The following is a 144,179-nucleotide window of genomic DNA, read 5'->3' on the forward strand; positions in this document are numbered from 1 at the left end:
GGTGTTGTTTTCTGGATTATTGGGTTTGTTCTAAATCCCTCTTTTCTTTCTCAGAAGTTTTTTTCTTTTAATCAAAATTTACTTTGATCTCTGATCTATTTTTATTTATTTTTCTAAATGGGTTTATTTTTAATTTTGTGGTTGCAGATTGCTGTTGACTTGCATATGCCCATGTTGCCTGTGTGTGACTTGCATAGTAGAGTTGGCCTTGGGATTGATAAAGGCTCCAATTCATGTCATGGAATGGTTTACCTCTCAGATCCCTTGTTGAAAAATTTTGCTTTTTTTTTTTTTTTACTATGTGTAAATTAATTTGGATTTAGATCCAAGTGTTTATCTCCGTTTGTGTGGATACAGATTGATATTTAATTTTAGCTGTTTGTTTGACTTGATTTATTGGGTTTTTTTCTTACAAAAAATCACAATTTCCACCCAACAAAAGGTTGGGATTTTATTTTGAAGGAGTCATACTAATCTTATGACCTTTCCTTTGTCTCTGCCTCTCTGGTGTCTTAAGCGTCTTTCACACCTACCCATGTGAGGCACGTGGTCGGATTAATAGGTCCCGGATGTGTTGTGTGGTGCAATAAATTGTAGTTAATTTAGGAGAACATGCCCGAAATCTTATGAGATTTGTTCGAGATATTACGCATCTCAATATTAGAATTTGATGTCAAGGATGAGGCATCACAATTCATAATCCAAGTTGGAATAATTCAAGATCATGTTGGAAGCTCTTTTCACAATTTTTACCTTTCGATAACATGAGGTACAGTTGATTGTTTAAAATCTTTAAAAATATAAACTTTATGTTTTTTTGATAACCAGGTATACCTGTAGACAGGGGACAGGGGCATATCTGGGCTTTGCCCAGTTAATAGGCCATGATCTTATCCAAAGATTAGTCCCAAGGCACGTGCAACACCAGCACACCACACGCACAATGGTCTATTGTATGATCACTTCTTTCTTTCTGAGGGAGAAGCAAAGAAGATCAAAATACCAAAAGCTTGAAAATAATGGGTTGTAGAATATCTTGAGAAATGGTACACAAATCTCAGCTGAAAATATTCTAATTCTTTCTTACAAAGCTCTTGATTTTTGTGTTTGTGTCAAATATTTCTCTTTGACAGTTACAATTGCTAGGAAATTCTCATGGGAATGGATGATGTATCCCAAAATTACCCCTAACATTTCATGACAGCTAAATGGGATGACGACGAAGACGACGACAAAGATGATAAAACACTCATCTGGTCAAATAGATGGTGGAGGTAATTGATATGTTGAGTATTGTTCTATTAGTTTGGGAGATGGCTTGTTTCTTGCAGCTTTTTGGATTCTTCAAAATTATTGTAGCAATCCCTTTATACCTCCTCATCATCATTGCCAACCAATGTTTTAAGTCATGGTCCAGTTGATTGATTAGACTTGTCCAAAACCAGTTCGATTTGGTGGGTCAAATGGATCCGACCCCCAAAAGTGAAATATCGAGTAATTTATATTTTCTTCCTATTAGACATCTTCCACTTCTCATAAATTTTTTTTAGCCTACTCTTTAACCATAAGCGTATATCTATTTCTACCTCTAATTTTTTTTTTACTTTTTTGTTCTCTTCGACCTATTTACTTCTTCAAACTTCATGATCTGGATAGGATCCTTGAAGTAGAAGATAAATGAAATTTGGATGAATAAAAAAATCTAGTGTTTTCTTCATGGGATTAAGGTGAGTTTTATAAGTTTTTTTTTTTTTTTTTTTTGATAAGAAGGGTATCTGGGCCAACTTACACGCACCAACTATTCCCTCCTCCTTGAACAAGACTTGCGAAACAAGATTTTAATCCTGTGGTCCATGGTCACTAATACTAGTAGTCAGTGAGAATTTAACTTTAGACCACAGGGGGATCACGCCCCTTGACCCCAAAAAGTCAAGATTTTATTTGGCTTGCAGATTATAGAAAACCTCAGGGATTAAGGGGAGGTTGAAAACGATGGATTGAAGATTGGTTTAATAGTTTAAACATAATTTACCATAGAAATTGAAAAGCTTGAAAAATCTGGTTTATGAAAGAAAAATCGAAGGTATTTTTTTTGCTACAAATTGTAGAAAACGAACGAAAAAACCAAGAGTTTTCTATTAACTATTAAGGTGGGGTTGAAAATGATTGATTTAAGATGAGATTCAATAGTCTAAAAATAATTTACCATAAAGTTTGAATAGTTCGAAAATGATTGTTTTTGAAAGAAAAGGTTAAGGGTTACAAGTTGAATATGAGAACATCTAAGTCAAGGAAGGCATGTCCTCAATTTAAAAAAAAATTGGGCTATCTTGAATTATCAGCCAAAATGTGGATGGGTATGTTTATAAGAGAAGATAAATTAAGACAGGCCTTTTTAGTTTTTACTGGTTGGATTATATCCACAACTCTAGTTTCAAACCCTAAGCACAAAGTGAAATGCATAGGTGCATTAAGTTACATAATTAGAGAATGAGTTTAATACGAACGGAGGACATAAAGAGTTTAAAAGATTTAGAGCTTTTCTAGATAGACTAACCTAAAAGTGATCGAAAAACCTTCATCTTCAACCTGGACAAAGGTCTTAGATTTTGTTTAATTTTCCCCAAACATTCCTGCTTTCAATCTCTAGGATAAACTTTTTACCAAAGGAACCTCTTCAAACTTGTTTCCCCAAAAATCATATTTTATTCTTGAGGTTTTATGATTGAAGGAGATAGAATTTTAGGTTGAAGATAAGGGTAAATTTTTTATTTTATTTTATTTTTATTTTTTATCTTAGAAGTCGAAACTAATAGATTTTGAAGGAAAAAAAATACAAGGAATTGTCATTAAAATGTAAGTTTGGGGTACAGTCTTAGAATGATGGTGTGCTAATATCATCACTTTTTTAATATACTGTCATCTTTCATTTGACTTGTACTGTATCATTAAGTTGAGGTATCCTTTAATGTCTTAAATAACCAAAATTTTCATTCAATTTAAACTACTAAACATTGATAATTAAATCAGTGGCTGATTTGGGCTGGCCTTGGATCAGGGGCAGAGCTATGTAGGGCCGAGCGGGGGATATAGCCCCCACTGAACTTTAAAAAAAAAAAGAATTTCATTATTTAAGCCCTCTGTTTTGATTGATGTTAAAGATAAAAGATTGCCCCGTGTTTTTCAAACCGAGCGTATAGCCACGTAGATCCTGAATGGTCGTAATTAAAAACACTTTCCTTACTTGGTAAGATTTGAACTCTCAATAAGGGTCCTTGAGCTCAAAGGGATTACCACATTGGCAATCCAACACCTTGGCATCAAAAAATTCAAAATTTTCATTTTTTAGGCTTGATCCGAGGTTTTGAAAAAGGACATTTACTGACCTTCCATAGAGCTCCCAAATTTCAATGGAGAAAAATTACATTTTTTTTTCAAAGCTCATATAATATTTTCCTCTACAACATTGTGGCATAGGATCATGTTTTTGGTTCCACAAGGTGAAATCAACGACCCTTGGTAAGATTTCAGTTAGTAAAGCTAATTGGATTCGATAATAATCTGTGATTTAGAAATATCTCGACTAAGGTATTGAAACCAACGTCTTGTATTCTGGAAGTTCCATTTTGAAGTCGCTAGTCCACTTGAAAATTTTGGAGAAATCCTCCTTATTTAATGGTAGTTGGTTTTTGTTTTAAAAATATCGATATACCCTTGGAATTTTTTATGAATATTTGAGATACCTCCTTATTTTCTCCAGACTGATGACATGCCTCTTGACTTTGGTGTTTTCCCATAGAATAATGAAAAATGACCCCCAATGCCATCATTGACGTCACTATCATACTCATTACTATGAAAACTATCGTCGTCATCAACATCATCATTGTTATCTTGACAACCTTTATCATCAACATCTCATAACCACTCCCATCATCATCTTCATCATATCCAAGAGGTTGTAGATAACCAAATTTTGAGATGAAAAATCAAAGGTTTCAAAGTTCTTTTTGTTCTTTACTTGATAAGTGAAAAGTGAGGTTAATGAGCATGTCAAGAAAGTGAAAATGTTGGGATATTTAAAAAATTCACCAAAATCTAGAGCGAACATGTGTCATCTAAAGATAACACATTGAAGAAGTAGGATTAAAGACAAAATTGAATAAGTTAAAATAGTTTATCCTATAATAACAACGTCATTATAGAGGTTATTTGCTAACCATTATTTGTAGTGATGAGCTGACCATTGGCATAGAAGAAAATCAAGATTATTGGTTGATGCTAACACTTAGGTGGTGTTTGTTTGCGCTATTTTTCAGTGCTTATTGCTGAAAAAAATTAAATTCAGCACTTTTGTCAAAATAGCGCGTTTGTTTACTCGTGCTTATTGCTGAAAATAAGTGAAAAAAATTCAGCACTATTTTGATGCTGAAAAAAAGTGCTGAAGCGGTAAGCACTTCGCTTTTTTCAGCACGGACAAGTATGCCCTTTATTTTTTTGAGCATGGACAAGTATGCCCTTATTCTTAAAAGGATATTACCTCTTATATCCCATGGATAAGTATATAAACACCCACAAATTAATAAACCCACACCATAGCTAAATTATTTTGTCTTATATGGGTTAAAATTTTTGGAATGAGTTGATTTTTGGTGAAGATGATCTCTACAATGAGGAGATCATCCTCACAAAAAATCAGCACATCTTGAAACTTCTAACCCAATCAAAACAAGTTCAAGAACCGTAAATTGTCCTTTTTTTTTTTTTTGAAATCTATTTTTAACGAGTTTGGTGAGGATGATCTCTAGACCATATAAACCATCCTCACTAAAAATTTGCTCATTCCAAAAACTTTAATCCATATAAAACAAAACAAAAAATGGCTATAGTGTGGGTTGCCCTTATTAATTCATAGGGTGCTTTTATAATTACACATCCTTCATTTCCATCTAAAATTATTCATCCAAAATTAAGTTCTTTTTAAATTTGATTTCAAATTTTGGTGACATGTATGACATTATTATTTTTAATTTGAAATTTGTGGGCTTTTATAAATAGAAATTATTATTTATAAATTGAAGATTTGAGTATTATTTATTATTTAAAAATAAATTGTATTTTAATTTTATAAGAAATAATATATTTTATTGTGTTTGATAATAAATAAGCATTTGAAACATGCAAACAATGTATAATATGATTATAAGGGTAACAAAGACAATTTATCAGTTTCAGCAATGTGTAACAAACATAATTCAGCATCTAAACAAACAACTTTTTCAGCACTTAAATTCAGCGCTTATAAGTTTCAGTGCTTAATGCTATTCAGCACTTATTTTTTTCAGTTTAACAAACAGCACCTTAGCCCCCACTGACCAAAAATTGTGACTCCGCCCATGTCCTGGATGAATCCTATCCAACCCCAAAGAGGTAGGTTGTAACTTGGATCAAACTTAAGTCCTTATCGAACCTAAATTATCTAAACAAAAACTCAACCTTAATGGGCTCGTGTTGAGTCAAGTTTTGTAAAAATATTTAAATTCATGCAATTTTCGAAATTGTTTGATGCTATTTTATAGCAAAATAGTGATCCAATATCTATCCTAGCTAAAAAAATGAGTAGATATAAGTTTAAATATATTATTTTTATAAATGCTTTTGTTTTTTTTTTTTTACAAAATATAAATCTTTCTTGATTTTTTTTAAAATCAAATTAAAAAAAAAAAACGGTCATTGAATGGCCGATTTTTTTTTCTCTCTCTCCTCTTTCTTTTTCTTGATTTTTTGAATAGCTTTGCTTTCCCTCTTTTCTTCATTAATAAACTATAAGTTCTTTGTGTTTTTACTCCTTTTGATTTTGATTTTTCTCTATTATTACATCATGGGATAGTTGTTTATTGAATGTTTTAATCTCAGAAATCTTAATTATCTAAAAAGGTTTTTGTAGGCCAATTTCAAAAGAAGGAAGTTATTTATCATTTGGACCTTGTAAGTCCTTTATTTTTTTTCTCTCTTTTATTTTTTCAAAGATTTTTTATGTATTTATTTCATAAAGAGAAAGAGGAGAGAGAGAAAAAAATCAGTTATTCAATGTTTTTTTTTTTTTTAATTTATTTATTTTTTAAATAATCAAGAGAGAGGAAGAGGAGAGAGAAAAAATTGGCCATTGAATGGCCGTTTTTTTTTAAATCAAGAGAGAAAAAGTGGAAAGAGAAAAAACCAACCATTCAATGATCATTTAAAAAAAAAAATAATCAAGAGAGAGAAGAGAGGAGAGAGAAAAAAATCGACCATTCAATGACCAGTTTATTATCATTTTGATAATTTGCAATAAATTCAGTTATTTTTGTGAAATAATTATTTCATTATATATATATTTTTTTTGATAATTTTCCCTATAATATAGTAGTGGCTAGATTGGACTTTGTTAGGCCTAGCACTATAGAGATTTAATGGGTAATGTTTTTTTGTTCCAACCTTAGAGCAACTCCAATGCAAATAGGCATATCTGCTAGATATTTTATTGTGGAAAGTGATTTTGCCTATTCAAGGGATCTTCACTCCAATCGTACTAGTCAAAATAACTCTCCATAAATTTAATTATTGTAAAATATTTCAACTGCCATCGTTTTTTTACCGCCAACAGGTGGAGAAAGAGAAACTCACTCTCTTCTTTTGCCTTTCCCATTTTCTTTATTTTCAAAATATTTCAAGTTAGAGAATCAGAACTCGAGTATACTGGAGTGCTTTTGAAGGACTTTGACTCTGTAAAATAACAGTTGGGAGAATATACAAAACTTAAGCCCTAGTGTGTTAGAGTTGCTCTTGTTCTTGTGAATTCAAAATAAATGTTCTAAATCTCTTTTTTTTTTTTTTTTTTTGGTGGGTTGGTCAAATATCAAATTCACAACCTTAATAATTAAGTGAGATTTAAATATTTTAGTGTTTTTTTTTTTTTTCAATAAAGATGTCTTAGAATTCTAGAGTAAGTGTTATTTTATGGACATTTTGACCAATAAATGTAAAGCTTCTCAAAGTAAAAAAGAGAAAAAAAATGGTTTTTTTTTTTTTTTCAATAAAGATGTCTTAGAATACTAGAATAAGTGTTATTTTATGGACATTTTGACCAATAAATGTAAAGCTTCTCAAAGTAAAAAAAAGAGAAAAAAAAATGGTTTTACACCTTTGAGAAAGAACTCAACTTCTATTGTCAATGATGTCGACTCAAATCAAAGGAGAGGGTGATAATAAATAAAGTTGCTCTAGTATTTTTGGCTAATATACCAGACAAAGTAAGGGGTAAAGCAAAGAAATTGACATCCTAAAAGGAAAGAAAAAGGAAGTTTTCTATTACCACACCAACTTTTACTAAGATCATCCCAAAATGTGTGCTAATTAATGTGATTGAAAAGGTAAAACACTTTACAAGTTTTCAGCACTATATAGTAAACAAGATTATGTGAACTAAATGCTTAATTTAAGATAATCGAGATAAGTAAATAAATAAAATTTTCAACACTTAAATTTAACATTGATTAGTTTCAACACATAAAATCTTTCAGCTTTTATTTGTTTTTTTATTTCAGTTTTGATTATCTGATACTCTTTTTTAGACAAACCCATTGCAGAATCATAGACCTTTTATCTCAAGGTACACAAGAAAAAGTTTTATGGTTCTGTAACGCCCACATAAGTTCTAATCTAATAGTTATAAAATCATAAATCATTTTCTTATGTATTGCTAAGCAAAGTATCTATGATTCTACGACGGGGCATCTGAAAAGAGAGTGTCGGATGATCATGACTCTTTAACCAATGGCACCTTAATTGATTTCATATGAAATAGAGTGCTTTTAGCAAGAGTTGGTGTGACAATAGAATCTCTCTTAAATTAGTTTCGAATCTTCTTGCACACCGTAAAAGACCCAACTCGTCTAATTTTCAAAGGAAAAAAGGAACCAGTTGGTGCCCAGCACAGGAAAACGTCCTACCTTACAGTTTTACTGGTTGGATTGTCCTAAAGAGTTTCAATACAAAAGTCGAGGAGTTATCGTACGGCTGTTTGTAAGGAGGACTTGGGTAGGCCCACATGCCTCTATTCAAAACTTCTCCAAGATCAACGGTCAAACCAAAGAACCTTGAGAAAAGCAAAACCACTAACTCAAAACCACTAAAATGGATGGATGGTTTTCAAATTAAAAATAAAAAACCTTCGATTATTTGATTCTTTCCAGCAATCCTTCCCACCATTACAGTGTTCTCGTCCTCCAAAAACCGCCCATGGTTTTCCAAAACCACTTTTCCCATTCTTCTGTCTTCTAATAACAAATCCTATAATTAGAAAAAAATCCAACATCTTGAAACATTAATTATGGAAGCTCAAAGCCAAATTGGCGCCGCGGCGCATCCTAGTACAACCCCTGCACCCGTTCGAGGCGGTTCCTCCAGTGGCACACTTGGCCGCCACTTGGCTCGGCGGCTTGTCCAGATCGGCGTGAAAGATGTCTTCTCTGTCCCAGGTGATTTCAATCTGACGCTCTTGGACCATCTGATAGCTGAGCCGGAGCTCAACGTAGTCGGCTGCTGCAATGAGCTTAACGCCGGCTATGCAGCCGATGGGTACGCACGTGCGAAGGGTGTTGGTGCTTGTGTTGTTACCTTCACTGTTGGTGGGCTTAGTGTTCTCAACGCCATTGCTGGTTCTTACAGTGAGAATCTCCCTGTAATTTGTATTGTTGGTGGGCCCAATTCAAACGATTATGGAACGAATCGGATCCTCCACCACACAATCGGATTACCCGATTTCACCCAGGAGCTTCAATGCTTTCAAACGGTCACTTGTGCTCAGGCAAGTAATAATTCTTAGTTTGGTGAATCATTCTGTATTGGGTACTTCGAATTTTGGTGTTTTTTGAATATTTTATTTACAGTTATGTCGAATTGAAGAAAAAAGAATCGATTTTTCCAGTATTTTGAATAATTCGATTAGATGGTATTAATTTGATGAATTGTTCTGTATTGGGTACTTTGAATTTTGGTGTTTTTTGAATATTGTATTTAGAGTTTAGTCGAACTGAAGAAAGAAAGAACTGATTTTTACTGTTTTTTTAATAGATGGTATTAGTTTGGCGAATCTTTCTGTATTGGATACTTCTAATTTTTCTGGTTTTTGAATATTTTATTAAGAATTTAGTTGAATTGAAGAAAAAAGAATCCATTTTTACAGTTTTTTGAATAATTTGATTAGAGTGTGTATGTTAATTTGATAGGCTGTGGTGAATAACTTGGATGATGCACATGAACTGATCGACACAGCGATTTCAACTGCTTTGAAGGAAAGTAAGCCAGTTTATATCAGTATAAGTTGTAATTTGCCTGGAATTCCTCATCCCACTTTCTGTAGTGAGCCCGTCCCATTCTTTATCGCACCATGGTTAGTTTTCCTCTACTTGTTTAAAATTCTGATTCTATTTTGGTAATTTTACTTGAAACAGTGAAAAACTTATCATAATGCACTTTAATTAGTTGAATGAAACGTATTGCTTTGTTTTAATGTATATTTCTTGCATTCGAAGTGTGTTAGTCTGTAAGTAGGAGCAGAAGTTTAGAAATTGTATGTTTAAAACCAGCTTGTGGTGATTGAATACGAATGAAGTTTGTCGGTAGAATATGAGAGAGGATCCATTGTTAAGTCAAGCCTAATGGGATGGGCGATAAAATCATGTCTTAGCTTTTTCTTTTTTAGTTGCCTACACCAATGCTAAGTGGTTGGCAAGGTGAAGGTGGGTTCAAGGGGTTTTGAACCTAGGTTGTGGGTGTAAACATTATTTCAGTTTATTCATACTTTGCTCACATATCTAAACAACGATTTATATAAACTATTCACGGAATTTTCAAGAATGAACATAGGATCTATTTTAGGATTGATTACCATTAACAACCACATATCCATAAGGTATTATGGCATATCGTATATACCTGGAATTGAAGCCATCGCTATTAATCCAAAAACCCGAAATTAACGATTCCACTTTGTTGATTGTACTTTAATTCTAGACTCACTTTCTCCTCCTTGATCTACTCTTTATGGATCGGTATTGCCTTTAGTGATGGAAATCCAGATTCTCAATAACCTGCTCTTATCTATACCCATTTCTAGAGAAAAGAAAATCAATTATGCTTTTATTTCTTGAGAATACCCTGATTTTCCATAGAAAAATCAATCGTTGAATAAGGGAGACCGATCCATAATTTTTTGGATAGGAGTAGAGGGTCAAGATCCTCTAAGATTAGAATCTAACCCGTCAAAGGATTCTAATCCTTCTAAAATAGAGGTTTCCTGAATACACTCTTAACTCTTATTAGAATCTTTAATTTGTTATTGACTAAACTTCCTCGACAATAAAACCCAAGAGAAACTTTATAAAAAAGAAATGTGGGTTGTCTCATAGGCTTAATGGGCCACCAACGGACTGTAGGTCCAACAGTGGGAACAACAGTCCACATGCCATACCAACTTAGCGGTAGCATCTGAGAATTTATACATGATTGCCCATATAAACGGGATTTTCTTACCCTTGAAGTTAAATAATTCCCTCACTAGTTTGAACTTTAATGGGTACTTTTCCTTGCACTTTTACTAGAAACGTCTGAATTGGCCTTCTTCAATTGACCAAGTCCCAGTTATCTATTGTCTTTGTTTTTTGGTATGTTCTCTTTGTAGCTTGTATAAATGACTGTCTAATCTATGGGTGCCAAAATATGCCACTAATATGGGTTGACCACGTTTCACCTTGAAATATTATGCATCGTGATCTAATCAACAAGGTGATTCTCACTTGAGATGTTCGTGTGGTTCCTTGATGAAGATATTTTTGGTGAGAAAATCAATTGTTCCCAAGATTTTTTAATAGAGTCATTTGAAATGGTTCTATTAGTGTTACCGTGCCGAGTGTAGAGAGAAAGCTATAGAATGTGAGATATAAGGTTTCTTTCATGTTTTGCATAGTTATGATGCATTACTTGAGTATGTTCATACTATGGTTGTTGGAATACAGTTGCCCCTTGGTTTCTAGTAAGTTATCACAAACTTGTATCTAACAATGTCATTTCTAGTTTAGTTCTATGCTTTTTTATAGATTCATTTGATTTAATTTGTACTATTATTTGGAATATTCATCTTCTCCAGTTTGGGATCGGTTAGTTAATGTTGTTTGTTACTGTTCATGTACCAAGGTTAGCCAGAAAGGTCTAGAATGTGAGATCTTAGAATTTCTTTCATGTTTTGTCTAGTTATGATGCATGATTGAAGTCCTGATTAAAGCCGGTTTCTAAATATAGGATCATCTCTAGGGAGATGGACGCATTTTTTTCTACTCTTGGTTTCTTTAAATAGAGATCTCTAGGGCTGCAAAACTTGAAAGACAATAGTGATTGTTCTTGTTCTGATCCCTTGACGTAGGCACACTGCCGAACCACATAAATCCTTGTGCTATTTTTGTCCTCTTTTCTGCTTCGTATTTTCACAAATTTTGTGTCTTCTGTAAGGATCATGTTTACCCTTGTAACCTCCTAATTGGTCAAGTCACCACTATGGGGTTTTTTCACACATGCTTTTATACAGGAGACTTCATCACTTCAAGATGACGAACCCACTCTTTTGTGTGTAGGATTAGCAATCAAATGGGGTTAGAAGCAGCAGTCGATGCAACAGCTGAGTTTTTGAATAAGGCAGTAAAGCCTGTGCTTGTATGTGGACCCAAGGTAAGGGTAGCCAAGGCCCAACGAGCCTTTGTAGAGCTTGCAGACGCATGCGGGTATCCGATAGCTGTTATGCCATCGGGCAAGGGACTTGTACCTGAGCAACACCCAAACTTCATTGGGACCTACTGGGGTGCCGTAAGTACGAGCTATTGTGGGGAGATTGTAGAATCGGCGGATGCCTATGTTTTTGTGGGACCCATATTTAATGACTACAGCTCTGTGGGATACTCATTGTTGATCAAGAAAGAGAAAGCAGTTATTGTGCAGCCTAACCGTGTGACCATTGGAAATGGACCCTCATTAGGGTGGGTTTTCATGTCCGATTTCTTGAGTGCATTGGCTAAAAAGCTAAAGAAGAATAACACGGCTGTAGAGAATTACCGCCGAATCTTCGTTCCTCCAGGTCTTCCTCTCAAGCGTGAGCAAAATGAACTTTTGAGAGTGAACATCCTCTTCAAGCACATTCAGGCAAGATATTATCTTTTCTTTTCTTCCTTTACTTCATTTTGTTTGGTTGATCAGCGTAAATTATAGCGATAAAGTCGGGGTTTGGGAATAATTCAGCTAGAGAAAGCTTCGGAAAAAGTCGGCAAAAGATCAATAAAGTTAGGAAAACATCGGATAAATTTTGAAACAAAAATAATTTTTTAAAGTATAAAAAAAAACATATTTCATATATTAAATAACAAAATAACACTTAACAAATGCTAAAAATAAAAACTAATATTTGATTTTTTTTTTAAATATCGTTGATTGGATTAAATCAATGATTAATCGTGATAAACTTTGTGATTTTTTGAAAAAATTGTGATTTAATCGACAACTATTAAAATCGTGTTTTAATCACAATTTTTTTTTAAAAATCGCAGATTTTTGTCACTATGGCTTAGAAGATGACTCCCCTTGTTGAAGTGAGGGAACGGGTATTCTCAGGAAGGCGCATAGTCATACACATGGCTCATATCCATGAGATTGGGACCCCTCTGTTAATTCTTTTAGTCCTAAATCGATATGGTTTGGTGATTTTTACTACATGAGTCAGTTACAAAGTCATTATTAATTTATTACTCGAAAAGGCTGGGTTTTTGGTGCATCAGATTCCAAGGTAGGAAGAAACAATTGAAGTACTTCAATTTTTTTGTCGCAAATTATCCAAACACATATTGATTCTCAAAATATTCAAATACATTACCGAATCCCATTTCTAGCTTCGTTGTTTAGAGATATTCCATTTGTTTCCCCTTTACTTCTATTGATTCTATCTCATTAAACAGGATATGTTGAGCGGAGATTCAGCAGTTATCGCAGAGACAGGAGACTCTTGGTTTAACTGTCAAAAGCTTCGTCTCCCTGAAAATTGCGGGTAAGCTTTTGTGGTGTCATTATTAAAAGTGTTTACTAGCCAATACCACTGATAATTGAATTTTTGTAATCAGGATTTTTTTAATGACTCCCGATTCTTTGCAGTTATGAATTCCAAATGCAATATGGATCCATCGGATGGTCAGTAGGCGCTACTCTTGGATATGCTCAGGCTGCCAAAGATAAGCGTGTAATTGCATGCATTGGTGACGGGAGTTTCCAGGTGAGGCCCAAATTATGGATACTGTTGCCCATTTACATCCTAAAAGAACCTGCACATGCACACACGATAACTTACACGACAAAAAGGTCGACTACAATTCAGATTCATTTTTCGAAAATTTGTTTAAAAGTTCAGCAAAACTAAAAGCAAATATAAACACAAAAATTTTACTTATTTTTGGGGATTTTGTAATTTTTTTTGTTAAACTTGTTTGAATAATACATGAATTATATGCTTATAATATGGGTAGGTCACAAAAATCCTTGTATTTTTTATGTTTTGAAAAAAAATATTCTGCTGCATTATATTACGTTTATGAAAAAAGTGCATAATTGTGTGTATTGTTGGTGGGAGTTTCCGGGTGACATACAAACGATTCATACGCTTTGCTCATTTTTCATTTTAAATGGAAATATATCCCAAGCCCCTGACCACATATGAATATAAAATAAGTTCTGTACTTAGATTGTATTAGAGTTAAATATTTTGATGATTTTGTAAAATTGTTTTGTTTGTATCATGGTTTTAAAACTCGTTTTGACGTCTCGTCTCGTTGGTGGACGATATGAAGACATCGGATGAGTCGTCTAGGTTCAGACGAGATTTAAAACCATGGTTTGAATAGTCCATATTTCAAAAAGTTCTGCATATATATTGTTAAATAAAAACAAGAAGTTTTTTGTGATTATTTGCAATTTTTATTAAAAATATTTTTAAGATAATACATCAACAAATGTATATAATATGAATAGGTCCAAAAATCCATGTAATTTCTATCTTTTGAAAAAAAAAAATCAGCCTTGTTGCATGTTTTATGAAAGAATGTAAATTTGCTCTTAAGCACAATCAATGCATCAAACTGCTAAACATAGTTTCTCCATTTCTGTAGGTAACAGCTCAGGATATTTCAACGATGATCCGGTGTGGACAAAGGACCATTATATTCCTTATCAACAATGGAGGGTACACAATTGAAGTAGAGATCCATGATGGCCCATACAATGTGATCAAGAATTGGGACTACACCAGGTTTGTCGACGCCATTCACAACGGTGCAGGAAAATGTTGGACTATGAAGGTCAGTATGACATGATGAGCATCATTATTTCTTCTTCCAAAGTATTATTTTCGAACTTCTATTATAGCCTATAAACCAGATTGACTGGTTAATTCTCGAGAAGTAAATTTGGAGAGCTGCTATTGGCACCCTAGCTTTTACTTATTACAACCCAATTTCTGAAATTATTTATCACACTCCAATTAAAGATTAAAAACACACTCTTCAAACATTACTAAGGTTTGGCTCAAATTATAATCTCAACATTAGAAAACATAATAACACTCATTCACACACTTTCAGTAGTTGTTTACAATTATGATTAAGCTCATATAAAATCCTCAACTATTCACTTATTTTCTTTATTTTTAATTGGGGTGTAATCAGTAAAAGTTGGGATGCCAATAGCAGCTCTCTAAATTTGTCTTGTCGGTGTGGTAGTTTTTAAGATATATTCGGTCCAGGAGTTCGCAAGGGCGAAGTTTACTTTGTGTTTTTTTTTTTTGGTTGTCTTCCTATCCTTAATTTACCTGAATTGCACCATAATCTTCTTCTTTTCATTAATGCATCGTGCTTTGGATATGCTGACGGATCAGATTATTGGCATGCAGGTTCGTACCGAGGAGGATCTTACAGAAGCTATCGCCACAGCCACAGGAGCTCAAAAGGATAGCTTATGTTTCATTGAGGTTTTCGTGCACAAGGATGACACAAGCAAAGAATTGCTGGAATGGGGATCGCGAGTCTCTCATGCCAACGGCCGCCCACCTAACCCTCAGTAGCACTAAGTTCTGAAAGTTTGATTTGGAGAATTTGAGATCGAATAGTTCGGTAACTCCAAATTTGAGACATAAATGAGACACAGGAGGGTTTGTAAAATTTCTGAGTTGCTTTGTTTGTATGACATGTTGAATAGTTGCAGTGGTTCAAATAAAATATGGAACATAACCCAAATATAAAGACCATATGAAAAATTCAAAACTGTCATTCTCTAATGACCCTTAAGTGAGAGGTTCTATTGCCACACCAACATTTGCTAATGCCTCACCAATTCATACATAAGTCACCAAGAGATATTTGCGAAAACATACATGACTTTTGTTATAATTACGGTTTTGATATATTATTCATTTTATTTATGAAAACATGCATGAGGTACATTGTTGACTTTTACACATCTACGAACAAACATTTCGAATTCATAGATATTAAAAGTCATGAACTTCACAATGTGAAAATTGGAAATTTCTATAGGAAAATTCGACAGGCCAAGGCTCATGAATTTTGACAACTCTAGGGCATCATAATTTGTGATGTATTCTAAATTAGATGGTCTAGACCTGTCGAATTTCTCCCATCCTCTAGTAATTTGACGGTTTCAACCCGTTGAAAGAAAAAAAAATCGACAATGAAAAATTTAATGCCGTGGTCTGTCAAATTTTACGAAATTCGATGGTCTTGAATAATTGAATATGAGCTTTTTTCACATTGTGCTAACGAGTTCGTAGATGCATAAAAAGTGGTGTACCACGTGCATATTTTGGGAATTAAAATGAACAATGTTCCAAAACCAAAATTTCAGCATATTCAGTGCACGATTCGGTGATTCACCCAATCACCAAAGAATTAGCACACAATTGGTGTGATGTTAGCAACAGTTGGTGTGGCAATAGAAGCTCTTTTAATTAATTAAAACTTAAAAGGGTGCGTAAGAAGCTGTAGAAAAATATGATTTCTTTCTTTATTTTCCCTTAAATATTTGTTAGAATTATTCCAAAATGTTGGGCTTTGTAGGCCCAAGCAAGAAAACAAGGGCCAGGCCCTTGACCATGAACTTGGAAAGTAGGGATGAGCAAGTTGACCCGTTAACCTTGATTGACTAGCTCGAGAATTCAAGGGCCAGTTGCTTGATCAAGAACCGGCAAAGTAGGGATGACTTGGGCTAGATCATAATAACACTCAGCCCCAGCGTGGTTGGTCAACAATAAAAGCACTGACATTTTATTACTTCTAAAAACTTTAGAATCTAAGTTTATATCATATTTTAAAGAGATTCTATTTCCACACCAACTTTTGCTAACTCCACCCCAATTCATATGTAAATCACCAAAGAATTAGCCCACGTCTTGAGGTGGTGTTAAGCAATAGAAGCTCTCTATTTTATATCATATATATTATAACAAATCTTGAGATTTGTTTTGATGGTGAATCAATCTTACTAAGGCCTTTTTCCCTTATCGAGTTAGTCAGGTTAGCCCTACTCTATATCATTTAGGTTATGTTTAGAGGGTTTCTATTGCCACACTAACTGTGTGCAATTCTTTGGTGATTTATAAAGGAATTGTTATGGTCTTAGTAAAAGTTGGTGTGGTAATAGTAACTATTTTTATTTGAAATGATTAATTGAGGCGATTTTGAAGAGAAAACAATAATAAGAATACTAAAGTAATTTTACAAAGCTAGTAAGCAACGTGGAGATCATGGTATTGAAATTCTTTTCTTTTTAATGAAAATGCCGTTTAAAGGTAAAAGTGAGGGTATTTTTGTCCCCCGAAATTTGGTGGGAACAAACACCAATCCTTCTCTCCTTATTATATGAATAATGGACGCAGGCAGTTTTGATAACGTGGCAAGGGCACAAAATTGCACATCTTTTTGTTGTATATCCCAATGAAAAAGATATATGATTATGCGCCCTTGCCATGTCAGCTACGTACCAAAATCGTGTTCATTCATTATGATTGGATACGTGGCTGACGTGGCATGAGCACAAAATCGCACATCTTTGTATTGTGTATCCCAATGTAAAAGATCTATGGTTATGTGTTCTTGCCATGTCAACTGTGTAATCAACCGCGTGCATTCATTACGACTCTTATTATATTGGTTATAAAGATTTTGAATGATAATTGGTGGTGATTGGGAAAGGAATAACTGACGTTTTGTTAGGTTTCTTCTCAAGCAATTTTCTTCTGAAATTTAATAGTAATGATTTACTAACTCTCCCACGTAGCATATTCAAATACTCTCTTGATGTGGCATGTGTAAGGATCATAGATCTTTTTTTCTCAGGATTCAGAACTGCATATATTTATGAAATGTGCAGATGTGTATCCCAAGGTTTAAAAAAAAAAAAATCTTTGATTCTAGCTCATGTCACGTTAGGAGAGTATTTTGAGTATGACATGTGGGAGAGTCAAATTATCACAAGTAGATATTTAATCCAGGAGGCGTACAAAAGCTTCTTAAAGATAGGAGTCCCCCTAGCCTTACTGAGTTAGCAAGGATTTCACTCTTAATAAGGGTCCTCAGGCTCACTTCTTGGCACTCAAAAGCATGTCATATGCTTCAGGGTTGTAGAGGACAAAATTCTATGAATTTTGAAAATAAAATTTATTTTTCACCCTTGAATTTTATTTTTAAGTTTGGAAGTTCAATAGCCGTCCATTTTCAAAACCTTGAATTTAGTTCAAAAGAAATTATTTTTATTTTTTATTTTTTTTTATATGAGTTTTTTGATAAAACGTAGATGGCTGTGGTGTTGGATTTCTAATGTCGCAATTCATTTGAGCAAAAGGACCCAAGGTAAGGCAAAAAATCTTACTATGTATAAGGAAGGGGTTTTCACTAAAGATTATTGGAGGATAATGCTATTGTAACATTAAAATGTATATCGTGGGGGAGACATTTTTGACGTGGATGTGTTTCAAAATCATAGATACTTTCATCAAGATCTCACTCGTATCTTGATGAAAGTATTTATGGTTTTGACACACAGCCACGTTAAAAATGTCCCCCACGATGTACATGTCAATGTTACTCCAGCACGACTCATAGTTGGAACTGAAACACAGTGTTTTAAAAATTGGACCAGATCGGATCAGATTTAGTTAGACCAGATCCACTTGCTTCTATAGGTCCAGTCAATATAAAAAGCCCAATTTAAAAAAAAAAAAAAAAAAAAAAAAACAATTGGCCCACCCGGTAACCAGGACCTAACCGGGTTTGTGAGTGGACCGACCCAATTTTTGGATGATTTTTAACATACCTCTCTACAATTTTGTGAGCTTTGAGATGCCCCTTTCTGTTTTGAAATTGATGATATGCCCATTGACCTAAGGTCTTCCCTTATAAACTAATGAAAAATAACCTAATTTAGTATGATGTAATTGTTGGCCCACATGGATTGCAACTTTAGAAAAATAATACCATGGCCTCAACCCTCTAAAATTCACGTGTTGACCAAATTTAACTTAAAACAAATTCCCATCCTTATGGGCGGCTACTAAGCTCACAAATTTCAAATTCAAATCCAATGGTGAAATTTATCTTCTTAATTTTATTTAAAAATTGTTGAAACCTTGTAATCTTCTACATTCCCATCACTGTGGAATTAGATCATGTTTTTCAAGTTGAAGTAAACTGATTTTGGGAAGAAACCAAAAAAGATTACATAATATTTCATTTTTGGGTCTGACAGATTTGATCCGTTGGTCCGACCATTTTGGACCAACTCGGTTAGTCATACGAGTCAATGGCTAGTCCATTTATTAAAAAATTGCCCAGATGCAATTATTGGTAAATATTTGAGATACTCCCTATGTTTTAAAAATGATGAAATTACCCCTAGACTTTGGTCATCCCTAATAAATTAATGCCTAACTCAACTTGGGGAGTCAGTCCAGGTCTGGGCTTAGAATTTAAAAATCTAGCCCAGCCCGAATCAAGCCCATTAAGCTCAAACGAGACATGTACTAGCCTAAAGCAGACCCAGCCTACACCCCAACCCTTCCGACGATTATTTTTAAAATCAGTCGTTCTACTGGCACCCACAATTACCTCTCTTAGTACCCACTTAAGTGGTTTCTATAGAAGTTTAGACAGGAATGGAGAAAATGATTCACACACCTTTCTATTAGAATAGGATGTATAAATACAGATTTGAGAGATGCTAACATATAACAGCATATATGAAAATTAGGAAAGTATGAGCTGTACAGATTTCCTAAATTAGCTAATAGTGTGAGCTGTGCATATTTCCTAAACTAGCTTATTAAAGACAATTAAGGTGTCTGATTGTGATGCTAATTTTCTGCATGAATGATAGCTGTCATTATATACCCCCTCAAGATGGAGGTGCCATCTGCAACACCAATCTTGGATCTTAATAGTTAAAAACGCTGACGTGGTAAGGATTTTGTAAGGAGATCAGCTACTTGATCAATTGAATGGATGTGATGCACACAAATGGTTCCCTTCTTGACAAGATCTCGAACAAAGAGAAGATCAATTTCAATGTGTTTCATCCGTGTGTGTTGGACTGGATTTAGACTGAGGTGATTGGCACCAATATTATCACAAAACAGTTGAGGTGCTTTTTTGAGAGTGAGACCAAGTTCCTTGACAAGTGAATGAAGCCAAACTGTTTCTGATGTGGCAGTTGCTAGTGCTCGAAATTCTGCTTCTATGGATGATCTTGATACAGCTCGTTGCTTGCGTGCAGACCAGGAGATTGGATTAGGGCCAATGAAGGTGATGAAAGCAGTTGTTGATACCCGAGTGTCTGTATTTGATGCCCAGTCCGCATCATTGTAAGTCTTTAGTTAGAATTGATCATGCTTTTGTAGGAGAAGGCCATGAAACATGGTCTGTTTGAGATATCTGAGAAGACGTTTTGCTGCAGTCCACTGGGTTATTGTTGGCTTCTGCATGAACTGGGATAATCTATTGACTGCAAAGGCAATATCTGGGCGAGTAAATCCCAAATACTGAAGTGCTCCAATGGTTTTGCGATACTTAGTGCTATCAACATACTCTGAATTGTCTTGAGCCATAAGCTTAGCTGTAGTGGACATTGGAGTGAGTGTTTCTTTAGCATTGTCCATGGAGGTTCGGGAAGGAGTTTCCGAATGTACTTATGTTGTGTGAGAAAGAGCCCTTGTGGTGTGGGAATCACTTTTATTCCCAAGAAGAAATGTAAGGGGCCCATGTCTTTGACTGAGAATGTATAGCCAAGCTTTCTTATAATGTCATTTACAAAGCTTAGTGTGTTGCCAGTGACAATTATGTCATCAACATAAACAAGGCAATAACACAAGATATCATGATATTTGTAAATAAACAAAGAAGTGTCAGTAGCCGAGTGAATAAAACCAAAGCTGAGGAGTGCATCTTGAAGGGCCTGGTACCACTGTCATGGTGCTTGTTTAAGTCCATAGATACTCTTTTTGAGCTTGCAAACATGCTTAGGTTTAGATGGATCTTCAAATCCTAGAGGTTGATGCATGAAGATTGTTTCTTGAAGAGTGCCATGTATGAAAGCATTATTGACGTCTAACTGTCGAAGAGACCAACCATTCATAACCGCAATAGTTAAAAGAAGTCGAATTGTTGCTGATTTTACCACGGGGCTGAAGGTTTGAGAGTAATCAATACCTGACCTTTGATGAAATCCTTTGGTGACAAGGCAAGCTTTATATCGACTGATTGTACCATCTGGATTTCATTTTTTTCGAAACACAAATTTACACCCAACAAGATTCTGGTTGGGAGTGGGAGGTACCAAGTCTCACGTCCCATGTTGAAGAAGGGCTGTCACTTCTTCTAACATTGCTTTGCGCCAGTAAGGGTTTTTGAGGGCTTGACTAACACAAGAAGGTTCGGGTGGTTCAAGTAATTGGTGCTTGGTGGTGTTGTGCAGTTGTTTTGGCCAAAAAATATTGTTCATGGATCGAGTAATGATGGTTCTCAGACATGGTGGGGGTGAGGATGGTATTGAATATTCTGGTTGGGTGATATAAGTAGATAATGGAGTGGCAAAGGATATATGAGGTACCTGATCTGGATTGTATATTGGTGCCTCTGGAGGTTGCACAATAGTTGGAGCTTCACTTGGAGTGGAAGAAGCAGATGGGAGATCTCCTTGAGGCCGTGTGATTGATGGTAGTTCCCTAGAAGCAAGCTGCAGAATTGGTCCAAACTCAGAAGATATTTCCGGTGGTGGTGAGTCAGTGGGTGATTGTATTGGAATCTGTTTGAAGGGATAGACAGACTCATCAAATGTTATGTGCTTAGAGATGTATAGGCCCTAACTTGGAAGATGAAGGCATAGGTAAGCACTTTGGCTAGTGGAGTAGCCAACAAAAATACAAGGAACATACTTCTTTTGGAATTTGTTTGTGTTATACGGCTTCATCAATGGAAATCATAAACATCCGAATGTACGTAATTTTTCATACCTTGGCTGCTTCTTGAAGAGAACTTGAATAGGTGTTTTATGTTAGAGAATAGGTGATGGAAGTCGATTTATCAGATATGTGGCTGTAGCAAAAGCATAGGCCCAATATTCTGATGGAAGAAAGGCATGACTAAGGAGAGTTTGACCTGTCTCCACAATGTGCCTATGACGATGCTCAGACACTCCATTTTGTTGGGTGTATAAGGGGCAGTCATGTAATGACTAATGCCATGGGCAATGAAGAAAGGTCGAAGAACAGTAAACTCACCTCCATTATAAGAATAAACTCCTTTACTTTTCGTGTTAAAACGAGTTTCTATCATTTTGTAGAAATGAGGAAATATTATTTTAACATTTGATTTGTGATGCAAGGGAAAAAACCACACATATTTTGTGAAGTGATCAACGAAAATAACGTAGTATCTGTGACCATTGAGACTGGGAGTGGGAGAAGGTCCCCATACATCAGTGTAAAGCAAATCAAATGGAGCTGTGCTTATTAGACCATGTTTATAAATTGGTAACTGATGAGCTTTATTGATAGCATACGAATGACATTTATTATAACCAGAATTACATGAACTAGTAGGAAGAGAAAATGAGCTAATTAGTCGAGTAACAACTTTGGATGATGGATGACCAAGGCGCTGATGCCAACCAGCTATGGATGTTCGTTCATGAACAAAAGCAACTGGAGTAGCAGCAGGCGGGGAAGGCAGATTATAAACTCCATGTTCACACGGTCCTTGAAGCAGACTCTCCCCTGTTCTCCGATTCTTCACAAGAAAGTAAGTTGGGTGAAATTCTAGGATGACATTGTTTTGCTTTGTGAAGTGGTGAACAGATATCAAGTTTTTGTTAATAGTAGGAACGTATAGAGTATCTTTAACATGAAATTTTCTTTTTGGAAATGAAAGGGTAAGAGAACCGGAATGAGTAATGGGGCAAACCTGATCCATCTCCAGTAATTACCTCATCATTACCATCATATTTAGAGTGAAATTGTAAATTGGAAATCTGAGAGGTAAATGTTATGAGAAGTCGCTGAATCAATGAGCCAACGTTTATTCGGACTAGGAGTTGCAGTTGTGCAGTTCACAGTGGCTTCAGAGGGCTTCAATTTCAGGCAGTATTTAGCAATGTGGCCTTGTTCATCACAATATTGACATTTGGGAGACATTTGTATTGCTTGGACTGACGAGGCTTTGATTTGGAGTCTGTCTTTGATGGTTTATAATTTGATGAAGACTGAGTCTTGTAGGAACGTGAGTCCTTGCTTTGAGTGGAGTTGGCAATAAGGACCAAGGATTGGGTAGTGGTGTCAAGACGTCGAAGATAGGCCTCATGACCAAGTAGCAGATCATGTAATTCTTCAAATGAGAGAGAAGACTCTCAAGGTCGAATCGGGGCAACTATGTCGCGGAAATCAGATCCTAAGCCATGAAGAACATATAGGGTGATGTCATCTTGGGATAACGGTGCATCAATGAGGGCAAGCTCATCGGCAATAGTTTTAATAGAGTGGAGGTACTCTGTAATGCTGCGAGTGCCACGCTGCATGACACGCGTCTTGCATCGACTAGCATAAAGTTTTGTTAGTTTAGTCCAGGCTTGATGGGACGTCTTGGAGTTTGCTATGAGTGGTATCACAGTTAGGGACACTGAAGTCAAGATGGCATTTAGAATAAGTTTGTCCTGACGGAACCAAAGGTAATGAGCTGCAGTGGCTGCTGCATTAGTCGACGTCAGTAGAGGTGGGCAGGTGTGAGTGCCATCGACATAACCAAAGAGGTTATAGTTGAGAAGGAGAGACTCGAATTGAGCATGCCATGAAGGGAAGTTGGTTGGTGTGAGACGTGCGATAATTTGCTGGGTGGCATTAATAGCTATTGGAACACTGTTAGAGGAAAAATTAGCCATAGTGGAAGCAAGGAAGATAGGAAATACTCGTTTAATTTTTTGGGGCTTAAGCTGATACCTTATAGAAGTTTAGACAGGAATGGAGAAAATGATTCACACACCTTTCTATTAGAATATGATATATAAATACAGATTTGAGAAACTTAAATTACTCCTAAACTTATGCTAACATATAACAACATATATGAAAATATAGGAAAGTATGAGCTGTACAGATTTCTTAAATTAGCTAATAGTGTGAGCTGTGCATATTTCCTAAACTAGCTGATCAAAGACAATTAAGGTGTTTGATTGTAATGCTGATTTTCTGCATGAATAATAGTTGTCCTTATAGTTTCCACCATCTTCACTATTTATTCTCATCCAATGGGAAGTTTGAACCATCTCACAATCTTCACTATCTATTCTTTCCTTCTTCTCCACTATCCGCTTTTTTTTTCTCTCTTCTTCTTCTTCTTCTTTTTTACATTCATAAAAGTTTCAAAGAGGATTTTATGTTTCAACGAGGGTCTCCTCCTTCTTTAATCTTTTTTTAACTTTAACACCTCAAAATTTAATTGAGTTGAAGCCATTTACATGAGAGAATTTCTGTATGGAAGTTCTAGTTTAGTATGTTAGGGTCCGATTGATACAGCTTCAAAATGCAGATTTTACTGCGTCTGCGTTTTGAAGCTGAATCAAACGCGACCGAAACTTTGCGTTAGGATTTTGCGCTACCGAATTGCGTTTCTAAACGCAGATGTGAGCAGCGTTAGTTAGAGCTTTTTAAATCGCGTTTGCGGGAGACGTGAATTACCGAAAAACGTTTCATGTGAAAAGACGTTAATACCCCCGTCTTCTCTTCATCTCTTCTCTTCTCTGTCGACCGAACCGTCTCTTTCTCTCTCTCTCTCTCTCTCTCTCTCGCACTGTTCTATCTCACACAACACTCTCTCTCTGCGCTTCCCCTTCTTGTTTTCTCAGCCCACCAAATACCCTCACAACCACCATGTTTCCTCCGCTCGCTCCTTCTGTACTGCAGCCGTGGCTGCCATGTTGCAGCTCAGTTGGTGTTGGGATTGGATTGGGTCTTGCCAATCCGAGTTTCTCGAGCTTCAATTCATGGTGCTACTAGATTTCTCCGTTTCAATTGCGCCTCGATAATAGATATTTGAAATTGGGATTTTTTCTTCTGCGAAGATGGGTCACTCGAACGTCTGGAATTCTCATCCGAAAACTTATGGTCCTGGATCTTGTGCCTGGTGAGACGATTTTGTTTCAGTTTCCGTTTCGATTTGTTTAATTTATTTCGCTTTTTTGTTTTTCTTAAATCCATGGATTATCGTCTCGTCTGGTTTTGTTCTTGTTAAACCCTAGCACAAAATAGAATTTTTGTTCAATGATCTAACGCTCTGTTATTCTAACACTGAATTTGGGTTTTATTTTTATTTTTATTTTTTTTGTACTTCACAAATTCTTGTTTATGAATCAGTGCAACTCCCCGGTGAGACGATTTTGTTTCAGTTTTATTCTCCATCTGTATTTATTTAATATCTTTCACTTTTTTTGGTTCTCGAATCGATGAATTATCATCTCTTCTGGTTCTGTTCTTGTTAAACCCCAGCAAAAAATTATAGGATTTTCTTTCGGTGATCTTATGCTCTGGGATTAATTTATGCTCAACTGTATAATATTACAAATCTATTAGTCTGTTTTAGTGTAAAAGTTTGGAAGAATTTATGCACAAAATTATAGGATTTTCTTTCAGTGATCTTATGCTCTGGGATTAATTTATGCTCAACTGTATAATATTACAAAGTTATTAATCTATTTTAGTGTAAAAATTTGGAAGAATAAATTGATATTTGTGTGACTAATTTGGCATTCTGTATTTATTTTGAGTTTTTGTTAGTTTTTCTTATCTCAATTTCTTTTATTGGTTACTGCCTATTTTTGTTGTGACATTGTGTTTGCCAGCCGTGTGTGTGGGAACCCACATGGGCTGATCAGGAAGTATGGTCTCATGTGTTGCCGGCAGTGCTTCCGCAGCAATGCCCAGGCAATTGGCTTCATCAAAGTCAGTCTTTATCTCATGGTTATCTAAAGGGTTTTCGTCTTTTAATTAATTTGTTTTATTGTGAAACCCAAATGCACATTTTTATGACTTTTTGGCTAAATGGGATTGGGTTTATCATCCCCTTAGTCAGTATTTTTGGTGTCCATGATTGTATCTTTAGCAGGTCATCTTGATCATGTTTCTTAATAAAAATTTACTTATAAAAATAATGTGTGCCTAGATCTTGAATTGGCCTAAATTGAGCGAATACGAGACCCAACTCAACTATATAATATATGTAACTAGAGCAAGTGGGGCTTGAACCCACAGTGAACCTTTTTTCAACTCTACCCTCTAAGGAAAGGATTTCGATAAAAGCTGACACCAGTAAGACTTCGTCTAAAGGAGCACTAAATGTTAGAAAACTATTAATTGGGACTCAAAAACCAGCCTCGAGAGATTGACAAAGAATTGATAGGAATTGCTCATCTCCCATCGTTTGGTTGGAATTAACATAAGCTTCCATTTCTTTGTTCATGATAGCATGAGAAATGGTCTTAACACTATTAGATAAGTTTCCCTAGCATTTTTATTCTGATAGGAATAACTTCATAATAATAGATTCCACATGTTTTTTAATCTTCTTCAGCTAGATATTCTAGTTATACCTAGAGGAGCATTGTATGTCTATCTATATTATCCTAAGCATATCAATAGTAGGTAATGGAAAGTCATCCTTTGGACATGTCTATTAAGAATTTGGGAATCAGGTTCAAATGTTTTATCCATTTTGACCAATCAGAAAAAGAAAAAAAAAGGATTATGGGTATCGATATGTTACTTTTTCCATCTTTCTTAGGGACAATGATGACATTAGCAAGCCAATATGGGTAGTCTACTTCCTTTATTAATCAAACCTCTAGTAATTTATCAATTTCTTCTTTGACTTGTAATCCAAGATGTGGGTTCAAATTGGGTCAGGCCTTCTCTATTTTGAATCAAATCTGTTCCGACTAAAGATAAGTCAAGTTTCAGGCACGTCCTTTTATAACCAAGCTAATATATTACAATAATCTCATATAAGGTGAATCGAGTGTATCCATTTGAGGGTGGTGTCCCAACTTAGTGAACCAAAGGTCTTTTTAGTGCCAAGATTAATTCTTCAACTTCCTTAATTATTCATGTGCTGGTTACCACATATATTTTGCATGGAAGCTCTCTTTAGTTTGTTCAAAGGTTGTAGGACAATCTTCTCCACTATTTTCTTTATCTACATTTGTAATTCTTCTTAATTTTTTGTGTACTGGGTATTTTTTACTCCTATATATATTTATACCCTGTTTGTTAAGCACTGTTATAAATCTGTTAAATATCTTGATACATAGAAGTGGATCTATTATGGGGATGACCATCAAAAACTACATGTCCTTAAAACAACTGTCTTTAATTACTCGATAAAGTTGTCTATGGAGAATGAACACACTTGCACCCATTTGGAAATCTTTTTTTTTTCTTTTTATAGGTAAGGAGACCATTAAAATAAAGGTTACATAGGCCTACCCATCTTGACAGTGCAATGTCAGATTTATATTGTTAGGTGCCATGTCATTTTTTGGTTGCCACTTTACACTTGCAATTAGAGATGCTGGAGTTCACAATCCACACTTGGTCCACATATCTGGAAATCAAGCAATAACCTAATAATCCACACCTCATCACTTATTCAATCACCCATACTTCAGTCTAAACTCCAGAGCAAACATAGGGTCCTCCAACATTGGGTCGAATTGCGTCAAATTGTTCTATAGTTGCCACAAGATAGCCTGGAGATACTAGTTTTATATATATTAAGCATTTCTTTTACATAGATTAGAAAGAAAAGGGTAGTGAGATATTTCTTTGCATCTTTATTCTCATTTATGGAGCAGTTTATTATTTCATACCTTATCTAAGAGTTTTATATAATTTTATTATATTTATATATATTTGTAGGGGTATTTTGGTAATTTTTGATGCAATTTGCGTACATTATGTTGGATTGCGTATTATGCATGTTTTTTGTTTATCAAGAAAATTTCATATGTCTATTTTTAAGAGGAGATGTTGCCGAAATTTTTATAGAATTATAATTTTTTCTATATATTTTTTTAGAATTATAAATATTTTAAAATTAATATGATTATTTTTTTAATTTTTTATATAATTTTATTATATTTATATATATTTAGTGTAATCATATATTTATAGGGGTATTATGGTAATTTTTAATGCATTCTGAGTGCACAATCAACCTTAAGGGTATTTTGGTCATTTTATCCTAATACAGCAGATTCTTAAAACTATATCAAACAGTAATTACCAGATTCTGGTCAACAGCACATCATTTTTACAAAGCTCTATCAAACAAGTTTTTAAATGTTTCAGCTTATGACAGCAAATTCAGGAAGCTAAATCAATCGAGGCCTTAGTATCGAATCATATTTACAAGGTTCAGTATGTACATAAAGATTCGATATTGACATATCGAATACAAAGGTTTACATGAGAAAGTTTTGTTGAGTAGATGGTTAAGGCTTAAAAAGTCGCTTTTAAGGCTCGATTTACAGAGGTTTTAAGTCGAATGATGTGATAATTCCCCAAAAATGACATATCGCATTGCATGGTCCTTATCTATTTCATGTTTATTGTGATTTGGGCCTAATTTTGGTTATTTATCTTTGATAGGTAAAAAATACGAGAGTCAATAGGACAACTCAAGAAATTTGCATGCTTCCATTACACTCCAGAGCCCACAGTCAATGTCCAACCCAAAATGCAGGCCTTTTTGGCCCACAAACATCGTGGCACGACAAAAGTAGAGATTTACTTGATAATGATAAGGTCTCAATAATTTCACTCTGGGACCGTAATTTCACCAAGATTATCAAAATTCAAATACTAGTTTCTTTAAAATAATAATAAATTATACTAAACTCACAAATTAATATAGCTAACAATAATTTGTTACTAATTTCAGGTGAAAATGGTACATTTAGAAACCAACAAAAGATGTAACAATTACTGTTACAACATGCGAGCAAAGAGGAAGCAATCAGTCAAAGGCCAGCTGATTTGGATGCAACGTCATCGCACCGCAGACATCTCGAGGAATTTGTTCTTAAGATTTGCACAAAAGCTTCTAATTGCTTCGGTGGTTGTAATTGAATGGGTCTTTCGAATCAAATCATTCGCCAAATCAATCCGATTACCCGAATACGAATGTTATAAATTGGAGGGTTGATTTCAGAGAGAGGGGCTCTCTTCTTCTGTATTTTTTTTAGTTTCTTTCTTTATAATTCTCTATAATTTTCTTTTGGGTGAGCTTTTGATTGTAGTGAGAATATCAAAAGTGATCCATTAGCTCCTATTATAACTCTTTTGAGAGACCATCAAGGAAGGAATCAAGTTGCAGCATTGTTCTACATTCTCTCCATCTATTATCTTCTTGCTTTTATTACTATTGTAATATGATCCTTGCGATGATCAGCTAGACTCTCCTTAAAGAGGTCAAGAATACCGGAGCAATTTCATCCTACCAATGTTGTTTTAATTCTTTATTTCTACTTTACATGTTAATTCTGAGAATCCACTTAGGATAAGATTAGCAAACTTATACATTCAAATCAAGTTTTGATGATTGTTACTTAGATAAGCTTAAGAACAATCATGCTCTGTGATGAATTGAAGTATAAGTCAGCTACACTTATTTGAGTTTGGGATTTTCATGAATACTCTCTGGTTACCATCAATGTTTAATTCAATTTATCTTCCGATCCACGAGCAATGACTTGTTACGTGGATTGAGTTATAATTAGAATAAATCAGCATTTTGGATGAATTGAAAATGTTGAATTGACCTCTCCAAGCTCTTTTCCTTATATCTTCAATCTCTATTGTTAGTTTTAATTTCATTTACAAATTAGTTGCTACTTTCTTCTCTATTTTTTACAAATCAATTTCATTTTTAAGGAATCTGTTTTCTAATTCTGTTTTGGCATTTTAGTCCGAATGAGCTTTTGAATCCCAAACTGTCCCTGTGGAACGAATTCGACTTACCCAAAGTCTTATTTTAATCTTTGCATTTACACAACAAGTTTTACAATCGATCATATAACGCAACATTGACTTGTTTGTTACTTAGAGAATCATACAACCAATTAGGGTTTGTTGCTAGGGATATTATGAAGATTTTTGAGATTAGAGATAACCTTAATTATCTCTATAAATAGATAGCAAATTAGAACCAGAAAGGATCATCTTAGCTTTGTTTTAGTTTCTTTATTTTTCTTTGCTTTTCCTCTGTAAGTTTCTTTCAAGCTTTGCAATTAGAAAGAGTAACAACCAGTTTTTAGATCAAGATCATTAAAAGAACTTTCTCTTCTCTCTTATTTTCTCTTTTAAATGTCTTCTTTTGTTGTCTTTGCGATTATTTGTGACTAGACCCTCCATGAAAGAGGTTGAGGAAGCCACGAGCAAGATAATCTTATTCAGTTGATTTGTTTTGTGTTTATGTTTTAATGTTTACATGTGATGATATTTTAGTGGCTAATCATTAGATATAGCCTAAGTTATCTTGATTTTGATGATTTAGACTTAGATCAGTTCAAGTTAAATCATGCTCTATTAAGAATGATTTAGGTAGTTTTTATGATTTTATTTTCTAAGATTAATCATAACTTCTGATATATTATTTGCGCTTAAAATGATTAATCTTCCTATCCAACAACATTAAATTGTTGGTGGAATTGATTGCGCTTGTGGTAATCAACGATTTCAAACCTTCATAACATGGGGTACTTCCCTTTTCTAAAGCGTGTAGTTTTCCCCTTTACATTAGGGGCATTCTTTTTCAAACTGTGTTCAGTTATCTCAGTGCAATGTTCCCTATCAAACTAGGGGTATTTTGTTTTCAAACTTGATCAATTTCAATCCCAAAGGATAATGGTAATCCTGAATTAAATGTTACCATTTTGATAACAATTTTTGAAAATCCCTAAGATTCAAGGGAAGTTAAAATGTTGGCCTGAAATTTATAAAATTCAATTATTTGTTTTTAATATATATATATATATATATATGGGAAATGTTCAGCAACAAACATTTTGGCAAAACATTTTTCAAAACATGGGTTAGAGGTTTTGGAATGGGTTGATTTTTTATGAGGATGATCTCCTCACCGTAGAGATCATCCACACCAAAAATCAGCCCATTCCAAAACCTCTAACCCATGTTTTGAAAAATGTTTGTTGTTGAACAAGACCCTATATATATAACAATTTTTGAAAACCCCTAAGATTCAAGGGAAGTTAAAATGTTGGCCTGAAATTTATAAAATTCAATTATTTGTTTTTAATATATATATGAAGGGTTTCTAATCTCACCTTGGTTTTGCCCAGAGAAAAGTTCATTACTCTTTTACCTAGGGCAGGTAAAGTAGGACTCCTAGAAAAAAGTTCATTACTCTTTTTCCTAGAGTAGGTAGAATAAGACCTCTAGAGAAAAATAGATAGAGTATGACTCCTAAAAAAATAAGATCATTACTCTTTCATCCTGAGCAGGTAGAATAAGACTCCTAGAAAATAAGTTCATTACTTTTTCACCCCGAGCAGGTAAAGTAAGACTCCCAGAAAATAAGTTCATTACTTTTTCACCCAGGGTAGGTAGAGTAGGACATTCAACTTTTACTCAGACATTTATCAGATTTTACTTAGACTTTTATTAGATTTTGCTCAGACTTACTCAGATAATTTTCAGATTTTGCATAGATTTTTTTTAGATTTTGCTCAGATCTCATTCAAATTTTGTTTAGATTTTTTCAGATATTTAACTCGGACCTCATTCAGATTTTTCTCGAGTTTTGCTTCGTTTAATTCAAAATTTTCTGAGATTTTACCCATATTTTATTTTTTTCTCAGTCATCTTACTCAGTTTTTTCTTTTTCTTATAGTTAATCATCTTCTCATCATGAATAAGCAAAATGGAGATGTGCCCTTTTCAAAATCATCATTATACTATTGCACATATTGCACATTCATTACATTTGTATTAATCAGGGATAATTTTTTAAAATTCAATGATCTGACATTGTCAGTGAGAGATCACATTCGAAGACCTGACAATTTTTAATTCGGGGAGAGTTTTATCCTCAAGGATCCGAACATCTCAACGAATTGCTAAATCAAACTGCAAAATGATCTGTCACTAGCTTTGACATTTAGATATCACACTATCTACTAACGTAAATTTGTTATCTAGTTTGCTTCAACCTTTTACACTCATTTGATTAATCAACTTGTCAACCCGATTGTGACGGTTTCCAATGATGGATAAATATTTTAAAGTTTTATTTGTTACTAATTGTGTTTCCAAAGCTCGAATGAGATATTTCAATCAAATAAACTTTAGAAACCACGTTACTCTAGGAAAATATGACTCAAAATATAGAAATCATCATTTTGAGACAAAAAGAAATTTTACGAGAAAAATTATCAAAAAATAATTAAATTATCAAAATACCCTTGACATCAGAACACCTCTAGAGACTACGTTACACTTAGGAAAATCAACATAAAATAATAAACGAAAATCAAATAAACTATTTTGTCAATTTTCACAAATTTTGATAAGACCGTTTCACGCGAAAAAACTATAAGTAACATAAACCTATACTTTCATTGAATTTCTTACGAAAAAACTGGTTCCAAAATATTCCAAAATATCGAAAAACAACATCCCAACGCAAAAGTCCTCTTTGAGGGTAAAACGATAATTTCCTAACCCTAAAATTTAAAATTTGAAATTAATAATTAAAATGTTAATTAACGTAAAGTAAAATCTTAATAAATCAAATTAAAATAAAATAAAATAATTAATTAAGCCCATGGGCCAAATTTCAAGTGGCGGCTCATTTATCCAAGTAGGTCCCACTTGATATTTAATAAAGAACCATCCACTGGAGGTCCCAAAGAATTCAGAATAGATTAATAAAGAACCTACCATTTGAGGGTTCTCCAAAAAAAAAAATACGTAAATTAAAAAAAATTCAAAATTCAAATAAAGCTTATCTAAAATTTTATGAGAATTACTTAACAAATTAGTTAGAGATAGACCTTATCTCCAAGAAACCTAATGAAACCCTAATCTTATCACAAAGCTCTTTAAAAAGAAGCCTTTACTACTTAGTTTCGGAGGTCAAGAGAAATCCTAGAAAATCAAGGTAAAAAACTCTTCAAAACCTTTTCAAAATCCTAAATCTAGAGTCCCAAGTCAATACCTAACCCCTCAAGTCCCAATTTTCAACAAAAAAAACACCCAGAAAAGTTAATAAAACATTTAGGTATAGAAAAAGAAAGTCTCATCTCGAAATTCGAAAACTGATCTAGCAACAAAGGTAAAATGAGAAGATTCACACAAGGAATGTTCACCGCTAGTTTCTAAGGGAATCGATCATCGTAATCACTCAGGTAAAAGAAAATATATTTTATTATTTTATTAATATGGATTTAGGCTATTTTGCAATGTAAATATTTGAGAAAAGTAGAGATCGATTTTTACAAGGCGGGATTGGTGCCTAACATCTTCCAATCCCGTAACCTGATCCTCATACCCATAATCTTTTTGTGGTTCTGTGGTCCTTGTCTATTTAGAGTCATTTTTTGATTTCTAGACCGTAAAATTAGGTGGCGACTTCCAAAAAAATAAAAGCGGATCCGCACTTGCAGATTGATGGCGCTTTCAAGTATATGTGCAAGGTAAAGGTGAAGAGATGAGGATGCTCAAAATAAGGAATTCTTAGGTTTAAGATGGGTTCAACTATGGTTTGGACCTTCCATGGCTAGATGGTGCTCTCTAGACATTATGAGGAAAGAGCCAATGTTCTTTAGTCTTTGATCAAGTCCCAATGAAGCCAAGGCTTTTCAATATAAAGAAAATGAGTTGGCAATGACTCCATTTTCGGTGGCACCAAAAATCAGTTCGATGGCATTGAAAATTGCAACGAATATATTTTTAACTGTTGGACATTTTCAATGGCATCGAAATGTTCATTTGGTGGATTGAAATGTCCATTTCGGTGGCACCGAATGGACACCCCCTCTGTTAATCGAAAATATTATTTTTTCGATAGCAAGGGTGGATTTTTGGTGCCACTGAAAATATTAATCCCAGAACTATAAATTGTTATATTTCAAGCATTTTATGTTCCTAAGAATTTTGATGATCGAACGGGTTGGGGAATTACATGATTTTACTAAAATTAATCGTCTTAAAGATTATATTGGTGAAGGGGTATAGTTTAGGTGGTTTTCTTACCTTTATGGTCTTGAGCATACATATGAAACGTTTTATCAAAGGTCTAATTTTGAGTGTTGTTGTTGCTATCGACGTCTTCACATGTCTTCCAGTAAAGTAAAAATGACATGCACCAAAATCTCAAGATTGTCAAAAACAAGGTACTAACATACATAGACGACATATTCATAAAGAGTAATTGGTTGGAGGAGTATATTGATTACCTAGAGGAGATATTCACTAGATTAAGGGAGTATGAGTGTGTCTCAATCTGAAGAAATGCACATTCGAGACTTCATCAGGAAAATTCTTGGGGTATTTGGTGACAAAAAGGAGAATAAAAGTGAATTTGGATAAAGGGCATTGTCGGAAATGCCATTTCCGACCAATGTAAAACAAGCACAGAAGTTAGTAGGATGGGTGGCTGCACTCAACAGGTTTGTATAGAGGTCTTTAGATAAGTATCGACCCCTCTTTTTGTTACTCAAAAAGGGGATTGGGCTCGAGTGGACAGAAGAGTGCGAGAAGGCTTTTTTAGATTTGAAAGTCTACCTCTGGTCTTGAGCAAGCCAATAGATGGAGAGACCCTGGGTATCTACCTAGCAGCTACCTCAATAGCGATAAGTTCAGTCCTATTGAGAGTAGAAGATAAAAAAGAACTATCGGTCTACTGTATGAGCAAAAGCTAGGGAATCCAAGGTGAAATACAACATAATGGAACAGATCGGGCTAGTATTCGTACAATCATCTCAGAAGTTGAGGTTGTACTTTCAAGCTCACAGGGTTAGGGTAATCATGGACTACCCACTCTGGGAAGTCCTATACAGTTTAGAAAATCCAAGTGGGCAGTTGTTATGGGAGAGTTTGATTTGATTTTTGAACCTAAGAACGGTTAAAAAGGTCAGGTAGTGATATATTTCCTAGTTGATTTCCTAGTAGAGGATCCGCACTTGGAAGAAGAAGAAGAGTCGAAACTACGAGAGGAGAACTCACCTAACCCCATGAGTCCATAACTTGGGTGGAGGTCATTCGTAGAAGGGTCAACCAATGACCGGTTAAAAAATGTAGTAAAATTAGGTTTAGAGCCTTCAACAACGAAGTAGAATATGAAGCAGTGCTCAAAGGACTAGACATAACTCAGGGTCTGAAAATTTAAGAACTTTAGGTTTATTCAGACTCTTAGTTAGTGGTTAAGCAATGTAGAGGGGAATATGAGGCTAAAAATGAGAGAATGACATAGTTTGAAAAGGTAAAAATAATAAGGATATCCAGGGGCGACAACCGACGTGCAGTTTCATTGGCAAATGTGGCATCGATGCTTGGGGACATGGAAGCACAAACTATCCTCATCGAATTCCAAGGTTAACTGAGCACAGAGTTTGAAAAAGTGAAGGATTGCATGTAGGTTGATATGAGGCCGAGCTGGAAGGATGAAATAATGAACTATCTAAGCTCAAGGGCACTACAAGAAGACAAGAAGGAGGCATGGAAGCTGAAAAGGAAAGTAGGTCGGTGTCCCATGGTCGATAGGGAACTATTCCGAATATCCTATAGGGGCCCACACCTAAGACGTCTAAGTTCAAAAGAGGCACAACTGGTCCTAGAGAGATACACAGAGGGGTTTATGGAAACCACTCAGGAGGAAAGTCCTTGGCCTACAGAATAATAACTCAAGTGTATTACTGGCCATACATACAAGAAAATGTGAATAAATATGTTCAAAAGTGCGATAGGTGTCAAAGGTATGCTCGGATGATTTATCAACCGTCAAAGGAAATCCATATGATCGTTAGTCCATGGCCATTCACTATTTGGGGATTGGACATCATGGGACCATTACCCCTAGCGAGCAAGAATAGGGAGTTCCTAGTCGAAGGAACATGCCATTTTACCAAATGAATAGAGATTGTGTCAATGGCTTAGATCAGAGAAGAAGATGCGGTTAAGTTCTTATGGGAACAGATCATAACTAGGTTCGAAATACCTTATGTCGTGGTAACCGGTAATGAGAAGCAATTGAAAGGGAAGATGTGGTTAAGTTCTTATGGGAACAGATCTTGAAGCTAAATTCCACACTGAGGTATCCACAAGGAAATGGCCAAGCTGAGGCATCGAACAAGACAACACTGAACAACTTGAAGAAAAAATTGGATGAACGAAAAAGAAGATGGGTAAATGAGCTGTATAATGTGTTTTGGGCATATCGAACCACTACACGAAGGGGTATGGGTATATCTCCATTTGCCTTAACGTATGGGACAAAAACGATAATTTCAACAGAAGTGCAAGTACTAACAGGTCCAATGAAGAACTCATAGCTCGGAATCTTGACTGGATGGACGAAACAAAAGAAGGGGTGCTAGAAAGAGTTGGATGATATCATTAGGAACTAAAAAGATCTTATGATCGAAAGAAGCGCAAAAGGATATTCAAACCAAGAGGCTTGGTTTTGAGGAAGGTCTTGCAGAACACACTGGCTCTTAACAATTGGAAGCTCAAAGAAAACTAGGAAGGCCCTTATATTATCGACAAGCTCGGGAAGGCAAGGGCATGTTATCTGATGCCAACGGTCGGGGATTCAATCAAGTCACTGTAAAAGGCATTTAATTTTAGAAGGTACTATCAATAGGGATCAATAATTTAGCAATAGTGATTTCTTTAATTTTCAATTGTAATTTACTTTTTAGTTCAATAGGGTTTACTTAAGTTTTACAAGGATTCCAAGGGCAAGGCCCCCGATTTGTGTTATTTACTTTATAAAAACATTTATTTTCTGAGCAAGGTGGTTATATATAAAAAGGTAATGTTTGAATAAGTGTTTCAGTCAAATGAAAAAGCCGGTTGGGAAGAAAATTGAGCTTTGCTCTATGAGGTGAATGAAGCAAAAAAAGTTATCTAAGGGAAAATTTTCAGTTGGTAAGGAAACTGAGCTTCACTCTATGATGTGAGTGAAGCAAATAATTTACCTAAGGCAAAACAAACGGTTGGCTAGGGGACCGAGCTTTACTATGTGAGGTGAGTGAAGCGAAAAATTTTCTAAGGTAAAAAGGTCAGTTCACTATGGGGTCGACCTTTATTCAATATGAGAGAATGGATCGATAAAGTTTTCTTAAGTGCAAAGGTCGATTCATTACGAAAATCGAACCTTACTCAGTAAGATGAGTAAGTTGCAACCCTCCCTAAGTAAAAAGGTATGTTGGCCAAGGTATCTGACCCGTGTACAATAGGATGGGTCACCCCACCTATACAGTTCAGGTCGGAGTCATAGATAAAAGAAAAAGGAAATGATAAAATTATCTAAGCGTATAAGGTCGGACAAAGAGAAGGACACATCATACTTTGCAAGAACATAAATTTTCATTAACATAAGAAGAGGTGTTACATGAGGAAAGAGAAAAATTACAAGAGCCTAGACTTCGAATGGGTGGGTAGACAGGTCAGCCCCGTTAGGGGGCATTACATTGATGAGGTCAGAAGGGGTCAAATCAACAACAGAAAGGGTTGGAGCATCCTTTGAGGCTAGGACCGGAGTAGGGGCCTTGCCTACCCTAAGCTTCAATAGAGCAGCCTTCAGCTGAGTAGTAAGAGCACGCTCTTTGTTCAGAGTATCCTCCCACACTTTAACATTAGCATTCAACTCTTCCTAGAGGTTGGATTTTTGCTTCACCAGCTCCTTCGCCTTCTCCTATTCATTCTATTCCTTTAGATTTTTGAGCCGACCCTTGAAGGCCAAGGTCACTTGAGCTAGTTGACTTATGTTCTTCTCCAAATGGGTTTTGAAGCTTTTCACCTAATCTTAGAGGTCGGATACCTCTTTCATCTTCGCCTTAAGGGAAGAACGCAAGGATTGAGAGTTCTGGAGCACGTCTAATCTCTCCCGAGCAAGGGAAAAGATGTCGTGCTGCATCTGTAAGCAAAATGATACCAAGTTAAAAAATAACAGAAGGGAAAGCGCAAAAATGAAAAAGGGACAAGAAAAGGAGTTACCTAGGCCAGGTGGCCATAGAGTTCATCGATGAAGGAGTTAGGGCCCTTTTTCGAAAGGTCGGAGACCACCTTCTTGTCTAAGGAGATAAGGCTCCTTTTATGAGCCCCTGAGCTATCTTGGGGTTGAATAGAGCCGAACTCTCCTAGGTATCTGTGGAGGGCTAAAATCGTCTTCTATTCGGATCGTCCATTCACATCATCAATACGCATCTCGGGGTGGACACGTGGCATTATATAAAGAGAATTCTATCTTATTAGGGAATATTCCAAGTTTAAAAGGATTATTCTCCTTGTTATGTAATTGATATTTTGGATAAAGGGCAAGGTCGTAAATTATAATTAATTAGGGTTAAGACTCTAATTAGGGTTTCTTTATTTAAAGAGTTGGAAGCTATTATAAAAGGAGGAGGAGAAAATATGGAGAGGGAGAGGAGGCTATGTAACTCGGAGATTTATACTGAAACGGCTCCCCGAGCGCGTGGACGTAGGCACGTTTGCTGAACCACGTAAAAAATCTCTTTGTATTTTTTCTCTTTTTCATTATTTTTTCTATTATTTCTATGATTTATTGATGAATGATTTTGCTAAAAATTAAATCTTGAGGTCAATCACAAAAATGACCTCCACAATTGGCGCCGTCCGTGGGAACGTAGAGAAAAATCCATGAGAAACCACGTGATATGATCGGTGTTCCAAATCAGGAGTTGGGGGCTGCCCCAAGATGGACCCCTTGAAATTTTGGGGTTTAGATTTGTTTTTGCCATGGGTAGAATCGTGTGTAGTCGCTGTCTGAGTCGTGGCAGCATAGGTAGGCTCACAAAAAAAATCAAATAAGACTCTGAGATGATTCCCCACGTGTTGATACAATCCATATATGGAAAAGAAGATCAAAGAGCAACTGAACGCAGATGTAGTTGTTGTCAAGGATGCTTATGGAGATGGACCGAGAGAGATCGACGAAAGGGGTAGAGAGGGTTCTAATCAAATTGGGTTTCTAGGAGCGGTGGACCGCTCTGTTGCTAAAAGAAAACATAAAAAGAAAGAATAAAAAAGATAAGAAGCTCATTCGTGCGCATGTTAGCATGATCTTCTGCCACTCCCCAATTTCAACTCTCATCACCATTTCTTGAATTTCTGTATCTGCTAAAGATTTAATTGCACCGACAAGATGAAATCTTCTCTAATGTCTGCAAATTCATCTTCCCTCATCTCGAATTTCTCCAGAAGATCTCACGTGTTTGATTTGTTTGGACGGAAGAAGGGATCCCCAGATTGGAATTCCAATTGGTTTTTCAAGATTTCAATTTTTTGCAAAGATATCTCTATTAATTCTCGAATCCATCAGTCTTGTTTGATTACAGTTTTCTCCACCAACGCAGCATAACCATCTATTACCAAATCGTTGGAAACGAAGACACAAAACGATGTTTTTACTGAAGAAATAGTTGGTTTTTATCCCTTTTTTCTCTTTCTCGATCTTTTCATGGCCGTAAGGCTCTCTCTCTCTCTCTCTCTCTCTCTCTCGTGTATCTGTGTTTCTGCAGGTGAGAAGTCTTTCTACTTCAAAAACTTTTTAAAAGAAAAGAAGGAAAAATGGGAGAGTATTTAGTGGTTTCAGTTGCAATTTCTTTTGTTGCTGTCATGGGTATTATATGGGCCTGAAATAAATCAAAAATCTGAAAGATAGAGAAAGAGAGAGATCAAGAGACGCAAGTGCTAAGGGCAAAGCTATGGCCGATCACCCACTTTCAACCTCTTCGCCAAAGGAAAAGAGAAGGTGAAAAAGGGTTCTGTTATGAAAAGCCTATGTCAACAAGGTGTTATGGGAAAGGAAGGTATTCCAACGTTTTTCAATTAAAAAGGTTCACATCGAGACAGGAATAGTACGGTCTTCCAAAGAAAGGGATGTAGCACAAATACGGTACAACCAGGTATTTATATTAAATTCAAAATATAAATCATTTATTAATTGTGTGTTTATATCAAAGTTCTTTAATTTTATTAATTGTCGAACAATTGTATGGTTCGGGGGCTCGGGTTATAACCATAATTAAGGGTCCTATGTAAGCCTATTCATTATGCAAGTTAACTCATCATGAAATTAACGTGGGGGCTAATGTTTGGGGGCACAATTCGTTTGTTTGGTTGGCTCGACAAAGAAAATTTTTTGGGGCTAATTCTATGTCCAACTCGGTCGAGTCTATAGACTCCAACGAGTTAAGTAGCTTAATTTATAATTCAATTTATGTTGTATGATTGGGGGCTTAGTTTAGCTCGTAATAAGAGTCTTATGTGACCAAATTTTTTTACTTGAGGATGCTCAATTTAAAAGTAGCATGGGGGCTAACCTCGTAGCCAATTTGATTGAATTTAAGGATTCCGTTGAGGTGGGAGGTTCAACCCATAATTCTAACCCACTAATATAAAATGATTATATTCTGTGAACTTTGTGATCTTCATTTGTTCAAGTTTTTTAGGTCGATTCAGCAAATTTTTATAAGGCGAGAAGGTCGGTTCCTAATAAGGTCGGTTCCCTCTGTGGACCCGTGTGTCACTCTATGAGGTGAGTGACACAAAATTCTAAGAAGGTCGGTTCCCTTTGTGGACTCGTGTGTCACTCTATGAGGTGAGTGACACGAAACTCTAATAAGGTCGGCTCCTCACGGATGCGAGAGGATCCGAGCGTCACTCTATGAGGTGAGAGATGCAAAATCTAATATGATCGATTATTCTATTATTTATCAAAGTCTTGAATCATTTTAGGATCCAAGTTTGATATGGGATTTCGGTCGGTTCTGTGATTATTTATCTAAAAGTCTTCGATCATTTTGGGATCCAAGCCCGATCTGGGATTTCGGTCGGTTTTGTGGTTATTTATCTAAGTAAGCCTGATCTGGGATTTCTATCAATTCTTCTAATATTTATCGGAATTTTCGCTCATTAATGAAATCAAGTCTAGCTCGCGGTCAAGTCTATTATTGGAACATCTATTTATTATGGGAGCTCAACTGAGTTGGATATCAAGTTTGCGAAAATAATAGGCTCGGGGGATCAAGAATCATACTAATTTAAAAATCAAGGATGGAGTACACTCAAGTCAGAAGTATTTCTTGAAGGCGGATCTTAATACATCGATCTCCACCTTCGAGAGGGGGACTATGTGAAGGGCTAAAATCGTCTTCTATCCGGATCGTCCATTCGGATCATCAATACACATCTCGGGGTGGACACGTGGAATTATATAAAGAGAATTCTATCTTATTAGGGAATATTCCAAGTTTAAAAGAATTATTCTCCTTGTTATGTAATTGATATTTTGGATAAATGGCAAGGTCGTAAATTGTAATTAATTAGGGTTAAGATTCTAATTAGGATTTCTTTATTTAAAGAGTTGGAAGCTACTGTAAAAGGAGGAGGAGAAAATATGGAGAGGGAGAGGAGGCTATGTAACTCGGAGATTTATAGTGAAACGGCTTCCCGAGCACGTGGACGTAGGCACGTTTGCCGAACCATGTAAAAAATCTCTTTGTGTTTTTTAGCTTTTTCGTTATTTTTTCTATTATTTCTATGATTTATTGATGAATGATTTTGCTAAAAATTAAATCTTGAGGTCAATCACAAAAATGACCTCCACAGTATCCTCACCAAAAAGACCTTTTCTCCTTCATAGGGCCCCCTGAACGAGAAGGTCATTGATCTCGTAGGCCATATCAGAATGGATTAGGGTAACGTCCTGATCCCTTAGGGTAGAGTTTCTCTTTTGCCTCTTGCTCTGTTGTTCAGAGCCATTTTGGTTGGCCAGGTCACCGTTCTCTGAGTTTGGGAAGGGACGGGGATGGAAGAAGGGTCGGCTGGGGGTAGAATGGTAAGAGGGGTGGGGGTAAACTCTAGAAGGCCAATAAGGAACTTCCGAGTAGAAGGTTATCGAGTGACAAGTTGGGTAGACATCTCGTCATTGTTCTCAGTGTCAAAAGAAGACCCGAGGTTGATGGAAGAAGAAGGGGTGGAAGAAAAGATAGTGGTCTGATGGGGTCGAAAGGAGCCTTTCCTGGGTTGTCAAGAGGTAATGATGGGGAGTATAGGGGAATGAGAGGTGTGAGCCTTTTTCTGAATTCCCTGTCCCTGAGAATAGATTCAAGGATGGGAGCTGGAGGCGGACTTTTGTCTTTGACATTTGCAAATCTAGATAAGGCAATTAATTCTGGTAACAAAAATGAAAAGGTTGAAATAAAGAAATAAGAAGGAATCCTACCCGTCCAGTTAAAGTAATGGGTTTTTTTGGGCGGGAGTAGACTGCTCTTCGGCATCCTCCCAAGAGCCTATGAGCCGAATAGGGTAAATGAACCATTCCTTGTCGGTTTCAAGGACCTTGCCTCTTTAGAAAATAAAAAAATATAGGTCTTTTAGGGGCATTTGAGAGCTTGTATTGCGCTTGGATGTCCACCCGACCGAGCTTCTTATTTTTAGGGAGCTGAGAATTCATCAGTTCTACCATGAAGATCAGACAGAAGAAGTTTCTTGTCATTTGCCTATGAATTTTGTGGTAGAAGTTGAGACTTCTCTGGTTAGTTGGGAAAGAGGTATCTTGAGGCCATTTCAGAACCGACCCCAGAGTACAACAGTGGTGTCCTTCTCTTAAGTCTCCTCAAGATTAGGCTCATCATACTACTTGGTGGCAACGAACTTTGGAATAGAGAAGACGACTCAAAAGTCTTCCATTGAGGGCCTCACAGGGACAAATGACTAGATTCAAAGAAAAGGAAAAAATGATAACAAAGGCAAGGAAGAGGAGTACCTGAAAAGGAGAAGAACAAAAGATGAACTGGACCTTCGTCGAAAAATTGAACGAAATTAGCTTAAAGATTCAGGGAAAATGAAAAATGGCAGTATTCGACAACGAGATGAAGGAAGAAAAATAAAGTAGAGAAATAAGGTTTGTATAAAAGGAAAAAACTCGAGATTTGTAATGAATCATGCAGTTGGGATTACATAAGGGAGAGGGCTCATAATGGGTTGTCTCTGCCATTATTGTGCCCCAAAAACAAGGTGACCGAATGCCACAAGCCTCATGCCGAGCCAATAAGGAAATTCCACGTGGAAGGAACCAACTGCCCAAAAGGTTAGATGAGGGCAATAAGTACGCTTTCATAATGGGGTGACGGTTCAGGTCTGTCGACCAATCAGAAAAAAACACATGGAACGACTATTTAATGCATGCATTGGGAATGCACAACTAACTTAACTCGTGTTGTTTTAGAGACTTAAGGTCAAGAATACTAATGTACAGGTTCTCAAAAGGCCAGGATACTCCCAACCTTTTTAGAGGGGGCATTGTGAAGGGATAAAATCTCTGACCTATGAGATAACTGCACGTATCATTTTAAGACAATAGATTTCACTAGGGAGTATTCTCCTGACCGCATGTGAGCAATCATTCGGTAGTTAATCAAGAAAGTGAGGCTCGGATAAAAGTCAAGGAATGAAGTTCCATAAAAGGAAAGGGCTCTAATCCTTGGGATTGTGGGATTTGGATGACTAAATTAGAAGGAACTCTTGGAAAGAGGATCCCACATGATTCTTATCTCAAAATAAAAGGAGATAAGGTTGGAAACGTGTAAAATAGAAACTCTGACTCTAGAAACGAAAGAGAACCCCCATACACAAAGGTAAGCAATTTCTCTACATTAAACTCTATTGAATTCTCTTAGAATCTGACTTAGACATTGGAGGCTATGTGGAATAAGGAGCAGAGAAGATCTTGTGGAGTGACAGATCGTCCAGTTGAGAAAACGAGAATCTCGAGGTGTTCATAGAAAAAACGCTTCTACACTACCTATTTATATTATTATTTATTATCTTTGATTAGTGTTATTTAATGCCTTGGATTCTAGCATAGAATCATAGGGATTCATGTTATAATGTGGCGGCTTCACAATACTTCTTACAAGTTTTAAGACGTTCAGTAAAAGTTCTCTCAGTACAAATAGGGCATACATACAAACCATGTGTTACACAACCCGATAAAGTCCTATATGCAGGAAAATCATAAATTACCCATATCAAGATAGCTTTCAAATTGAAAGTTGTCTTAGACTAAGAATCATATGTTGACACCCCATTAAGCCACAAGGTTTTAAATAGACATCAAACCCCTTAAACCCCTTTTTACACTAACCAGTAACCACTAACCCGACCTATATATATATATATATATATATATGGGGGCGGTTCAAGGGCCATATGTAAAAACATATGAAAAAACAATGGTTTTTCAAAATATGGGTTAGAGGTTTTGGATTGAGCTGATTTTTTGCGAGGAAGGTCACTGTGATGAGAAGATCATCCTCACAAAAAATCAGCTCAATCAGAAACTTCTAAATCTATCAAAAGTGATTTACAAATTATTGTCAAAAATTGATAAAAAATCGACGGTCCACATTCTAAATCACTTTTAATGGGGTTAGAAGTTTCAGATTGGACTGATTTTTTTTTTTTTTCAGATGATCTTCCCATCATAGAGATCATCCTCACAAAAAAGAAGCTCAATCCAAAACTTTTAACTATATTTTAAAAATTTATTAATGTTACATTGTTTTTACATATTTTCTCATATGTCCCTTGAACCTGACCCTATATATATATATATATGAAAATATTTGTGACAAAATATATATACATAGGATAATATCTGTGACAAAATCTATGAAAATGATTTTTGTCTTATATGGGTTAGAATTTTTGAAATGAGCTGATATTTAGTGAGGATGATCTCCCAACCATAGAGATCACCCTCACAAAAAATCAGCTCATTCCGAAACTTTAATTCCCATAAAAAATGATTTACAAAGAAATTGACGATCTACGATTCTTTAACTTGCAAATTGGGGTTAGAAGTTTTGGAATGGGTTGATTTTTGGTGGGGATGATCTCCTCACCATATAGATCACCCTCACAAAACATCATCTCATTTTGAAACTTCTAACCTATCAAAAGTGATTTACAAAAAAACAATTGTCATAGATTTTGTCATAATTATGAAACGAATGTATTAGTGAGCTTAGAGAAATGTGACACAAAAAGGTAGCAGTTAAAATATACAGGGATGTCAACTATGGAGAAAAACAAGAAAGATGTTGAAATCAAAACTATGTTTGAATCCCATTTCTTGGGTTTTCTTGATTTCTGATCTACCCAAAGTGTTGACAGAGATGTTTATTTTTTTACTTCTATATTGTAGAATCATTGTAGTTTTGTTTACTCTTTTGCAATTGTTCTTCACTTAAATAAAAAGAAGAAAGGAATTATAAAAAATAGGTGCAACATTTAAAAAAAATATATTTTTGGAGTGTAATCATCCAAATGGAGTGCAAAGGGGAACTTTTAAGTGACGGAGTGCAATTGATAATAGGTGATGTGTAACGAGTCGGTTCCAAATTCATTTGATGACAACTAGAAGATAATAGAAAAAACAAATAGACTTTTCATTGATGATGACTTGCTCCTAAAATATATGGAAAAAATCTGAGATGCCTTCAATTAGATGTAACTCAAACTTGACAACAAATTCGTTGTAAACACATTTAGATTAGTCTCAACTCTCAATGCTATATGCCTATAATGAATCTATTAAGCCCAATTAAAATATTGAACAAACAGTGAAGATTAGATCCACAATCTAATCGATTATGTCCTAGTGAATCAATGACAAGTTGTTGGTATAAGTTGTGCCCTTTGATTATTCATTTTATCTTTCTAAATCTCATTTGTATAAGTTGTTGGTCGCCTACCTATCTTCCTCTCTAAAACTAAATAATAAAAAAAAAAATGTAGCATGAAACCATCTCTACATTTAAGGCTACAAACGTTGTAGCCAATTATTTATTAGGGACCTACACTATGGCATATACTTTAGGACTTAGTCAGAAAGAATTCTAAAATTTAATATTTGAGTTCTAGAATTTAGTAGCTAGAACTGGTGAGGTAGAGCACCTCATAATAGAAATTAAAATAAGAACAAATCAAGGTATACATACCATTGCTATCCAAGACTTTCTACAATAATTATAATACAATAAGCAAGCATCATATGATCATAAAATATTTGAAACACTAGAATGTGTTGTAGTGTCACTTTTCATTGATGTAAATTAATAGTAAGGCTGGTGCACGAGAGAGCCTTCACCATTCCATACCTAAGGAAAATTCAAACTAATAACCATTCATCTCAACATTGGAATCATTTTCAAATGTCATCACTGATCTCATCAATTTTGTTAAATACTCATTTTTGAAATGAATTAAAATAGTTCATCATTATCATCTTATATAGTTGTTTATCGAGATTCTTCGGATCGTCTCGTCCCCCACCGAGACCAAGATGATGTGAACAAATCAAACCCTTACAAAATGAGTGAAACGGAATCAATACATATTAATGAACAAACACGAAACCCAATCTATGCTAGTCAACTTGGCCAAGTTTTTCAAAATTTCGAGTCATTATGTGACTGATTCACAGTGAAAATCTCACTTGGATGTCTTACCCCAAATATTGTGGTCATCAACATGAATTCATCTTATATATATTAAAAAAAAAAAAAACCAACACCTGAAACAGAGTGAGAACTTGAAAGTTGCAACCAATTAGTATTAGCTCCCACAATCACAAATTACATAAAAGAAGAGAAACAATCCAACCAACCATATAATTAGAAGATGAATATTTTTTTACACATTCTTGACGCCATATTGAATTAATTTTTTCGACTTAAGTGCACGAATTCTAACAAGATTATTCTTAAATTAAAAGAAGAAGAAAAAAGCTGTTTGAAAATTAGCAAAAAAGGGTTTACTTGAGGGATCTGAGTAGTTTTCCCACTACTAATCTGATGTCGGGACGAAGAATGATCTTCCAATTAGTTCGTTGATTCTCAAAAGAATACCAAACAATTGGGCATCAAAACTTGTTGATTCAGGCAGAATACAAAGTAATTGAAAAAAGAAAGAGAAAACTCTCTGGAAAAAATAAATTTTATTAATTCAAGGTTGTTCCCCTATATTGGAATTACAATACTATTTAAAGAAAAAAGTTTTATTCCTAGAAAAACATGAAAATAATCAAAATAGAAAAAAAAAATACTAAAAATAGTAAAAACAACCTAGGGTAAACGAAGGAATCAAGCCTAAAAATAAGGGAGAATCGACGATGCACGATTCTGACTTCTATAACTAAAGTATTAACAAAACAACATTTTCCTTAAATAGCAAAAACATCTAAAAAGTAGGGCAAACGAAGGAATCAGACCTAAAAATAGAAAGTTCATAGCTTATTATGGATCTTGAAGGTATCGACATTTCTATTCAAGAATACGTCTCCTCAAATTATTCTGAATCCATCACTCGTTTAGATCTATGGTCCCACTACATCATTCTGTCTCAGGTTGGAAGGAACTCATCCTCAAGTTCAAGGCGTCATTGTTTGAAGCACATGATCCACTTGCCTTTAAGATCAACTTCTTGTACTTAACAACTGGACAACAATCAGGAGGCCATTCGGATGGTGATTCTTCGGGATACACATTGATGAACTATTCTAATAGGATTTTAACCATAGTTGGGACATAATTGAAATCTATCTCTTCCCAGCTTTTATTGAACCAAGAAAGTGCGAAAAGATTTGGATGAATTGGAACTCCTATTTGTAATTTTGAAAAGATTTTATTTGATAGAACATTTCTTAAGCTTCTATCGTCGATCACCATATCACAAATTAATTCTTTGCTTATTGTGCACGTTGTGAAAGACATTGTTGCAAAGCAAACCATCATTAGATTTTTATTTTGATGAGAAGCACTTCGTGGTGTTCAATCCTCCTCCACATATTCGTAAACAACTTCCTCTTCCTCAACTTCATCATCGTATTCAACATCGATATGATCAGAATGAAAAAAAATTATCTGGATTACACGATTTACTATATTTGAAGTCAGTTTTGATCGTAACGATGAACTTCTCCATGGTTAAGCTTCTAGACCACTCTTGGAGATCAACTCTAATTTCGATATCCCACTTTAGCGAATCTCCACCAAAGTCACATTCCACTACTTTCTTCTTTGATGTGATATCTTGAAATTGATTTTTGAAATCAAGTTCAATCTTGTTTACATCACCTTGCAATGATGAATCTTCTAATGTAGCATCGTCTTCTTGGAGGCATCTCGACGAGAATAACAATCTATGTGATCGACGCAAACTCTGATACCAACTAATGCAGGGCGAAGAACAATCTTCCAATTAGTTCGTTAATTCTCAAAAGGATACCAAATAATTGGGCATTAAAACTTGTTGATTCACACATAATACCAAATAATTATAAAAAGAAAGAGAAAACTCTCAAGAAAACATAAATTTTATTAATTCAAGGTTGTTCCCCCCATATTGGAGTTCCAATATTATTTATAGAAAAGAGTTTTATTCCTACAAAAACATGAAAATTGTCAAAATAGAAAAATATAAAAAATAGTAAAAATGACCTAGGGATGGAAATAGATACAAGTTGACCTTAGAAATAAGGGAGAATCAACAATGCGCGATTTTGACTTCTATAACTAAAGTTATTAACATAACGATACTTTCCTAAAATGACAAAAAAATCTAAAAAATAGGGTAAATGAAGAAATCAAACCTAAAAATAGAAAGCCATAACTTGATATGGATCTTGAAGATGTTGAGTTTTCATTCAAGAATATGTCTCCGCGAATTATTCTGAATCCATCTATCGTCTAGATTTGAGGTCCCACTTGGGCTTGTTGCACTACATCATAGTCTCACCGACAGTGATGGTTGTAGAGTGATTCTCGAGAAGCTGTCATCACTGAGAAAGATTTTGGAAACCAATGGATGAACTTCAACACCTAATGTGACTGCAAACCTAAATTTTTTAGCAACGAAATCGTATTGGAAAATCAATCACAAAATGAAAAGAATGATCTGATCTAGGGATTGAAGATGTACCAGATGCAAGGATTCTCAACCAAAAACTATGGATTTCCACTTCAGATCTACTAATAGACAAAAAATATCAGATCCAATCAACTGAATTATTCCAAATGCAAAGATCTCAACTAAAAACTAGCAAACCAAATTAGATCTAACTAATAATCACATAATATGGTTCAAAATTCATAAAAAAAATGATAGATCAAAAAGAAAATTGACAGAAAACAATATATTACATGAGAGATGAAGGGGTTTCGACGATCTCAACTTTAGGTTTGGCACATCCCTCTCTTTTTCTCAAGTTTCTTTCATTTCTATTATAATGAGAGAGTAAGCAAATTTCCTCTTGAGCAGTCGAGCTTCTTTAGGTTTTGTCCAGACTTCAGATTAAAACTTGAGAGAAAGAGAGTTGCTTCTCATTTTGTAGGGAAAAAAAAAGTGAGACTAGGGGCATTTGGTTTGGATTGTAGATCCTAATTATTGATTCTGATTATGGATTGTCAAAATTAAATTCTGGAAACTGATCTCCAAAATCTAAAATCCCGTTTGGCTAACACTGTTTCTGAAAACTGATCTTGTGGAAAAATTGCCCAATTACACTTCTTGACATTGATACTGTGAGTAAAAATACATGTTTGAGAGATTGAAGATAATGGATTTTTAAAAGAAAAAATAAAATATTTTTAGAAAGAGTTGAAAAAGATGATATTTAGGTCATTTTCTATTAGTTTTCAAGTGAATTGTAATAATTATTATTATTATTGTGTTGCTGTTGTTATTAATAACATAATTATTTATATAATTATATATTAATATTAGTTATTATTATTATGATTGTTGCTTTTGTTATTAGTACTATTATTATTGTTATTAATTGTAATTACATTTATAATTAATTAAAATTATATTGCTATTATTATTAGTTATTTTTATTATTATCATTATTATTTTGATAACATTTGTTATTATTATTTTTGCAAGATGTATTTCAAGAATATCATAAGTAAATAGTTTGTGAGAATTAGGAGAAACAACTTGAGAGCTATTTTTGATTCTCTGGGATTTTGATTCCTGATTATGAAAAAATCAGGTTGATAATCCGAACCAAACAAAGCATCGGTGACAACATGGATTTCCTAACATTAGGTGAAAAGGGCTCAATTCGATGTTTAGGTTTGTTGAATTTTCTTGGATTTAGTCAAATTTGATAGACCTTGGCATCGAATTTACCCGTTTTCACGTAGTGCAAAACTAGGCGGTTTATAATTTCTTTTTCATTAATATAACTTCTTGCTTGACTAGCAAAAAAAAAAAAAATCCGTAGAAAAGAAATACTTATCTAGGAACACTTCATGTTATCTTATCCATCTGATTGATGGTCAATTTGAATGGTGAGGCTGGAAAAGCCCTAAAACAAAGGGTCATGCTCATTGCCCCCACATGTTCTCAAAACACATCCAACTTGTGTTTAAAGAAAAAAAAGAAGGCTTAGGATGTGTTGAGTTTAGTCCTACATCGGACACTAAGGATGTGTTGTGTCTCTCCTTAGAAGCTCTTGGGCCTCCCCATTTATTGCCAATTGGTTTTGGGTTGACCCCCGAAATTTTTCATGGTATCAAAGCGGGCCTTTTTCTTCTTCACATCACCCAGTTCATTTCTCCACGTGTTTTGGCCTAGTCCAGCCCACACGTGTGGGGGTGTGTTGAGTTTAGTCCCCATCGGTCACTCATTGCTTTGTCTCTCTCCTTATAAGCTCTTGGGCCTCTCCACCAGTCATTGCCAATTGGTTTACCCCAAATTTATCATGGTATCAGAGTGAACCTTTCTCTCCTCCACGTCACCCAATTCCTATCTCCACATGCTTTGGCTAGTCCGGCTCACACGTGTCGGGGCATGTTGAGTTTAGTCCCACATCCGATACAAATTGCTTCGTCTCTCTCATGATAAGCTCCTAGGCCTCTCCACTTATTGTCCATTGGTTTTGAGTTAGACCCCAAATTTATTAGGATGCGTTCGACTACCCATGGAAAATGGGCTGAATTTCCATTTTCAATTGTTGTTTGTTTTTGTTTTTTTCAAAATTTTCCATGGAAAATGGAAATCTAAACAAAGTGTGGATTTTGAGAAAGGCGGGGGCAACGAGTGAGAGCCGCATACAAATAATGTTTATGGGTTATTTTTCCCAAAAATTCATGCATTGTCATTTAGATTTGAATGTTAAAGAAAATAATATTTTGAGAATAAAGGATAAATATCCTATAATATTCCGTAATTAACCTATTGATAAATTCTTTGATTTGTTGATGTAAGTGAAAAATCCCTTATTCCAAGAGTTTTTTAACACAAAAAATTTACAAATTCCAAGATTTAGAGACCAGATGTTGCATCCGAACTATTTTCAAATCCCGTAAATCTCCTTCATCATCCAAGGGTTTTTTTTTTTTTTTTTCAAATTAAAATCTTTGTATGAGTACTCTCTTGGAGGTTAGGTTGATCTAATGTAGTGCACGAAATTTTAAGGTACCAACTTTTTATTTCAAACTCATGTCTTTGAACTTAATCTTGTAAGAAGTAATAATGGAAATGCTCTAGCAAACTGCCCTCTTTTGCAGATTCTTAGCTAGAGTAATATCTTTTCTAGTATTTCCGAACACTTCAACCGCTTGCCAAAAACCATTGTTTTTTAATTCTTAAAAAAAAAAAAAAAAATGCACTATTTTGTTCTCAACTTCTGCCAAATCCAATTTTGTTCTCAAGGTTTGCCGTGATAATCTTTAGTTTGAATACAAAATCATGATCCGATGCCACAATAATATTGAGGAAAAAATTTTAAGAAAAAAATAAAAATAAATAAATAATATTTTTCACCATTGAATTTTAATTTTAAATTTGGGAGTTTAGTAGTGTTCTATTTTCAATACCTTGCATCAAAATTTTTTTTTTCTTTTCCATATGAGTTTTTTTCTTGAAATCTAGGGGGCTATGGTGTTGTATATTTTTGCAATATATTACAACTTTTGTAATCCAGTTGAGCTCAACTTCCCTTGATAAGATTTGAAATTTTAGTGAGGAAAGTTTTTCTGTCTCAAAGATTCACTAAAAATTTCACTGGATCACGCATGAAAATTTAAAATAAAACAGTCGGGAGATATTTACGAAAAAGTGATCAACTTTTGACAAATTTACAATTCTGACTCACTGTTCATTTTAATTACCCAAATGTGAATCATAACCAATTTGGAGGTTTTTAAAGTGACTATGTCGTAGGTTTAAAGTGATGTGAAATAGTCATTTCATTCTGAATTTTTTTTAACGGAAACGTGATTGTTCATGTTTTGGTAATTAAAATGAACACTGAGCCTGACTCATAAATAACTCAGCTCACGAAATAGTAATTCACCCAAAAGTCAACATATTTCACTTTTCTTTTTTATTATTATTTTATTTTTAATTAATTAATTAAATTTGTCAGTTTGCTATTAGTCTAAGATTCCATAATCAACATTTCACCAAACTAATATTTTATTAAAAAAACTCTACAATCATTTGACGCTTTACCATCTTCCCAAGGAGAACACCATATTAGTTTATCTGACGGCCCAGAATGAGCAAACTCTCTTCTGTGTCCTTGCAATGGCCTTGTATCCTCTGATTAAACTTCTTCTTGTATTATTAGCCAACACTGCTGGTCCAGTGTTGTGCTGCTACTCCTCCATCTTCAGCTTTGGTGATTCACTTGCAGACACAGGAAACTTATTATACTTAGAAGGCGATCATCCTTCCTCTAAAAGCCGATTCCCCTATGGAATGACCTATTTTCATCATCCAACCGGTCGGAGGTCCGATGGCCGTTTAATTATCGATTTTATTGGTACGTTTATATATATATATATATATATGTAGTTATTCATGCATGATAAATATTTGGGTAATTTAGGCATCTTCCTCCGAGTCCCCATCCCTGTTTCAAGTGTAATGATTTTCTAATTCAACCTGGCAGGATAACTCAAAAACTCATCGATGTGGCACGTGCAAAGAACTGTAGACTTTTTGCATTGCGATGCACAACTGCACATCTCCATAATCATGTGCAGTTCTGTAACCTGAGGCAAAAAATCTACTATTCTTTGCACATACCACGTCCGTGACTTTTTGAGTTATTATGCTAGGTTGAGTTACAAAATCAGCACTCTTGTTTTAATTGTCAGTTAGATGTCGCGTCTCATCCAGGGAAGAGATCGAGTTTTCTCAGATGAGTCATCTCGTCATGAATGAGATAAACCATGACATATTTATGAAAATGTGATCAACTTTTGACGAATTTACGATTCCAGCTCACTGTTCATTTTAATTATCAAAATATGAACGTAACGAATTGGGAGGTTTGAAAGGACTACATTGCAGGTTTAAAGTGACAATTTTGTATGTTTAACATGACTGTATAGTAGGTTTTGCTATTTTTTGCGAGTCACTTTAAACCTGCAAAATAATCATTTTAAAACCTCCGGATTCATTATCATTCACGTTTTGATAATTAAAATGAACAGCGAGTTATCGGAAATTCATCAAATTTAGCTCATGAAATGATAATTCACCCAACTATTTAATTTGGGGGTGGGGGGACCCAAATCTACAAGTACCCGTTGATTCTAAATTTTAACAAATGAATAAAAAAACACAAAAAAGCTCTAGTGATGACAATATTCTATTGCTTTATATACAAGTGTTTATTATTATTATTATAAAATACCATTTAAAAATTATTGCAAGCATCAATAGCATAATTACGGAGTGTTCTAATAAATATACGAGTTAACCTTTTTTTTCAAAAATTAAAATTCATCTTCTTTAAAAGTAATAAACATATAGGAAATATATAAATTATAATTAGAATACATAATTTGTATGAAAACATGAAAAAATTTATGTACGTAATATCTATTAAATTCCATCTTCGTTCTGGTCATGCTTCTTTGATTTCTTTTGGAGAGAAACAAACAGGGCGGCATATTACCTAGATTGTCTTGGGGCTTGTGAACAAGGTTTTTGGTTCTAGTTAAATGGGTATACCTTAACACCCCTATTTTAACTAAAATCGACTTAAAAATCCCTATTCTAAATCTCTTTAGTCTATATCCTCTTAGAGTCAGGCTTAAAATGGACCAAATGATAGAAATATCGGAACCCATTTGGTTCTATCCAATGGGTATCCACAGGTATCTAGAATCAAATTATTTTTGTCTTTTTAAAAAATAAATGGTTGAAGGCTTTCCTATATTTTGAAGTCAATAATATTAGATAAACTTTTCCAAGTTTCCATATAAACTATATATTTAAATTAAAATTGACTTGTCTTTCCTAAAAATTTATTACTTGAAGATGAATAAGCTTTTGAAAAAACATTAATTCGTATCTTTATTTACAAGTAATAAAGTTATATGAAAGACAAAAATTTAACATCAGAATACAAACTTTATATGAAAACATGAAAAATTTTACGTGATATCTATTAACCTTGAAAGGTACATTAATCTTCAATCATTTTTAATAAGAAAAAAATGGTAAAATAAATGAGTTCCGAATACTTGTGGATATGCATTGGGTAAAACCAATTGGTTCCAATTCCTATTTGGTTTGATTCCTATTAGACCCTATTCTAGCCGGGTATTGAAAATACGGATCCGAAACAAGAGTTTTCGGTTAAATGGGTACGCATTGACACCCTTCTGAGAGATATCAATAGGTCTTATCTAACCAGAACCTATTAGAACTCAATAACATGTGGCCCAATCATAACATGAAAAAAATGCCACATTCAACGGTGCAAGGCTGTCAAATTTTATAAAATTCGACAGACCAAGAGGTCAAAATTTTCAGTGTCGAATTTTTTTTTTTCAACGGGTCAAAATTGTCAAATTAATGGAGGGTGGGAAAAATTTGACAGTTCTAAGCCATTGAATCGGGGAACATAAATTTTTTTGACAATCATGGGTTGTCGAAATTCAATTACTAAAATTCGTGGACCTTGGCCCAACAAATTGTCCTGTCAAATTTTCTAATTTTCATGTTGTGAATTGACCTACAAGTTTTGAGTATTTGATTTACACATGAATTCTATAAAGTAGAGACGTCAATAATTAATGATTAATGTCAATTAAATTAGAAATAGAAAATACTTTTTAAGTTTTAGTAGGAAGCCTTGATAGATAGGAATCCTACTAAAGAGGATCTCTAGGCCCTCTATTTCTATTACTTCTCATATTTTGTGATCAGAAAGATTTGCATGTAAATAATATATATATAGAATTCTACTATCATTAGATGAATTTTTTGTCTCATCCAATTCTTGATAATTAGAACCGATGGGTACCTGTAATTCTTGGCAATTTTGATTTCAATTCCACTTATTTTAGAATCGGAATTTGAACTGAAAATAATCAAGATTCAAAACCGAAAAATATAATGATTTTGGTTCAAAGTACCTTTGGAAGTGAATCAACAACCCTTAGATCAGATGTCAATAGAATCCACTCAACTCAAAGACTTGCAAGTTGTTTAATCAAATAAATTTATATTAAATTTTTTTTAGAAATATGATTAATTAGAAACATTTTTCTCCTATAATCCTTATAAGTTTTAAGGTTCTTCACGTCAACCAACCCATGCCCATCATAAAAAAAAATACCTTGACTTTCAGTAAATTCCCAAATAGATTATTAGTTTAATCTCTGGGTTCAGTGAGATCTGTAGATCTCTCTTTGTCACTTTAATGGCCTAAATGATGATGGTGGTCTTGTTAATGCAGCCCAGTCTCTCGGGCTTCCATTATTGCCTCCATATTTGATACCCAGAAACCGCCAAGATTTCAAGAAAGGAGTGAATTTCGCTGTTGGAGGAGCTACAGCATTGGACAACAGTTTATATGAAAATAGATATAACTCCAACTACTCTTTGACTGTTCAACTTGGCTGGTTCCAACAACTTTTGCCTTCTCTTTGCGACCCATTTTCAGGTACTCCCTATTTTTCTTTCTTTATTTCTACTTCTTCTTCTTCATTTTTTTGTACTTTTTTTTCGTGATATGAAGTGTTTTATGATGGATGAGTCATGTTTTTAAAGCTCGTCTGAAAAGTAACATCTTCGACTTTTCCCAAAGAATAAAAAATGGTTCCTTTGTTTAAAATGTTTAGGAGATACATAGGTCTGATTCCAACTTCAACTATTTCTGCTACTTCAATCTTAAGTAAACAACCTTCTCCATTTTTTTCTTAGTATTTTGCTTTTTTTTTTCTTGCATTTAAAAATGTGTTTCGTGGGATATCTACTAGGATTTTATATAATTTCAAATGTGCCTAGAAATTTTGACACTTTATCTATTTAGAAATGTTTTAAAATTTCAGAATATACTCTCCGTTTTTATTGGTAAGCTGGAGTAGGAAGGACCTCCCCCCCTTTTTTTTTTATATTAAATTATCGAAAATAATTACATGTTAAATCATCATGCATAATTCTAGAAAGCCCTTGAGGAATGGAAAAGTTATCCTCAGTCAAAACAAAATCTCTACCTATCACTCCCAACTGAGCTAGCAAATTTGCTTCCTCTCTCGAATGGTAATCAAATTTGCAAGTAGCAAAAGAAGACAGGGCCATAGTTAGCAATTCGGTGGATGGAGAAAAAACGGTATAAAAATAAATCGGGTATCATTCGGAACCAGTTCGCTCAAAAATTCGGTAAAAAATAAAATAAAAAAAAAAAAAAAAAAAAATGCAGGATGGTAAAAATATGATACGGAAATAGTTCGAGAATGATTCGGATCCAACAATTTTTAAAATTTTTAAAAATTCGAATGTATATAACATATGATATGACTTAATAATTCAAATCTACTAATCAAATTATCAATATTTAAATTAAAAATATCTTAAATAAACAAATAAACAATCCACACTCATATTCATCCAATAAAATATATATTCATAATTAAAGATTTAGTTTTAATCCATCTAATAATCAATATAAATAAAAAAGTATAAAACATAATATACTAATTAATGTCAAAATCATTATGTCCCATGACCTAATTAAATAAAAAGAAAAATTCTTGTCGTTTCTAAAAAGTTATTAATACGAAGTAAACGGAAATTTCATCGGATGATAGCGGCCAACGAATAAATTCCATGGTGGGTCGGTGGGGGTGATTTTCAACTTAGGGTTTTTCTTCCCCTCGCTTGAGTCTTGAGTTTTGAAGTGAGAACAGAGAAATACAACGTATTTTAATAAAATATTTACAGAATATATGTACAAATCACGATTTAGTCGTTGGGATTTAAAGATCCGCGAATTAATCTGAATCTTTGAATCCAACATCAGTTCTGATCGGGAAGAGTAATATACGTATAATTTGTGTCTAATTCAAGAATCAATCGCGAATTTATTAACTATGAATGGGGCTATTGGATTTCTTTGATAAGATCCCAAAATTTCCATGAAACCCCTAGCTATTCAAATTAAAAGGATTAAACCCAAAATACATTAAATACCTTACCAATATCCAAACATAAAAAGAATAATCACAACTACCATATTCAAAAGTAATTAAATTAACTTAATAAAAAGGTTCTCCCATCACCCCATCCACCCTTAAATTAAAATAAACATATATAGCCTAAACAAAAAGATTCAATAATAAAATATTAACTAAGCATTTTTGTCCGGCTCATCACCAATAGTCCCATCACAAGCGTAATCTGAAATAATTAGAACCACAAAAGTTACAAGTCTGATAGAATTAATTTATCACCCATTTTTCATCTAGCAAGTAATTAAAAGAAAGTAGTGCAAGTATACAAGTTATAAGTACTCCAAGATTGCGCACTCATCTTTCCAGGTACAAAACAGTGCAACATTTCCTCACTGCAATAATATCCCGAGAAGTTCGTGGGAAGAGAAGAAGCCAAATAGCTCTCCCTTGAACCATCCTAAACCCTCCCCAAACTATTTCTAGATCCCCTTAAACCATCTCCCAAATCCTTCCTAAAACCCAGACACTCAAATCTCATCCAAATAGGAAACACTAGTCTTTTCCTAGAGACATTCCCAAGCTTTTCTAGAAGTTCAACACCCTTCCCAAACCTTCGTACAAACTTTCTAAGTCCCAAACATCTTCCCCGCAAATCCCTGTCCCAATCCCCCCAACTTCTTAAAAAATTGGAATTTTCTCGAGAGTTCCAGAAACTTACTCCAATCCTTCGAAACCTATTAAACCTTCTTGAAACTAATACCAGGCCCATTAGTCAAACCCAACTAAAAGTTAATTGCTCAAACCATTCTCAACCATCACATTGTCAAATCAATCTGATTTTACCATGACCAATCCAGACCAACCTGTAACATCGGTAGGGTAAATCTGGAATGACCCATCAACCATCCCAAACTTCCCCCTATTGCGTACATGCCTATTTGAAAAGACAAGTCATATATCGATCTTCAAGATCAGTCTGTTCTCACCAACATTATAAAAGGGGGTGCACCCCTCATTTCACACACCTTTGAGCTTTCAACTTCGTTTCTTTTGTTCTCACATACTCTCACTCATTCCTTTGCTTTCTTTGTCTACTTGGAAGCCACAATGCTCTCTTGACAACCCGACAAACCTCTTCCCGACGAATCTCAAAGCCCAACCCATATTCATCCAACCTTCCTAATTTCAAACCTGATCCACCAATCACCCACAAAGTCTAACCCCCGCCCAAATTACCCGAGCCATTTCCCAATGTACCCTAATATTGTCGAATCCCTACCCAATTCACCCCGAACATTGCTCTCATTTCTTCAGACGTAGCAGAAGTTTTACCCTCATTACAACTCAGATATTCGGAGCGCAACTGAAGTAATGCTTAATCTTCCGCTAAGCTTACAGGATCCACCGGCCACCACACTTTTTTGTATCATGCCTTATAACATGTTTTCTAGAATTTAGTTGACAAGGGAAAACTCACTTTTGGACAGGCAAAGACCCCTGTGGGGCCAATGAAGACCCACTTAAAGTGGCTCAAGAGAAGATATCCCTCTAATAGGATCCCAAATATCCTAGCCTCTTCTCTGGACAACCCAATCTACATACCTACCGGAACCTCAACTCCTACTCTGCGTAATCCTATTGACATACCAAGCAGTCCAATGTACACTCTAGCATCCCTTCCAGGCAGTCCGATAGACACGCCGATCACTCCTCTGAACAAAGTGAAGCCGTTAGATGATTTTATGATTGACTAGTTTGCACCAGAGTTGGCTTATCCTAACTTTGAAGATTAGGGAGGAAGAAATTATCCCATCTTTCTGTAAAAGGGTTGCATGTTATAAGCACCCCCACTATCCCAACTACGCAACTTTCTTGCTTTTGTTAATAAACTTTTGTGGTTGAGCCTATCTTTTCAAAGTTCCAAAAAGATTGGGCAATAAAAATTCATATCGGCGAAGACGTGACTAATTAATGAATATCAAGTCAAAATCTTGGGCAACAAACCGTTTGGGGTTGAGTCTATCTCTTCGAAGTTCAAAAAGGATTGGGCATTAAAAACCCATCCATCCAAAGACAAGATCGAGATGCGAATGTCGAGTCAAGATTCTGGGGCAATATGATAAGAACTCTCTGTTGCTTCTCTAGTGAACACAAAAGTAGTCAGGAAAATAGTTCTTCTTGTTATTCAATTAAATTGCTGAACTGTCTATATATAGCCTTACAAAAATAATAGAACAAAGAAAAATCTGCTGCCCACATTTTACATGCCTAGTGACTAGGAAACAAACAACTTCTCCCTAAGAATAGGGATTATTCAAACCACTAAGCAACTAACAGAAATAGATCCTAAAGACTCGATCAACATTAACAACTAATAGTTTCATCATCCTCCCTTAAACTAAATACCAATTTATTCAGTTTATACTTGGATCTGTGCAGACCCCCAATAAATCTCTCAGCTTCACAAACATCTCAAGCTTCAATGGTTTGGTCATTATGTTTGCAACCTGTTCTTGAGTGTGACAATGGACCAACTTTACAACTTCATCTTTTGTAAGCTCATACAGAAAATGAAACCTGACATCTATATGCTTGCTTCGACCATGTAATACAGGATTCTTCGAACGCTCAATAGCTGAGCTGTTGTCATAAAAGATCGTTGTACTATCATTTTGAACATGATTAAAACCCTTCAAAATCCTCCTTACTCAAACTGCTTGACAAGCACGTTAAGCTGCTGCAATGAACTTAGCTTCAGTGGTAGACAAAGTGACTATTGGTTGTTTCTTTGATGACCAAGAAACAACTCCTGAACTCAACAGAAAAACATAACCTAAAGTACTCCTTCTGTCATCTAAATCTCCAGTGTAGTCACTATTTGTATAGACAACCAGCTTCTCATCTCCTCTATTTCTATAAAGTATCCCAAAATCAGAAGTCCCTTTTAGATATCTCAACACTCTCTTGGTTGCCTGAAGATGAAGCTCTATGGGACGATCCATATATCTATTCAGAAGACTCACCACAAACATAATGTCGGGCCGAGTAGCAGTCAGATACATTAGACTGCCAACTACTTGCCTGTAGCGACTACTATCCCTTGCTCCATTCTCATCTCTCATAAGTTTACAACCTGGAACACTTGGATTATGGACTGAATTGCATTTATCCAAATCAAACCTTTTTAGCACCTTGTGTGTATACTTCCTTTGACAGATAAAAATACCCTCCGGTCTTTGCATTACTTCTATACCAAGGAAATATCTTATTTTTCCAAGGTCTGTCATGTCAAACTCATGCATCATAGAATTTTTAAATTCAATAATCAAATGCTCATCATTGCCTGTAAAAATCAAGTCATCAACATAGAGATAGACAATTAGAATTTTACCTGCTTCTCCCGCTTTGATGAACAAAGTATGCTCATAAGGATACCTCTTGAAATCTTCCTTAGCAAAATATGACTCTATCCGACTATACCAAGCTCGTGGAGCTTGTTTTAGTTCGTATAAAGCCTTTTTTAACCTGTACACTTTTTGTTCATTACCTTTCTTCTCATAACCAGGAGGTTGCTTGACGAAAACCTCTTCACTAAGTCTTCCATGAAGAAAGGTTGACTTGACATCTAGTTGAAAAATCGTCCACCTTTTTTGAGCTGCAAGAGAAATTATCAATCGAGCTGTCTCCAATCGTGCTACAGGTGCAAAAACCTCAGTGTAGTCAACACCATGTTTTTGAGTATAACCTTTTGCGACTAAATAGGCTTTGTACTTCTCCACCTCACCATTTTCATTGAGTTTCATTTTATACACCCATTTCACACTAACCTTCTTTGTCAGAATAGGCAAATTCATCAATTCCCAAGTATCATTTTTCTCTATAGCTTCAATCTCCACATTTTTCGCTGATATCCACTTTGCATCTTTTAGTGCATCTTCGAATAAAACTGGATCATTTGCTGCAAACATGGCTAAATATGCCATGTCTTCTCCCTTAGATAAATCTTCTCCACTTACATAATCCCTCATCCAACTTAGTTGCCTTCTTGACCTTTGTTCAAGAGATTCAAGGGAAGGATCTTCACCTGAGCTAAATGAATTGCCTTCATTTGACCCATTTGAACCATCAATTTCAGTTTTCTCAATATGCTCATCAGTTTCAGCTTCACCTTCATTTCCAACAGCTGCATCTGGTTCTTTGTTGCCCCAATTCAAGTGAATCAAAATACCTTTCTCATGACTTTTATCCCAATCCCAGCTGCTGTCTTCTTCAAACACCACATCTTTACTTATTATAATCTTCTGAGATATGGGATCATACAACCTATATGCCTCTGATTCCTAACTTATTCCAAGTAAAACACATCTTACACTCTTGTCATTGAGTTTTGTCTTTTTGCAATCAGGAATATGAACATGAGATACACACACACCCTAAAGTGATCCACTGATGGTTTGAATCCACTACAAGCTTCTTCTGGAGTTTTGTTCTTTACTGCAAGAGTTGGACTCCTGTTGAGAACATGAACTGTCCAATTCACAGCTTCAGGCTAGAATGCTTTGGGAATCTTCTTTCTTTAAAGCATACTTCGAACCATATTCATGATAGTTCGATTCTTCCTCTCCGCAACACCATTTTGTTGAGGGGTGTATGCAGCTGTCAGTTGTCTTCGAATACCATTCTCACTACAAAAACTAGTGAATTCAAGTGATGTGAACTCACCCCCACGATCAGTATGAAGACATTTTATACTCAAACCAATATTTTTTTCAACACGATTCTTATATTTCTTGAAGGTAATAAATGCTTCTAACTTCTCAGCCAAGAAATAAACCCAAACTTTTCGACTATAATCATCAGTAAAACTAATCATGTACCCTTTATCGCTATTGGACATAGGGCTGATTGGTCCACATATATCAACATGCACCAATTCAAGAATTTGAGAAGCTCTCCAAGTGCCTTCCCTAGGAAATGGGTCTCTATGTTACTTCCCCACCAAGCAATCTTTACATACCTTCGACGAGGTTTCAAGACAAGGCAGTCCTTTCACCATTCCCTTTTGTTGAATAATTTTCAGACCACTGAAACTTAGATAACCATATTTGTAGTGCCAAAGTTGAGTTGGATCTTCCATGAAAGAATTGAAACAAGCTTCCTCCTTCAATTGTGTTTGAGCAAAGGTCTTGAACATTCGATTCGAGGACATTGTAATCTCCATAATTAGCCCTCTCTTAGGACGATAAATTTTGCATGTTCCTTGTTGTATGAGAATTGTAAGTCCCTTCTCAGCTAGCTGACCAATGCTTATCAAGCTATTCTTTAATCCTGGAACATAGAATACGCCAGTAATAATTTGTACAAAACCATTCACCAGCATTCGCACATTGCCTTTACCTATCACATCCATGCTTGAATTATCTCCCAATTTCACCTTCTCCCTGAAATTTCCTTCAAAATCCGAGAAAAACTCTCTCTTGCCACACATGTGATTGCTGCATCCAGAATCGATGAACCACAATTCTTCTTTATTGGCTTCTTTGTCATCCACGTATGCCATCAACAACATTTCTTTACCACTTTCCACATAACTTGCTCTTGCTTCTGTCTCCTTCTTTGGACATTCATATTGAAAGTGTTCGAGCTTATGATAGTTATAGCATTCAACAATGAATTTGTCAAAGCTCTGTCTGCCTCCTCCTCTTTCGCATCCTTGAATTCCACCACGACCTCGTTCTCTTTTTGCTGAAGACTCTCCAAGAACCTTTAATGCTTGCTCTTCCACAACATGAGCTTTCATACGCTGCTCATGTACTAGAAGACTACTTTGTAATTCATCAATGGTAAGAGCATCCAAATCATTTGACTTCTTAGTAGAACACACCACGTAATCAAACTTGGTTGTCATGGATCTCAAAATCTTCTCAATGACTGCTACATCATCCATCTTTCCCTTGTTGGCTCTCAACTTGTTGACCACAGCAAGAGTGCGAGCAAAGTACTCGTTCACAAACTCTCCTACCTTCATGTTCAGCATCTCAAACTCTTTTTGGAGAGCTTTTCGTTGCGCTTGCAGCACTCGTGCAAAAGCATATATCCTTGTTCAAAATGGTTTCCAGGATCGATCGATCTATGGCTTGGAAGAGATAATTCTTTGCCTTCATATCCTTCAGCCTTGCATCATCAATCACCTTTTTTCTATGCTTTAGTGAGTTGAACTCCTTCTGCTGCTGCAGGAATCCCATCTTCCACTACACTCCAATATTCTTTCGATCGCATGAAATTCTCCATGAGCATACACCAGTGATCATAATGCCCGTCGAACTTTGAGATCACTGGTTGCACAAATCCACTCTTAGTCACCATATTCTCGTTACTAAATACCTTAGAAGACTATTGTTTCTTAATTTCAATCAGGCCCTTGTGATGGGGCTCTGATACCACTTGATAAGAACTCTTTGTTGCTTTTCTAGTAAACGCAAAAGAAGTCAAGAGAATAGTTCTTCTTGTTATTCAATTAAATTGCTGAACTGGCTATATATAGATTTACAAAAATAACATAACAGAGAAAAATTTACGGCCCACATTTTACATGCCTAGTGATTAGGAAACAAACAGTTTCTCCCTAAGAATAGGGATTATTCAAACCACTAAGCAACTAACAGAAACATATCCTAAAGACTCGATCAATACTAACAACTAATAGTTTAACACAATATACCATTTTAGGTTGAGCCTATCTTTTGAAAGTTCCTGTGGGATTGGGTAGTAAAAATCTTCCCTTAAGACGAGACAAAGAGTTGTGATGGTCAAGTTTATTACACCCCCGGTTGAGTATTCGAACACTTGTGCCACCTTGGGCAATATACCCTTTGTGGTTGCGTCTATCTTTCTAAAAAGCCATCGTCAGAGTAGGCCGTAAAAATCCATGCTTCCAAGGTTAGACTGAGCTGCAAAGGTCGCGTCCATCACCCATTTTCCTTTTCTTCCAACTACAGAGTAAACAGTAAAAAATCATGACTCAGAGAATAGACCAATCCAAGAAGGTCGCTTCCATCACCCTTTTTAGTTTTCTACAGTCAGATGGGCCAATAAAAACCCTGCTTTCAAGGTTAAGTCTGCTAAGGTCACGCCTACCACTCTTTTTTCATAACCTTCTGATCCATGTAAAGAGAGCGGACACCACTTATTCCCCATATATAAATTAATTAGTTAATATTATTCTTTCCTTCTTTCATTCATCATCCATCATGTATGCACACCAACCCCGTTGAAAAATGCCCTTTTTTTTTATCTACTTCACTTATCATAGGTAGAGGATAAGGTCCGAAGCTGCAAGGGATCACCCAACCCATAACTAAAAAAAAAACCCAATTGTTTGGCTTAGGATTCAGACTAACCATGAAAAACAGGGAAATCTTGCAAACAAAAAAGATAGAGTCAAGGTCATCCAAGTTTGAATGCTGAGACTCGAATTTATGGAGTGTAAACCCAGTTCCACACTATACTTCTTGCATAAAACCTTGCCCAATCTTCCACCATTCATCATCTATAGTGATGGTACTTTTTGTACTCTTTCTAAACCTTTTCCTATAGTAGGTACAATCTGAGGTGCTTTGCATGCACCTGCATTCATACTATCGTATCATGCATTTCCACCATTGTTTGGTAACGAGGATGACTACAAAGTGATGATCATTTCAAATTCATCAAGCATTGCATTATTATCCATCAAACAAATTTATCGAACCCATTAAACCTGAGGTCGATCTATCCACCAAAGGAGAAAACCCCTTTGTGCAATTGGTCAGAGACACCGATCTCCCTAGAAGCTGTGCAAGGTACACTAACCTTCGAGGCCTTCAAAGAGGAAGAAAAAAAAAACTCTAGCTTGCGTAGTGAGTCTTCGACCTTGGCCCAAAATCATATCGGAGACTTTACATTCCCTCAAATCCAAAAGGCTTTTAAAAATAATCTCTTAGCAAATAATGCAATTAAAATGACTGACATTGCAGAGGCTGAATTCGATTGAACATCTTAAGGTTGAAGAGGAGTTTGAATTTGGAGAAGAAGATGCTCCCAAAGATATGCAAAAATTTGTTGAGCACCTTGAAATGAGTGTCAAACGAAACGTCGAGGAAATTGACCCTGCCAATCTTAGGACTGTAGAAGATCCAAAGTTAGTTCAAATAGGCTCTCTCTAATCTAAGCAACAAAAAGTAGAACATAAAGAGTTTTTTATGATAGAAAGGTGTGTTTGCCTGGTCGTACCAATACATGCCCAGGTTAGATACAGACATGATCTTACACAGATTCCCTATACTTTCAGACACGAAGCCAGTAAAATAGAGGTTAAGACGAATGAAAAAATGAATATTGGAGATAAAAGAAAAGGTTATAAAATAATTCAAAACATGATTCCTAGAAGTAACTGTATACCGAGAATGGCTAGTAAACATAGTTTCAGTGCCAAAAAATGATGGAAAGGTTTGGATGTGTGTCGATTACATAAGTTTGAATAGAACAAGTCCAAAAGGCAACTTTCCGTTACCTCATGTTGACATGCTCATAGATAACATGGTCATTAAAAACCTATTCTCATTTATGGAATATTTTTCTACAAGAGTTACGACTTTCGGGTTGAAAACGCCGAGGCAACCTCTTAGTGAGCTATGATGGCACTTTTCCATGACGTGATCCACAAAGAAATGGAAGTAAACATAGACGACCTTATAGTCAAATCTTTTACAGAAGAAGAATACCTACCTCATAAAACTTCACAGAAATCTTTAACTGCCATGAAAGTACATTCTAAAACTCAATCCAGCTAAGTGCGCATTTGGAGCCACCTCTGGAAAGTTGTTAAATTTTATCGTCAATTGAAGGGAAATCAAAGTTGATCCCACCAAAGTCAGAGCCATGACTGAAATGAAGCTACCAGAACTAGAGAAAGAAGTCCGATTGTTCTTGGGAAGAATTCAATACATAAATATATTCATAGCATAACTCACCCCCATCTGTGAACCAATTTTCAAACTATTCAGAAAGAACGAGCCAAAAAAGTGGAACGAAGACTGCTCAGAGACTTTTGACAAAATAAAGTAGTTATTACTCAACCTTCCAGTCTCAGTCCTTCCAATTTCACGTTGCCCACTTTTGTTGTTTTGAATGTTTTAATAATGAAGCAAATTACGAAGCATGCATTGTCGATTTAAAAATTGCAATCAGCTTTGATATTGAAGAGTTAATCGACGACTCGAGCCTAGTCATTATCAAGTGACAACGGAAAGGAAAACCAGAGAGCAAAGACTATTTCCCTACAACCATTGATAAAATTAAAGCATCCAAACAGCCACGGTTCTATGATATTAACGCAATCCTGACCAACAGATTTCTTCTAGGAACTGCAACTGCATTAGATAAAAGAACAATCCAAAGACTAGCCGTCCGATTCTTTCTCAGTGGAAACATCTTGTACAAACATTCACACTTCAAAAATCATAAATTTGTAAAAACAAAAAATACTTTCTAAGATTTACTTTGCACCCCAAATCAGAAACTTCCTAAAATTGAAACCTTAAAAGATTTCAAAAACTAAAGTTGACCAAAGTCTTATACGTCAATAACCGTGCGATTGACGAAGTCCAAACCTCAAAATGATTGAATATTCAAAATGAAAAGGATAATTTATCATTACAGTCAACAAATTCTCTACAAAATCTTAATTAATAATCCTTAGAAAATATTTAATCTAAATAAAAGCTAAAAGTCAATATTCAATCAATCAATGGAATCAATTAAAAAACAAGAAGGAATCTAAATTTTTACATAATCACCACTTTCGTCAATTAAAAATTTACACAAAAATCTTTCTTAAACACAAAGACCTTCTAAAATCTTCTAAAAATAAAATAAAAAGTCCTAAAATCTTTCAAATACAAATTAGAAACAAAAAATCTATAAAATCCACAACCCTAGACTCATTCAAGCCATCCAAAAATAGAGAGAGAGACTCAAAATTCGTAGGTCCCAAGAAACTCTAGTTTGTTGAACACCAAAAAACCTCCGAAAATGCCTCCAACATTGAAAATTGATTCCCCCAACCATTCCCAATCAACCTAGCTTTCATTCTACCTAAAATAACCTTAAGATTCATCAAAACTTGAAGACACTCTAAAGAGATTGAAGAACAATCGTAGCAAAAGGGTGGATCCAACCCAGAATTAAAGAAGCTTGGAACATTGCAAATGAATCATTTATCCTCGAGCAAATTATTTCTTTTGAGAAAACTAAGCAACAACCCTTTTTCTTCTTTCATAGGTAAAATTCAATTATTTGTGTTTTTTTTTTTTTTTGTTTAATCCAAATTGAAATGTAACATTAATTAGAATTAGTAAAGATCGGTGTTTCCCAAGTGAGATTGATTCCTAGCTCTTTCCAATCCTGTTACTTGATCCTTGAATTTGTTCTCCCTCGTAGATCACTTTTTATCAATTTTTGAGAGTCAAAAGTGGGTTCCTAAACCCATTTAAAACTAGGTGGTGTCTCAATTTTTTTATACGGGTCTGTATTCATGGATCGTGGTATCTTCATTATGAAACTTCATTAACCTCACCATTCCTAAAACCATGAAACCCCTTTTGTACATACCAAACTTTCATAAAACCAACCATTTTTTTGAGCTAACATCAAACATCGCTCCGTGACACGAGCCTAAACTGTCCACCACCCTCAAGCACGAAACTGCCCGCTCCTTGGCAATAAGCTTAAAATTCATTGGTTAAACCATTAAACCCTTTGAAACTTGAACTAAGTGCCAATCTTGAGGAGAAAACCCCTAAGAAACTTTGGACAAGGATGATTTTGGGCAAGTTCAATTGTCAAAATTTAACCGTATGACCCTACGCTGAGTGTCGAATCTGGTAGCGAAAAGCCCTCAAGTGCTTAGCAAATGGGAGATTGGATTCCAAGCAAAGGATGAAACTTGCGAGTTGACCACTTCTACCCCTATAAAATCCAAACCATGGAACAACCCATCAAGCACGATCGGTGAAAAGCTGAAAGTGCAAATTTTGGATTGTAAGTGATTATTGCACTTCACTGCAAGTAACTCCCGCAAAGAGGAGCAGTTGTAGACACCCAAAATTGCGTACTCCTGTTTTAGGTACAAAACAGTGCAACATTTCGGCAATGCAACACGATCCCAAGAAGTCCGTAGGTAGAGAAAAAGAAAAATCCCTCTCCCCTGAACCCTTTTAAACCCTTCCCAAACCATTTCCCACAACCCCTCCCCCTAAACCATCTCCCAAAGCAATCCCGAAATCCAAACAGTTGAATCCCGTCCAAATCGAAAACCCTGATCCTTTTCTAGACACAATCATGACCCTTTCCAAAAGCCCAACACCATTCTCGAACCTCCACAACCTTTCCAAGTTCCATAAATCTTTCCTGTCTTAATTTCCCAACGTTTTGGAAAATTGAGATTTTCCAAGGAGTTTTTGAAACCTAAAAAACCTTCCCAAGACCAAACCAGACCCATTAGCTCAGCCCAAACCAAATGTCAACTGCCCAAGACACTCCTAACCACCTCATGGTAGAATCAATCGTATTTGACCACGAACTATTTAGATCGATCTACAACATCAGTGTGGTCAGTCTTGGATGACTAACAACCCTAAACTGCCCCCTATTGTGTGCTTGCTTGTTTCAAAAGACAATTTATAGACTGATCTTCAAGATGGGTATGTTCCCCGCACTATAAAAAGGGGTGCACCCCTCCTAATTTCACACATGTTTGAACTCTCAATTTCATTTCTTTTTCTTTCACATACTCTTACTCATTCCTTCGTTCTCTTGCCATTTCTGGAAGCTGCATCATCTCTCAACAAACCTCAAAAACTTGCCCACTTTCCCCGACCTTCCTAATTTCAAACCTCAAGCCACCAATAACCCACATAGTTGAACCCCTGCAAAAATTGCCCAAGTTATTTCCTAGTTTTCCTTGATACCATCGAACCCTTGCCCAATTTACCCCTAACACTACCCCCTATTTATCCCAACGTAATAGAAGCTTTGCCTGCACTACAACTCAGATATTGAGAGGACTACCGAAGTATTGCCCAATCTTCCATTGAGCTAACAAGCATACAAATGTAAAAAATAAAATATTTATATAGTATCTTTATATTTTTGGTAGAATTATCAGTTTTAATTCTTACTCTGGCAAAGTAATTTGGAACACCTCTTTGTACATTATGCACTTGGAAAGATCAGACGAAACAACCAGAGGTTGCCCCTTTCAAAAATCCACAACCAGAAATCTTCCATGAAACCTCGAACACTCATCAAACCCCTCAATTATATCCTCTTCAAACTCTCACTTCCACTACAAACCACACTCACTTATCTTTTGAATATCACACTATTACGCAATCAAAGATCAGATATTCTTCAAAACAATGGTCTAGAATAGTTTTTTAGAAGGACAAGGAGATTAGGATGCTTAACACCTTCCCCATTCTCAACCAAATCACTTAACTTGAACTGTTAATCACACAAATTAAATTGGAGTCATCTCAATCAAACCTGAACATTCACTACTCCATAAAATCACGTAGTACCTCCACTAAAGTTCTCCCCCCAAAAGGGAAGAGATAAGTGAGGGTAGGCACTAAAATAGTGACACAAAGTTGAACATGATATAAACATAAAACAATATGTAAATAAAATTGCAACTCCTCAGATAGATTTCACCCAACCCCACCCATCTAATTCTGAGAGCTTTGCTGGAGGGGCTAGGGTGTTCTGGCCATAGACTTCCATCCAATACCCACAATAAAAATACTAAGTAGAAATGCTTTTTTTTTTTTCTAATAATATTTAATCACAAAAAAGAAAGGAATAGATTTATCCTACCTGTTTTCCTAGCTAATTGCTTCTAAACCTCTCCAAGGTTATACTTCTTGATTGATTTTCCTCTAAAACTAAGTTTTATTTTTAATAGTGGTAATTAAAGAAAACAGGGTGAAGAAGAAGTATATGTCGTAATTGAAAGATGAAAATGAAAAATGAGAGAGATCAAGATAAGTCCCCCCCCCCCCCCTCCTTTTGTTTTTGTTTTTTTGTTTTTTCTATTCCCTTAGGTTTAAATGAGAAAAATTATTTATGAACACCCGTTTTGGTACCAACCCATTTTCCTATTCCGAAGATCCCAACCATTTTGGTACTGGACCCACATGGTGTCGAGGATTTTTGTGGTGGTGCCACACAGCATCACCACAATTTCTTGCACTAAACTCTGATATTCTAACCATATTTAGCTTGGCACAAAATAAAGTAAATTTTAAATTTTAAATTCTTTCCTAAACATCATTTCCACTCAATTGATTAATTTATTAAAATATATAAGATCCTATTTAATCTTTATATTATCTATGGGTTGAGTTTTATAGATAAAATTCCTAATTCCATTCAACTAGAAGGAAAAAAAAAAAGATGGCTGGTAGAGAGAAGCTTTGAGTCTTAGAGAGAGAAAGTTACATAGCACAAACAACTCATTGTTTTGCCTCGCTTGATTTATCAATTTGCAACCCAATTGTAGTAGTTTCCGACGATGGGTTAATGTTTTATTCGTCTCTAGATATGTTTTAAAGTTTGGATGACATATTCTACATTGAAGTAGCCTTAGAGGCCATACTATGCTAGGAAAACATGACTTTAAATATAAAAATCATCATTTTATGTCCAAAATAAGCTTTTCGTAAAATTTGATCAAATTACCAAAATAACCCTGATACTAAAACATACGACTATATTATGCTTAGGAAAATCCTTTCAGACACATATAATGACATTTTGGACTTTAATAAAAAACAAAATTCATAAATTTGCACTAAATTTATTAAAAACTACAAAAACACACAAGGGTTCATACCTCTTTCACATCGAAAAACAAAGAACATGAAAAAAAAAAAAAAACTTCTAATGAATTCCTATTGAAAAATTACTTCCAAAACATTGAAAAGTGACCTACCAAAGCACAAACTGTTTTGTGGGAAAAACGGTAATTTATCTCAAACCCAATAAATTAAAAAAATTGAAAAATCTTGAAAAAAAATTAAAATTTTTGAACCAATAAAATTTCAATAAAAATTTTAAATCAGTAAAATACTTAGTCAACTCTAAATAATTGATAAAATTTTAATAATAATAATTAACAATTATTTTAGTTGTGGGCCCATTTACTTAAGTGAGGGGCCCACCTAAAGTTAATTCAAATACCCCTCATGGGGGAGGGGGGTCTTAAGAATCTTAAAATATTTAAATCTTATTCCTACGTAAATATAAACAATTTTAATCTAATTAAAACAAATAAAATCCAAAACATAAATAGGATAATCTTAATTTAAACAAATCCTAATTCACCTAAAAAGCTATAAAAGGGATCTCTATTGCCATAAAGCTTATGCCATCTTGAAGCCTCAGAGAAATCTATCGAAACTCTCAAGAAATTACCTTCCCAAAACCCAAAAATCAATGCCCCAACTTATTACCTATATCCTAATCCTTGATTTTCAACTAGAAAAAACCCTAGAAGACCATCAAATCGATCAAACCTTCGACAATAATAACAATCCAACAAGAAAATTCGTATTTTTATTTACGGATTTTCGAGGGAAGAGAAATATATCGAAACTCTCAAGAAATTACCTTCCCAAAACCCAAAAATCAATGCCCCAACTTATTACCTTTATCCTGATCCTTGATTTTCAACTAGAAAAGACCCTAGAAGACAATCAAATCGATCAAACCTTTGACAATAATAACAATCCAACAAGAAAATTCGTATTTTTATTTACGGATTTTCGAGGGAACTTGCAACCGTAATCAACAAGGTAAGTTTCTGAATGTCCTCTTCTAGAGTTTAGGTAATTTATTTTCCAATAAAGATCTTTTACTAATAATAGAGACCCATTTTTGCTGGGTGGGATTGCTCCCTAACACCTTCAAATCCTGTAACCTGGTCCCTAGACTCGTCCTCTTTGTATATTATTGCCTTTCCACTCGCACGACTTGAGGTGCTTTCACGTAGATTGAAGATTGATTGGGTAACTCATCTTTTATTTTTTTCTTCTAGGATTCAAAAATTACTTGGTCCTTGGGGGAGTGCTGCTCTGATTATGTGGGAATTGGATTTATAGTGATACAGAAGAGGATTATCCATTTCCTTTTCCCTGTAATCTTTCCTAGTTAGAGTTATCTCAATTGTTTTTATTGAAGTTCTATGATGGGTGATCAACATAATATAGTTGGAGATCCTTTTTATTTATTTTTTGATTGGTAAGCTGGGGTTAAGGGACCCCTCCCAATAAAACCACTTCTAACGAGTGTAGATACAAGATAAATCTTCTTGAACAATTTTTAGAAGATCATGCGGAACATTGGATCTATCCTGAATAATAAAAAACCTATTCGAAGCCGCCCCCAATTTCGCTAAAAAATTGCTGCCCTGTTAGCCTCTCTCCATTGAAATTCAAAAAAACATTCATCAAAGCATCGAGCTATGTCTGCAATCTCCATTAGAGTTTCTTCATATTTCCATGAAGGCTTAAGTTCTTTCGTTATGCACTTGATTGAATACATCGAATTTGATGAGATCAGAATTCGCTTGAAATCTCTCAATGTTGCATATCTCATTGCTTCCAAGATTGCTTGGATTTCAATCTGAATAATGTTTGTGGGTAAACAACCTACTCAGCTTGCATCGGTAGAGAAAAGGACCTCCAGAGCCCTCTTTATTCACTTCAGAGAACTTATTTTTCATTTTCAATAAGAAGACTTCCTGCTCATTAAGAATGCTTTGGTGGTAAAATTCTTTAAATCAAGGATGACGAAATCCTTCAAGCCAAATATCGAGTTATAACAAAAGAAGTGAGTCATTGAAATCTCTTAACCTACTACAAAAAAGAATTTAGACATGCCCCTTTTTTATAAATAAATGCCAATTTTTGAAAAAATGTCAACTTTTGAAAAAATGTCATCTAAAGTGAATTTTTTCGCCGGTAGAGAGATTGCACTAAAATGTGTGAGACTTTAGACATTTGTTTATGTTTGAACCTTAAACATCAATTTTTGAAAAATCGATGTCAAAACCCCCCCTTAATACATGCCTTTTTTCATCTCAAGAATAGACTTCACTCTTATAGACATCATTTACAAAGTGACGTTTAAAGTCTTTTATGTGCTAGCGCTCTAAGCCTTGTGAGGCAATAACCATAGACCATTGTCATGTGTTGTTAACTTTTTCACCTCTGTCTGACATGAGAGCCATCTAGATAAAAGAGAGGTTACCCTTTGTTGTGTTCGCTATGAGAGTCTATAAATAGACCCCTCTTTTCAGGCCCTCCAATAGAGATCCATCAATTGTCCCATGATAGATTTTTTTTTTTTTTTGAATTTACCTTTCTCCTGTATGAGGAGCATATTTATCCTTACGAATGTGGTTTACAACTAAAACCATCTCTAAGGATTTCTCCAAGGGTTGCAATCCAGAACAGTATCGCGTTCCTTGAGGAACATATATATGGAGTCTACGTGCCATATTTTGGTTGGATATTAAATACATTGGGCTGTGTGCAATATAGAAGACGGCTTGATTAAGAGTCCAATGTGTTTCAAACTCCAACCAAAATGTGCCACATAAATATCATTCCTATTCTATAGGAATGGGACACCTTACCTTAGTGTTTTTCGCTTGCACTCTCTACTGAGGGTAATTTTGTGAATTGGGTATTAATTCAATACACTCAGACTCATGTGATTGGTTGATCCCAGATTCTCTGAGCAAAACATTTTTCCCTTACCTGAGCCTGATTCTAATAAGTCTCTCAATGATTTTGAATTCCAAATTTGTCTTGATGACTCATTAATTCTTATCCTACTTGTCGACTTTATAGCCTTCTCTTAATTCCTAGTTACATCCTAATGCCATTAATGTTTAATTAGTACTAATATATCTATTATAACCTTAAATTAAAATTAATTTACATGGGCCTGGACCCCATGAGACTTGATTTTCTAGGCTTACCAAAATATAATGATTAGCATATAATCTTTTTCCTCCCTTTTTACATCAATCATGTTTGATCGATTTGATTAATGAACATTTTTTTTGTCTCTTAAATGATTCCAGTTTGTTATATATTTTTCCATATAAGCAAAAATACATGTTTGATTAGGTCAACAATCCCCAAGAAAAGTTTTACTTGGATTGGGTCTTTGAGATTGTGACATAAAAGAGAGCTTTTTTTCTTTTTGGATCAATAAGCTGAAGCTCTAAGGGTCCCCACCCCTTTCAGTAAAAAAAAAAAGAGCACGTTAGAAATCAAATCACCTTGCAATATGGAACTCTTGCTTGAAAAAAAGTCTTTCTAGAGCGTCTGTGCAGGACATTGTGTTTCACACTGTGTTGATGTGGAGGTGCATACAGAATTGTAAATGCTTTAACTCGGGAAATATCTAAGGTTCTGTGCGCACCTCCACATCCGCATGGTGTAAAATGCAGTATCCTAGATAGTCACTTTAGCATTTTTAAAAGAAAAAAAAGAAAAAGAAAAATGGCTTAATGGAACCTGCACTAGGGACTTCTTTCTGAATGTTTTGGATGGTAGCCTAACCGGTCACTTAGTAAAAAAAAATTCTCAGTGCACTCTTTGTTGGATTAATGTGGGATTTATCTTAAGGTTTGAATGAAAGTGTATGTCAAAGTAAAGTAAAAGTAAAAAAGAAAAAGCAAAAAGTAAAAAAGTCAAAGTAAGAATTAAGTAGTTTATTTTTCAAAGTTGTGGTGTAAACTTTTTAGTCTCATATCGGATAAAAACAACTAAAAAGTATAACTCTCATATAATAATCTAGTAAATGTGAGAAAGATATGGGTCAAGCCCATGCGTGCATGTGAGGGCTCATGGATTCTAAAAGGGATTTGAACCCATTAGTCCGAAAAACCTTAGTGCATGCGTGCGCGTGTGTGCATACAGGGGAGAGTGTGGATTTATACCTTATGTGAGTGCGTGTGAAAAACCCACTTTCGCTAAAATTTTGTTAGACTGCTCTACAGACAAAATCACAACCCAAGTTCACTTGTCAACAGTTTTGGTGACAGCCTATAGAGGCACTTCTATTTCTATGCCCCATAAAAGATGAAACTTAAATTGTCGTGATAGACTATTCAAATCGTTGACATGGATTGCTGAAATTCTTGGGACCAAGCATTTAAATAGTTGATTTCAACGAATCATGTTCAAGAATGAAGATCAACGACGATCCCAACAGTAGTAAAAGATTGATCTCAGCAATTGGAACAAAGTTCGATCTTTATAATTTTAATGTCAATCTCGAAGATTTGAATTGTCGATCTAAACTATTTGACTAATTGATCTTAATAATGGAAAGCAGGAGAGGGGCATTAAGAAAGAAAAAAGTTTACTAATTGGACAATCAAGGTAGCACGCAAAGCTTAGGGGGTATTTAGAAAGAAATGCTTCCGGTATATTAAATAATTTTCCCAAATAAATAAAGTTATTAGGGTGTATGGTAATAAACCATGTCAAATTTTAAGAAGATTGAATTAGATTTGCTTGTTAAATCGAATTTGAAAGTGTTCATATATTTTCTTCAACTGTTTTATTTATTTATAAATCCTATTAGGGTATCGATTTAGAGAATCAATCAAATTTTCACAAACAAGATTAGTAGTTGTAAGTAACACATGAAGAAATATTTTGAACAAAGGTCCCGACATCAACACTAATAGACTTTAACCAACTAATCAAACATGAAACATATACCCCCATACACCTTACTAAAAGATTACTCTTTTAACACAGAATCCAAAACTTTTTGGCAACCAATGGACATAAATAATAAGCTAAGCTCATATACAAAGCATGTTTAGAGTGTTATTTCAACAAAGTTTCCGTTTTTCTTAACCATTGTTTCTTTTTTAAGTTTTCTTTTGTAACCTTCTATAATCATAGATTGCAGAGACTTCTTCAGTAGATCTCTATTTTTCGTGGGAGAGATTGGGGGAAACGATTACTTCCACCCTCTTATTGATGGAATGACTTCTGAAGAGATTCGAAGTATTGTACCTATTGTCATCGATGTCATATCCCAAACAATACAGGTGAGCAAAAAGAAAAACTGGATTGTTGAGACATTCAATTTTTTTAGGGATTAGTGAATCAATAGTGCATCACTGTCAACAAAATAATAAAAATATATAGAAAAACATTAAAAATATAATACAAATCATGAAAGTTTAGAGACCCATTTATTCCTTTTATTCTCTCACAAGCAAGAATATTATATTTATTATTTTATCAGTATATTATTATTATTATTATTATTATTGTTTTTGGACCTACATCCATTTGCATACGGACAGGATGGGCCAAGATTTTATTTTATTTTTATTGTTTTTTGTTTTTTTTTTTTTTGGTTTTTGGTTTTTGTTTTTTGTTTTTTGTTTTTTGTTTTTTTTTTTGTGGGGTGTGTGTGTGATCATTTGTTTAATGGAAAATCTCAAACATTGTTTAAGATTAAAATGTCCAAGAAACAAAATACAAGTCAATTTTTTTTTAATTATCAGTAAGCTGGTGTTGAAGGTACCCCACTCTTTTATTAATATATATATTTTGTAAGCTATTAATATACTAAGGAAGTTAGTTACGTGAAAGATCATCCAGCATAATTCTCTCTAACTCTTGAGGGATAAAATTAACATCCTCAAATATTACCAAATGCAAGTCTTGCTCGAAGGATGTACTAATAAAACATTACACAGTTGAGATTGGAAAAAGTACAACCGAATCTCTAAAAGAAATGAATCTCTAGGATGTTAAATTATCTAAAATATATGATTTTTCTCACATTGTATCTGACTATTTAACGTTGTGCATCAAACATTATTTTAGATTAGAATAATGTAAGTACTTTGGTGGGTATTGCATATACCTTGGGGATTTGGACAACATTTGGTGCTCTAAAATGCCAATTGCCTCACCACTGCTAGTCAGGCCTATGGGTCCGGAGCCTCGTCATAAAAAGAAGAATAATCTAAATACCTAATTAATCAACATATTTTATTCGAAATGGAGGGCCAAAAAGAAAAATAAACATGTAAAATTTAGTCCTAAAAAGAATGTTTGATTTAGACATGCCCAAATATATTTCAGTGAATATTTAATTTAACCCCTTATGTTTTCATATTGACGACATCCCCCCTTGACCCTCGCATTCTCTAACAGAATGAAAATTGATCAAGATGCCTTCTTCAACTTTTGACTAGAAACCCTTGATTTTTCTTCCCAATACCAATCATCTTAGGCAAATTGTTTTATCCTAGTCTTCAGGCTTGAGATTAATCTACTTCAACCTGATGATGGGATTTTGGATAGAAAATTCAAGGTTTTATCATAAGTCGTTAATTTGAGATTCAAAATGATAGATTGAAGATAAGTTAAATAGATTAAAAGTAACTTACCATGTAAGTTGAAGAACTTGAAAATGACTATTATTAAGAAAAAAAATCAATTTTTTAATATAAGTAAAAGATGAAGGCCTTTACGTCATTTTTTTTAGTCTACAAGCGAAGAGAAAGGTCAGATGGGGCATGTCGTCAACCAAACCGTGGAGGGGAGCATTGAAAGTAAAATTTTATCAAGCACGAAACAAACAATTCCAGAGGGGGCATGTCTTCAGTTTAAAACCACAGGGGGTCTCTCAAATCTCAATCAAATTATTGGAGGGTATATCTAAAGCAAACCTAAAAATTTGAAGGTATGTGAAAATTGAAATTTTTTGACGGGCCAAAGCCCACAAATTTTAGAAAGCGAAATTTGACAGCCTATGACCAGTAAAAATTTTCATGATCCCCAATTCGACAGCTAAGAGCCATCAAATTTCTCCTTTGATCCATCGAAAAAGAAAATTTTGATGCCTTAGTCTATCAAATTTTATGAAATTCAATGGCCTTGGGCTGTCAAATATAGGCTTTTTTCAAAGGTGGCAGGGGGGGGGGGGGTGTTCCGCATAATAATAATAGAAAATTCATGGTATTCTCAAGAACCAAGAGCATCAAGAGGCATCAATGTTTTTTCTCTATATCGAGAGTTCCTCGATCTACTGGCAGGTATGTAAAGATTCACACTAAAATAGCTATTTGATTAGATTTTGGTTTTGTATCTTATCCAATCAAATACTAAATCATATATAGTTATATTTCTACTTGAAGTTTATTCAATAGATGAATGAATTTTAAAAATATGCTTACATGTTGTTTAAGGAGTGAGAGTATGGAAACAGTCCAAACTGACAATAAGAACCGAAACAAATAACTAAAAAAATGGTTAATTGTCACTATAAAACTTATTCAAAATTAATTAAAAAAGTTACACCAAATTCGTGCTAGCAGATTGATACATTATTAAAGAAACTACTATATATAATATAATCTCCATTAATTGATGACTTCTTCTTCTTGTTGGACATAGACATTGATCAAACATGGGGCCCAGACGCTCATGATCCCTGGAAACATTCCAATTGGCTGCTCTGCAGTCTATATTACATCTATTAAAAGTTCAAACAACGAATCATACAACCCCAAAACGGGTTGTCTGGACTGGTTAAATGAGTTTTCCGAGTACCACAATGATTTTCTTCAGAAAGAGCTAAATAGATTACAAAAGCTGCATCCTCATACCACTATCATCTACGCCGATTACTACAATGCTGCCATGCGCTTTTATAATTCTCCAAGTCAATTTGGTACGCATTCTAACTTTATTTGAGATATATTTTCTTTTTCTATTTTTCAAACTCTTTTATATGTATATACATGTGTGTATAGCAGGATTGCGATCCAACATGTTTTGTAAATTGGGGTTAGAAGTTTTGCAATGAGCTGACTTTTAGTGAGAATGATCTCTATAATGTAGAGATCACCCTCACCAAAATTCAGCGCAGTTTGAAATTTCTAACTCCATTAAAAGGGGTTCATAAAAAATAGACAATCCACAATTCTTCAACTTGTAAAATGTGGTTAGAAGTTTTGAAATAGACTATTTTTGGTGAGGAAGATCTCTCACCAAAGAAATCATCCTCATTAAAATTTAACCCATTCTGAAACTTCTAACTCATATAGGACAATACATATTGGATAAAATGTTGACAAAACATTGGATCCTTATCCTGACCACATATATATATATATTATATATATAATATATAATATATATATATATATATATATATATATATATATATAGCGTTATTACGACCCCTATTACGACTCACATTGTGACTCACCGTTTGTCTTATATGGGCAAAAATGTTTGGAATGGGCTGATTTTTTGTGAGGATGATCTCTGTGATGAGGGGATCATCCTGCCAAAAAATCATCCCATTCCAAAACTTCTAACCCCATCAAAATTGATTTACAAAAATTGGACGGTCTAAAATTTTTCAACTTGTAAACATGGGGCTAGAAGTTTCATAATGAGTTGATTTTTGGCAAGGATGATCTCCTCACCATAGAGATCATCCTCTCAAAAAATCAGCCCATTCGAAATATTTTTACCCATATAAGACAAAACACGGTGTCGCAATGTGAGTCGTAATAAGGGTCGTAGGAACCCGACCCTATATATATATATATATATATTTATGTTCAACACCCTACACTTTACCCTATACTTTACCCTACGTGTTTTGGCCTACATGGTTTAGAAGTTTTGGAATAGGCTGATTTTTGGTGAGGAGATCATCCTCACCAAAAATCAGCCCATTCCAAAACTTCTAACCCCATAAAAAATGGTTTACAAAAAATGGACGGTGCACGATTTTTCAACTTGTAAACATGGGGCTAGAAATTTCGGAATGGGCTGATTTTTGGTGAGGAGGATCTTCTAACCGTAGAAATCATCCTCACCAAAAATCAGCCCATTCCAAAACTTCTAACCCATGTAGGACAAAACACGTTGGTAAAGCGTAGGGTGGCGAACGGGACCCATATATATATATATATATATATATATATATATATATATATAATATATATATGGGTCCCGTTCGCCACCCTTAGTTTTACCACACACTTTAACAAACGCGTTTTGTCTTACATGGGTTAGAAGTTTCGGAATGAGCTGATTTTTGGTGAGGATGATCTCTATGGTGAGGAGATCATCCTCACCAAAAATCAGCTCATTCCAAAACTTCTAACCCCATCAAAATTGATTTACAAAAAATGGACGGTCCACGATTTTTCAACGTGTAAACATGGGGCTAAATATTTCGGAATGGGCTGATTTTTGGGGAGGATGATCTTCTAATCATAGAGATCATCCTCACCAAAAATCAGCTCATTCCAAAACTTCTAACCCATGTAGGACAAAAAACGTTTGTTAAAGTGTGTGGTAAAACTTAGGGTGCTGAACATTTCCCTATATATATATATATATATATATATATATATATATATATATATATATATATATATGGGGAGTGTTCGGAGGCCCTAAAGAGAGCCAAACATTGTGCCAAAACTTTTTCAAAGCATGGTTAAAAGTTCCGGAATGGGCTGATTTTTTGTGAGGATGATCTCTATGATAAAAATATCATCCTTATGAAAAATCAGCTCATTCCGAAACTTGTAATCCTAATTTACAAGTTGAAGAATCGTGGACCGTCTAATTTTTGTAAACCACTTTAGATAGGGTTAAAAGTTTTATAATGGGCTGATTTTTGATGAGGATGATCTCTCATCATAGAGATCATCCTCACAAAAAATTAGCCAATTCCGCAACTTCTAACCCATGTTTTGAAAAATGTTTGGCTGTCTTTAGGGTCTCCGAATGCCACTTTATATATATTTATATATGTGGGGTCTTTCAAGGGGACATTAGTAAAAACATATGTAAAAACAATCATTTTTTCAAAATATATAAGATTCGGATTGAGCTGATTTTTCGTGATGATGATCTCGATGGTGAGAAGAGCATCCTCATAAAAAATCAGCCCAATCTAAATCCATCAAAAGTGGTTTACAAATTATTGATAATAAATTGATAGTCTACATTCTAAATCACTTTCGATGAGGTTCAAAGGTTCAGATTGGGCTGATTTTTTGTGAGGATGATCTTCCCATCATAGAGATCATCCTCACAAAAATTCAGCTCAATCCAAACCTTCTAACCGATATTTTGAAAAATAAATGTTTTTACATTTGTTTTTGTTTATGTATAAGTTGATCCTGAACTTGCATATATAATTTTATCTCTGCCCAGGTTTTAGAACCTATTGAAAATTGTCAAATCAAATAGCCAAAAAAATTCAGTTAAACTGACTAATTTAGTGTGAGGCCCAAAAGTCAATAGGTTTTATGGGTCCAAATACTGTGATTAATGGAAGTTCTTCCATTGTCATCTTTGGTCATATCTAAAGTTTAAAATATCATCTCAAAGTAATATTTAAGGTAGTGGAAAAATCAAGACTGTCTCGAGGGAGCAGATCTCTATAGCCTGTTTTTCTTGTAGCTTCCTTTAGCACCTTTTTCTACAGTCACAATTGCTACATTATGAAAAAATGACACCACAACCATCTCGAGTTGGTGGCTTAGTTGATCAGAATTTTTATAGGAAAAAAAAAAATGGCATTTCTTTTTTGGGTAAATTATATTTTGTGAGTTGGATATGACGAAATTCCGATTCCGACTTACTATTCATTTTAATTCCCAAACATGAAGAGCTAGATTGCACGTTTTTCAAAGTGACGATCTTACTGATACAAAGTAGCGAGATCTCTGATATTTTTTTTTTCAAAGTGACAATCTCGCTAGTTTAATTTACATAGTGGCAGTCTTGTTAAAAGGTAGCGAACTTGCGAGATATTCACTTTTGTAACCCGCGAGATTGTCAATTTTCAAAAACATATCAGAGATCTCACTTCTTTATATAAACGAGATCGTCAATTTGAAAAACATGTGATCTTGCTCTTCATGTTTTGGGAATTAAAATGAACAGTGAACAAGAATGATAATTTTGTCAATGGTTGATCACGTTTTGGGAAATTTCTCTTCTTTTTTTTACTAGATCAAGGGCTTTGAAAATCAGGGTCATAGTGTTAACCATTCATCAAATCAAAATATGCACATATCTTCTCTAGATTAGCACTAGTTACAATAATTTAAAGATTTGACTAAATCTCAGAATCTGCCATATCTTTTGCAGATCATCATAAGAAGTTTAGATTAGGTTTTAGCATTTATATTTTCTAACTATGTATTTAGTTTACTTGTTGTATATGTACATAACAAAATCCCTTTAATTGTAGTTCGAATCTGTTTTAGTTCTCTATATTTATACAAAAAGAAAAGCACAACAAAGTGTGTATTGTAATCTCAATTTATTTAAACTTTCTGTTCTTTCACATCGACCTCTCAAATTTAAATTAATGACAAGATTTTGCTATCTTGTCGATGTGGTACTCTCTCAATGATTAAAAAACATGACATGGAACCATAAGAAAGAAGTGCTACGGAGGATCTGCTCCCTACTCTCAATCTAATTAATACTTTAAGAAATTCAAAACATTCCTGAAACAATTGATAATAGAACTTTTAAGTCATTGTCATGACAGCCATATCCTTTTAATCATTCACCTATCGAATCATGTGACCCCTCATTTTATAGTAACTTTTGTTTCGTTTCAGGCTTTTTAAAAGGGGCAATTACTGCTTGTTGTGGAGGGCCAGGTCCATATAATTTGAACATCAAGGTCCAGTGTGGAATGAAGGGTTCGAATGTCTGCAACAACTCATTGTTGTATGCCAGTTGGGATGGCATTCACCTAACAGAAGCGGCATATAAAAAAATTGCCACTGGGTTAATTAGATGGATCCAACACCATTGCTCCAATCAACATCTCTTGGAAAAAGCATAAAATAAACGTTATTGATTGTGTCTTAAAAAATGGATGGTAATAAACTTTTTAAGATATGTTATCAATCATGGGAGATGTTAGTGTCATTATTACTTATTTCTAGCACCCTTGTAATACCACCACGATAATCAACCATTGACATTGCAGGTGTATGCCCCCTTACAAATCTATAATTTTGGTGTCTCCAATCTTTCTGTATATTCATTACTGCCTTCCTAAAAATTACTACAAACTACAAGTTGAATAGTGATATCTATGTGGGATCAGAATAAAGCATGTGGTGGTTATTAGAAAGGTGTTGCGCTGGACTGCCGAACTAGTGAGTGTTCATATGCCAAAAATGTATTGTGATTGAAGAAATTTGAAATTGGATTGATTATCTTGATTGATTACAATGAACCCTAATAGGGTTTCTATGGAGAACATGAGAATCAGATACATATATGTTAGAAGATTAGGGTTAAAGAGAAGAGGAAAATTGAGAAGGGAATGAATTGGTCACACCCAATAGGGTTCGGCCTCTCTTTTATATTGAAAACATGTGGTTGGTCATGTGGGCTAAAGTTTGGGCCCTCATGACATTAAATAAGAATTCTAACACTCCCCCTCAAGCTGGAGCATACAAATCTAACATGCCTAGCTTAGTACAAAAAGTAATAAAGGAACTCTTAGACAATGGTTTTGTAAGAATATTCCCAACTGATCTTCTGACTTGATATAGAGAGTAGACATCTTCTTATCCATCACTATATCATGAACAAAGTGACAATTAATCTCTATGAGCTTAGTTCTCTCGTGGAATACTTGATTACTAGCTATCAACTTGGTTATCACAATACATAAGAATAGGAGTAGGAACTTCAATCCCCATCTCCTTTAAAAGACTCTGAACTTAAAATATCTCATATGTAGTATGTAACATTTTATATTCTATTTCATCACTAGAACAAACTATAGCTTATTGTTTTTTACTAATCCAAGTCATCAAATTACCTCCCACAAATGTACAATGCCTAGAAGTATATCTACGATCAATCTAACTCCCTGCCCAATCAACATCTAAGAAGCTAGTAATGGATATAAGAGGTGAAGGTCTATATAATAATTGATAAGGTCCCAATTATTCGATTTTGGGACCGTAATTGCATTAAGATTACCATTGCATAAATGTTAGTTCCTTTAAATAATTGCAAAATTATTTTACTTATCCAAATTAATAAAGCTAATGATATTAGTGTTAATTGTAGCGCACGTGGAAGCCAACAAATCGCGAAACAATTACGGTTACAATACACGAGTCGAAGGGAAGTTTCCAGAAAAATCGGTCGATTTGGGCGCCACGTCACCGCGCCGCGGCTAGGCATGACCGCGCCGCGGTCATTTCGAGGAATTTGGTTTCGAGATTTTTACAGAAGCTTCTAGAAGCTTCGGTGGTTGTAACTGATTGGGTAGTTCGAAGCAAATCATCCGAAAAGTTGACCCGATTACCCGAATACAAATGTTATAAATTGGGGGCTCTTCTCTTCTTCTCTTGTTCCATAAGTTTTGATTTTTTCTTCTTTTAATTTTCTGTAATTTTTCCTTTTGTGAGATCTTGAGTGTAGTGAGAACATCAAGAGTAAGCCATTGGCTCTATTGTAACTCTTTTGAGAGATCCATTCAAGAAGGAATCAAGTTGCATCTTCATCTTCTTCTCCCATCTTCTCTTTGCTTTTTAGTATTGTTGCAATATGATCCTTGCGATGATCGGCTAGATCCTCTTTAGAGAGATCAATGATGCCGAAGCAAGTTTATCCCTCTAATGTAGTTTTAATTCCTTATTTTGCTTACATGTTTACTATTCTAGAAATTCTACTTTGATTAGATGATCTACTTATATTTTTTATTCAAACTTTGATAGCCATTACTTAGATAAGCTCAAGAACGGCTATGCTTTGTGAAGAATCTGAATATAAGCTAGGCAATCTCAATTAAATCTGAATTTTCATGAATGTCTCTTGGTTACCTTTAATAATTAAACCGCTCCACCTTCCGATCCATGAGCAATGACTTGCTACATGGATTGAGATATTCTTGGAATTGATCTACATTATGGATAGTTTGCAAAAGCTGATTTGATTTCTCTAAACCTCCTTTCTTTTATCTTCAATCTCTACTTTCTGTTTTTATTTCAAATTGCAAGTTAATTTCCATTTCATTTATGCAACAAATCTGTTTTGTTTTTAAGAAAAATCTGTTTTCCAATTCTGTTTTGGACTTCTAACCGTATGAATCTTTGAATCTTCATTGTCCCTGTGGAACGAATTCGACTTGCCCAAAGTCTTAATTCACATCTTAATCTCTGCATCTCTATTGCAAGATCTACAAACGATCAAAATGGCGCCGCTGCCGGGGACAGCGAGTTGATTCATTCTTCAATTCGGAAAGTATCCGAAACAGTTTCCGAAACAGAACCGAATGTGTTTTGCTTGAAACAGGAATGTCCCCTTATCGATTAATCTTTGGTAGAGCCTGTCATTTGCCAGTCGAACTTGAGCATCGAGCTTATTGGGCGATCAAACATTTAAATTTTGATCTAGCGAAGCCGGCGAGCTTAGAAAACTCCAACTCACTGAGTTGGAAGAATTAAGGAATGATGCTTACGATAGCGCAAAACTTTACAAAGATCGAACGAAAATCTGGCATGATAGGCACATTCAGAGAAAATCTTTCCACGTAGGCCAGAAAGTGCTCTTGTATAACTCTCGCCTTCATTTATTTCCAGGGAAATTAAAGTCCCGTTGGACTGGACCATTTTTGATCCACAATATTCACCCTCATGGAAACATCGAGGTACTCAATCCAGCCAATGGAAATATCTTCCAAGTCAATGGCCAAAGGCTGAAGCCATTTCAGACTCTCCCTCATTCATCCGAAAAAGAATCATTTCTGAGTAATCCTGTGTACCAGGATTAACTCCAGTTCTAGGTCTGGCTGAAGACATTAAACTTAGCGCTACTTCGGGAGGCAACCCTTGATTTCTGTACATATTTTGCATGACCATGTAGGATTTATTTTTCAATTCTTTTTGCATTTACTCACTTTCTTTCACGTGTACACCCTGTGTAGTGTGCTTTTCACTTTTACACCTTGTGTGGAACACTTCTTTTGGTTGTACCTACAACTTTTACAACGTAATGACATCCGCTTTCAGGTGTACTCTAAACCTCTACTCTTTAATCATTGAGGACAATGTTAAATTAGGTTGGGGGTGTGGATAGCACATTTCAATTAAAAAAAAAAATTAATTTTACATTGTTTTCGGTACATTTTTCAAAAATACCTTCATCAAAATGTTTATATGTACTGTCATCATACAAATTTTTAAAACTAGGCTCATGTCCAATTTGTTTATAAATTCTTATTCCTCAAAACAATATTTTGAAAAACAAAATTCACGTCACTTCTGATTGTAGTGAAAAAGTTATTTTGGATTAAGAGTTGTCTTCTTCACCTGTCTAGAATGAGAGGGAAAGCTTGAAAAATAATGAACTTTGACCTCCTTGTCCTTTGGTTGGCTGAATAGAAGAAAAACAGAACTGTAGTTGATATTTTTGGAGACAGCAACCATAGGATTAGACTGGGTACCTTGAAAAGGGCTGCCTGCTTTTCGAAAAAAGAATATCAGAAAAATGATAAAGCGTGAAAAAAGTTGAAAAGAAAAGCAGAAAGATGTGAAGGTTAGAACTGAAAAAGTGCAAATTGTAAAAAGAGTCCAATGGGACCAAAATAGTTCAGTAGGGTGAAAGCCGTCAATGGTAAAAACGTGAGTACACTGGAATATCACAGATAAAGCCCCTTAGAGGTATTAAAGTGAACATCCATACTTCTCACAATCCCAGACAGGAGGCTCAGTTTCGAGTTAGAATTTAGGCAGACCCATACATTTTAGTAGTTAAGAAGGGAAACCTTGTTCCGAAAAATTTATGTTACAATCAGAAAAATTTGTGCACACACTCAAGATATTTATGAAAATGAGGAATAAAAAGAATTTTACTCAAATAGACCTTTGACTGGATTCTGAAAATTGGTGTGAAGGCATTATATACAATAATTTTGAAGTTGTTATCTTTTAAAATGTTAGAATTTTGTGGGTATATTCACTGCAAACCCTCACGAGTCAAACTCGTCCACTAGGGGTAACCTAGGGGTTTAAGGGCTTACTGCATAAGCTAAATGCAGTCGGGAACCTCACGAAAGAGGAGTTGTTTACATTTAAGTTTTGCTCGGGACTAGCAAAATTGAGGTTTGGGGGTGTGATAAGGTCCCAATTATTCGATTTTGGGACCGTAATTGCATTAAGATTACCATTGCATAAATGTTAGTTCCTTTAAATAATTGCAAAATTATTTTACTTATCCAAATTAATAAAGCTAATGATATATTAGTGTTAATTGTAGCGCACGTGGAAGCCAACAAATCGCGAAACAATTACGGTTACAATACACGAGTCGAAGGGAAGTTTCCAGAAAAATCTCGGTCGATTTGGGCGCCACGTCACCGCGCCGCGGCTAGGCATGACCGCGCCGCGGTCATTTCGAGGAATTTGGTTCGAGATTTTTACAGAAGCTTCTAGAAGCTTCGGTGGTTGTAACTGAATGGGTAGTTCGAAGCAAATCATCCGAAAAGTTGACCCGATTACCCGAATACAAATGTTATAAATTGGGGGCTCTTCTCTTCTTCTCTTGTTCCATAAGTTTTGATTTTTTCTTCTTTTAATTTTCTGTAATTTTTCCTTTTGGTGAGATCTTGAGTGTAGTGAGAACATCAAGAGTAAGCCATTGGCTCTATTGTAACTCTTTTGAGAGATCCATTCAAGAAGGAATCAAGTTGCATCTTCATCTTCTTCTCCCATCTTCTCTTTGCTTTTTAGTATTGTTGCAATATGATCCTTGCGATGATCGGCTAGATCCTCTTTAGAGAGATCAATGATGCCGAAGCAAGTTTATCCCTCTAATGTAGTTTTAATTCCTTATTTTGCTTACATGTTTACTATTCTAGAAATTCTACTTTGATTAGATGATCTACTTATATTTTTTATTCAAACTTTGATAGCCATTACTTAGATAAGCTCAAGAACGGCTATGCTTTGTGAAGAATCTGAATATAAGCTAGGCAATCTCAATTAAATCTGAATTTTCATGAATGTCTCTTGGTTACCTTTAATAATTAAACCGCTCCACCTTCCGATCCATGAGCAATGACTTGCTACATGGATTGAGTTATTCTTGGAATTGATCTACATTATGGATAGTTTGCAAAAGCTATTTGATTTCTCTAATCCTCCTTTCTTTTATCTTCAATTCTACTTTCTGTTTTTTTATTCAAATTGCAAGTTAATTTCCATTTCATTTATGCAACAAATCTGTTTTGTTTTTAAGAAAAATCTGTTTTCCTTCTGTTTTGGACTTCTAACCGTATGAATCTTTGAATCTTCATTGTCCCTGTGGAACGAATTCGACTTGCCCAAAGTCTTAATTCACATCTTAATCTCTGCATCTCTATTGCAAGATCTACAACGATCAAAATGGCGCCGCTGCCGGGGACAGCGAGTTGATTCATTCTTCAATTCGGAAAGTATCCGAAACAGTTTCCGAAACAGAACCGAATGTGTTTTGCTTGAAACAGAAGCCAAACGAACAGAAAAAAATTGAAAAAAATTTCATTACAATCCTCAGGATATCAGAAACCATTTCCAATTTGAAAAATCGATTTTCATCAAAATTTTACCGCGCCGCGGTTGCCCCTTAGTGCGCCGCGGTGACGTGGCAACATTTTCTGCTGATTTTTGTTGGACAAGTTTCTGACATCATGGACATTGTAATGGTCATATTGGTTTTTTTTTCTTAGTATTCTGATTTGAATAATTTTGTTCTGTTCAGGTGAAGGACTTGACGGAAGTCGACGGAATTTGACGGAAGGCGACACGTGGAATTTTTATCCACTACATTGGTTCATCACCAAGAAGATCAGCAAATTCAATTTTCTCTGCATTTTTATTTTTTCTTAGAAAACAACTTGTATTAGGAACTTGAACTTGTATTAATTTTTAATTTCATCCGAGAGGGCTCGGATTGTAATAGATTTAGGGACGGACGATAGTGGGACGAAACTATCTCAGCCCCTCGGGTTCGTACACCAAGTTTGGTGTTGGTGGCCCGAGTCGACTCAACTCGATCATCCCCCGTCTAGAACGGGAGGTAAATTTCGAAACACTCACGCATCACTCGCTAGTGAGTTTCTGTATTGCTTTTGAGTGACTAATTTGTACACATTGGATTGCACCTAGTAACAAGGGCACCCTTACGAGGATGGCACCATAAGATAAGAATCGGAGTTCATTACCGATTTCTTGCCCTTCTAGGAAAATCAAATTCACAGCAAATTAATTAATTAAAATTTGATTAGACTGGACTCTAGGTTCCATCGAGCTCATTAAGCAAAGCTAATCAAAAGTTGCACCAATTGCACTTCTTGATCGTGAACAGTGCCTAGCGCAATCTTGCCCTGTAGTTCTACGTGAATTCAGGGGATAGACTACGTCTATTCAAGACGAGAGGTGATCTAAGAGTGCCCTTGCTCAGCATTGTGCGCCACCTCTCCTCTGGAGATTAAACTGGCTGTTCCGATTTCAGAGATTTGGGTTGGAGGCTTTGATTAATCCTTTGAACCAGTTAGGAGCTGTCTAGTAATAGGCACCCAGTTCTCACGTGTGAATTTCTCCCTCCTATTGTGTGCAATTTGGTAGTGTATGTTAGGTAGGAGATCGCAGAAAAATCCAATTGTATTTGATCCGGAGATCACAAGGTCTCACCCTCTACCTAAGGTTAGAAGAGAAAGCAACACCGTTCTCACTCCACCAATCCCAGAAATGGATCCACATCCACTTCCACCTCATCACATCCATGAGGATCAACGAACACTCAATGAGTTGTTCGCACCTATTACTGCCAACCCTCCATCATGTATAATTTTACCTGCCGCTAACGTGGCACAATTTGAAATTCGGGCAGCCACCATCAATATGCTGCCCAAATTTCACGGTTACGAGAGTGAACAACCGTACAATCACCTCAATAAATTCTTGACCTTATGCCAGACATTCAAAAATGGTCACCTCGACGATGAGAATGTCAAGCTTAGGTTATTCCCGCTCTCTCTCGAAGACCATGCTGCGGCTTGGTTAAATTCCCTGTCCTCCAACTCTATCACTACGTGGGATGAGTTGTCGAGAAAATTCATGGCCAAATTCTTCCCTATGGCGAAGACGGAACAATTCAAAAATGCCATTCGGAACTTCAAGGGAAGACCGGATGAAGAATTCTCTCAGACTTGGGAAAGGTTCAATGACCTTCTTGTTAAGTGTCCACATCATGGGATAGACAAAGCCCAATTAGTTAATTTCTTTTACCGAGGTCTCCCAACAGCCCAGCGTATTCTTCTCGAGTCTATGCATCAGGGTAAATTCATGAATCAAACTCCTAATCAAGCTTATGAATTCTTAGTCGAATTGGCTGAGAATGCTCGAAATTGGAGCACAAACATAGGGGATTTCGATAGAGGAGATTTAGGAGTCAAGAAGCCGGGCATGTATGAGGTTAAGTCTGATCCTGAACTTAAGAGTGTCATGAATAGCCTTGTGAGTAGCTTACAAAGTCTCAACAAAAAGTTTGACGCTTTCAGTGTCAAAACCAACTTTCAAGAAGCCACTCCAATTCTACAAGTTGCCACAGAGACATTTTCATCATGTCAGCTGTGTGAGAATTTCAATCATTCTACAGATAATTGTCCCACCTTGACTCTCTCGCAGTCAGAGCAAGCCAATGCTGTTGGAAATTACAGCACATATAGGAAACCCACTCCTAACTCCTATAGTCAGACGTACCATCCCGATAATAGGTTTCACCCCAATTTCTCCTATCGACAAAGTGAACCTATCCAATCAGGAGGTCCTCCAGGGTTTCAGAAAAATTTCAATCGTCAAACTCATGCTAGTACGAACCTATCTTTGGTTCCGCAGCCATCCTATTCTTCACCTCAAAATTCTGATCAACGGGCGATCGTTGTCGACCCTATGACCAATTACTCTCCTCCTGTTGCTCAACCAAACTCAGCATTGGAATCAATGATGGCTGAGATATTAAAGCAACAACAGCAACTCATACATCAACAAATCCAAACTACCAGAACCAGTCTCAGACCAACCAGGTCACTGCGCAAGCAATCAAAAATTTAGAGGTTCAGATGGGTCAGTTAGCTTCATCCATAGGAGAGAAAAACAAAGGCCAGTTTCCCAGTCAAACTGTGCCTAATCCAGCAGGAACTGTTCCAAGAGGACAGTATGAAATCAATAGTCAGGCAGGTCCCTCTAATTCTATCCAAGCCGTCCACACCTTACGATCTGGTAAATTGGTGGACAATAAAGTTGAAATGCCTGAGGAGGTTCTATCCAAAGAAACAACCTCTAGTGCACCTTCCACAGAAAAGAAGACCAGTCTAAGGAAACACCTCCTCCTCTCGAAAGTCGAGTATCATTCCCAAAGCTCCATTCCCTCATAGACTTCTAGACAACAAAAAGGGAAAACAATTGGAAGGAATTCTAGAAGTGTTCAAAAACGTTCAAATAAATATTCCCTTTCTTGACGCAATTCGTCAAATTCCCTCATATGCCAAGTTTCTCAAGGATCTCACCACAGTGAAGCGAAAAACTCCTGTGCCAAGAGAGGCTGTGATGACAGCCCAGTCTTCCTGTCTGATTCAGCAGACAATTGTTCCCAAATTCAAGGACCCAGGCTGTCCTACAATTTCTGTGCACATTGGAGAAACGATGATTGAGAAATGTCTATTAGATCTTGGGGCTAGTGTGAATCTTCTTCCTTTCTCAGTCTACCAGCAATTAGGTTTAGGTGAACTTAAACCTACAGATATCACTCTGAGTCTAGCAGATAGATCGGTGAAGATTCCCAAGGGAATAGTAGAGGATGTGATTATCAAGGTGAAGGATTTCTACTTTCCTGCCGACTTCGTGGTTCTTGACACTGAACCTGTCATTAACCCAAATTCTCATGTTCCAGTCATCTTAGGAAGACCCTTCTTAGCCACTTCCGATGCAGTCATCAAGTGTCGCAATGGTATCATGACCCTATCATTTGGGGACATGAAGGTCAAAATGAATGTCTTCCAAAATAAGTTTCAATCTACTGACATGGATGATTTGGAAGAAGTCAACATGATCGACACCCTAGTCAGTAGCACTTTTGAGGAAGTGGAGAACAAGGATCCGCTAGAAGAGTATTTTGGCCAATTCGGCCTTGAGTTCGATACTGAGAAATCCATCAGGGAGGTGAACTCTCTTCTTGAATCTGTCCCTATGATGGATTGGCAGCCAAAAATTCAGAGTCTGTCCTCTCTCTCGTCATCCCCAATAGTGGAAGAAATTCCAAAGCTTGAGTTAAAGCAATTGCCTGATACGCTGAAATACGCATTTTTGGGTAATGCTGAAACTTTTCCTGTCATTATCTCCCCTACTCTAGAAAAATCACAAGAAAATCGGTTACTTGACGTTCTGCGCGAAAATCGAGAAGCTATTGGATGGACCATAGCTGATATCAAAGGCATCAGTCCTTCTGTGGTCATGCATCAAATTCATCTTGAGGAAAATTTCAAACCATCGAGAGAACCACAGAGGCGACTCAATCCGGTGTTACAAGAGGTCGTCCGAAAAGAAGTCATCAAACTTTTAGATGCGGGTATTATATACCCCATCTCGGATAGTAAATGGGTTAGTCCAGTTCAGGTTGTCCCTAAAAAGTCAGGTGTCACAGTTGTGACAAATCAGGATAATGAACTCATACCTACTCGAGTCCAAACCGGATGGAGAGTGTGTATAGACTACCGAAAACTGAATACGATGACACGTAAGGATCACTTCCCTCTTCCATTCATCGATCAGATGCTTGAACGTTTAGCCGGTCATGCTTATTACTGTTTTCTTGACGGATATTCGGGATACAACCAGATCCCAATAGCCCCAGAGGACCAAGAAAAGACAACGTTTACCTGTCCATTTGGGACCTTCGCCTATCGACGTATGCCCTTTGGGCTATGTAATGCTCCTGCCACCTTTCAAAGGTGCATGTTGAGTATATTTTCTGATATGGTCGAAGACTTTCTTGAAGTCTTCATGGACGATTTTTCTGTATTTGGGTCGAGTTTTGATGACTGTTTGGATCATTTGAAGTTAGTTTTGAAAAGATGTCGAGAGAAGCACCTCGTGCTAAATTGGGAGAAGTGCCACTTCATGGTCACTTCTGGGATAGTTCTAGGACACATTATTTCCCACAAAGGAATTGAGGTAGATAAAGCCAAAGTCGATCTCATCGCAAATCTCCCTCCACCTAAAACTGTGAAAGAAGTTCGTTCGTTCCTAGGGCACGCAGGGTTTTACAGAAGGTTCATCAAAGACTTCGGAAAAATTTCAAAACCCCTGTGTGATTTGTTAGCCAAAGACATTTCTTTCGAGTTTTCTACCACTTGCTTATCCGCCTTTGAGAAACTAAAAACTGAGTTGACCTCAGCACCTATTATCCAACCACCCAATTGGGATCTCCCATTTGAGGTGATGTGTGATGCATCCGATTACGCTATAGGTGCTGTATTGGGGCAACGAGTTGACAAACTCCCCCATGTCATCCAGTATGCCAGCAAGACGCTTAATGATGCCCAGCTCAATTATTCCACCACGGAAAAGGAACTACTAGCAGTAGTTTTTGCCTTAGATAAATTCCGTTCCTATCTTATAGGGTCCAAAGTAGTCATTTTCACTGACCACGCAGCGCTGAAATACCTTCTTGCCAAGAAGGATGCAAAAGCGAGGTTGATACGATGGATCCTTCTTCTTCAAGAGTTTGATCTCGAAATTCGAGACAAAAAGGGATGCGAGAATGTGGTTGCAGACCACCTATCTAGGCTAGTAGTTGAAACTCTCTCTGACTCTCTTCCGATTTCTGAAAATTTTCCTGACGAGCAAATCATGGCAGTTTCTATTTCTGACACACCTTGGTACGCTGACATTGTCAACTACTTGGTGACAGGTCAAACTCCCACCTCTTGGAGTAAACAAAATCGTTTGCGTTTCCTCGCCCAAGTCAAATGGTTCTTCTGGGATGATCCATATTTATTTAAATACTGCCCAGACCAGATAATTCGTCGGTGTGTTGATGAGAGAGAACAAAGTGGTATTCTCGAGTTCTGCCACAATCATGCTTGTGGGGGACATTTGGAGGAAAGAAAACAGCAGCTAAAATCTTACAGTGTGGTTTTTATTGGCCCACAATCTTTCGTGACGCTCATTTCTTTGCTAAATCTTGTGATAGATGTCAACGTCTAGGAAAAATCAGTCGAAGAAATGAGATGCCCCACAACAATTTTGATCATCGAAATCTTCGATGTTTGGGGCATTGACTTCATGGGTCCCTTCCCCATTTCACACGGATTCCAATACATTTTAGTCGCAGTCGACTACGTGTCAAAATGGGTTGAAGCCACAGCTTGTCGAACAAATGATCATAAGGTTGTTGTTCAATTTCTCAAAAACACAGTGTTTGCCCGATTTGGTACCCCTCGTGCTATCATTAGTGATGGAGGGAAACATTTCTGTAACCGAGTTTTCGAAAGCTTGATGCGTAAATATTCAATAACTCATAAGGTAGCTACTCCGTATCACCCACAAACCAGTGGGCAGGTCGAAATTTCTAATCGTGAGATCAAAACCATTCTTGAAAAAACCGTCAATCCGACTCGTAAAGATTGGTCCTTACGATTATCTGATGCCTTGTGGGCTTACAGAACAGCGTTCTCTTCTCTTCTTCTCTTGTTCCATAAGTTTTGATTTTTTCTTCTTTTAATTTTCTGTAATTTTTCCTTTTGGTGAGATCTTGAGTGTAGTGAGAACATCAAGAGTAAGCCATTGGCTCTATTGTAACTCTTTTGAGAGATCCATTCAAGAAGGAATCAAGTTGCATCTTCATCTTCTTCTCCCATCTTCTCTTTGCTTTTTAGTATTGTTGCAATATGATCCTTGCGATGATCGGCTAGATCCTCTTTAGAGAGATCAATGATGCCGAAGCAAGTTTATCCCTCTAATGTAGTTTTAATTCCTTATTTTGCTTACATGTTTACTATTCTAGAAATTCTACTTTGATTAGATGATCTACTTATATTTTTTATTCAAACTTTGATAGCCATTACTTAGATAAGCTCAAGAACGGCTATGCTTTGTGAAGAATCTGAATATAAGCTAGGCAATCTCAATTAAATCTGAATTTTCATGAATGTCTCTTGGTTACCTTTAATAATTAAACCGCTCCACCTTCCGATCCATGAGCAATGACTTGCTACATGGATTGAGATATTCTTGGAATTGATCTACATTATGGATAGTTTGCAAAAGCTGATTTGATTTCTCTAAACCTCCTTTCTTTTATCTTCAATCTCTACTTTCTGTTTTTATTTCAAATTGCAAGTTAATTTCCATTTCATTTATGCAACAAATCTGTTTTGTTTTTAAGAAAAATCTGTTTTCCAATTCTGTTTTGGACTTCTAACCGTATGAATCTTTGAATCTTCATTGTCCCTGTGGAACGAATTCGACTTGCCCAAAGTCTTAATTCACATCTTAATCTCTGCATCTCTATTGCAAGATCTACAAACGATCAATAATCATTTGCCTCGTGACTCCTTTAGATACCTCAGTATCCTAAACACAACATCCCAATGAGTCTGTCACAAATCATGCATAAATTGGCTAGCTACTCTTACAACAAAGGTAGTATCTAGGCAAGTGACAGTCAGATAGATTAGTTTGCCAATTATCCTCTGGTAATATTCAGTATCAGGATAAATATCTCCCTACTCAGCAACAAGCTTAGTAGTGGGATCTATAAGAGTATTAGCTAGTTTAAAACCCAATGTACCAGTCTCAGACAACAAATCTATAACATACTTTCATAGAAAAGCTAATACCTTCTTTGAAGTGAGCTGCTTCAATACTTAAGAAGTAGCAAAGGAGACCCAAGTCTTTAGTGTGAAATTGTTTGACTAGATGAGTTTTCTAATCAGAGATACCACTAGGACCACTTCTAGTAATGATGACATCATCCACATAAACTATCAACACGATAATTCCACCAGAAGAATGCCTCAAAAACATTGAATGATTAGAAGTAGACTTAGAAAATCTAAAGGCAAGAACAATTGAGCTAAATTTATCAAATCAAGCTCTTGGCGACTATTTCAACCCGTAGATTGTCTTCCATAAGTACATACTAGTTCAATCTCACCAGAGGAAACTCATCTAGGTGGTTGTTCCATATATACCTCCTACTACAAGTCTCCATGCAGAAAGGCATTTTTAATATCCAATTGATATCGGTGCCAAGCATAACATACTGCAATATAAATAATAACTCTAACATAGTTTAAGTAAGCCACTAGAGAAAAAGTTTCACTCTAATGAATCTCATAAATCTATATGTAACATTTGGCTACAAGACAAGCCTTCAACCTCTCAACAGATACATCAGAAAGATATTTGACTGTATACACCCCACCTACACCCCATAGACGACTTCCCAGGTGGAAGCGGAGATATGTCCTAAGTATGATTGTGATGAATGATTGCAATCTCCTCATCCATGGTTAATTTGTACCCAGAGAAGGACAATGCAAGCATATAAGAAGTAAGAATAGAAATAACAGACAAGAAAAGTGCAAACTGGCAAAATAAAGGTGACATCTAATTAAAAGACATAAAATCAATAATATTTGGGTACTTAATGCAAGATCTAGTACCTTTCCTTAAAACAATAGGAAGATTACTAAAGGTAGAAATATATGTTGGTAGACATGAAGGAATCTCAAGTGAAGTTGATGAAGGATTTGGGGCTTGTAGAGAAGATGAAGGCGTTCAAAAATGACTGCATTAATATACTTGAAGAGACATAGTAGAAGGATTACTGTAGGAAGAATTAGAAGAACAGGGAAGGTGGAAACTGTAAGAAGTAGCTCTTTTAATGAGAAGACACAAGATCCAAGTAAAATGATACACCAACAAAAGAAAAATGAGGTGTAGACTCAAAGAATGTCACATCAACACTTCTATACTAGTGTTGAGTAATATGACAATAACACCTATACTCTTTTTGTGTACGGGAGTAATCTAGAAAGAAACATTTAATGAATATTATATATAAAGTTTATCCAACCTAAACTCAAATGAGTAAACAAAGTAAACACAACCAAAGACTCTAGGAGTAACAACAAAATGATGAACTTGAGGATAAACTAGAGAGAAAGGTAGTTGGCCATTTAGAACTGATGATGGCATGCGATTAATCAGTTGACAAACTGAGTGGACATCATCACCCCAATAAGACTAAGGTACATGCATATGAAACATAATGGTATGAGCAATATAAAGTAAATGACGATATTTTTGCTCATGAGCTGAATTCTGTTAAAAAGTATGAACATAATTAGTCAGATGAATAATGTCATTATCTAAATAAAAAGACTGAATAGAAGATTGCATGTATTCTAATACATTATCAGAATGGATAATTTTCAAAAGTTTGATAAATTGGACTAAAATTTCTTTATAGAAAGTAAGTAAAACACGAGAAAATTCAGTGTGGTCTTTCAATAAGAAAAGCCATGTCGTATAAGAATAGTCATCCATAAACATCACACAGTAATGAAAATCAAATAATTTTTTTATTTATGACGGATCCCAAATATCCTTATAAATTATTTCAAAATGACTAGGATGACGACTCTCAATATGACTAGAAAAAGAACTATGGTGATAGCATCACCCCAATTGGTAAGCCTATCATTTTAAATTTGACATTAAGCTCAACTTAGGAATAACACAACGTAAATTAGACAAAGACGCATGACCCAATTGATAGTACCACTAAAAGAGGGAAATTGAAGCACTTAAGGTTAAATCAAATATATCACACATTAAATAATATAATCCATCTTTCTCATGCCCCAAACCAATCATCTTCTTCATCTTGAGATCCTAAAAGACACAATAAGAAGGTAAGAAGGTTACGGAGCACTGCAATGATTTTACAAGTTGACTAATAAAAAGTAGATTAAAAGAAAGATTAGGGACCAAAAGAATAGAAAATAAGGGAAAAGATGAGTTTGGAAAAATATCACATTTTCTAATTATATTACGAGTGAACCATGGCTAGTACAATGTGAGAATTAAGAGAACATAAATTAGAAAAGAGACGAGATGTACTAGATATGTGGGAAATAGCTCCTAAATCGATGGCCTATAATGAGGGAGACTTAGTAGTCATAAATGTGGGATTACTTGAAGTAGTTATGGGTGGAGTAGGTCCTGTAGTCAAGGTAATCAACTTCTGAAGAATCTTTTCCAACTTTGTAATAAGATCGAAAAATGTAGCTCTAGATGTAGTCTGAGAAATGGAATCAATGAAACTCTAAGGAGGTTTCTCTTGAGTTTGATTAGCCCAAGAATGTTTACCCCATTTATCCCAATAAAATTGCTTAGTATGGCCAGTGTAGTCGTAATAAGTACACTTCAAATCACCACCACAACTACCTTCATGACTATCATGGCCATCACGACTTCTTCTTTCAACACCATCATAAATTCTCAAAATTTTCATCCGAGGAAGAGTAAATTGAAAATCCACACAGAGATTTAAAAAATCTCGAAAAAAATATAGAGTATTCCTTGGGATATTCTATGATATGTGGCTAAGGTTGAGATACCAATGAAACAACAATCGGAATAAAATCGCAAAATCCAAAAATACCCAGAAAAAAAAAAACTAAGATACAGGCAAAATTTCAAACTATTGATTGAGAAGTCGAAGAAGACATTTTTTTGTAGAAAATACTATTCATGAAGTACTATTCATGTAAAAACACTGTTCACAAATACTATTCATGTGACATTGTTCACCTGACACTATTTACAATTTTTTTTAAACTAAATTTTAAGTTTTCAAAACTGTCCACCAATTCCCCAATCATTCATAAACACCTTAAGCAAACACAAGTGAAGTCCTAGGTAAACATCTAACTACAAGCCAACCTCAAATACCTAATCCTTTTTTGAAACCAAAGCCTTAGGATTTGGAAGTATCAAATTGAAGAAGGAAAAGAAAGGGATTAAGGAAAGCAAAATCAAGAAGATCTAATGGTAGAAGTGCTCTGATACCATGTTAGAAGATTAAAGTTAAAGAGAGGAGAAAATTTAATAAGAGAATGAGTCGCTCACCCCTAATAGGGTTCGACCTCTTTTTTATATTAAAAGCATGCGGTTGGTCGTGTGGGACTATTGCCCACATGACGAGAAATAAGACATGAGTCATGTGGGCTTAAGTATTGGACCCACACGACATTAAATAAGAACTCTTAACAATATCTAATAAGATCTAGTTAGATATGATAAGATATTATTCCTATCAAATCCTAATGTAATCTTCATCATATCTACAATGATCTAGTGTATCAAGATAAACCTTATTACAATGCGTCGTAACATAATACTTTAACACCCTCCCTCAAACTCATGGTGATCAAGTATCAACGTGAGTTTGATAAAATATGAATTGTCTTGAAATATCCATCCTTTATTTTGTAACAACAACCATTTGGCCAAATCTATGTCGCCAATAAAGTCTTCTTGAATGACCAAGAGATGAGGAATAACATGCTTGTCTAGAAGATAAGGATGAGCCAAATGCTCAACTCAAATGGGCCATGATCTATTTAGGCTACACTGAAACCTGTCGGATTGTAGTCCAAGAAATAAAAGGATCCTTAAGGACTAAACTGAGCTTGATCATGCAAGATTCAAAGGCGCAAAGTAGAAAGTGAACTTGATCACAGTGGATTCATTGGATCTATTGACCAAAGAAAAAGAGTTTTATCACTAGGATTTAGAGATCTTGGACAGACAATACCAAAAGAACTTGATCAATCAAGATTCAAAGGTCTTTGGTTTAGGTCGAATGGACTTGTGAGATGATTTTTTGTTAGTGGGGGTGGGGGGGGGGGGGAGGGAAGGGGGTGGTAATGTGAGATACACCAGGAAAAAATACCAAGACTAGCAAGTTCTTGATGCTATTGAAAATGTGTAGCAGTTTGTGAGGATTAATGGTGGTTTTGGTGTAAAGATCGATGGCAACAAAGTGGGATAGAGTTTAAAAGGATGGAGATGGGTATATGTTGTGAGCAAGAAGTTGATGGTGATGCATTTAGTGATGAAATTGAATGGATTTTTGAATGTGGTGGTCCAATGTGATGATCCACTGACGAATGAATGACATGCCAAAATTAACGATCAGTGAAGCATAAGTCGCTTGATGAATCGCTCTGATATCATAAAGAAGAACCGAGGATCTTACAGATTCTCGACTCCAATCCTTTACTGGCACATGACTAGAGGATCCCTACTCCCCCACCTAGAGTGCCAAAAAATCTCGAGTCTCACTTATTCTCTATCGAGGAGACTCAAGTGTTCAATTAGTAGAAACAACAATAGATCCTTTAGTCTCAATGGAAGATTGAATCCTACATGAAAAAGCTTCACCGATTCATACTAATGTACAAGCTTGCATGCTGGGAGAGGATCCACCTCCTTCAAATGATAGTCTTGCATCTGGATGCCTTTGGGGCAGTCAAGACTAGTTATATATGTAGGTAGTAGGTAGTATGATTGTTTTCTATAGGTAGGGTTGTGTTGTTGTTTGTATCGTTGTATCAATATTAAATGAAATATCTTTTTAGTTAAACCGTCTCGTGTGCATGTTCATATTGGCATCTTTTATTTTCTCACATGTTTGTCATGCTTTCTGTGCTACGCACTCATTTGCACTTGTTTAATTACTTTCAAACATGTTATGCTCTATATCTATAGTTATATCTTTTTGGGGCATGTGTCATTCTTGTTTTTGTTTTGCATCTGATCATTATAGTTATATCATGTTTGTGCATGCCTATTCTTCCCTCTTATGCTTTATATGTAAATTTGTGACTAGACATTGGGTATGGCACCCTTTGTCAATTTCTAACAAATGGGGAGAATATTTCCCACCAACGCATTTGTTGTGTTTTGGAAAAAAAATGTTTGCAGGTACATACTAAGGGAGAGCAAAGCAAGTAGTTTTGAGTTAGAGTCTTTTGTATTTATTTTATTTGTATAAGCATTGTAAAGGAACCCTATATTTGATGTAAGTGTGTTGTTTGGTTGGTTCGAGAATATTTTCTAGTCCTTAAGTCAAGGTTAGGTTTAGTCTCGTAGTTGACAAAGGGGGAGATTGTAAGTTCCACTTTTTGTCAATTGTGAGACTTAATTTGTGTCGGATTGAATTGCATTAGAAAAAAATGTGATGACTTCAGTATCGATATGCAAGTAGAATATAATTTTCTAAAACCCTCCCTCAGTCTTTGAGTAGAGGTTTTAGAGTTAAAACCCAGGAACAGGTGTCACCACATGGTTGGTCTAGCTATACAATCACATAAGGAGTGAGTTGGACAGCGGTTGTTGATTCTCCTCCTTGGTTTTATGCCCAACGTCTTAATACAATTAATGTTGAGTTGGAATGTTTCACTATTTAGAGGTGGGTGAATTAGAGAATGTGACACCCACTTCAGATTTGATAAGTACTTTCAGATATCACATTAATTGATAGATTTTGAGCACGGAAGAACTCAAGTCATATTAAATTTCTAGTCTTACTATAATTGTCCACGGGTCCAAGCTATTAAGCCAATCAATCTTTCAGAGTTTTCTGAGTTGGTTTAGCATTTACGTCTAAGCTCGGTTTATGTTTTCACCTGAGTATCCTAAGTTTTGCACAACAATCCACACTCTATCCACACCAATAACTATTGATGAAGTTCAAATTCAACTTCTTGGCCAAGAATTGGAAATGGCAATGCTCAATACTCAATCTCAGTTAGTCCATTTTCCTTTGCATTTGTTGCCACGTGTGATACCAATACTTTCAAATTTGGTAATAATCGAAACAAAAATAAGAGTCACTTCTATTCGATCTCAAAAGAGTGCTACGATGTGGTCATAATGGTAACAATAGTGGTAATTCTGGATTTGTAAAATGTTGGAATTTTAGAGGGTTGATTGAATTTGAAAACCACTCTTTAATATTCATTGGGTATTGAACTTAAGGTAAAATTCAATCCCACATTTTGCTTTTGTTTTTACTTGATTCCTTTCACTTTTTGTATTAGTTGAAGCATCTTTTTTGCCTTGTGTTATTTTAATCTCACATCGTTTAAGAGTACAATTGATTTACAACTCTTATAAGATTATACTTATATTAATTTTAAAGTTGATAGAGGTAGTGGGTGGATTCATGAGCACACACAGGGACCCAAAGAGGAAAACCCAAGGTTTCAATTGGGATTTGGATCCACTAGTCTAAAAACCGTAATGTGTGTGCATATGTATAACTTTCGAGCATAGGGGGGGGGGGGATTGCAAAATCATGAAGGTTCATTTTTGCTAGTTTCCAAGACCCATTTTATTTAAATTTCCAACTGTTTTTTAAATGTTGGTGTTTTGGTTATTATGATTTCATGTCTATTTTGAACAGTATAGAAAACGAAGAGGTTTGTGACTATTCTGAACAATCACTTTCTCTCGCATAATATCGTCGAGTATGAAGTTATGTTCCAATTAGAGTATCCTCTTGGAATGTGAGTTGTTGTATCCTAGAAAGCGAACACCTATACACTGTGGTACCGTAGCAAGGATGAAATTCTCTTTAGGACAGTGCTCCGTGCATGCCTCAACCATTACTTCTAGGTTAAGTATTTTTTCTATTAAATTCAATTCAGAAATCAGAATTTTATTCAATCTCCTTCTTTCTCTTTTCAAAGAAATCAGTACCCATTTTCCAATATAAAATACTTTGAATTTGGAGGGTCATCCAGATTTACTGCACATTTTACCACTATCAGTCAATGCCGTTGTTCATCTTGAGTTTCTTGCCAAATTTGCAGTAAGATGAATCACTATGCTGCGCAATGTTGGCATCGAATGGATAATGCTTATCAAGGTGCTCCCCCAACTCGTCAACATGTTTATTCTGTTATAAACCCATCTATTGCCCAATCGTCTTGGTTTGTTGACTTGGGTGCAAGTAGCCATGTAACATCAGACTTAGATAATCTAATTTCGTATTGCAACATTGTGAATAGTGTTTGATGAAGAAAAGTATAAACTCTCTTTTTGCTCCTCAAACAATACCGTTAATCGGCCATTGACTTTACTCATTTTGATGTATGGCGTCCTTCCCTAGTTGTTTCTCATATTGGATTCAAGTACTATGTACTATTTGTTGAAAATCTTCCGAATATACCTCTTAGTAATCTGAACCAAATAAGCCTGATTACAAAATAGTTGGACCCAAAAATTTAGATCTCTACACCAAGCTCCACTCTTTAAAAAAAATGTTTTTTTTATAAAAATCAGGTTTCTACATGCGCTTAAGTAGGGACAGGGATGTTAATTTAGCAATTTGTCCTGAATAGCCCGCCCGAGAAAACAAGGGCCAGGGCCTTTGGTCACGAGCCTGCAAAGTAGGGATGGCCTTATAATTTTTAGACCCACAAAATTTGAGTTGGGCTAAGACTCGGTAACTCTCAGCCAGTCGGGTCCAAAATAAAAGCAGTGCAGACACGGCTAATGGTAGTCAAAATATTTATAAAAATAAAATAAAATTTGAAGAACATAAAAGAGTCATAATCCTTCACAGCAATGTGAAAGGTTCTTGATGGTGATAGGGTAAAGAACAAGTGACACTTGGTATGACTATTATTGAGGCTGCAAATAGTGTTTGTAGGTCTCAAATATCATTCAGGCCAGAGTCGTGTATAAGTTTCTTAAAAGTAGTTGGAGTCTCCAACATGCAATTATTGAATAAATTTGGCAGATTTAAATTTCTCTCATATTTTATTGAATATTTGTGATACCACTGTTTTCAAACTGATGATGTGTCACTTGACTTTGGGCTTTATAATTCATTAATGTAAAATGACCCAATTGTCCTCATCTTCAACCTTTATGTAAAATCCCTTGATTTTTCTTTCCACAACTAGTCACCTTCAACTCTTGGGTAACATATTAACCTCATCTTCAACATAGGTTTTATCTACTTGAATCTTCTAACCCCAAGGGCAAGATAGGATTATGAGAAAAGTAGAATATGATGGAGTTTTGTTGGAAAAATCAAGAGGATTCCTACAAATGAGTTTAAGATGAGGTTGAAAATGATGGATTGAAGATGTGTTTGAATGGAATAAAAATAATTTACCGTTGAGGTTGATGAGCTTGAAAAGGATAGAATTTTAGAAGAAAAATCAAGGATTTTGACTTGAGATTGAAGATGAGGGGATTTGGGTTAATTTCCGTTATGGATCGACTAGTTGTACACCACTAGTAGTTGGTTGCACACCATCCTTGAAAAATAACCTTATTTTTTTATAATTTTTATTCTGACCTACTAATTGCAATTCATTGTTAGTATCACTAACTTTGTTTTCTTTGCTCGTGCATGTAAATTGTAAGCATGCTTGTTATATGACTAGGTATTTTCTTACAAAAAATATTGAACCAACAATAATTTGTTTGAGCATGATTGAAAAAAGTATGAAAAACAAATAACAAAGGAGTGCAATATTTTTATTTTTATTTGAAGTGCAATCATCCAAATGGAGTGCATTTGGAAAATTATAAGTGATGGACTGCAATTAGTAGTAGGTGGTGTGCACCTAGTCGATCCCTTTCCATGTAGGGTATCTCAAATATTGACAAAAACATGGAGGGTAGTTTGAAATCGGCCAAGGATTTAATATTTCACATCCCCAATTTAATAGAACTGAGATTTGTTGTTTTGAAAGTTACGTGTTAAGCTGATGAACCAAAGGCATGACGCCATGTGTATTAAATAAGCCAAAGTGATTGGTCACTAGGAAAATTCCGGGAGAAAATTTGGGAGTAGTTTAATTGCTTTATTTTTAGTAATTTTCAATACATATGGCAACGTGTCATTGATTCATCATCTTAACACATAACTTTCAAAACAACAAATCTCTGTTCAAATAATAAGTCTTGTCTAGACTCAAATAGGAATCTTTATGGACTGCACCTTTCGTAAAAACATTTAATCTTGGTCTGATTGCCCAATCAAGCGAGTACTGTTAGTAGAAAATCAACAATACAATTAAGTAAGGGGAAAGCTAACATCTAATACTTCACGAGGACGTTAGACTATCCAATACTTTTTTTTCCATAATATCCCTCCTCATTTTGTCTTTTAATGAAAAATACGAGGGTATGTTAGTCTTCTACACAATAAATGTTTGTATACATAACAAATTATATGTGTATCTAAGTATTCTAAATTAAAAATCTTTGTTGAAATAAATGCTTTGGCAATCAATGCCAACATACTAAGTGCATTTATTAATGACATAATAAATGTATTTATTGTATAAAAGATTAACATACCATTGTCTTTTTCACTAAAAGGCAAAACAAGAATGAGTATTATTGAAAGAAAAAAAAAGTATTGGATAATGCGAACGTCTTCATGAGTTATTCGATGTTAGCATTCTCCATTAAGTAATTACCCTAAGCAAGGGTAGGGTAAATAGTAAATCCACATCAAATAATAACAATTAACAATAACACTATAGAATCACATATAACTTAAAAAAGATGAGGCCCCACCAATTGTTGAAAATAGGCTCATGTTAGGAATAAAAATAATATAGAAAGTTGTAGAGGGATTTTTGGAAAGGGTTAGAAGAGAAAAAAAGATGAAGTTGGGGGTATTCTTAGGAAGAGAAAGAAGAGAGAAGAAAATGAGGGGGAAACAATCATCCTCGAGATACATTATTTATATTGCATAAATCTTGAGTCAAAGTAGTGGTATGCACCATTATGTTTTATTATATACTAGCGTTTGCCCGTGCCTACGAAATGAGGCAAAGTAGAAAAAATAATAAGTTGAAGATGCATTATTAATAAATGGGGAGAAAAGGAAAGACAATAAAATTAGAAAAAAGATAATAAAATTAGGATTATTTTTGGAAAGAGGAAAGAAAGTGAAACTTGTCCTCGAGATATATTATTTATTGGTATAAATCTTGAGACAAAGATAGTGGGACCCACATTTATGCTTTCATTATATATTAAAGTCTACCTGCATGGGCATCCTATTTGGGTTAAAGGGGTAAAAAAAGAATAGTGAAGTTATAGGAGTATTATTTAAAGAAGAGGTGAAAGAGAAAAGATAATAAAATTTGAGGGATATCATTAATAAAGGGAGAGGAGAGGAAAAATAGAGTAAAGTTGAAGAGAGCCAAGAGGAAAAGTAATAAAGTGAAATAATATTGAACCTGCTCCATTATAACTAGAGTGAGATGTTTATACAAACCATAGTAGGAGTAGAACCCACCATTGTATTTTATTATATAATAGAGTTTGTTTGTGCTTACATCCTCTTGGGGGTTAAAGGGGTACAAGAGAAAAAATAATAAAATTAGAGGAATATCATTGATAAAGGGAGAAGAGAAGAAAGATAAAGTAAAGTTGAAGAGGGTCAAGAGGAAAAACAATAAAGTGAAATAGTGTGGACCCCCACTCCATTATAACTAGAGTGAGATATTTATATAAAATGTAGTAGGAGTAGAACGTACCCTTGTGTTTTATTATATAATAGAGTTTGTTCGTGCTTACATTCTCTTGGGGGGTTAAAGGGGTATAAGATGAAAGATAGTAAAGTTAGAGGGGGGTTATTGAAAAAAGTGGGTAAAAGAGAAATGATGGTAAAATATGAAAGATATTATTAACGGAGGGGGAGGAGAGGAAAGACAATAAAGTTGAAATTGGTGAAGAGAAAAGATAATAAAGTGGGGTAGTATGAACCCTACGCCATTGTTGTTAGAGTGGAATGTTTATACCGTACAACTATAGTATGAGATGTTTATACCTTACATAACTATAGTTAAAATGGGATCACTATTATATTTTATCACATAGATTAGAGTTTGTCATGCCTATGAAACAAGCATTTCGTTTTGAGTTAAAGGAGTAAAAGAGGAAATATGATAAATTTTGAAAGGTATAAAGTTAGAGAAGCATTATGAAAAAGGGGGGAGAAAAGGAAACACATTAAAGTTAGTGGAGGGGGAGGAGAGGAAAGATAATAAAATTGAAGGCAATGAAAAAGAATGACAATAAGTGCGGAGGTGGCGAGCCCACTCTATTATGGCTAATGGGACATATATACCCCCATAAAACTGTAATTAGAGTGGGACCCTCTATTGTATTTTATATATAATAAAGAGAAGGGGTGGGCAAAGTTGTTCTTAACTTTTTTACTTTTGTTCTTTTATTTATTGTTATGTCTCAGAAAAAATGATTACATACTCTCACATTTTTGTGAATATATTAGATACCTTCTTATATTTTCAAACTAATGACATACCCCTTGGCCTTGTTCTTCTTTTATGGATTACTAGAAAATGACCCTAGTGCCTCACCGTCATTGTCATTTTTACATATTTTCAAATTAATATGCCCATTGACCTTCAATTTCTCTTAAAGACTATTAGAGAATGATCTCAATACCCTCATCACCATCATCACAATCATCATTTTTTTAGGTAAGTTGAACTTGAATGTATGACCTCAAAGTTGTTTTGCAATGTGTCAAACTAGCTGATCTATGGGTCTAAGCCCATCACAGACACCATTGTTATCATCACCATCCTCATCATGGCTTTTATTAGAGTCGTAATTTCTAAGTCCCCCCTCTGACATACTCTTCTGATGTGTCATGTGCTAAAAAATAGATTTTCCTTGAGATACACAATTGCACATCCCCATAAATATGTGCAGTTGTGGGTCTAAGCCAATCACAGTCACCATTATTACCATCACCATCATCATCGTGGCTTTTGTTATTCACATCTCCATCATTGTTGTATCATCAACATTTTGTATTTTAAAATTATCAACAAAAAAATCAAATTTAATAAATATTAATAAAAAAGGTAATAATTTTCAAAATTACAATTAGGAACCAAAATCGCCACTCGAAGGGGCAGATTTTCATAATTACAAAATTGCCCATTAAAAAAGCCACTTAAAGTGGCATTTTTTATTTAATAAAATATACTATAAAAAAGCACCACTTAAAGTGGCGAAAAAAAAAAAAAATTTAAAAACAATGTCAGTTAAAGTCGGAATTCTTTTTTTGCTTTTTATTTTTAATCGTGCCACCTGAAGTGGCAAAAGTTTGCTCATAACCTTGTTCCAAACTCCTCCTTCCTCCTTTAAGTCAAAAAGGTACTATGTTTTTTATTATCTTTATTATTTGTATATCTACGTGACATTTTTTATTTGGAATTAAAACACATAGGGCTGCATGCACTTTTTTTAATTTAAAAAATTAACTAACTTAATTGAAATCCCCCTCAATTTCTAAAACTTTCTATAATTTCCAAAAACATTATCTAAAAAATGATTTTTAAAAGCAGAACATTCTCAACGCATTTTGAGTTTCTAAGCTGGTTCAACCAACTTCTAGGATTGACTTAACTCAAAAGTCAAAGGAGTTGAGTTGACTGTGTTAACCCATTCTTACTTTTTCCCCCCTTTATTTTAATTTTTGGTATGATTATCTGATTGTGATATTGTGGAGTTGGGCCCACTTTATTAAATAACCTTAATGTTACACCCTAATTCCTAAACGACAAAATCTGATATTCCTTCACTAGGATTTCTAGTTTATCAATCATTTAAGTTAACTCATTTCAATCATATTGTATTGAATGATTCAATGGAGTTGAGTTGACTGTGTTAACCCACTCTTAGTTCCCCCCCCCCCCCCCCCCCCTCCGGAGTTGAGTTTTGACTGTGTTAACCCACTCTTAGTTCCCCCTCCCCTTCCTTTATTTTAATTTTTGGTACGATTATCTGATTGTGATATTGTGGATTTGGGGCCTCTTTATTAAATAACCTTAAAACCTAATTACAGAACCTCAAAACGATTTGTCATTTATCAATCATTTTCAACCAAAACATTATTAGCTTTATTTTCAAAGCTAGTGGTGACGTCAACCATCAACACAGCTCCTCTTTTCATTTCTTATCTTAACGATCCAAAGTTCGTATACAATCACTCCTATAAATAAGTCAATGTTGGGGTCCAACTTTCTTATTTTATTGAAAAATAAAAATGGGGCCCACCACTACAACCCAACCTCTATTATTTATTGATTGTCATGTCCTTTTAACTTATCAAATAATTCATTTTATTAGCCCATATTATATAAAATTCCAATAATTGAGATATCATAAGCCGTGTCGTCATTAGACATTTATTACATTATATTTATTATTTGTATATCTACGTGATATTTTTTATTTAAAGTTAAAACACATAGAACTGCATGCATCTTTTTTAATTTAAAAAAATAAACTAAATTGAAATCCGCCTCAATTACTAAAACTTTCTATCCTTTCCAAAAAAAAAATTATCTAAAAAATGATTTTTAAAAAGAAAAAACATTCTCAACGCATTTTGAGTTTCTAAGTTGGTTCAATCAACTTTTAGGATTGACTTAACTCAAAATTCAATGGGGTGGAGTTGATTGTGTTAACCCATTCTTACTTTTTCCCCCCTTTATTTTAATTTTTGGTATGATTATCTGGTTGTGATATTGTGGAGTAGGGGCCACTTTATTAAATAACTTGAGTTAACTCATTTCAGTCATATCGTATTGAATGATTCAAATAATTTAAATTTATTTATTAATATATATTTTACAAAATCCAATTATCTTTGACCTCACATTTTTTTAATTGAATTCATATAGACATGTAGATTATGTAATTCGTGACATTATGTAGATTATGTAATTAAATAAAATCTTTGGACAATTAGGTCGGCATCAAGTCAATGACAATTTTTTTTTTTTGATTAATCATTTAAGAGGTCAATAATAGCTCTCCATTTTTAAAGTGAGTCATTGGATCCTCACAGTGTTTTCTTTTGATTCTTTGCCAACTACGATAAACACAAATGACCATTTTTGTGATGTTTTATTAAAATCATTAAAAGTATCATAGACTTAAATAATTTTTTGAGGTACGTGATTGTTTTATCTTGGGCGGTGTGTTGGTAGTAAAAGAAAATTCTTTCACTTCGTCCGTGATGAGAAAAGTTTTTTTTTTTTTTTTTGATAAATAGTATTGTATTCATAAAAAAAACCAAGTCGGTCGAGTTGACCAACCGGGGAAGGCCTTACAAAGAGAACTATTCACGTACAGACTGACACAACCCATCCCACCTGTACAACAAATCCTCAAAAAATAGGCCCCTAAATTCATTATGTACTTTAGACCAACAAAAGATGAGACCAAAAATGGACAGAATCGTGTCTTGACAATCCTTTTGTTTCCCCTCGAAGACGCGCCTATTCCTTTCGAACCACACCCCCCAATAAATTGCAAAAGGTGTAATGGTCCACAACCACCTCTTTGTGCCGCCAAACGCATGGCCCATTGATGACCAACCAAAGAAAATATCCTTAATTGAATTCGGTAAGCATGTTGAAACCCCATACAATTTTAAAAAATGAGTCCAAATGCTATGAGAAAAGTTAAAAAAACAAATTGAAAGAAAAACAGCATTTTATGCATGTGTGCCAAATAGTAAAATTAGTTTTTCGCTTTTTGCTATCTTCTTCGTCACATGGTAAAGAAGAGACAGCAAAGAGAAACGCATTTTTTTACTGATCTCTCTCTCTTCTCCTCTGTCCGCCTAGTTTAACCGAGTTTTTTTTTTAGTTCTAATGAATTCTTTGAATCTTCACTTGGATTTGATCCAACCAAACAAATAAAGATAAAAAAAACAAATCCAACGCCACAAACAGATTTTCTCTCTTGATCGGTCGCGCCACGAGTCATAGAATCATTTGTAATCCATCACTTTTGGTTCGCGATTTTGCTTCCGTACAATTGGGGAATCGACAGTCTGATGGGGAATACTTGAAAAGCCCATATATAGTATTTCTCGATGTAATTTGGAATTTGGCCTTCGTTTTGATCTCATCAATTGTGCTTTCAATGATGATTTGTAAGAGACCATCCACCCCTCTTAAGGTTTGGATCGCTGGGTACGCTCAGCAGTGTCTTTTACATGTGGGTTTCGTTTATCCTGAGTTTCGAATGAGGAATTCAGTTGGCGATGGTCAGGGAGATGAGGAAAATCAGATTTCCTCTTCATCTGATAATAGGGGAAACCTGAATATCCTCTATTTATTTTTCAAATCAAGTCCAAGGAGAACTGCTGGTTTAGAGAGTGAATCAGATTTGTTGAGGTTTTGAGAGATTTAGAAGGAAGAAGATGTATCTGGTTTTTTTTTTTTTTTTTTTTTTAACTTTTTTTGGTTTTTTGTTTATTTATTTACTTGTTTTACTCTTGCTAATGGGTCATCTTCAGGTGGTTAACTGAAGCCCAGGTTTAACCCCTCTCAAGTTAAAAAGGGACTGATAGAGACTGAGGAGATGAATTATTAACTATAGTGGCAATGTGGCGTTGAGCCCTCATTTCTTGTCTTATCAACGAAGAGTTTTGATTGAGTGTGATGGTGCCAGCACATATAAAAATAAAAAAATGTGTTCAAAAGTGATGGGTTGTGAGTGGATGGCAACAATAAAAAGGTCGTTTGTTGGCATAAAAATAAATAAATAAATAAGTACGTGGCAGCAATACTTTTATTAAAAAAAAAAAAAAAATCATAGATTTACCTGGCAAATTCATTGTTGCATTTGGATTTAAGAAAACAAAAAAAGATTTGCTTTCCCCACTAATTTAGTAAGATTTTAAATCTTGCTAATGGTTATTGACCTCACCACGTGATAATAAAAAAGAGTTTTTTTCTTAAAAAAATTAATTTTTTTTTTTTGAAAAAAAAAGGGAGGTCATAACATCTTATTTCAACAAGTATCATTCTATTCTCAATTTGGTCAGGATCACCTAAAGTGATCTTTGATTGGATCATAAAAATTAGAAAAATTATTTTGATTCATTTTTTTAAATAAATAAATAAATAAAAATTCTTTGCATGTTCAATATTGGATCTGATTGATTATTCTGTATTATATTCATTGACGAAGATCGGAGAAAGCAAAAAAAATTATCATCAATGATACGTATCTCGAGGAGAGTGGAAGATTTGAAACATTCCCCACAACACAAAAAAAAGATTTATGATTATGCGTATCCTAAGGCAACTGATCTATGATTTTGTGATGGGGGCGTATGGGAGTGTGTGTCAAATGGGGCATCAGAAAATTATTGCACATTTAAAAATAGGGGCATCTAGTTGACCTACACAAAAATAAGAGAAATTTACCAATTTGTGGAGGAAAGATCTCCTAATTAACATGACTGAACCAAAATGGTTTTTTTTTTTCTTTTAATATTATTATTATTGTGGTAATTGTTTATTTATTTTCAAACCGTAAGATAACAAGAGTAAAATCGATATTTCAACAAATTAATATCAGGAACATCTAATTTACCAAAAACACATATTGACTTTCTAATAATTTGAAAATTTTACCAATGAGGTAAATAAAGATGATTTCATCAAAATAGAGACGGACTTTTCAATAACCAACGAGTTAAGCATTTTCCTTTGAGGATAATTTTGGTCCAATAATTCACTAAACTTATCGGATAGGATTTAACAGAAGACCCAAACAATGGGTGGTTTCTGCTTTCTACGTTGTTAGCTTCCATGGCTTTGTATCCTCTCCTCAAGCTTCTTCTTGTATTATTAGCCAACACTGCTGGTTCAGTGTTGTGTTGCTACACCTCCATCTTCAGCTTTGGTGATTCACTTGCTGACACAGGGAACTTACTCTACTTAGAAGGAGATCATCCTTCCACCAAAGGCCGATATCCCTATGGAATGACTTATTTTCATCGTCCAACTGGTCGAATATCTGATGGCCGCTTGATTATCGATTTTATTGGTAAGTTACATCATAAAATATTTTTTTAATGTCTCCCAAAATTGTCTCTTTTCTACTTTAAATTTTTTTAATATTTTTTTTTTCTCTTTTAAATATGACTCCAATTTCTTGAAATGTTTCCTCATTCAGCCAATTTTAATAGTTTATGTTTTAAAACTCTTCTCAATTTGGATGTCCATCGAGTCAAATCAATTCAATGATTTGCTTATCATATAAAATAAAAATTGACCCACCCATGGGTTGCCTAAGTGGTAAGGGCGAGAGCACGTGAAGTGTGGGTTAAGTGCATGTCACAGGTTTGATTCCTCTCTTGGGTTTTTCTCAGGATTTAAGTGGAGGACCATGGCAGTGAGTTGTTGTGGTAGTCCCCGAGATTAGTTGTGGTGCGCGCAAGCTCACCCGGACACTCGGTTAGTAAAAAAAAAAAATTATATGGGTTGGGATTTGGTGACAATTTTATTTGGCAATCCAGTTGACAACCCTATATCTTATATGGATTAGAAGTTTTGAAATTGGCTGATTTTTTATGAAGATGATCTCTATGGTGAGGAGATCACCTTCATAAAAAATTCAGATCATTCTAAAACTTTGAACCCTAGCAAAAGTGATTTACAAGTTGAAGAATCACCGATCATCAATTTTTACCATTAACTTGTAAACAACTTTTGTAAAGATGTTCTCCATCTTTACGAAAAATCAACTCATTCCAAAATCTTCTAACCCATATAAGATAATGGGTTTTCAACTGGATTATCAAATAAGGATTGTCTCCTTCTCCCATCCCATAAAAACAAAAAATTCTTTTTTTATTCTTTAAAAAATAAAAAATATTTAATGTAACACATAACATGGCTGAATTTTAGACATAGATTTTAGGGTAATTTGGTCATACCCAGTAAGATGGGCAACTACTAAAGGTTGGACAGTAGGAGTGCCAGTTTCGTTAACGAGTCCAAGTTTGAAGATGATGGTCTCTCATATCTGGCAAGAAATTTAAGATGAGGGTATTTTGGTCATTTTGGGTTAGTTTTCAATAATTTTGAGCCAGAGAAGGGAGTCATCTCCAAAAGTTTGATGGGTCAACTCAACTGACTGGTATTTTTAGGTGACTGCTTAGGTACTTTCAACCAACTTGTTGAGTCAATGGGTAAATCGTCCGAGCTATCCATCATATTTAATATTTTTCACCATTAATTATAATTATAAATATTAATTTTTTAAAATATTTATTAAATTTAATATATATTTAATTTTACTTACTCTAGTCAACTCACTAGTCCTTGCGTTGACTTGACTCAATAGACATAAATAAGACTATAAGAGTCAGAGTCGAGTTTAAAAATAATGTTTCCAGGTATTTTACTATGCCATATGCTGTTTTAAAATATTTTTGCATCATAAGGGGGAGTCCCTTTTTAGGTATTTTCTTTTAATTATTATCAAAAATGATATTTGATACATGGTATACTTGCATTTCTTTAATTTACTTGCTATTGGTATTACTTTAAAACTTAAAAAAGTTATAAAAACATATTTAAATAAATACAAGTATATATGACAACTTGCCAAGTTACTTGTCTGATAAATAAATAAAAACATCATTAGCATTAAGGATATCCCTACCTTCCCATTGGGATGCTAAGTGGGTGTCTAATTGTCTATATATATCCTGAGTTGGTGGATTAAAAACCCACCGTCTGCCACTAATTATTAATCGGAAAATGCTGGAATGACACACGGTATTTACTACGATTCTCACAAGTCTGACGTGGGATGTGCACTAACCATAGATGTGTTTTCTAGCGATACGAGTAAAAACCATCTACAGTTATGTATGCACAAAATTGTGAGAATCACAATAAATCCTGTGTCATCCCAGGGCGACTCTAATTAATCTGCACCCATGTTGGCTGTCCAAGAAAAAAAGCACATTCTAAACGGACTTCCTTTACACTATGTTGATGTGGTAGTGTGCAGAGAATCAAAGATTTTTTTCCTTGAGATACAGGAAAAAAAATCTATGGTAAAGCACACTGTTTCATTAGCAAAGTGCTGGCTGCAGTGTTGAAGGAATTCAGTTTAGCATTTTTCAAAACAGAAAAATCTCATCTTCTACATATTTAAAGTGGGTGGAGATCCCCTCATGAAAAAAGAATTCATATGTTCATTCACAATCCCGACCGTGGAAACATGAAATCCAATGGTCCGAATAAATAACTAAATAAATAAATATACAATGATGGGTTCTCAACATAAATCTCTTATCCTAATTGTTTGATTTCATGTCTATATGGTCGGGATTGTGAGTGAACATATGTATTCCCTTTCTACCAATCTCTTGATCCTATCCAATTAAAAATTGGGAGTAATTTTTTGCTCACAAACTCTTCAATGTGTGATAAGTCATGCAAGCAAGGATAGTTTTGTAACTAATAAAGATAGTTTTTTAAATCAAAGATGATTTTTAATATATAAGTTCATGTGATTGGTGTATCCCCCTTCTCTAAAGATAAAAAAGAGTCATGATAATTTGACTACCCCACATGGCCTGTTCAATTAACTCTCCTGATGTGACAAGTTCGAGAGTCGTAGATCTGTACATCTCTGTAGACACCCCATTTTTGCATCCGCCTGATTAATCAAGTCGTCAACCCGATCGCAAAGGTTCCCAATGATGGATGTCTATTCCAATTCTTTATTTTGTTACCAGATATGTTTCAGAAATCCGGATGAGGTATCTCGAACTGACAAAACTTAGAAACCATGCTACGCTAGGAAAATACGACCCCAGAAACATAGAAATCATCATCTTGCAAATCAAAAAGAAGCTTCACGATAAAAATCACTAAAAATGACTAAATTACCAAAATACCCCTAACATCAAAACAACCCTAGAGCCTGCAAACAACAAATCGAAACCAAGTAAACCATTTCACCAATTTTCACAAAATTTGACAAAATTACGAAAATACCCCTCATAAAATTCACGATCATTTCACACAAAAAATTTCATAAATGACAAAAATCAACTTTTCCATTGAATTCCTTACGAGAAACTGATTCTAAAACATCCTGGAACATTGAAAAACGACTTAAAACGTAAAAAATCCTCTCCGAGGGCAAAATGGTAATTTTACAATTTTAATAATTAAAAATTTTGAAATTAATAAATAAATCATTAAATAATGTAAAGTGAAACATTAATAAAATTAATTTTAAAATGTGAACAAAAAAATCGATCAATCAGGCTTTCAGGCAAAATTGTTGAGGGTTCGTAAGATATTTCTTTAAGGACCCCTCCATTTGGGGGTCCAAAGAATTAAAGATATAATAGAGAGGGGTTCTCCAAAAATTTAAAGTCAATCAAGCAAGACTAAAGTCAAGATATTAAAGTCAATCAAATAAGACTAAAGTCAAAATTAAAGTTAATTAAGTAAGACTAAAGTCAAGTATTAAAGTCAATCTCATAAGACTAAAGTCAAAACCCTAAGTCAAAACACTAATCAAGTCAATCTCATAAGACTAAAAGTCAAAACCCTAAATCAAAATCCTAATCTAAACTAATCAAGTCAATTTCATAAGGCTAAAAGTCAAAACCCTAAATTAAAACCCTAAAGACTAAGTCCATCTCATGAGACCAAAGTCTAAACCCTAATTGAAACTCTAAAAGAAACCCTAATCAAACTCTAATGCTTCTAAAAACTTTATAAATAGGAGCCTCCACACCCTATTTTCGTATCAAAGAAAAAACCCTAGAAAAAGTAGGTGAAGAAGCCTTCACAACCCCTTCAAAACCCTAATTTTGGAGCCCCAACTCCTTCCCTAACACCCCTACTCCGATTTTAGCATAAAAAACACTCAAAAACCTATCAAAAACATCCCAAAAATCCACAACAAATTCGAAGCACCCAGATCTAAGAAGGAGATACTTTACCTCGGAGATCAGAAATCAGATCCGGAGATAGAACTAAGTAAAGAATACGGTACAAGGAGCAATTCTCACCAGATCTGAGGGAATAACACTTTTGCAGATCAAAGGTAAGTTTTTTATTATTTTTTTCTAGGTTCATCATTAGCGATGTAGATTTATTTGGGATAAGTAGAGACCGGCATTGGTCAGGCGGGGTTGGTGCCTAACACCTTCCAACCCCATAACATGATCCCCGAATTCAGATTTTTTGTGGTAGATTAGTTCTTTTTATCCATGTTAGAGTCAGTTTGGTTCCTAGACCACAATAACTAGGTGGCGACTCCCAAACCTCAAGGGTCAAAAGCAGATCTGCGCACCCCGCGGATCGAGGGCGCTTTCAGTGGCGACTCCACTAGGGACCTTCGAGGATCAAACTTGAAAAGCCCCAAGTATGGGATACGTCGCTAATAGGACCATTTTATTTGATTTAGTTGATTATTTGTTTATTGTATTTTATTTATTTATGTTTTTTTTTTTGTTGTTATTCTTTTGGCTTAATCATAGATCACATGATTCAATCTTGAATATCCTAATCCGATATATCATTTTTTTTATGGTTCAATCGAAGTCATTCGGAATGATCCTAAATAATGCGAGATTTCAAAGGAATAATCTTATTGAGGATGAGATAATGGTTTTCAGACCATGATTTTTTTTACGCACATAATTATATTTCGATTCAAATTTTAGGTGTGTTTGATTTGATAGTTGACCATTTTACTTAAAAAAAAAAAAAGAGCAAAAAAATAATTTTTTTTAATGGTTAAGCGTGTTGCCCTATGAACAACAAGGAAGAAAATAAGAAGAAAATAAAAGAAAATTTTTTTTAAAGGATTTATCTACAGCAACGTTGGGCTATGTAGTAGCAAGAAAAAAATCGTTTTATTTTAAATAAATTTTTTTTTTTGAGGTTCTGTCAACACAAACATGCTGGAAAAGTGGTGTGCCATGAATAATATGTATTTCTTTCGATTTACACACCATCTTAACATTAAGAGGGCGCTGGTGGGTTTGGTGTGCTCTACTAAAAAATATTATTTTCATTCTGGCACATCATCTTCCCAAGATGATAAACAGCTGGGTTTAACGCTGGACGAACTCCTCTCTTTGCTGTATCGATTGGAATTTCGGCCCCATCCATGTCGATTTTAATTAAGATCGTTGATTTCTGTTGATTCAAAGGATAATTTTTAAAGAAAACCGACTCAAACGTGATGATCTCGTCGTCTTCAACAAGAACCGATTGGTTTTGATCAGAAATCAGTCATCTTGGTCTCTCAACCCTCGTCGATTTGAAAGCTTTATTTCAACAGATTTATAGCTTTGCTCCCCCTTGGCCACAAGAAGTTTCGATCGATTGAAAGAATATGGGAGCTCTCTGCTGAAGGAAACCTTTGTAGTTCCTTTGGTTTCATCGTTTTAAAAAAAAAAAAAATCTGCAATGTGGTTTCCATGAGAGATTTTGTTGGTTTCTAACGATTTTCAAAGCTTTAGAGATTCGATTCAAGCTTTGAGCTTTCTCTGTGATTGTTTTTAAAAAAAAAAAAATTGATTCAACCGTGATTTTATGTGAATTCAAATCTCATACAGTGTTATCTGTTTTGGTCTATCTTGTTGGCTATTTATGTTCTTCAACTCTCATACATCAGATCGGCATTGTGAATGTGACCCAACGGTAGAAACTCTCATATATCAGATCGGCTTTGTGAATGTGAACCCAACGGTAGAAACTCTCATATAGCAGATCGGTATTGTGAATGTGAACCCAACTGTAAAAGCGTTGAATTTCTTTTAGTTGTTTTTAAACCGTGCATCGGAAAGGTGTAGGGAACCTATTGGATTTGGACTTTCGTTTTTCTGTTTAGAATTCCAGGGAATATCGATTTGTGATTGAGATCGAATGAGAGATTTTTCCATGTTTCTGATTTAACAGCGCCAAACAATTTAATCGTTGGTCGGACCTTTTTCGATTTGTCATGTTTATTTTTAAAATTTTTGAGGTCAAAACCAATGGATCAGACGGGAATTCGCGACTAAATAAGCACATTTTCATGGAATGTTTGCTTAATTTAACTATTGAAGAATGTAGTTGTTTAGTTCATCTCCAGCTTTTATTAACACCTCAATATTCATTTTAACACACCAATCCATATGTGGGCAATTATTTATCTTTTATAAAGGATTGATATGTTATAAATTAATAATGGGTTGCTAATATACCTCAATGTTGTTCTAATTGTTGGCAACCCACACACCAATTGTTCTAATGACACCTTGATGATTTACGTGGAAATTTGGGTGACACTAGTAAGAGATGGTTTGTCAACAACGATCCATTTGTTGGCTAAATTTTTATTGGGATTTTGTTTTTGATTTTTTTTTTTTAAATGGGTATTTGATTTTAAAATCTCCATCCTGACGAATATCTAGTCATCCTCAATACAATATGATTTGAAATTCTGAATTATTTTGGGCCATTCGAAATAACCTTCGATTGAAATACATAAGGAAATAATGTTGGATTAAATGCTTGCTATATGCTTGATATGCTCATCTTTAATCATGTGATTTGAATGGTTTTGATCTTGATTAAGTATTCATGTGATCAGGATAGTGTTTATTTCAATTAAATATTCATGTAATTCATTTTGTAATGATTGATTTGATTGGATCCATGGGCCCATTTACTTGAAAAAATCTTGGGCACACCCTACCCTGTTTTGCACACACCACATGCACGTTTACCGCTTTACTCACTTACACGTCCCATTTAGCCAACGTGGCACTAGTGCGTGGCCCGGTCTCTTCGGAGATGCGACGTCATTCATGAAAAACAAACTCCAGTCACGTACCTTAGGGTATATCAAACTGGGGGCATCAATACCATCTGATCAGGTGATTCTGAGAGGTATATTGATGCACCCAGGCTGGAGCGACCTGAGCCTTTGACCTATTGTGAGCCACACAGTCACATGTCCCGATTGCTAACGTAGTACTAGTACGTGGTCGGTCCCCTCGTGGGATGCCAAACCATTTATGAAAGCTACAACCCTTGACTCGTACCCGTAGGTATAAAAGATAATCTAAGTGTATCAATTGAACTTCTTGGTCAAAACCGGTGCCTAAGAAGATCTTGCCCCGCTGTACCCTACTGTACGAGGGGGATAGACTACGTCTATTCTAGACGAGAGGTATTTAAGTGGGTCCTTGCTCAGCATTGTGCGTCACCTCTCAACTGGAGATCAAACTGGCTGTTTTTGGCTTCAGAGAAGTGAATTGAGGTTTTAGATTATCACATATATGGTATATCAAACCAAGTCACCACGTATCGAAAGGTATATAGGTGTGCTTGGGCAAGGGTGGCTAGATAAAAATGCATTGCACGTAGTAAGCTTAGAGTCTAGAAACCTTCCCAGTAGGTCACGACTCGAACTTATCGTGGGTGTTCCCGGGTTGTTCATTGAATGGAATCTTATGAGACTTGTGATTGATATGAATGTATGTGAATGATGAGATCAGAATGCATGTGAATGATGAAATGGATGTATGTGAATGATGAGATCAGAGTGTATGATTGTCCTCAAGGATAAAAAATGTTATTTTTGAAAATCAAAATGGGTGCACCGACCCAATAAAAAATCCATCTCTTGCAAATGACCCAACCCAACTCGATCCAACAATCCTGATGGACCGGGCCATTTAAATCGAAATAGAAATCAAATTTTCAAAGAAGAAAAATAGTTTACAATGGGAAAGTATTTTCCAAAAAAATATTTTTCAAAAGAAGTGTTTTCCAAAAAAAGTGTTATTCTTTAAAAAAATGTTTTCTAAGAAAAAACGTTTTCCAAAAAATATTTTCCAAGAGAAGATACTTTCCAAATAAAAAACTATTTTTCAAAGAAAAAATATTTTTCAGAAGAAAATGTTTTCCAAAAGAAAAGAAAAAGAAGGAAAAATAATTTGCAAAAGATCTATTTTTGCATGAAAAGTTTTTATGGACCTTGGAAAACTACCAAAAAATGTTGTAAAAAAATAATCAGATTTGTGAAATAAAAACATTATTTTCCAATATTTTTCAAGAGTGCAACATAATTATTTTTCTTCTGAATAATCATTGAATGGATGAATTTTTTAATGGATTGGTGCACAAAATTCAATAAAATCTCAGGGTTTATTTAAATTGTTATCAAGGGGGTGACACTGAAATTGGTTAAATTCACCTTCAAAGAGGTTTAAGGGTTATCATTGTGTCTAAGCTCAATCGTCCATCGTCTAACTAGGGTTGTAAATCCGGTCAGTTAGAGTAAACGTCAATATCAAATCAACAATCAGAAATGACCTCAAAATTTCTCAACATCGTCCAGTTGTTCTTTGAAGATCATAGTGCTTCAATCCTACCGGCTATAAGCAATATCTCAGTCCTCAGTCCTCAGTCCTAATCAAACTCGTGTGGGTACTTGTCTTGAGTTTTCATGAGTCATTTGGGTTAACCTGAGTCCTTTTTTCCAGCAAGGTCATGTCTTCTTTTGATTGAATCTACTCTTTCCTATTGAGTCAGGTTAGTTCATCGAGTTTATAGGTGTCTGTTGCCCCATCTGAAATTGATCGGATAAAGGAAATTTTTGAATACCTCGAGCGCATTAACGAATTAACTAATAATTTGATAGATTTCGTTTCTGAACAAGGAGATAAGAGTCGGGCTCAACCTTTAATCGAGAAAGGAAGGTCTTTGACCTCGAAACAAAAAATAATTCCTAAAGAGATTCAAATAGAAACCATCTTATCCCTAAAGGAACAGGAGGGGATAATGAATTTACTCAGAAATTTCAAAAGACTTGTTCGTGTGATCATATGAGGGTATGTTAGGTACAAGCTTGGGTGTTGTTCAACATAGAATGGATATTCGTCTATATCAATGGAATCAATCAAAGAAGATGTTATAAAAATGTATCAGTGCTATCCTCACTACATCTTGAGTTTCAAATCATATATTATCAGTCGATATGAGGATACCTTTTAAACTAATCTCTGATAATGGGTCGTACTTCAAAGCATAAATCATTACTCTATGTTTAAAGTTGAAGATCCGGAAGCACAAATCATCCCCCTACCGTTCTCAGATCAATGGAACGGTTGAAGCAGTCAGTAAGAGTCTCAAGACTATCATCAGGAAAATGTGACAATCACATCGAGATTGGTCAGAAAAATTATCATTCACGCTATGGACATATCGAACTTCAATTCGATCCTCTAGTGGAGCTACTCCCTATTCCTTAGAGTATGGCATGGAAGCAGTCTTGCCAGTTGAAATGGAAATTTCGTCTCTCAGGGTCTTATTGGAAAATCATTTGTTAGAAACAGATTGGGTTCGTCAGCAGTATGAAGAATTAAACTTGATCGAAGAAAACGAGTTAAAGCCCTGTACCATGTGCAAGCTTATCTAAGAAGAGTCACCCGTGCATTTGACAAGAAGGTCAAAGCTCATCATTTACAAGTCAAAGATTTAACTATCAGACTTCAAAAAAAAATTGAACACTCCTCCTCGATTATAGGAGAAAGTCTAAATTGGAAAAATTCATTAATTAAGGAAATATTGTCTGGAAAAGTCGTCAGGCTTCAAGATCATGATGGAGGTGAACTACCAGAACCAACCAACCTTGACCAGATCAAGCGGTACTACATTTAAGGAGGCCATCTTTGGCCGAATCAATTCTCCTATTACCCAGTTCAATATATCCTTTCTCAACCCCTTTGCAGCCTGTTCAAAAAGAGAAAAATTGTGCCTTTTATTTCTTAGCCTGATCACCTAACCTAGGGGAGGGAAAAATCCGAACTACGTTTTGGTCTGATCTAAAAAAAAAAAATTTGGGGTACGTAGGCAACCTGAGAAGTTACTTCAGGCCCGACCACACCAAAATAAAAAAATAGATTCCCCGATGAAGAAAAAATCTAAAAAGAAAAAATTCAAAGGAATGGGGAAAAAATTCAAGAAAAAGTTTAAATGAAATGCCAAACAAAGGGGCATTTGGGTTTTTGAGCCTCAAAATCCCTTTAATTTTATGCCTAGTCCCAAGCCTACCTATAAAAGTCCTCCTAAGTACCGTGTGAAAAGGTCAAGGAGGGTAGTAGAACATGATCAGATAGTAATTCTAGAAGGTCAGAGGAAAAGAAAAAGATAAAAAAAATGATGAAGCCTGCTAAGTTGAAAATCCGAAAAGGGCGACTTAGGCAAAAATTAAGGCAAGCTCGCAAAGTTGAAAATCTGAAAGGACAACTTTGGCAACAATCAGAGCCAAGAAAAAAGAAAAAAAAAGAAAAAGAAAAGAAGCTCGCTAGATTGAAAACCTGAAAAGGCGGATCTAGGTAAAAGTTAAAGCAAGCTCGATAGATTGAAAACCTGGAAAGGCGATCTAGGCAAAAGTTAGAGCAATAAAAAAAAAACAGAAGAAAATCCCAAGCTGAGAGCAGTTCGAGCTGAAACATCAGAAATCCGAATAATCAAGTTCAATACTTAGCTTAAACCAGGCATATATTCAGAAGCCACAAGTATCTTGTCTACGATCGATCTGAAAATTCTTACTTCCCCAAGTGAACCAATGGAGAGAATGGTGAATTCTATGATGAGTCTCAAAAGGAAATATTTTGTTCTCTGGAGCCTGACTCAAAATCTTTAATAAAATTAATCAAAATTAAAAGTTTGATATTTATTGCGCTTGTGGTAATCAAATATTTCAAACCTTCATACAAGGGGCATTTTTTCTTTTTCCTCTAGATATGTAATTTCCCCCCTTATACTAGGGGCATTTTTTAATGATGTGTTCAATGCCATGTTTATTGTCAAACTAGGGACATTTTGTTTTTGAGCAATGTTAATCCCAAAAAAATAATGAGAACTCCAAACTTAAGGTTACCATCTTGATAACAGTTCTTCAAAAAACTCTTGAGGTTCAAAAGAAATAAAAACTCAGGTTTTAAATTCATAAAACTTTTGGATAAATCCTTGAGGTTCAAACAAAAGCACTTCAGATCTCACATTTGACTGCGTCCAGAGATCAACTAATATGGTATTCCCAGATCCAATCATTCCTGGATTCAATCATTTCTTTTCCAGATCCAGTATCTTCAAGATTTATTCAATTCACTCTGATCATTCTTTTCCAAATTCATTCTTTCTTTCCCAAAAGTCCTTCATTCCTTTGTCAATTTTGCTCAGTTGTCGCCAAGGGTTAACTTGGATTTTGCTCAGTTGCCGCCAAGGGTTATCTTGGATTTTGCTCAGCTTCCGCCAAGGGTTAACTTGGATTTTGCTCAGTTGCCGCCAAGGGTTATCTTGGATTTTGCTCAGATACCGCCAAGGGTTTTCTTGAAATTATGCTCAGATGCCGCCAATGATTTTCTTGGAACTATGCTCAGATGCCGCCAAGGGTTTTCTTGGAATTATGCTCAGATGCCGCAGAAGGCTTTCTTGGAATTATGCTCAGATACCGCCAAGGGTTTTCTTGGAATTATGCTCAGATGCCGCCGAGGGCTTTCTCGGAATTATGCTCAGATGCCGCCAAGGGTTTTCTTGGAATTATGCTCAGATGCCGCCAAGGGTTTTCTTGGAATTATGCTCAGATGCCGCCGAGGGCTTTCTCGGAATTATGCTCAGATACCGCCAAGGGTTTTCTTGGAATTATGCTCAGATGCCGCCGAGGGTTTTCTCGGAACTATGCTCAGATGCCGCCAAGGGTTTTCTTGGAATTATGCTCAGATGCCGCTGAGGGTTTTCTCGAAACTATGCTCAGATGCCGCCAAGGGTTTTCTTGGAATTATGCTCAGATGCCGCCAAGGGTTTTCTTGGAATTATGCTCAGATGCCGCTGAGGGTTTTCTCGAAACTATGCTCAGATGCCGTCAAGGGTTTTCTCGGAACTATGCTCAGATGTCGCCAAGGGTTTTCTTGGAATTATGCTCAGATGCCGCCGAGGGTTTTCTCGGAATTATGCTCAGATGCCGCCAAGGGTTTTCTCGGAATTATACTCAGATACCGCCGAGGGTTTTCTCGGAACTATGCTCAGATGCCGCCAAGGGTTTTCTTGGAATTATGCTCAGATGCCGCCGAGGGTTTTCTCGAAATTATGCTCAGATGCCGCCAAGGGTTTTCTTGGAACTATGCTCAGATGCCGCCAAGGGTTTTCTTGGAATTATGCTCAGATGCCGCCAAGGGTTTTCTCGGAACTATGCTCAGTTACCGCCGAGGGTTTTCTCGGAATTATGCTCAGATGCCGCCAAGGGTTTTCTTGGAATTATGCTCAGTTTATATTTACTTCATGCTCAGATTTGACTCATTTCCAACTCAAACTCTTTGCAATCTATATCAGATTTTGAGCCCACACACTTGCACAGTTGTTATATCAGTCAAGGAGAATTTTTTTTAAAATTCAAGGATCTGACACTGCCAGTGAGAGCTCGCGCTCAAGGACTTGACATTTTTCTAGTTCGAGGAGAGTTTTATGCTCAATGATCTGAATACCTCGACGAATTGTTAAATCAGGCTGCAAAATGAACTGTCACTAGCTTTGGCATTCGGATATCGCACTAATCTACCAAGATAGATTTGCTATCTAGTTTGCTTCAACCCTCTGCTAAAGAGGAGCATCTGTAGACACCCCATTTTTGCATCCGCCTGATTAATCAAGTCGTCAACCCGATCGCAAAGGTTCCCAATGATGGATGTCTATTCCAATACTTTATTTTGTTACCAGATATATTTCAGAAATCCGGATGAGGTATCTTGAACTGATAAAACTTAGAAACCACGCTACGCTAGGAAAATACGACCCTAGAAACATAGAAATCATCATCCTGCAAATCAAAAAGAAGCTTCACGATAAAAATCACTAAAAATGATTAATTACCAAAATACCCCTAACATCAAAACAATCCTAGAGCCTGCAACCAACAAATCGAAACCAAGTAAACCATTTCACAATTTTCACAAAATTTGACAAAATTACGAAAAAACCCCTCATAAAATTCACGATCATTTCACACAAAAAATTTCATAAATGACAAAAATCAACTTTTCCATTGAATTCCTTACGAGAAACTGATTCTAAAACATCCTGGAACATTGAAAAATGACTTAAAAGTAAAAAATCCTCTCCGAGGGCAAAATGGTAATTTTACAACTTTAATAATTAAAAATTTTGAAATTAATAAATAAATCATTAAATAATGTAAAGTGAAACATTAATAAAATTAATTTTAAAATATGAACAAAAAAAATCGATCAATCAGGCTTTCAGGCAAAATTGTTGAGGGTTCGTAAGATATTTCTTTAAGGACCCCTCCATTTGGGGGTCCAAAGAATTAAAGATATAATAGAGAGGGGTTCTCCAAAAATTTAAAGTCAATCAAGCAAGACTAAAGTCAAGATATTAAAGTCAATCAAATAAGACTAAAGTCAAAATTAAAGTTAATTAAGTAAGACTAAAGTCAAGTATTAAAGTCAATCTCATAAGACTAAAGTCAAAACCCTAAATCAAAACACTAATCAAGTCAATCTCATAAGACTAAAAGTCAAAACCCTAAATCAAAACCCTAATCTAAACTAATCAAGTCAATTTCATAAGGCTAAAAGTCAAAACCCTAAATTAAAACCCTAAAGACTAAGTCCATCTCATGAGACCAAAGTCTAAACCCTAATTGAAACTCTAAAAGAAACCCTAATCAAACCCTAATGCTTCTAAAAACTTTATAAATAGGAGCCTCCACACCCTATTTTCGTATCAAAGAAAAAACCCTAGAAAAAGTAGGTGAAGAAGCCTCCACAACCCCTTCAAAACCCTAATTTTGGAGCCCCAACTCCTTCCCTAACACCCCTACTCTGATTTTAGCATAAAAAACACTCAAAAACCTCTCAAAAATATCCCAAAAATCCACAACAAATTCGAAGCACCCAGATCTAAGAAGGAGATACTTTACCTCGGAGATCAGAAATCAGATCCGGAGATAGAACTAAGTAAAGAATACGGTACAAGGAGCCATTCTCACCAGATCTGAGGGAATAACACTTTTGCAGATCAAAGGTAAGTTTTTTTATTATTTTTTTCTAGGTTTATCATTAGCGATGTAGATTTATTTGGGATAAGTAGAGACCGGCATTGGCCGGGCGGGGTTGGTACCTAACACCTTCCAACCCCGTAACATGATCCCCGAATTCAGATTTTTTGTGGTAGATTAGTTCTTTTTATCCATGTTAGAGTCAGTTTGGTTCCTAGACCACAATAACTAGGTGGCGACTCCCAAACCTCAAGGGTCAAAAGCGGATCCGCGCACCCCGCGGATCGAGGGCACTTTCAATCTCGAGATACACGATTCATTTGGGATACACTTTTTTATGGGGAAGTTCAATTGTGTATCCCGAGACGTACAGATCTACAGCTTTCAAACATCATGTCAGCAGAGTTGATTGAGTGTGCCACGTGGGGTAGTCAGATTATCACTATTCCAAAAAAAAAAAAAATTTAAATCTATGACTTCCCAGCTTGTCAAGAGGTTGGTTGACAGCTAAATTGAATAGATATTTATCTCTTTTTGATAGTGAAACCTATAACGTTGTTTTAGTGTGTTAGCTAGAGCAGTTTTTGTCCTTAATTTTATTTCTTTTAATGGGTTCTTTAAACCATCAATTGGATTTCCATTGTTTTGGAATCTAATTGCTTCTATGAGGGTTGTCCTATGAGGATTTGCAATCATATTTATCTTATTTAATACACTTTACTTAATTAGCCAAAAACCAAAATAAATTATTTTAATGAAAATGATGGTGATGTGAATACAACCTAATCTCTTGAAGTTCCACTTTTACGTCCATATTTGATGCCCATGAACATCCAAGATTTTAGGCAAGGAGTAAATTTATTTTATCGCGGGGGCTACAACTTTAAAATACGAAATATCTCAAATTCCTATGCAAACTACTCTTTGAACATTCAATTTAGTTGGTTCCAACAACTTCTTCCTTCTCTTTGCGACCCTTTGCCAAATTCTTAAAAAAAATTAAGTATTTGTGCATAGTACACAATGTTTGGCATGCCTCTATAAGATGGTATAGGTGAAAGGCGTAATCAAACATTTATAGAGATGGTTAGGAATATCTTAAGTCATTCAACAATTCTAGAATTCTTGTGGGGAGAAGTATTAAAGACTGTTATATATATCTTAAATAGAATTCCTAGTAAACCAACTCCCAAAACTTCTTTTGAGTTATGGACTGGTAGAAAATCTAGTTTAATACATTTATATGTTTAGGGTTGTCTAGCTAAAATAAGGATCTACAATCCACAGGAAAGGCAATTTGATCATAAGATCATTTCTAGATATTTCATTAATTATCCAGAAAATTTTAAAGGATACAAATTCTAAAGGGAGCAGATGAAGAATATTTCATTCACTGTTGGGAGTTTGATGTACACTCAAATATGTACTAGACCAGATATTAGTTTTGCAGTTGGGATGTTAGGTAGATATCAAGTTAACCTAGGAATAGACCATTGGAAAATTACAAAGAAAGTTATGAGATATCTAAAACGGACGAAAGACTATATGCTTACTTACAAAATATCAAATCATTTAAAAGTGATTGGAGTAATCAAATTCAAATTTTGTTAAATGTTCTAATAGTAGAAAGTTTACATTAGGTTTTATATTTCTTCTAATGGGTGGAGCTATCTCGTGGAGGAGTGTGAAGTAGAGTATTATTGCTTCATCTTTTATGGAGGTAGAATTCATTGCATGCTTTGAGGCCATGAGTCATGCTCTATAATTGCAAAATTTTATCTCAAGCCTTAGGGTTGACGATTCAATATCTAGTTGCTGAAGATATCTTATGATAATATCGTAACTGTATTCTTCTCTAAGAATGGAAAGAAGTGGAACGGTACAAAAAATACGAGGGTCAAGTACTTGGTGGTTAGAAAAAGAGTTCAGAAATAATTAGTGTCAATAGAGAACATTAGTCCCAATCAAATGATAGCCGATCTATTGACAAAAGCTTACAAAAAACATGTTATCAAGATAGGTCTTCTGGAAAAATCTTTTATGCATTTAACATTAGTTTTAAATAGAGTTTTGTTTCTGTTTATTTCCTATTTCCATTTATGTTATGATTATATTCTATTTTGGATTTACATGAAATGTCTTAACAATACAAATAATAGGGGGATAATTAAAGATTATATGAGTAAAAGTATTAATGATGTGGTATATGGAAGGAAGTATGACATAGATGACATACAAACACCATGACTCACATAAGTATATAATATAAATATGATATTATAGAATCTAATTGAATATTAGGAGTATTGATAAATTTCAAAATTCGTAATCGAGTGTAAATTTTTTATTATTTATAGAATCCTAAATTGAGTTTTTTCCAAAAGAAAATTATTTTGTAAAAGAAAATTTACTTTAACACAATCAGTTTAATAGGTCAAATAGGAGAATGTTAGAACCCAATTTCATGTGGCCCAATTGATCTACACATTTTTAGTACTTTATTTGTACAAGGATTCTCTATATTAAAAATGTCAATAATAAAGGATAATTTCCAATATAATTAGAATTAGAAATACACTCTTTAAGATTTAGTAAAAAACCTTAATGGACAAGAATTTTACTAAAAAATGATATCTAGGCCCACTATTTCTATCTATTTAAGTGGATGACACCTTATAATAGTAAGAGAGACACACAACATATACATAGGGTTTTGAATTATAGTGATATCCATCAATCATTAGAACTCAACCGATTCAAAGAGAGAGGAGTGAGAAGGTGAGTCTGGAAATTGAATAACACGATTGGGAATTTACAAACATAGGTTCCTTAACATGTGGATGCAAAAGGCACACCTTTAACATAATCTTGGATCATCGATTTGACTTATGGCACAAAAGAAGTACCATAAACTTTGATTCTTAGGAACATGAATAGATTTCTTGAGATATATGAATGATTCTTGATCTTTGGGAATTATAGATTAATAGTTATGTGAATAAGATTTTGTATGTTTTAAATCTAACAATGGATTCTCAAGATAAATCTCGTATCCTAATCGTTAGATTTCATGTCTACACGACCGGGATTGTGAATGAACGTATGAATTCTCTTTCGACTAATCTCTTAGTCCCTACCCAATTAAAAATTGGGAGTAATTTTTTGTTCACAGACTCTTCAATACGTGTCATATCAAGCAAGCAAGGGTAGGTTTGTAACTAGCAAGGGTAGCTTTGTAACTAACAAGGATAGTTTTTTAAATTAGGGATGTCATTCAAAATATGTACGTTTACTTGATTGGTGGATCCCCCCTTCTCTAAAAAGAAAAAGAGTCGTGATAATTTGGTTACCCAACATGGCACAATGAATCGATTCTCTTGACGTGACAAGTTCAGTAGTCATAGATCTATATGCCTCGGGATTCATGGTTCCCTCGGGATTCGTGATTGGTGGATTCCCCTTCTCTAAAAAAAAAAAAGAGTCGTGATGATCTGGTTGCCCAACGTGGCATATTGAATCGATTCTCTTGACGTGACATGTTCAGTGGCCGTAGATCTATATGCCTTGGGATTCATGGTTCCCTCAGGATACACTTTTTTATGGGGAAGTTTAGTTGTGTATCCCAAGGCATATATATCTACAACTCCCAAATTTGTCATGTCAGGAGAGTTGATTGAGTGTGTCCCGTGGGGTAGTCAGATTATCGTGATTCAAAAATAAAAAATAAAAAATAAAAAGCAAAATAATAAATAATCTATGACTTCCTAGCTTGTCGAGAGGTTTGGTTAACGGCTGAATTGAATGGGATCTTTCTCTCTCTTTTTCACTGTGAAACCCATAACATTGTTTCAGTGTATTAGCTAGAGCAGTTTTTGTCCTTAATTTTAGTTCTTGTAATGGGTTCTTTAACCCATAAAAATATTATTATTATTATTATTATTATTATTATTATTACTATTATTATCTTTAGTCCAAAATTGCTACTAGTAGATTGTGTGACTAAATAAAGCGAGACAATCTAAGGACAGTTTTTTATTTTTCATGTTTTTGATTTTTGATTATGAAAAATCAATTAGATAAATGATACATCGCTAGGAAATGGACTGAGTTATTTAAGTCCACTACATTTAATGTATTTCTGAAAAACAATTAAATATTCTTAAATTAATTTAATATATATTTATTGACTCACCAGATCAACTCGCTAATCCTTGAGTTAACTCGATTAAGTTCATGTTTGATCTCTGGGTTCATTGAGATCTTTAAATCTCTCTCTTTGTCTCTTTCATGGTTTTAATGAAGATGTATGGTGGTGATGTGAATACGTACAGCCCAGGCTCTTGGAGTTCCATTATTGCCTCCATATTTGAAACCCAACAACCAAGGTTTCACGAAAGGAGCGAATTTCGCTGTCTCGGGAGCTACAGCCTTAGAGGCCAGTTTCTACGAAAAAAGAAATATTGAAAATCCAGATGCCAACTACTCTTTGACCGTTCAAGTTGGCTGGTTTAAACAACTTTTGCCTTCTCTTTGTTACCCATCATCAGGTACTCCCTCCCTAATTTAAGATGGATGAGTCATAGGTTAGAAAAGAAAAAAAATTAATTATAATAATTTTTTAAAACTTGTGTGAGACTACTAAGACTGAGATTTATCAAAAAAAAAAAAACTGAGTTTAAGACGATTCAGGTGTTTTCATTACTCTGAGTACGGACCAGTAGCAAAACTAGATTTTCTTTGCCTAGGTTTTGAGTGCTTCTGAAGTGGTCACTGTTTTACATTGGCCTTCTTTTATTTATTTATTATTATTTTTAAATATGATGGATGAGTCAAAGATTAGAAAAAGAAAAAAAATTAATTATAATTTTTTAACACTTGTCTGAGACAGACTGAGACTGAGACGATTCAGGTGAGTCACTCTGTCTTGGATGCGTCTAGCGAGAAAAAGTCACAATGAATCATCCATCACATAATTGATTTGCTTGATATATCTCAAAAAGGAAAATCCCCGGGTGATTTTGTTTTTCACTGTGATTTTCATTGGGTGGATGTGATAAATAGATGTATTTCCTCGAGATATGAGTAAAAAGTATCTACAGTTAAGTGCACACCACCATGTCAGCAATGTGTGAGAATTGCAGTAAATCCCAATGCCACCTAAGTATTACTCTTCCGAAAATCATTGGAATTGAAATAAGATTCGTATTAGTGCCCATTTGAATACTCCTAAAAAAGTAATATATATTTACCTTTTTGAAAGTTCAAAAGTAAAAACAATTGTTTCAGTTAATTTCAAAAAACTAATTTTAAAGAATAAAAATCTTAAATTTCTTGAAAAACAAAAGAAAATTACTTTTTACTATCTAAAAGTTTTTGTTTTGTTTTTTTTTTTTTTTCCGTAATTACTTTCTACTTTATATCCAATTAACAGGAACTTAGTATGTGTTATTATAAAAAAAATATTATTATTTAAACACACATTCACATACCCACAAAAATATATACAAGCATGATTGAAGTGTTACAATAATTATACTTCATCTTAACCCTTTGTTTCTTTCTAGGTTTTCCATGTGTAATTAAGTTTCTATGATTCATAGATTGTAGTGACTACTTCAGTACATCTCTATTTGTTGTGGGAGAGTTTGGAGGAGATGATTACTACCATCCTGTCCTTGATGGAATAGATTTTGAAGAGATTCGAAGCTTTGTACCCTTAGTCATCAATTCTATATCCCAGGCAATCCAGGTGAGCACATAAAATTTAAAAAAAAAACAAAAAAAAAAAAGAATAAACTACTATTTCATGAGCCGAATTTGATGAATTTACAATTCTGACTAATTGTTTATATTAATTATCAAAACATGAACATGTAAAATCACAAGTTTTTCAAGTGACCAAAGCGCAAGTTTAAGGTGACAAACTCACTGATTTGAATATGGACAATCTCGCTAAAAGTAGTGAAACCTGCAAGATGATCACTTTATACTTGCGAAATTGTCACTTTAAAACTCCAATATCGTTACCGTTCACATTTTGATAATTAAAATGAACAATGAGCCGGAATCGTAAATTCATCAAAAGTTGATCACATTTTCATAAATATCTCATTAAAAAATGATTTAAGAAAACATTGTAGACTTATATATAAATTTTTTTTTTATGCAAATGAGTTAATCCAGTCATGTTAAGAGCACGGTAGGTTTCCAATAATAATGATTATAATATTAATAAAAGAATAGGGATCCAGTCAGGTGTCCCCTTCCTAACTAAGGTCAGGTGGCACCCCATATTGTACGTCTCATTTAAATATAAAAATAAAACATAAAAAATTTCAGACTAGAGTCACAAGAAAACCTTTTGTTGATGTAAATATATATATATATTCTAATATTGGGGCTTAGTCCCATTGTCCAATTGGCTAACATGTCTAATGCAACTTTGAGGTCTTGGGTTAAAGTCCAGCCTACCAATCAGAAAGAACAAATAGCAGACAGTTTAAAATATCGTCTCAAGCGCAATGGTCTAAAGAAAAGTTGAAACAGCCTCCATTGAAACATTCCAAAACAAAATTTAAAATATTTTATGTTTCATTCCAATATTATTGGAGACATGTATGTCTCTAAGGAACATTCCAATCAGGTAAGAAACTTTGAAAGAAGCAAAATAGAACAGAGATATTGTTCTAAATATATGCCAATAATATCAAAATGTATATTCTATGATATCCCAAATAAGTTATCTTTTAGGAAAATCATAACTGAAAAATTCTACAAGAAAATTCGACAGATGAAGACCCACGAATTTTAGAAACCGAATTTCCATGATTCGAGCCGTACAAATTTGTTTTATGTTCCCCAGATTCAATGTTACCAATTAAAAAGTTTAATAAAATTATTTGATATTTTATAGATTAGTAAAATAAATATAATTATTTCTTAACTTTTTATCTTAATTTCATTTTGTAAAATTTGGACCCTTGGGTAAAAGAAAAGCACATCACAATTTTTCTAAGTAATGGAAATTAACTTAATTACTTTCCCTTTTGAAAATGATAAAATTCGTCGAAATTTGAGGGTCTAAATAAGTACGTCCATTTACAACTAAAATTCGTATAATAATAATTTTAGGATTTCTCTTAAAAATATCTTGAGTATTTTGAAATCTTAGCACTTTAAGATTGTTTAAAACATTAACAAATATTTAGGAAAAAACTAACCAATCATCTAGTAAGAAAAGTGATAGGCAATTACAAATAAACAAAGAAAGCAACTATAAAGGTAAATAACATCATATAAATTAATCATCAGTACTGCAATGAACATTATTAGGGAAAATTATTTTAAAAAAAATGTATTTTTTATAATTCTTAAAAAAATAATATATATATTTTAAATTATAAATAAAGTAATAAACTGGTGGTTGGAACGCTAGTTTTCAGTGTGAAATTTGTGTTTTGAAGAAAATAATTTTTCACCATTGAAACCTGGCGGTTTGACCGCCACTTTTTCTCACAGCCTATGGAAAGTGGCGGTTTGACCGTCATTTTCGTTCTCTACATACCGCACATACTCACTTTTGTTCACATTTTCCAACAAAATCTCTTTCGTTCGCATAATTTCAACAAAATCCGGTAAGAAAGTTTTATTTTTAATTTTTTTTTTGGTAATACTTTAGTAATTAATTTTTTTTATTTTTTTTAATTTCATTTGTAATGTGTTCTAATTAATATTTATTTCATAATTTTCTACTGTTTCAATAAAAAGTGCACATCCATTTTTTCATATAATACATATTTTATATTTTAAAATATATAATAAAGTGATATAGTTAGTTTCACCACGTTTGTATTTCCAAATATTGTTTTATTTCATTATAATTACAAATTTTCATAAAAACATTACAAATAAAAAAGATTTGTAATTACAAATGATTTTATAGTTTGTAAATAAAATATTATTAGAATATTTTGTAATTATAAAATATTATCATTTTTTTTATAAAATAATTTGTAATTATAAAATATTTTATCTAATAATAAAAATTGGTAATCATTTGTTTTATAAAATTTTATAATTTCAACAGTCAAGTTTCGGGAAGGTAATGAAAAGTGGTGTTCCAGCCGAACGAACACATTTTGGGAGGTTAATTCTGTCCATTTGGAAACAGGCGCTTGGACCGCCAAGTTATTACCTTTTTGATAATTTTGAAAAAAGAATTACTTTTTTCAGTAATTAATAATTAATTTATTATTTTTCAAATAAATTTCCTATATTATTATATAAATAATGTAAAATTGTATTCCTAATGGTGCACCTCCCAAAATGTAATAACCATGACTCTTTAGATGGAATTTAAAACACCTTGGACTCCTAATAGTCCTTGCATGCAGTCCAATGTGTTTCTTTTCCAATCAAAACGTGCCATGTAGACCAATCCCATATATGGGGCACCATAGCTACTCTTTATATTTGAGATAGAATACAAACCATGAAACTTAGGGGACCCATTTTTTTTTTTTTTTTACCGTGGTGCTGGAGTGACCTCAAGAGTGTACCTCATTGCACTTTCCTAACGTGGAAGTGTTTAGGAACCATAAATGCCTTTTCACTATCAATGAAAAACAGCTACGATTCCTCAGACTTTCTTGTCAGGAAATTAAGTGCAATATGAGATACGATCTTGAGGTCACATCTAGGACTAGTAACGGATTAGTATGGTACTGGATCAATACCACTCTAATATCGATTCGAGTTTTTTTAAACATGTACCCAATCTGATCGGATTAATGAATATGGAAATCGAATAGGATCTGTTTCATTTCATCTTTGATCCAAAACCAATCCGAACACGTCTTATTTTCAAATTATTAGTGTTCAAAAAATTTAAAATCATATAAAATTTAAAGAAAAAAAAAATCCAATTTTCAACTATAAATATAGAGGGAAATGAAAAGATTAAAACGTGTTATCTATATGTATTTATATAAAATTAAGAATAAAAAAAATATTAAAATATGTTAGGATCATATATTTTCGGAGCGGATTAGGGTACATCCGTATTAGATCTAAGATTTCAATCTGATCCAAAAATCCGATTTTTCATATTTTTTTAATCAATTAGGGTAAGGTTGATTTGGACATCGGGTATTTTTTTTTATCATTGTCAGCCCTAGTCACTTCCGCATTATTCTTCTTTTTATTATTACTTATCAGATGGATAATTATTTTAAGAATGTGAAAACAATACAAAAAGACTATAAAGAACTGAAACAATTTTTAGAGCTTCTATTGGCACACCACCTTCATTACGGGCATTATGCTCTCAGTAAAAGTTGGTGTGGCAATAGAAGCTACTTTTTATCTTGAATAAGGACCAAAATAAATTAGTTAATAATTCTAAACTTTTATTTAAAATTAATTGAAAACATTATCGCAAAATAACCACTTGTGACTTCTTCTACTTCTTTTATACAGACATTGATCGAACTCGGGGCCCAGAATTTCTTGATCCCTGGAAACATACCAGTTGGCTGCTCTGCAATATTTCTTACAATTTTTCAAAGTCCAAACAAGGAATTGTATAACCCAAAAACTGGTTGTTTGGGTTGGTTAAATGAGTTTGCTGAGTTCCACAATGATCTTCTTCAGAAAGAGCTAGATAGATTGAGAAAATTGCATCCCCATACAACCATCATCTATGCTGATTACTACAATGCTGCCATGCCCTTTTATGACTCTCCAAGTAATTTTGGTGCGCACTCCTATCTATTTTGAGATTTAGATATATATATACGGAAGCACTCGAAGGCCCTAAAAAGTGTCAAACATTTTTCAATATATGAGCTAGAAGATTTGGAATAGGATGATTTTTTATGAGGATGATCATGCTCGGCAAAAATCAGCCCATTCTAAAGTTTCTAACCCCATCAAAAGTGGTTTACAAATAATTAACAGTCAACTTGTAAACTAAGGTTTAGAGGTTTTAGAATGGGACGATTTTTTGTTAGGATGATCTTCTCAACTGTAAGGATGCTCTTTATATTGAGAAGATCATCCTCACAAAAAATCAACCAATTATGAAACTTTTAACCCATGCATTAAAATAAATGTAATAGAACAATGATTGGCTCTCTTTAGGGCCCCTGAATGCTTCCTAAAGAGCATTAAGGGCACTGATTGAGATGCATTAAATACAACCCAAAACATGACTTTCCTACCAAAAATACCCTCACATGCTTGTTTTCAAGGCGTATTTAATGCACCTTAACATATGCCCTTAGGGCACATGTTAACAAGGCCCATATATATGGGGAAGGGATAGCCTACAAAAAAAAATACATTCTTTTTGTCCTATATAAGTTACAAGTTTCGGAATTGGCTGATTTTTGGGAGGATGATCTCCTCACATTAGCGATCATCCTCACTAAAATCAACTTATTATGAAATTTCTGACCCCATCAGAAGTGTTTTACAAAAAAAGGACGGTCCACAATTCTTCAACTTGTATACTGAGATTAGAAGTTTAGAAATGGGCTGATTTTTGGCGATAATGATATCCTCACCAAAAATCAACCCATTTCGAAACTTCAAAGCCATATAGAACAAAAAGCGTAGGTTTTTTATTGGTCTGATGATCCTGCCCTTATATATATAAACGTCTAAGATCTCAAGGTGACGTTAACATTCTCTAACACTTATTTTTAATAGTACCCTACCTATTTTGTCTTTTAGTTAAAATACATGGGCATATTAGTCTTTTTACATAATTAAGGCTTGTCTTTTATATACAAGATCTCATGTTTTTTACATAAATATCTTATTTGTAATAAATATTTTGACAATCAATGCAAACAAACATTTATTATGTAAAAGACTTACATACCCTTATCTTTTTCATTAAAAGACAAAATGGATAAGGGTATTATTGGAAAAAATATATTGGAGAATGCTAAGATCCTCAAGAGATCTTGGACGTTAGCATTCCCGCATATATATATATATATTGTTAGGCATCCAACGTTAGGGAGCCAATGTTGAGAGTCAAAATTTGTGTTGTATGGTTTAAATTTTTTGGATTGGGTTGATTTTTTGTGAGAATGATCTCTATGGTGATGCGATCATCCTCACAAAAAACCAGTCCAGTCTAAAACTACTAACCCCATCAAAAATCAAAAGTGATTTACAAATTAACGGTAAAAAATCGCTGCTCCACAGTTCTAAACCACTTTTGATAGGGTTAGAAATTTTAGATTCAGCTGATTTTTTGTGAGGATGATTTCCACACCATAGATCAGTCCATTTCGAAACTTCTAACCCATATAGGACAAAGGCATTAGTTGCTTAACGCCCCTCCCCCCCCCCCCCCCCCCCCCCCCCCCCCGCCCCCCCTCCCACCATATATATATTTATAGGAAATGTTCGCTACCCTACATGTTTTGTCTTACATGGGTTAGAAGTTTTGGAATGAGCTGATTTTTTATGAGGATAATCTCTATGATAAGAGGACATAAATTTCAACAAAAATCATCCCATTCCAAAATTTTGAGCCCCATGTTTCCAAGTTGAATACTTGTGGACTATCCATTTTTGTAAACCACTTTTGATGGGGTTAGAAATTTTAGAATGCATGGTTTTGGTGAGAATGATATCATCATAAAGACCATCCTCATTAAAAATCAATCTATTCCAAAACTTCTAACCCATGTAGGATAAACCATGTATGGTGAAATGTAGGGTGCCAAACATGACCCTATATATGTATATTTTCATTTCTTTCATTGTTTAAAATGGTGAAAAAAATAGGGATAGAATTCATATTTTCAGGTAAAGGTATTAAATATGTAGGTAATAGGTTACACTTAGGGGAAATGATTGTTCAGGCCAATTTTTAAAAGTTTTACTAGACAGACCTATAATTGAAGATATGGTCCACTATTAGATTTAAATGTCTTATTTTGTGGGCCAAAATTTAATATGATTTATGGGTCCAAAAAGATTGCGATGGATAGTTTCTTGGATTATTCTTATTGTGTTTGGTCTTCTCTAAGGTTTAAAATCTGATCATCTAGAAGTTAGAAGAAAAATCGACAGTCTCCCTGAAATATTTGGAAATAATCCAAAACATTCCTGTAACATCTGAGAGCTGAATGTTCCTTCCAAAAACATTTTGAAAGAGAAAAAATCTTTAGACCATGATAATATTATCCAAGCAAATCACATATGTGACCCCCTATTTTATATTATTTTTTGTATTGTTTCAGGATTTTCAAAAGGGGTACTTACAGCTTGTTGTGGAGGGCCAGGTCCATATAATGTCAACCTCACATTTTCGTGTGGAAATGTGGGTGCAAAAGTCTGTGACAACCCATCATTGTATGCCAGCTGGGATGGCCTTCATCTAACAGAAGCTGCATATAAAATAATTGCGACTGGTTTATTAGATGGATCCAACACCTTCCCTCCATTTGACATTTCTTGTTTAAAACCAGCACAGGATGTTGAAGATGTTCGATTTTATCTCAAATAGTCGACTTTTAAATATGAGTGTGCGATGGATGGTTTGATATTCAGAAAGAACAACAATTGTACGTCTGTATTCTAGTTAGAACCAATTGAAATATTGTGAAACAAATATTTGTTAATTATGCCGTAAAATTATTATGGTATAATCTATATTTTAAGACATGTTATCAATTATGTTATCAGATCATATTAAATTCCTTCTTATTATAATTGTCCATGGGTCCGAGCTCTTGAGCCAATCAATCTCTGAGAGTTTTCCGAGCTAGTGTAGCATTTACGTCTAAGCTCGGATTATGTTTCCATCACACTGGCTATCCAATTGCGAAAATACTTTCCCTTTTCGTTCACCATCCTTCTCAGACTAGATCGTCCTGTTGACTTAGCTAGGTGAGTTAGGATGTGCTCCCATTCTCCTCACTTAGATTGTTATCAACTTTATGGTATTAAATCTAACCACGATAAATACTTAGGCACTAATTTCATCCTCAGTAAATGTTTACTTTATTTCCTATAGTAATGATCTTGTGGTATTGGTAGTGTTAAGCTCGGTACTATGTTTTGGGCCCACTTAATACTTAAGAACACGTGTCCTCAACTCTTATAGGTGCAAAAATGGTCTCCACGATCCTAGATCTGATTAGTAAGAAAAGACAATCGCTGAATCTAGTGGCAGGTTGTCTCCAAAAATCCGTTATATGGTGAGTGGATATTTATTGATCGGTGCTAAGTGAGTTGCATCACATCAACTCTCTCAATACCAATTTTAACACATATTTAATTTGGGTTAAACTCTTTTTTAGCCTTTGGATTTCCCTAAAGAAAAGGTTTACGTGGTTTTCTCACACATCCTCATATTCACAATCTTAAGAATTAACTACAATAAATATCTAAAGAAAGGTTCAAATTCTATGGAAGTCTATCTTGGTGAATTCAGGATCTTGTAAATAAACTTGTTGCAGCCTCTATTCCTTTAGATGAAGAAGACGTTGTCTTACATATATTGAATGAGCTTCCACCTGAGTATCCTAAGTTTCCCACAACAATCTGCATTCTATCTACACCAATAACTATTGATGAAGTTCAAATTCAACTTCTTGGCGAAGAATTGGAAATGGCAATGCTCAATGCTCAATCTCAATTAGTCCATTTTCCTTTGCATTTGTCGCCATGTTATATACCAATACTTTCAAATTTGGTAATAATCGAAACAAAAATAAAAGTCACTTATATTTGATCTTGAAAAAGTGTTGCGATGTGGTCGTAATGGTAACAATAGTGGTAATTCTAGATTTGTAAAATGTTGGAATTTTAGAGGGTTGATTGAATTTGAAAATCACTCTTTAATATTCATTGGGTATTGAACTTAAGGTAAAAACTCAATCCCACCTTTTGTTTGTTAGTTGAAGTATAGTTTTTGCCTTAGTTATTTTAATCTCACATCGACTAGGAGTTATTTTAAGAGTTAATTTGCAACTGTTATAAGGTTGTACTTCTATTAGTTTTAAAATTGATATTGGTAGTGGGCGGGTTTATAGGCGCACACAGGAACTCAAGAGAAAAACACAAGGATCCTGTGGCATCAGCAATAATAGTTGGTGTGGCAATAGCATCTATCAGCAATAGTTGGTGTGGCAATAGCATATCTCTTTTATTATAAATACAACAGTTATTTTGTGGTAGAATAAGTTAGATAAAAATCTGTAAAATTAGAGAGAGAGCTAGGAGAGATTACAAAGGAAGAGGTTGATCTTCTCTTTGGGTAAAAATCGAGCTTTTTTCTTGGGACGAACTTGCGGGCTGTGCAAGTCGTTTGTTTCTTCATATAGTAGATTCTCCCTTCACTCCCGTGGACGTAGGCACATCGCCGAACCACGTAAATATTATGTAAGCATCTCTTTATTTGCTATTTACGTTCGTAGTTAGTTTTACTTTACTTTGATTGCTAGTGGTGTTGGTCATTGCTTGTTGGTGTGTTTTGGAACTTGGTATAAGTTCCAATAAAGGGTTTCTCTAGAGGTGGTTTGCTTCCGCGGCTCCCCTCCCAACAATTGGTATCAGAGCCCTTATTCAAATCAGGGTGGTTAAGTTTCGATTTGAGGTAGTTGCTTGGATATTGTGTGGTGTACACAAGGTGTTTGTTGAAATTCCTGAGAGAAGCTGGTGTTGTTAAACAAGTGGATAATGACGTCTACTAGCGGAACCGTCAAAATGGGAAAGTATGAAATAGAGAAGTTAAATGGGAAAAATGATTTTTTCTATTGGAGGATGCAAATGAAAAATTTGCTAATCTCACAGAAATTGTACAAGACGTTGGTAGGAAAAGAAAAGAAACACAAAGACATGTCTGACAAGGATTGGGAAGAGTTAGATCTCGAAGCACGAGCGTCGATAATTCTATGCCTTGAAAGGGATGTAGCTTTCTTGGTAGATGGAGAGGTAATGGCTATGGGTGTGTGGTCAAAGTTAGAAAGCAACTTTATGACGAAGACCCTAACAAATCGGATCTATTTGAAATTTAGATTGTATACTTGCAAGATGGAGGAAGATACACCAATCCGGGAGTACATCAACAAGTTTGATAGGATCATATCAGATTTGAAGGACATTGATGTGAAGGTAGAAGATGAGGATCAAGCACTTTTGCTACTTCTTTCTTTGCCAAAGTCATATGAGAACCTTGTACAAACATTGATGATTGTGGGTGAAAATCTAACGATGATGAGACTAGAACATCACTTCTAGCGGATGATCTTCGGAAGATTGCAACTAGTGGCATGGCTACTAGTGGTAATAAGGAGCAAGCACAGGGGCTGTTTGTAAAAAGAAGAAGAAATGAGCGAGGAAAAGGAAATGGAGGAAAGTCTAGATCGAGTTCTAGACCTCTTGCGGAAAGACCGTGTTTCAAATGCAGTGAGCTTGCGCATTTCAAGGCAAATTGCCCTAACAAAAGAGTAGGCGGGAAGAAGAATAACAAAAGCAAGTTTAATGGGAAGAAACAAGGCCAGCAAGATGCTAGCTATGCCTTGAAAGAAGGGGGCAGCGATGAATGCTACTCCGTCACGAGTGATGAAGAAATCTCCGATAAGTGGATTCTTGATTCGGGTTGCTCTTACCATATGTGTCTAAATAGGAAGTGGTTTACTACCTATAAAGGCATTGATGGTGGAACCGTATTGATGGGTTATAACCATGCTTGTAAAACGGTGGGACATGGTTCAATTAGAATCAAGATGCATGATGGAGTGGTCAAAACCTTGATGGATGTGAGACATGTTCCTGACTTGCGGAAAAACCTTATTTCTGTTGGTGCTTTAGACTCCGGTGGCTGCAAGATAGTTACTGAAAATGGAGTGAAAAAGGTTGTTCGTGGTTCCTTGGTAGTGATGAAGGGTATTCGTCATGGTAATCTCTATGTTCTTTTGGGTACTACAATTACAGGAAATGTAGCAATTGGAACAGCTGGAAGTGGTGGAGACCCAACTTAATGCACTAGATTATGGCACAAGCGACTTGGGCATATATCAGAAAATGATCTAAATATGCTCGGTAAGGAAGGTTTGCTGAAGAACATGAAGAAGCCTCGCATGGATTTTTGCGAGCATTGTGTGTATGGAAAGGCACACCAGGTTCAGTTCTCTTCAAGTAAACACAGAAGTAGAGGTATATTAGACTATGTGCATACAGATGTTTAGAGTCGGGCTACAGTAACTTCCAAAGGTGGTTCTAGGTATTTTGTCTCGTTCGTGGATGATTATTCTAGGTATGCTTGGATTTATTTCCTTAAGCATAAGAATGAGATATTCGAGACATTCAAGAAGTGAAAAGTAATAGTTGACAACAGAACAAATAGAAAATTGAAGACATTACGATCTGATAATGGTACAGAGTATACAGAGGGTGCTTTCAAGGAGTTCTGTGATCAGGAAGGTATTATTCGACACTGGACAGTTAGAAAAACACCACAGCAGAATGGAGTCGCAGAGAGACTGAACCGAACATTGCGGGAAAGAGCAATGTGTATGCGTTCGTATGCTGG

The 144,179-nt window shown here is 35.0% G+C and overlaps 5 protein-coding genes across 5 annotated transcripts in view; all 5 read left to right on the forward strand.

Moving 5' to 3' along the window:
* Nucleotides 1–286, forward strand: part of LOC147387694 (signaling peptide TAXIMIN 1) — a 636-nt gene extending 350 nt beyond the window's left edge. Inside the window, exons 1-2 of the mRNA XM_086421890.1 lie at nt 1–23; nt 148–286. The exon at nt 1–23 is cut by the window's left edge and continues 350 nt beyond it. Of these exons, the coding sequence (XP_086278016.1) occupies nt 1–23; nt 148–271 (147 nt within the window). The 3' untranslated portion in view covers nt 272–286. The remainder of the gene's footprint in view (nt 24–147) is intronic.
* A 7,920-nt stretch (nt 287–8,206) lies between these two features.
* Nucleotides 8,207–15,429, forward strand: LOC147387695 (pyruvate decarboxylase 1). The gene is made up of 7 exons (XM_086420450.1): nt 8,207–8,848; nt 9,270–9,433; nt 11,670–12,231; nt 13,038–13,126; nt 13,231–13,348; nt 14,238–14,426; nt 15,017–15,429. Exons 1-7 carry the CDS (start codon nt 8,372–8,374, stop codon nt 15,185–15,187), a joined length of 1,770 nt encoding a protein of 589 aa, XP_086276576.1. The 5' UTR covers nt 8,207–8,371; the 3' UTR covers nt 15,188–15,429.
* Nucleotides 15,430–23,946: 8,517 nt separating this feature from the next.
* On the forward strand, nt 23,947–29,321 carry LOC147387696 (uncharacterized). Its single transcript, XM_086421595.1, has 4 exons — nt 23,947–24,803; nt 25,519–25,618; nt 28,322–28,477; nt 28,614–29,321. The coding sequence occupies exons 1-4, from the start codon at nt 24,742–24,744 to the stop codon at nt 28,875–28,877; spliced, it is 582 nt and encodes a 193-aa protein (XP_086277721.1). The 5' UTR covers nt 23,947–24,741; the 3' UTR covers nt 28,878–29,321.
* Nucleotides 29,322–52,463: 23,142 nt separating this feature from the next.
* LOC147387697 (GDSL esterase/lipase At1g31550-like) lies at nt 52,464–83,713 on the forward strand. The gene is made up of 5 exons (XM_086420859.1): nt 52,464–52,781; nt 55,716–55,922; nt 76,467–76,615; nt 78,984–79,260; nt 83,201–83,713. The coding sequence occupies exons 1-5, from the start codon at nt 52,544–52,546 to the stop codon at nt 83,428–83,430; spliced, it is 1,101 nt and encodes a 366-aa protein (XP_086276985.1). The 5' UTR covers nt 52,464–52,543; the 3' UTR covers nt 83,431–83,713.
* Nucleotides 83,714–113,266: 29,553 nt separating this feature from the next.
* Nucleotides 113,267–140,353, forward strand: LOC147387698 (GDSL esterase/lipase At1g31550-like). Its single transcript, XM_086421317.1, has 5 exons — nt 113,267–113,602; nt 131,950–132,165; nt 133,219–133,367; nt 137,096–137,372; nt 139,882–140,353. The coding sequence occupies exons 1-5, from the start codon at nt 113,365–113,367 to the stop codon at nt 140,145–140,147; spliced, it is 1,146 nt and encodes a 381-aa protein (XP_086277443.1). The 5' UTR covers nt 113,267–113,364; the 3' UTR covers nt 140,148–140,353.
* Nucleotides 140,354–144,179: the final 3,826 nt, after the last annotated feature.

This window comes from Akebia trifoliata, chromosome 13 (assembly GCF_017979445.1).
Source record: "Akebia trifoliata isolate Shusen 1 chromosome 13, ASM1797944v1, whole genome shotgun sequence".
NCBI lineage: Eukaryota > Viridiplantae > Streptophyta > Magnoliopsida > Ranunculales > Lardizabalaceae > Akebia > Akebia trifoliata.

Excerpts from the sequence above, each read along its gene's own strand:
- LOC147387697 (XM_086420859.1), top strand. The coding sequence starts at position 52,544 with ATGGCCTTGTATCCTCTGATTAAACTTCTTCTTGTATTATTAGCCAAC. Across the intron at positions 76,616-78,983 it reads TCATATCCCAAACAATACAG|ACATTGATCAAACATGGGGC; the intron begins GTGAGCAAAAAG and ends TGTTGGACATAG. Across the intron at positions 79,261-83,200 it reads TAATTCTCCAAGTCAATTTG|GCTTTTTAAAAGGGGCAATT; the intron begins GTACGCATTCTA and ends GTTTCGTTTCAG.
- LOC147387695 (XM_086420450.1), top strand. The coding sequence starts at position 8,372 with ATGGAAGCTCAAAGCCAAATTGGCGCCGCGGCGCATCCTAGTACAACC. Across the intron at positions 13,127-13,230 it reads CGTCTCCCTGAAAATTGCGG|TTATGAATTCCAAATGCAAT; the intron begins GTAAGCTTTTGT and ends GATTCTTTGCAG. Across the intron at positions 13,349-14,237 it reads TTGGTGACGGGAGTTTCCAG|GTAACAGCTCAGGATATTTC; the intron begins GTGAGGCCCAAA and ends CCATTTCTGTAG.
- LOC147387696 (XM_086421595.1), top strand. The coding sequence starts at position 24,742 with ATGGGTCACTCGAACGTCTGGAATTCTCATCCGAAAACTTATGGTCCT. Across the intron at positions 24,804-25,518 it reads GGTCCTGGATCTTGTGCCTG|CCGTGTGTGTGGGAACCCAC; the intron begins GTGAGACGATTT and ends TGTGTTTGCCAG. Across the intron at positions 25,619-28,321 it reads AGGCAATTGGCTTCATCAAA|GTAAAAAATACGAGAGTCAA; the intron begins GTCAGTCTTTAT and ends TATCTTTGATAG.
- LOC147387698 (XM_086421317.1), top strand. The coding sequence starts at position 113,365 with ATGGCTTTGTATCCTCTCCTCAAGCTTCTTCTTGTATTATTAGCCAAC. Across the intron at positions 113,603-131,949 it reads CTTGATTATCGATTTTATTG|CCCAGGCTCTTGGAGTTCCA; the intron begins GTAAGTTACATC and ends GAATACGTACAG. Across the intron at positions 132,166-133,218 it reads TCTTTGTTACCCATCATCAG|ATTGTAGTGACTACTTCAGT; the intron begins GTACTCCCTCCC and ends TATGATTCATAG.